At 38.1% G+C, this 144,179-nt stretch overlaps 3 protein-coding genes and 2 long non-coding RNA genes across 7 annotated transcripts; 2 read left to right on the top strand and 3 right to left on the bottom strand.

Annotated features, from left to right (window-relative positions):
* The first annotated feature begins 56,799 nt into the window (after window positions 1–56,799).
* Window positions 56,800–107,163, top strand: masp1 (mannan-binding lectin serine peptidase 1 (C4/C2 activating component of Ra-reactive factor)). 3 transcript variants are annotated; one of them, XM_031901420.1, is made up of 16 exons: window positions 56,800–56,975; window positions 62,660–62,885; window positions 70,505–70,682; window positions 71,436–71,567; window positions 72,541–72,737; window positions 74,488–74,635; window positions 75,660–75,778; window positions 77,104–77,182; window positions 81,494–81,631; window positions 83,316–83,390; window positions 98,059–98,199; window positions 98,715–98,828; window positions 101,334–101,519; window positions 102,613–102,680; window positions 105,399–105,498; window positions 106,051–107,163. In XM_031901420.1, the coding sequence occupies exons 1-16, from the start codon at window positions 56,971–56,973 to the stop codon at window positions 106,239–106,241; spliced, it is 2,097 nt and encodes a 698-aa protein (XP_031757280.1). In that variant the 5' UTR covers window positions 56,800–56,970; the 3' UTR covers window positions 106,242–107,163.
* Window positions 107,164–108,737: 1,574 nt separating this feature from the next.
* rtp3d (receptor (chemosensory) transporter protein 3 gene D [provisional]) lies at window positions 108,738–112,967 on the bottom strand. The gene is made up of 3 exons (XM_018094081.2): window positions 112,814–112,967; window positions 110,942–111,160; window positions 108,738–109,299 (listed from the first exon to the last, which is right to left on the bottom strand). Exons 2-3 carry the CDS (start codon window positions 111,118–111,120, stop codon window positions 108,957–108,959), a joined length of 522 nt encoding a protein of 173 aa, XP_017949570.2. The 5' UTR covers window positions 111,121–111,160; window positions 112,814–112,967; the 3' UTR covers window positions 108,738–108,956.
* A 2,348-nt stretch (window positions 112,968–115,315) lies between these two features.
* Window positions 115,316–121,929, top strand: LOC116411120. Its single transcript, XR_004222873.1, has 3 exons — window positions 115,316–115,828; window positions 116,013–116,090; window positions 120,851–121,929. It is a non-coding gene; the product is annotated as an uncharacterized LOC116411120 (long non-coding RNA).
* A 6,706-nt stretch (window positions 121,930–128,635) lies between these two features.
* On the bottom strand, window positions 128,636–129,480 carry LOC116411100. Its single transcript, XR_004222845.1, has 3 exons — window positions 129,442–129,480; window positions 129,252–129,290; window positions 128,636–128,873 (listed from the first exon to the last, which is right to left on the bottom strand). It is a non-coding gene; the product is annotated as an uncharacterized LOC116411100 (long non-coding RNA).
* Window positions 129,481–137,750: 8,270 nt separating this feature from the next.
* Window positions 137,751–141,471, bottom strand: rtp3 (receptor transporter protein 3). The gene is made up of 3 exons (NM_001113124.1): window positions 141,344–141,471; window positions 140,364–140,551; window positions 137,751–138,769 (listed from the first exon to the last, which is right to left on the bottom strand). The coding sequence occupies exons 2-3, from the start codon at window positions 140,513–140,515 to the stop codon at window positions 138,322–138,324; spliced, it is 600 nt and encodes a 199-aa protein (NP_001106595.1). The 5' UTR covers window positions 140,516–140,551; window positions 141,344–141,471; the 3' UTR covers window positions 137,751–138,321.
* Window positions 141,472–144,179: the final 2,708 nt, after the last annotated feature.

Genomic DNA, 144,179 nt, shown 5'->3' with positions numbered 1-144,179 from the left:
TTAAATCTCAATGATTCTTTTGCTCTTTAATAATAAAACAATGCTATGTACTTGATCCTAATTAAGCTGCAGGAATCCATATTGGTGACAAAACAAGGTTGTTTAATGTTTAAATGTTTTTAGTAGACATAAGATGATCCAAATTGCAGAAAGATCCCTTATCTGGAAAACCCCCAAGTGTTCAAAATGTAAAGGGATATATATATATATATATATATATGTATATACAGGTATATACACATTTTTTACATATAGATATAGATAGATAGATATTTTTGTTACAGTAATATTTGTTATCTATGAATTTAATGAAAAAAAATTCAACAGAATATAAAAAAGAGATGGAAAGAAAAACAGAAACGACATTATTATTATTCAGGGCACATAAATACATTGATTATGTATCGGTCAAATAAATATAATAATCAGGACAGATGCGTTTAGCTAAAGAGGGGCTTCTAGTTATTAATATTTAAATTATTCCCATTGTAAGCCACGAGTCAGTTTACTGCAATCATTTGCTATACTAACTAATCATTTACTATTTATTTATCATTTGGGTTAACATGAATGGTACTTAGGACCAGTGGTGCACTCTCTTTTGCTTAGATGATAAAGTGCTCACACAAGGTATGTGATGTAGTGAAGTGGCATCTTCATTTCACTCCTCAGTCGAGGACTGATTTATTCAATAATCCAACTATAAGGCAAATTGCAAAAAAAGTATATTTTCGAAATCATAATATGTATTCATGTTTTTCACCCCAATTCCATATTATTTGGCACATTTTTAGCCATGTTTTTACCCACAATTCCATATTATTTGGCACATTTTTAGCCATATTTTTCACCCCAATTCCATATTATTTGGCACATTTTTAGCCATATTTTTCACCCCAATTCCATATTATTTGGCACATTTTTAGCCATGTTTTTCACCCCAATTCCATATTATTTGGCACATTTTTAGCCATGTTTTTCACCACAATTCCATATTATTTGGCACATTTTTAGCCATGTTTTTACCCACAATTCCATATTATTTGGCACATTTTTAGCCATGTTTTTCACCACAATTCCATATTATTTGGCACATTTTTAGCTATGTTTTTACCCACAAATCTATATTATTTGCAGCCATGAGATGTCATTTCAAAATGACATCTGCATCCAATGGTTTTTGTTAAAGAGTGCTCCATCTTTTAATGATGACCACAGTTATTACCCTACCTAGAGTTACCTTTGAGGTGGTGGTAGATCCAGGGTTCCCCTGTGTCAATAGCACTTGCTATCATTTTGACATAAGGTAAGATGGAGGCAGCATCACCAATTGCAACTAAGCAGTAGTGCAGGGAACAGCAAATGAGCCTTTTAAACAGTAATAAGCGGTCATTTATGACCCCAAATGCAGTTTGCAAAGTACATTTTAAGACTCAAGTCACAACATTTTACCTACAATGCAATGTTTTTTCCTCATAATTTCAAGGTCTTTACAGCCGGGGGCAGAGTTACTTCCACCACAACTGTGTCCAGTGCATCAAACGGACATTACTTAGTGCAAAGTGCATTTTCAGAGTAATGGCTGTGTTGCTTCTGGAAATCATGGTGCAAATTTGGTGAACCTATTGACGCAACCTCCTGTGGGAATCCTAGAGCCACCAGGTCCAAATTAGTGGCAGCTCCAGGGTTCCCCAGCATAAATAGGTTGAATTTCTGTCCAAGACCACAAGTATAGATTGCATACACAGGGTACTGACAGGAAAAATTTGCTAGCTGGGTTGTAGTTCTGTACCAGTGGGATTAAAATAGTAACCAAGTTTGTCTGCTCTGGGAAAGTCCAATCAACATCTTGTGAACACTGGCTTTTAAATAGTATTCCCAGTGGGGGAGGCTCATTTCCCCTTTATTCCTTGGTGCTGTTAATTTTGCATTGGCTAGTCTAGGTTGCTTGTTGTCCCACTCATATGCTGAAGTCATGTTTCTAAGCCTGTGTATTAAAGGAACAGTAACACCAAAAAATGAAAGTGTTTTAAAGTAATTAAAATATAATGTACAGTTGCCCTGTGCTGGTAAAACTGGTAAGTTTGCAACAGAAATGCTACTATAGTTTATATAAATGAAATGCTATGTCAACACGGGGGCAGCCATTGAAGCTGGGAAAAAGGAGAAAAGGCACAGGCACATAGCAGATAACAGATCAGCTTTGTAGAATATAATAGGGTTTTATCTGTTATCTGCTAAGTGCCTGTGCCTTTTCTCCTGTAAATGGCTGCCCCCGTGGCTACACAGCAGCTTTATTTATATAAACTATATTAGTCTTTCTAAGGAAAACACACCAGTTGTACCAGTACAGGGCAGCATTACATTATATAGTAATTACTTTTATACACTTTCATTTTTTGGTGTTACTGTCCCTTTAAAGTTTTTTGGGGGGTGGTATGTCATTGTCTGGAAAAAATAAAAATCTAGGAAGAATTTTCATCTTAAGAATACTGATTCTTCTCAGCCATGAAAATGATTGTCGGGACCAGTTTTTGAGGCCCATTGTATCTGCTGGAATAGTCTATCATAACTAAGTTTGAGGGTTATAGTTATGTTGGATGAGATTTTTAGGCCTAAATATGTAATGTGAGTGTGTGCTACTTTAAAGGAAAAGTTACTCATGGTATTAGTGAATTTTGTATGGGAAATGGTAAGATTCAAGTCTTCAGATTTCCAGAAGTTGATTTTGTTCAAGTCCTTGAGCAATTCCTTTAAAAATTGTAACAAATTTGGAATAGATATGTTGGGTTGGTGAATAAAGATTATCTCCAAATGGAGTCTCTGAATGTTGAGGTTGTTGTGCATGTTGTTGAGGAGATATCCCACTGATAAGACGGGAATGCTTTGTTAGCGTCTGTTGATAAGAGCATTAAGCTGGCCATACATGGCCCGATTTTAGCTGGTGATAAAGGCCTCCCGACCAACATCTGGCCTAAAATCAGATTTTTATGGCAGATCAGGGACTGTGTCAGCTTGTTAATGCGGCCCCTAAACCAATGCTGCCTATGCCTGCCATTCTTATTTGATCGTTTGGTCCTAGGGCTAACTAGACTAGAATTTAGCTTGATATCTGTGTTCACTAAAGAGATAGGGCTGTATGCTCTTGGGTCTAGGGGATCTTTCCCTTTTTAATGTATAACCATGATGTGTCTTGCTAGTGCTTCCTTAGGATTGTACCACCTGTGCTGACTGCTGTTACTGTACAAAAGATCTCCTAATTCTTTGTAAGAATGACATGGTGTAACCATCTAGGTCAGGCACCTTTCCTGATATTGTGTTTTTGATGGCCACAGAAATTCATCAGTAGTTATAGGGGTTTTCAATACTAGTCGCATTTCAGGGGTAACAGTCTGTAGTGCTGATTTTGGTAGGTAATAGGAAATCACGTTGGGCCTGTCTGTTGCATTTTGCTGGGGCTCTTGCCTGGGGTAGTTGGTGGAATTTTGCATAGTAGGTGCAGAAAGTACAATGTCGGGAGACAGTTTGTCCAAAAGTGTTTTTAAATAGAAATAATATGATTATAAGTTTGTCTTTTCTTTAGGGCTGAAGCTAACAATCAGCTGCATTTACTGACATGTTCAAAAAAACTTTTTTTCCTTATTTCTATTGCTCTTTCCATGTGTAGGGTGTAAGTGTCTCTTGGTTCTTTGTGTGCTTGGCGTAGGGTGACTAATACTGACTCTAGCCTGGAACATTTTTGTTGAATCTCGAGTGATCTTATATTATTGATTAGTTAGTTCAATTTCTGGTATTTCTCTGCTTTTTTCCTAACAACTATGCTTGCCAAGCAATCCAAAGGTCTACTTCTCCAGAGTTATTTTCTTTAAAATTATTATGTGTGGCTGTGGTGATGTATTTTTAATGGTCAGCTTTCTTAGTAGGGAGTCATTCAGCCTCCAGAAGTAGACTATTACAGTGGTGTTTTGGGAAGGAACCAGTAGGAGGTCTGAGTATCTAAGGAGGATGAAAGCTATCCTGCTATAGGAATTATATATGTGTGAGGTGTGTATAGTCCTTTCTGGTACGGTTTTACAGGAGTCCAGCAGAGAGTGGTCCTTGAAAAGTTGTTTAACTTTAGTGATTTTTTTTGAGTGGCCTGTGGAAAAGTTTTGAAAAATAAAAATGTTTTGAACATCCCACAATATGATAAATGAGCCTTCTCCAAACTCCCTCAAGGCACTTAATGTGTCTTCTAAAGCTGTCAGCTCTTCTGTTGGTGGAAGGTAAATAGAAGCCTAAGTATATTTTGTGCCATTTATTTCCCCTTAAACAAAATAAATCTCTTAAATGGCTCAGCTTACACCTTCAGAGGGGAGAAGTCCAGCTTATTGGCTATCATTATTGCAGTGCCTCTAGTGTACCTTATGACACATATGATACATATTTAAGGGTGTATTCAGCATATATGTACTATCATTTTTGACTAAACCAGGGGTCCCCAACCTTTTTTACTTGTGAGCCACAGTCAAATGTAAAAAGACTTGGAGAGCAACACAAGCACCATAAATGTTCATGGAGGAGCCAAATAAGGGCTAAGATTGGCTATTAGGTATTCTCTATGCACGCTATCAGCTTACAGGAGGCTTTATTTGGTGGTAAATCTTCTTTACTAGTGATGACGGAACTGTTTCACTCGGAAATTTATCACATACATAACCAACATGGCAAGTTAAATAATTTGTCATGTTGGTTATGTATGTGATAAAGGCAATTGGCAACCAGACATATATGAGTTGGTGCTTTAGTCCTTAGTGAGAAAGAGGGTATGAGACTGCCCTCAAATTGGGCTTTTTGCATGGAGACTGGTTGCAGGTGATTAGTAGGCAGTAGATCCAACAGGTCTCTGCTATAATCTAGTTTCTTCCAATCCATCAGGTTTTGAGTTGGGAACTCAAATGCCTCTCCAAAAGTCTGATTTTGCAGGTTTTTTTTTAAAGGCATACTTTCATGGGCAAACATATTTTTTTCCAAAACACATCCGTTAATAAAGCTTCTCCAGCAGAATCCTGCATTGAAATCCATTTTGCAGTCCCTGAGGACTGTCCTGATGGGTCTTAGAACCCCACATTGTTGGAATGTAAGGCCATACTAGGTCCAGGTAGATGGAGATTTTCAAATCTGGTATTTGTACAGAGCATTTTGTCAAAATGTCCTCCTTTAGTTTAAATTTCTGTACACAGCAAATAATGTCCCTGAGAATTTGAACCAGTTTCTTTGCAGGCCTAGGTTTCTATGGACCCTGTCGAGTTCAATAGCATTTGCATGATCTCTTCCCAAGATGTCATTTACAAATAGCACAGTGGCTCTTTGTTAGGTACCACTTCATTAATGCCCCGGATCCTCAGGATGTTTCTCTGGCTTCTGTTATTCTATGTCCTCCATGTGTTTGCACAGCAGATATATATCTGTGATGTCCGTTAATATGTAGTAGCTTATTAGACATGAATTCAATTGGCTCTTATGAAGTTTGGATTAGACCTTGTAGGTCAGCTTTCAGTTTGGCCAGAACTGCTTTGTGGGCCTGTTGAATGGTCCTGGTTACTGCGTTAGGGTCGTCTTTGGTTGGCAGGTTGGTCAATATTCCCCTATAAGTCAGTGAAGTAGACCTGGAGCTGTGGCTCTAGGCTGCTAATCCTGTTGGTCATCTTTTGGTTGCTTGTATTTCTTCTCCAAATATTTGGTGAGTGAGTTTTGGTTGCCCTGGAAAGAAGCCACTAGGCTGTGATCCTGTATTTTAGTAGATTTACCCATGTTGGCCAGTAAGTGAAATGAACTGCACAAATCAGTTTTGTCTTTTTGCATCCTCTCAATGCAGCATAATGCCACACGCCCTGGGATGTCAAAGTTATTTTTTAATATCCCTTGATATCTCTTTTATATTGCATACTTATTATGGGTCATTGACCTGGGAAGGGCAAGAGTTTTCATGCAAAAGGTACATATTCCCCGGGTCTGGCTGTAATTTGCACCTTGTGCTTGTTAAAAAACCTGACATTTTAGATCATTTAAAAATCCTTATCTTGCAATAATTGTCTGTGAAGCTATTAATGAATTGCACCTATTGCACCTAATTCATGGCCCAGTCCGGCTACCTACCCTTTACAGAGGGGGACCCTCACAGAGGATTATGTGGGAATCATCAATCAAGGAGCAGTAGCACACAGTAACTAGTTGTTCAGTAATTGCAACGTTTCTCAACAAGTATTTATGGTTGCATCTGGCATAGCTACAGGACATCATAGAATTGAGCTATACTGTATGAGTGAAACATCTAACCTTTTCTCAGAGAGAGACACATGCGGAGTAAAGATTCAGTACACAATTGACATGTTTGGTATCTCTGCTGGATCCTTCATCAGTTTTTGTGCATAGAAGAGTAAGAAACAAATCGAACTAAACATCAAAAAAGCCTACTGTACTTCAGTGTTACTAACCTACTCAATTAAACTGGCTAAGAATACTAGAAGAAATAGTTATGGTGCTTGTCCTAGTCTCCTTTCAGTTGCTTCTGTTAGGGTCTGCCTGTTGTGATAGGATTACTTTTTTAACTAATGAGGTGGGAAGACAGTTTTTCTTATGTATGGCAAAAACAGAATTGTTAATCAGAGCTTAGAAAAAGATAAATTAATGTACTTGTCAACTGGTGATAAATAACAAAGCATTTTGCTGACATAAGAGATTCCCCTCCCACTTGCACTTATACACTTGCTTTTACAACCTGCTATTCCCCTTAGAGCACATACAGTATTGACCCATAACAGACTAATGTAAAGCTTCCATGACTTTTCTTAGTGTTTGGCCATTTAAAGCCTTCAAAAATCCATAAGCACACCTTTAAGTTTAATCATTTGCATTGCATTACATGCCATGGCATTTCAGAAGGAATTCTAAATTTAAACAAATGCATGACTTGAATAACTACACTATGTAAATCTCTGTGGATATATACTGGCTACATGTTCTACCTCAAAATAGATTGCTGTAATGGAGTGGCCCATACACACAAGATTTAATACATTTATGCACCAATGTCTATGTCTATTCTGACAGAAAATTGGCTGCGTTAAATCACAAAAAAAACTGTTTTACTCTACTGGTTGATACTTTTTTAATGAATAAGTAAACCTTTTTGTATTTATTTATTTTTTATTTCTTTATTAAAGCGAGTTCAACTACAGTTCTTTTACTGACTTCCTTGTCTAGCATGAAGCTCCACCTCATTTTGCTTTCTGAGCATCCCTTCTCTCTCTGACTTTGATGAGGTGCCTACTGTGCATATCTGGACAATTTTAACTGGAGCAGAGGCAGTGAGCATGCCCAGCAGGCACCTCTTTAAAGTCATCATAGTCAGAGAGAAGGAGTGCTCAGAAAGCAAAAGTGGGCAGAGCTTCATGGTAGACAGTCAGTAAAAGAGCTGCAGTTCAGCTGCTTGAAATAAAGAAACAAAATACATTTGCATAAAAGGAGAAAGGTATGCTATTCTGGGGGCTGTTTAAAATAATGGCTTATGTATCCTTTAATTGGGCCATATCAGTTTCCATAGGCACATTTTTAAGAAGATTGTTTTTCCCCTTTTTCGAGTATTGATTACCACATATCATGAAATAAAAACACCATGTGAAATTTATGAGTTTAAGATCCATTTCATTCTGGTATGTTTCCTATATAAATAGTCATTATTTTTGTTTCAAATGAGTTCCCAAGTGCTCTCAAATATACTCCCAGAACTTGGAAGGAGTGATTCCTTTGGTCAAAGTGGATATCAGTTGGAGTACATAGCCATTTTTTTATTGGGGTTGATTCTCCTATGCAATTTTAGCTTGATTTCTCCAATGTAGCAGCTACTGTATTTTCACATGCAGCACTAGGTGTAGGGAACATTCATGTTATTATTATTATGATTCTTCTTCTTCTTCTTCTTCTTCTTCTTCTTCTTATTATTATTATTACTATTATTTATATAGAACCATTATTTAATGCAGTGATTTACAGATCAGGGGATATAAACACAAGACATAGCAGTTTACATATACAAACACTCTTGGTAAACAATGGAGGAGACCTCAACCCTTTTGGTGTAATGCACTTGTGGAAGTGTTGGGAGCTTTTCCAGAAAATCACTCTTCTGCAGAGAGTGATCTGCAGGAGCCTTGATAAAGGGCCTGGGTAGGGCCCGAAACATTGCCCTCTATACATGTGTATGGGCTAAATAAATACCCTCTTTTCACTTTGCAACTTTTTGGTGTGTTACTGGATTTTTTCTAGATATACAAACACAACATCACAGAGAAGCAGCTACATTGCAGCATTTATTTACTGTTAAAAGACAATGGGGGGGTTGAATGTACTGTAGAGTTTACAGACTAATGGCAGGTTTGACGAGGAGCGTCTCAAGACCTATAAGCGATACCCTAATCCCACAATTACAATTTCTTATTTCCACACAAATGGTAAGCCACTTACTACAGAAAAGCATGGGACAGTAACAAATAGATGATACTGACTATGCTAGTGGCTTCTCCAGGTAGGACAGCTGATCTCAAATATAAGTAATTTAGTCATACTATAATTTCATGGACCAAACTAGTGTAGGGGACTCTTTCCCCTATTTTTCTGTCTGTGACATCAACCAGCCTGGTTACAGACTGGGGAGAAACCTGATTGGCTGGATGCCCCAGTGCACTGTTGAGAGAGAAGAGGCGTGCCTAGGTTTGGAGCCAAAAATCAGGGGCGGGCCCAGTAGTTTATAAAGGGAGCCCCTGTTGTTTTGCCAGCTGTGTGTATCCCCTGGTAAAGACAGGTATTGCTCACTTGCCTGCTCCATGGGAGCAGCCACCTTTCAAAGGGGAAGGTACTCTGGTGCGGGTAGTGCTACCTGGGGGTCTTAGGAGCTCTTAGGGAAGGGACTGAACTGAATAAAAAAAGGTTGTTGTCTATCTAGAGCCAAAATTGGGACTGGGCACCTAAAGAGACTGTGCCAGGAGTGAATAGACTGCACGGGTTCCTCAGGGCAGGATAATCAGTTATCCATAAAGTTGATTTACATTCTATTTCAACGGTTATATAAAGTTATTCTTGCTGCAAAGTGTGTGCTAATTATTTTTCCTAGTGGAATTTCCCCTGAGGTGTGCTCCTCAGTGTTCACTAGGTGAAGGCACTGCGCTAAAATCCCAGTTCCCAGTATCTTTCACATTGCAAAGAGAACTATAAATCTCCTGTTTTAAGGAAGTATACAGCCCAAAAAAGTGAGCGTTCCAAGGGTTACACTAGTATTATGATTTATTTGTATTTTGTGGGAATTAACTTTAAAGGAGAAGGAAAGTTTAAATCAATGGGGGGTGCACCCCGCCAGTGATTACAATTGCTTATCTGATACACTGGGGCGGTGCTCCTGTTTACTAAAAACTGTTTAGCCCAGGGTATTTCTGTAAAAGATCCTTGTCACCATCTTTTTCTTGGTCTTGGTTTTCTTTTCATTCCAGTTTGGGCAGGCACATGGGCAGTAGAATGAAAGCCATCTTTTTCACTTTAGTGGAAATGTGCTCACCAGCACCCTAGTGAAAAGAAGAGAGAACAGGAAAAAAGATTGTTCCGAAGAACATCAGACCTGCAGAAATACACCCCAGGCCGGTGCAATTTTCTAATACCACAGGTATTAGCTATTACAATCTCTGGGGGAATGGGGGGGGGTGCCTAACATTTGGCACCCCCACTGTGATGTGGACTTTTTTTCTCCAGATTTAGAAAGATATTTTAAATTAAAATGCAGAACAAAAATGAAAAGAAGACAAAAACCTAAAATTTTTCATTTTCTTATGGTGCTGTGATAAAAACCATGATTCAATGAAATGAACAAAAATATACGAATGTTAGTAAAAGGGCCCCTTGGATGCTTATTTATTAGTTTCAAATTTACAAAAGTTTTTTTTTTCATTTCAAATAAACACAAATTTTACCAAACTCAAATGTTTGCATAGTTATTAAAAGGGCGAAAACAAAAGCCTCGATCAAATGAAACAAAAATGTGAAAGCATCGAATTTGCATTCTACTCATCATCATTTTAAATGGGTTTACAAACTCTCAAAAAATTCAAAAAAAATTGCTTACATTTTGCTTAGAGTAACTCCTACTGGCTTCTAAATGAACCCACAAGATTACATTCAAATTTTGGAATTTTTTTCACTTAATAAATATTAAACATTCACGTTTTGGAAACCATAATTCGAATGAGGGAGGTTTTGAGCAAAAAATTTGAATCATGCAAAAAAATGTAAAATTTGAAAGTTGATAAATCAGCTCCTTAATATTTACTGTGAAAACATTTATTCTTGCAATTTCAGTAACATTTCATCTTTCAATCAATCTTCTAGTTCTAGTTGCTCAGTAACCAAGAGAAGTCACTTAGCTATGTGGTTGCTTTGGAGGAAAATTGATGTAATTTCCAGCCTCATTAAAATGGAATAGCCTCTTTGGGGAAGACTTAACAAGGGGTTAAACTACAGGAATGCAAACATTCCTGCTAGACAAAGACATTTTTTCAGGCAATTTATCATTGATACTTTAGATTTTCACATATAATGATTACATTGAATTATTTATGAATTCTGAATCAAGAATGACATATGCTTTCTAAAGGGGGTTTGGCACACTGGCTACACTCTACCTGCAGAACCTGTTATGAAGGAGATTTAAAACTGAATATATATATATATATATATATATATAATATAATATATATATATATATTATATATATGTATATATATAATATATATTCAGTTTTATATATATATATACAGGTATAGGACCCATTATCCAGAATGCTCGGGACCAAGGGTATTCTGGATAAGGGATCTTTCTGTAATTTGGATCTCTATACCTTAAGTCTACTAAAAAATCAATAAAACATTCATTAATCCCAATAGGATTGTTTTGCATCCAATAAGGATTATTTAAATCTTAGTTGGGATCAAGTACAAGGTACTGTTCTATTACTACAGAGAAAAAGGAAATCAGTTTTAAGATTCTGAATTATTTGATTAAAATGGAGTCTATGGGAGACAGGCTTTCCGTAATTTGGAGCTTTCTGGATAACGGGTTTCTGGATAAGGGATCCCATACCTGTATATATATATATATAGGGACATTTGCAGCAACAAAACCTGGGTGCTAGTGCAAAGAAAAATGCACTGGAACAAGGACAGCACTCCTAGGATTTACAAAACAAAAATCCTAGGAGTGCTGTCCTTGTTCCAGTATATATATATACACTCCCTATGGTCTTATTCCTACACTTCCTAGTTTGCTGTTATTAAGCAGAACAATATGTTACTACTTTTGATATTTGCATCTGTGCATTTATTGGCCCTTAGATAGGATGACTACTTCCTGCACACTGTAATATAGTGATATGCAGGGCATGGACACTTCCTTTTTTGGCCTTCCTCTTACCAGAAGAAGGTGGTGTTCCAGGGAACCTGGACCAACTAGGCCCAGAAGCCTTGAGCCCTAGAAGCCATTCTAGACTAGTGATCTAAATCAGGGAGCAGGGACCCCGTGAATGAGGTAAAGTCAGTTGCAGGTTAGAACTTGCACACTCTAGGAGTGTGACTAAGCTCAGGGTTATTTAGTAAGAGCAGCTGTGTGCTCCAACAAAGGAGAATTTAGTGGGTTTAGTACACCCAAGGCTCTGCTGCCTTATTGTAGGGACCACAGTTCAGACATAGGATTCCGGCTAATTCTAAACCCTGAACTAAAGTCGGCTGTAGAGATCCAGGCCAGTAAAGGTGGACACTCTTGGGACTTCTGTCTATTATCAGTCTCCACAGTGGTAGTACAACATTCTGCTTATATTGCAACTGCATCTGGCAGTGTACAACTATACCTCAGTGTTGTGAGTGTTAACCCTGCATCTGCTTTGTATTGCACCAATAAACCAAGTTCTAGTTAATAGCAAAAGAACCTCTGGCGTCCTAATTTCAACACTTACACCTTTAGCAGTGGAGAGTTGCAGCTCCACATAAGCGCATTTCTTCCCCTTTGTGAAGGCCCTTGCTGCGTTTAGAGTCACGTGTGCCCATGCTCATACCCTCTTGCTGGACATTGGCAAATTATTAGCCAAAATGGGGTTACCTATATATACATACAGTATATACAGTGAATGTGGTCTGCACGCCAAATATCCCTGTTTCTTAAAGTTCTTTATTCCATAAGTTTCCACAAATAGTTTTGGCTCTTGCTGAAGAACCCTGAAAAAAGGCCCCAAGTAGGAGCCAAATTAAATGAAATTTTGTGAATAAATCACTCTGAGAAACACGGATATTTGGCACATAGACCACCCTTATTGTATGTATTATACTTTCTGGATTATAAACCTTATACCTGTATATACATACCAAATGTTAAATGGAATTTTTTCTATGTAAATTAAAGGTATTTCCTGGTACAGTATGGGATATGTACTATATAGAATGAATAGAAGGTGAAAATATTTAAGATGCTTGGGTTGTTGTCTTTTTGTGGGCTCCTAGGAATTCCAAAGCAACAGTGTCTGCAGCATCTAAAGGGCAAAAATACAAAGGTATATAGTTCAGAACTATTCAACAAAGTAAAATATAAAAGACTTACATATATACATAATTACATAGAATCTGCTGCACCATTTAAGTTTTGTTTTAAATCTACATTTCTCCTATTCCAGTTTTTCTAGTTTATCTTTTTATTTAAGGGATACCATGAAAAGGTCCAGTCTACACAAACACTTTTCATACTTTTTTGGAACAAGTGAAAGTAACAGATTCTGCCTATTCTTACAATTTAAAAAAAAACAAACATTTTTTTAAAATGTCATAAAGCAGTTACAGAGCATTGGTTTGCTTCACACTCATAATCTTTCCTGTAATCAACTGATAAACTTAATTAACTTAAGCTGACAAAGTGGCTACATACTTTCAGATGGGCGGTTTTATTCTGCAATAAGTGTGTGTAATGTCACCGGTCCTTGTATGGCCACCTCCAGTTTAAGTATAGAAATAACCCCCTTCACTCACCTCTTTGGAGTATTTTGTCTTACAGATATGCAAAGGGATAATCTGTGCACTGGTAATCTAATTATCTACCTCACAAGAACCAAAAAGAACTCTTTTTATCCCATTTAGCTCTAGAAATATCAAAGTACATTTTTATTATAATAAAAACAACAGGCAATAAGTATATTTAGCAGTCCTATTTGTTAAACTCATGTTGAACAAGAGAGTCATACTGACCCCTTTAAATCATAACTCCTTTAGCATTAACTACGCAATGCAAAATATATTGGACTGTTTCTTTAAATGGAGCCCTTAATTTTGCTGTGAGAAATATCAATAATTCAGTCATTTGTAGCCATATAAGGAACAATAATTAGTTATTAATAGAACTGTATTTGCCTGGGGATCAAAACACCAGCAAGAACATGTTTATAGGTTCACTAAATCTGTCAACAATAGGCATTTTAACATCACATTTCTGTATATAGGGAATATTATTCAGATGGTAGGGATGAATATTGGAAAATTAACTTTCTAAAACAAGACAGTTAATCAGTAATGACAAATACATTATGTACTACAGATATGGGAACTGTTATCCAGAATCTCGGTACCTGAGGTTTACCACATAGAGGGGTCTTCAAGTAATTTGGATAGCCATACGTTAAGTCTACGAAAAAATAATTTCAACATTAAATAAACCCAATAGGATTGTTTTGCCTCCAATAAGGATTAATTTTTTTAGCTGGAATCAAGTATGAGATACTATTTTATTATTACAGAGAAAAAGGAAATTATTTTTACAATATGCGAATTATATGCTTGAAATGAAGTCTATCGGATTTGGCCTTCTGATAATTCAGAGCTTTTTGGATAACGGGTTTCCGGATGACCGATTCTATACCTGTACAATAACTTGGTGGAGATCATTGCATGACTTGTTTAATAACATGCGTAGGTACCTACAGCCTGGCACTGGGAGATGCACAGATGGGTAAAAGCAAACTGTTTGCGCTCATTCATTCAGTTTTGTCTGTGGTCTGGCTGTGCATTGCACCTTATGCTGAATAAAATAAAAATGACATCTACCTACAAAACACAAGCAGCACATAAAACCTTTGCTTTTATTCAGGCCATTCTTAAACAGTGTATATAATCTATTATGTGTCAGGTGGTGCACTCCCCAGCAAACAGAAGCCTTTGCCGAGGTGTTATTCAAAATCATCATATATTATGAAGTCCATGTAAGCAGCACTCAGGGGATTTTAATGGAAAAAAAGGCATCACCCAGAAACCTTCATCAAGTCATATGTCTTTAGAAACAATATTGTGGGCCACTAACAAGTATTATATACTTTATTTGGATGTAAGGGGATTGTTTAGCAAGCAGGTTTCATCTCTTGGTGGAAAGTGGTGAGTATATCTCTCCTAGGGTTGCCAAGTGTCTGGTTTTAACCCAGACAGTCCGGTTTTTCAAGGGGCTGTCTGGGTTAAAACATTTTGCCCAGTTTCAACATTCTGAAAACTGGGCAGAAACTCTCCATTTGCATCTCCCTGGCATTACGCGGCAAGTAACGTCATCACATGATAATGTCGCGTGATGGCATCCTGGTTTAAAGGTGGCAACCCAAGCCTCTATCTTAAACAACTATGCAATATATTTACAAATATATTATATATATTTATAAATAAATACATGTTTATAAATATGTTTGGGTACTGCTATTATAAACATATTCTTGAGTAGTGTATAGGGCTTCAGCCTATTAGGACCCCTTTATCAGGTAAAGGGTTGCTAGGAGTTACAAGGGATAGCTCCAGAAAGAGAGACCTAATATGATTTACTGCATTACCTAGATCTCAGTTATCATGCATCTTTAAAATGATTTTGCTGTTAAGTCTATAAGCCAAGAAATTAATGGGTTATTTTAGCAATTAATATAAAGTTCTGCGTTATGAGATAGTTGTAGCATTTTTCCAATAAGCTTGTTATTAGGATTTATTTACACTTTATTTGCTTAATTTATCTTTCATATTGTGAAAATATAAGTACTTTTAAATATTTCTAATTTTACTTGATTGTTTACTCAATGAAGTGACAACTCAAAGCAAATGCATGTAACCTTCTCACGCTAATGAATATTAATCAATGATAAACAATGCATCAATATTCATTTAGAAAGAAATGGAAAATGAAAGGCAGAACTGGAGGAAGATTTTTTACTGTGCACTGAAACGTGTTATACAAAGTATCACAAAACTGCAGAATACAATGAAGATTAATATATATAGAAACTTCTCATACAGAACTAAATGAACAACAAAACAACAGCCACAGTGCCCTCTAGTGACAGTAATTGAAAACTGTGCTGCAGGAGAAAAATATTTGAAGTAAGGGTATGGCACTACTCTCATGTCCGTGGCTGGAGAGATGCTTTTCTGACAAATATGACATAATCATTTGTAATTCATTCTAAATTATAATTATAATCTGAAGAGTAATAAAAGTAAAAACCATTTATGAAAGTGAAACTGATATTGCACTCATAATTCAGCAGCGTATGTGATACCATCCCTGTAAAGGTGGCCAGACACAGGCAGATTTCAGCTGCTGATTTGGGTCCTTCAGATTTGGCAGCTTATCTGTCTGTGTATGGGCACCCCCAATGGGCCTACCCGACCGACATCTGGCAAGTTTATTTTCCGTCGGATTGGGAATTTGGGATTGCTTGTTGATGCAGTCCTTGGTCCGATGGTCCAATGTCCACTATTGTAATTCAATTGTTTAGCCCGATATTGCCCAACTTAGGTGGGCATATGGGGAGAAAATCCGCTCATTTTGTGACCTCACGGATCTTAAGGCCACCTTAAGACTTTTAAAGTCAATACAATTTTTTTTAATCGAATATGGCATTACATTGGAATCCCCATCCAGACTTCTTAATAACAACAGGAGAGTAACATGGGCATGGGGGTAATATAAAAGGAAACAAGAATGGTGTCAATGATTTCCGATGAAGTTTAATTCTAGAGCTCAGTGATGAAAGAAAAGATAACTATTAAACAAACAGATTCATGTTATAGCTATATACTTCACTTAGTAAATCAAAAACATCTAGTAGATTTTTAGTTTTGCTCAGATAGCTGCAGGAAGACTAATTAAAGCAGACATTTGATTGGCCTTAAGTAACTGCACTAGTGAAAATGTGCCCAGTCTTAGTAAATGAGCCCCTTGTCTTAAAATGATTAAGGAGGATATCCCAGTGCTGCTGGTTTAGTCTGTTCCACCCAGTCCACAAATGGAGGGTAAAACACCAAAGCATCATAAAATATAATGTATATATCCAACTTTCAAAATAACATACTGTTCAGGAACTCATAAATTAGTAGTTTATTTACATGCCCCATAGTTGCATAAAAAGAGTTGCATAAAAATAGTCATTACTAATTAGCAAATTTTGCAATGGCAAATTTTGTGAGGAAAAAGTTGCGGTTGTGTAAAAAAAAAAGACATGTTGCTTTAAAAAAAGTTATGTGGTAACCACGTCACAAAAGTCATGTGGTAGCCGCGTTTGTTTGCCTTCCCCCAAATGTTTTGGCGAAGTGAAACAAGATTCGCTTATCACTAATGCTCATCTTTTGCTTTGTGTTGTTCCAATAACATCAGCTCCAGTCACTCCAAAACAGCACAAGGCTTATCCACAATGGTCCAATTGATTGCATTGATCCAATGTATTTAACTAAAGTGACAAATGGCTGCTACAAAGGATATCAGATTTTATGGCATGTATGTAAAAAAAAAATGACTTTGATATCATGTAAAACTGTATATACTTAATGATAATGGTTTATTCTTATCACCAATCTATTTTCTTTACCTTCCTTTTTCAAATCTGTCAGCCTGAAGCCTTTTCCATAAAATCCTTGTTTGCAGTTTCCTTCCAAGGAAATTGGGCTAAATGGTTTGCTGATGGACTCTCTTGAACTGTAGTTTGAGGGTCATTTAAATCTTGTAGAATGTGACCATTTTGCTCTCTGGCTATATGTTATATGAAACCTTCATTTCAATCCTTTAGAAACCTCACAAAATATTTTAAATAACTGTAGAACTCACACACCTTTGTATGTCATTTATATGCATTTTAAATATATATATATATATATATATGTGTGTGTGTGTGTGTGTGTGTATATGTATATTTAAATTCTAAATATTTGTGCTAAGGAGTGAATAAATCTGACTATATCTCAAATGATTTTACCTGTGATAGCTATGTTAGCACTGAAGAAGCCCTAACCTGTCCTACCTTTTCTATGCTTGTTTTATCATTTGAATAAAATAACACAAAATTATGGGCATTTGGCAATGAGCATTCGATAGGAAAAAGTACTATTCTGTGAGTACTGATTCTTGTAAAATCATGTTTTATGCATAATTCACTAAACTTGTTTTATGGAAAATGTGCGTCATTATAAAGTCATTTATTTTACAGAACAAGGCATAAAGTCATTACAGTGTGCATTATTTTACACACATTACAGTGTTTACCACATAAATTTGTTCCATTCGGAAGTAACATCACATCCTTTCCTAATTGCCTTTATCAGCAATTTTGTGACTGTTGTTAAAAGACATGAGTTGAATATTTCAGACTGTAATACACTATTCACATAGATATTTCCAGTGTCGCTTCTTTATTTTAACAGCAGGGGATCCCTTATCCAGAAAGCTCCAAATTACAGGAAGGCCATCTTCCAAAGAGTTCATTATAAGTGTAGCCCACTTTTGGTTATTCTGTGTTGCTACCTGCTGATTACTTGTTCTTGGCGCTACAGGAGTCCTGAGCCCCCGCTTACTATGGGGGTTAACAGGGATTTCTCCCTTAAAGGCGTGCCTCCACCCAGGGATGTTGTTGTGGAACTATAACCCACACCCTGGGAACTTAATGTTTCACTAGTACCTCTGCTTGGGATCCACACACAGCCCACGGTACCTTGCCCCTCCCTGGGGTAGTTGCTTACCGGCAGGTAGGTGATCCTTGGTGCAGGAAAGATCCAGTTGCACAGTTTATATGATGAATCAGATAAGTGCTTTATTCAGGCTGGACCTCTCCAGGAGTGGCATATACAAATCAATCACAGTGGGTGCAGGGCTATTACTCCTTACTACTCATTGAGAGCCTTTTCCTGTTGGGCAACTCACGGTACTCACGCCAAGTGTCTCCTTCTAGGTGATCTCCCCGGTACTCACGCCAGAAGGCACCCCCTCTTGGGGTCCTCCCCGGTACTCACGCTAGGCAGCCTCACCACAGGCAGCCCACCCCGGTACTCTCGCCTAAGCCCCCTCAGATCCAGCCTCCTGGACTAGCGGTGACCTTGTCCACCTACCTAGCCACTTGTGGCCCTGCACTCCGGCTGATGTAATGCCGGGAGGTCTTAACCTCACTACCACTCCTGGAGGGGCAATATCCGCCCATTCTAGCTTAGTGACCTACATATCACTCCTAGAATGATCTATTACAAGAACTGCTATCTTAACTGTACCTGGGGTACTCCTTACTGGAGCAGTGCCCAAAATGTCTGCCTCACAGCACATGGCTGCAACCCCTTATATGGGCCTATGCACCACCCTGTGGCCATAACCCGAACTACAGGTATACACCCTGTTAACTATTTAGAACCCAGTCATCCCAGTGTCCCTGTTACCTAGGGGTGTCTGTCCTAAGGGCCCATTTTTGGTAAACCCCTACATAAGCAAATAATTAAAATTTTTATAAGTAATGGCAGCAGTTACTTGATGTACAAGCCCAAAGTACATCATATATCAGTCAACATGAAGCTTTAATGAAAAATTGTTCTGTATGTCCTATAAGCCTTAAGCTTTCTTGCTACTTATTTTTTTATGTACTGTGGCACAGTAGCTGGGAAGCGCTAAAGCAAAGGTATCGCTCTCTCAGAATGCTCTATGAGACAGAGCAAATGGGGAAAAAAATAGAGACTGTGTTCACTAAGGCAGGAAAAGCCAATACAGTTGTTGAGATTGATGAGAGATCCTCTGGCCTCATCCATTTTCAATACATTAAAGACATTAGGACATCTTGTTCATAAAGCTCCTAACAAATGCTGAAGTGGAAGCTGTGCGCCTGTCCATGAAACAGGAACTAGGAAGTGAAGGGGTACATCTGATAATGCTGAGGATAAAATCTAAAAGTTGAATATCTGAGGTACTATACAAGAGCATGTTTCCTACCTGTACAGGCTATGTGCTGTGAAAAACTGAAATGGCCCTTGTTTTGTGAAGTACCCTGCTGTGAATAAAAAACTGACAAATATCTGCTTGAAGTTACCCTGGATGTTGCTGTCTCTTAAAAATATATTACCATTTCCATTTAAGTTAGTAAGTCAATCTCCCAGTATACGAGCAATGGCACCTACAAAGAAGTTTTCAGCACTGTGGCAAAGTGCACAAAATTATCTTCTGCCACTGAAACATGAAACACGTCACAACACCAACACAGGGAGGCAGATTTTGAAACTGCAAATAAACTTTTTTCCACAAATGTAATTTATCAAAAAATGTGAAAACAATTACTTTTCCGACGTGGCAAAAACCCTCGTCAAAATCTGAAAATTATTGACTTTTATATAATCTTGGCTGGTTTTTAGTGATGAGCGATCTGTCCTGTTTTCCTTTGCCAGAAACGCATCGATAATCTACTCCTAATTTTTTTGAAAAACTCACCCTTGTGTAAAGCACTTGGTCTGATGCTTTCAAGACCATATTTCACATACAACTTAATAGGAGATGGCAAGAGGCCATTCTAGGTTCTTTGGTGCTATATGTCAAGGAATCAATATTACTCTACAGACAGAAGTAAAAATGTATATTTTTAGGAAAAATGAGATGAAGCAGGGTTTACATATAGCTATTTTATATAATATATATTTTGGGGGGGGTATAGCTTTCCTTTAATGATAAACACACAATAATAAACAACATACTCCTAATACTCCTCTTTAGTACTGGTATGAGATACATTATCTGGAAACAGATTTTCTAGAAACCTCCAAATTACAATAAAAGAAGGCGATCTACCACAAATTCCATTTTAATCAAATAATTCACTTTTTAATAAATGATTTCCTTTTTCTCTGTAATAATAAAACAGTACCTGTAATTGATCCCAACTAAGATATAAATAATCCTTATTGGATGCAAAACAATCCTATTGAGTTTATTTAGGGGGGTATTTACTAGTGCTTGATTTTTTCAGTTTAGGTGTTTTGATGCCAAAACCCAATTTTGTCGCAGAAAAAAACCTGTGATTTTGTCGCAATTTATTAAGCAACAAAACTGCAACAAATCCGAATGCAAATAAATGAACCTCCCATTTTTTAGCAGATTTAAGGAATGGAAATCCAAATTATGGAAAGATCCCTTATCTTGAAAACTCCAGGTCCCTTGCGTTCTGGATAACAGGTCCAATTGCTGTACAGGTATGGGATCCCTTATCCGGAAACCCATTATCCAGAAAGTTCCAAATTATGGAAAGGCATAGACTCCATTGTAAGCAAATAATTATTATTTTTTTTAAAAATTATATCCTTTCTCTCTGTAATAATAAAACAGTACTTTGTACTTGATCCCTACTACCATATAATTACTTCGTATTGGGGGCAGAACAATCCTATTGGGTTTATTCAATATTTAAATGATTTTTTAACAAACTTAAGTTATGGAGATCCAAATTACGGAAAGATCCCTTATCCGGAAAACCCCAGGTCCCGAGCATTCTGGATAACAGGTCCCATACCTGTACTAAAAATTAACTAAAATCATTGTCATATTGAATCTTTCATTTGGTGCAGATAAGATAGGAAGCCCTGAAGCTATAAACCCAGGGGCTGCATGACAAGGGATCCGAATGACCAGCAGGCAGATTACACTGGTTTATGTTTAAAGATTGCCAGAATCAGATGCAGCTGTGATTGGGTGAGAAGCAATAAGTTAAGGAGGGAGAAAGATGGCCGGGGGTGGAGAAGGATAGGGATGTGATATAACAAGAGAAGCAGTTCACTTCCTATCTTCTAAACAGGTAAAAACTTTTGCGTATTTTGAAAAATGCTAGGATATTCTCTTCTTTATGCTCTCTATTATCTATTAACAGAATGTGAATGTTTTCCTATATGCACTGTTATATTGTGGTTTCGGTAATGTTATACAGTAAAATGTGAGAGTCTGCATATATAATTTATGTTAAATGAAAGTCAAATTCTTGATCCAGGGAATTTTCCAATCGCCAGGTGGTCAGGAAGGAATTTTTTCCCTCTTGAGGCATAATAGGCATAGGCTTCAGGCTGGGTTTTTTGCCTTCCTGTGGATCAAAACAGTGACTATATGGTAATGTATTTTAAGTTGTATCTGTCACCGCAGTGGCAGGACCTTGCCAGAGTACTGCACAGGAAATTTTAGAAGAGGGAGAAAGGAGCTTCTCTCCTTTGACTGCAAGGTGGGTTGTTTGATACAGACGCTACTACTGCTTGTGCTAGGTGACAACCTGCTTGGATTTCCTATCATCGAGGCACTGCAGATTCAGGACCGGCAGCAGGGCTGCTGAACTTCTCTCATGGTGGGAGATGCAGCTCCTGCTGGTAGCAGAGTTTGGGGCCATCCTCTCTGTAGGTAGAGGCAGCCTAATACTCAGTGGTGGATATAATGACATAGTGCTGATCTCAAGTCTTCAGTAAGGAACAGCAGAGCATAGTAGCGATCTCTTATGGAATTCTGGCTTTGAATATTGCCTTGGGGTGAGGCTGGCAAGGTCCTATTTATTTGATAAAATGTAAATAAATGCTGTGGCCTCTTTTTACCCATTTCCGGCTCCTGGTGTTTTATTAAGGTATGTAACAATGGGGTTCAGAGAGATGGTTGAAAGCGAAGGGCAATTGAGGAGTCCCCTTGTCACGTTTATAACTAATAGGCTTATTTTACTTCACTTCAACTGAGCATTTAGTACAGGTGTGATTGCATTATTTCTATTATTTGTGGAAAATAAGCCAAGTATACAGTAAGTGGAACTGAAAGATATTAACATCAAAACCACATAGAAAATGATGCCTTGAAATAATGCAAATCTGTAAATAAAAGCTTTCATGCTGGATGTTACAGACAATTGAGAGAAAAATGTTATGCCAAAAATCAGGATAATCTAAGTGTGAGATGAGTATAAAAGCATCCACATTTCCAACTAGACCATGATTTAAATAATCATAAAAGTAGGTCTGTATTAATTATGAAAAAGAGCCTTTTACACAAGTAGCAATGCAAAATAATTGCAGTAATATTACCGAGTACTGCAACATATATAATTATATATATGTTGCATAGCAAATTATGTTACACAAAATGTGTCATTAGTGTGAATACATTCAAATAATACGTTACCGGTGAGAACCTGCTCTGTATATATAGTTATAACCTCTTGCATTCATGCCTTCAATGGCCATTCAACTTGATGATAGAGAAATTAAATTACTTCATATAATATACAAGAGCTACGAAGAACCTGTAAAATATATTCTTATAAATGATTCTTAGTTGTGTCATCAGTGTTGTCTCTTGTGTCACATGATGTGTTTTTTTTTGTATGAGAAGATATAAAATATATGTAGAGATCCATATACTATTATTATAATCATCATGCTTTGTTTCTACAGCACTTTGATGAGATTTGATTTCTTTCATGCCAGTCCATGCCCTGTTAAGATTACAATTTACTCCAAATCGGCAAGTTTATTAGGAGCCAATTAACTCATTGCAGATAGGACCCTGGCTGAAATCAAACCTAAGACCCAGGGCTTCAAAGCAGCAGTGCTACCCATTGCTAACCAGTCTGCTATTCTATAGCCTTACTATTTTACAATAGGGGGTACATTATTACTTCTATTCAACTGTGTGCAATACCAGTCATTTGAAATTATGAGATTTATGTTTAGTTGAGGTTCATGTTTAGTGTTTGAAAGTGTTTTCTGTAAGGCATGCATGTAATGCAGTTCAGGGTGGAGTCTTTGCCCTGTATAAAATGCCAGAATGTCCTTCTGCAAAAAGAAGGCAACCAAATCAAATCTCTAAAATGTTGCTTCCAAAATAATGTATTTTGTAATTTTAAGGCAATACTTTCATGTTTCATATGGGTAAGGTCTGAGTAAAAATAATGTGACCACTGTCTTGACAACTATCTTATAATACTCAAACTTCTTAATCCAGATGCATTTCTAAATGTATTTACTGTATTTCTCCCTATGATCTTTAAAAGAATGCGCTTCCATTTACACCCCAACCCGTAGGACAACATATTTCTGAATATTAATACTTGCTCTATTCCAGAAATAAGGAGTGCTGTCTAATTAAGATTAAAAAAACAAAATGAAGGCTAATGAACTAATATTTAGTAGATTATTTAAATCATTCTAAAGAAAAAGGTTTATTTGTGATTTTGTTTAATTTGGCCTTGAATGCATGACGCTATCTCCTGGGAGGCACCACTATTATAAAGCAAACAATCCTAGTTTGTTGAGCCTTTTATTGTAAAATGGCTTAATTTGGACCTATGTTTTGTAGACGGACGCCAGAAGTGTTTAGACTTTTGAGGCCCTGGTTAATACTAAGGTAAGGTTTGAGTTGATTGCTAATTTGTGCTTCTGGATACCCTTGAAACTCTATAGCAGGATGATTGTAATGAGCACTGTCTATCTGTAACTACAAAAAGTGCAAATGACTATGGTCATACTGTAAACGTGATACTGTAATCAATAGCAATTAACTTTGGCAGTGAGTTCAGAAAGATTGTTGTGAGCTTTAGATCTCAGCTACTCAAGGGCAGAGCCGAACTTTCTAAATACAGGCTATGTGGCTTGGAGCAAACATCACATGTACTGAAAATGTATGAGGACTTGTAAGCTTTTTGCCACTCATTGTCCATCCCCTATATTACACAGAAGAACGGATGATGGGAATGCCAGGGGGGAATGTGGGGCAGCTGCTGCCACACTATTTACCTAGGGTTCTTTTAGATCAGATCAAGGGGGAACCACATAAAGTGCCACATTTCTAATTACAAAACTGCCCCTGGTAAAGCACTACCTGAGGCAGGGTTCCAACCTTGTTTCATGACAAAATTCTGTGCCTAAAAAAGTTCCACCTAAAGCAAGGTTCTTACTTACCTCAGGGCAGAAGCACTCTCATCAAAAATTGCCTCACTCATACATTTTAGATGAATGCTTCCAGTTGCAATTTATTATGCATTTATTTACATAAACTCATCCCACCTATACAAATTGCTTTGTATCACAGCAGATTACCACATCTCAGAATACACTGAGGCATAAATTGCCTGCACCTTAAAACTCAAAATCCTGAACTTCATAACTAAATCAGAAAATACAAATGTATATAAATGACTTTTAATTTCCCTTGTTTAAGGAAATAAAAAACAAATATTAAGAAGATTCATAAGTGAATGCACACTCTGTTGCACTCCCATACAATATATAATGTAAGTCAAATGGACTTTATAGTGTTTTCCGTTGCTTTCTCAAAAAAGGAAACATTCGCTTCAGCTGCAGCATTGAATTAACTTAAATTGCCTTCAGCCATTACTGAGCAGTGGGTTTGCATTTCTACATCATCAAAACTTTATTCATATATCATATATATTCATTCATATATTCATATATAAAGGTTTTCCTAAAGTAATTATCACCTACAGAAAAGAAGAAAGATAAAGCAGTGTAGAACTCCTCAGCTGGTAAGTGTTTCCCAGGGTGGGTGAAACTGACTCATTGCTATTCTTTGGTAACAACCCCTAAAATAAGTGCCCCGGTGAGATGGTGCCATATCTGACCTTACTGCACAGATGCAATGACTCACAAACTGCTAAACAGAGAGCAGCTATAGGACATGGTCTGACGCACACGAATCATATGAGCACACCAGAAACTGATGATACAGAGCTTGTTCTTTTATCTTTGATGCTGCGCAGTGTATTTATATTGCAATGTTTACTGGTTCTAACTGATTAAGCAGTTTTGGACTGAATGGTCCTCTAATTTCTCCTCTATTCAATTCAAATGAGCAGTGCATACTTATTAGGAGAGGAAGGCTTTTGTTATTTTCCTGGCAGTGGACAAAAAAATTCCCATAAGAAACCATGCAGACTCGAGAGAAACAGGAAGACTTATTAGGTATAATGAAGAACCACAAAAAAGAACATAATGAAAAACAAAACCCAACTAGGCTTTGATGCACTCAGTACACCCAACCAATTCCAGAATATCAATAGGAAGTGACCAATTGCAAATGGAAAGTTGCACAGTATAATCACTTCTCTAGAGTCAAGTGTTTCACGTGTGAACTCTAAGAGGGACAATTTTGCATTTGAATTTGGGGTAATAATAAATAAGTCCTACTGTTTGTAAGATTGTAAAAAACACACCACATGTCCCTGCAGAGATAGGAAGGGTTATTTACAAATGCCCATTGTGCAAATTGCAATTTCAGATGCAAAACACCATGTTTTTTACCCACAATGCAGTATTTCCCCATAATTCCAGCACAATTGCACCTGCCTTCAGTGAAGGTTGCATCACTTCCAGACCACTAATTCAAAATGGCGTTTGTATCAATTCACTGGGTGCAAGGCTAGTGCATCTATCGGTGCAAACTGCATTGGGAGCCCCAGAGCAACCACCAGGTCCAGGATGGCTGTAGTTCCAGAGTTCCTCCATGTCATTAGGAATAGCTACCATCACCATTCATCAGAAGGGACAGGCCAGACACATTAGCAACCATGTGGAAGTGCAGAAGTCAATTAATTAGCATTTTTCTAAACTTAGCATTGTTGTATTTCAAAGCTTTCTGGATAACAGATTACTGTATAATAGACCCAATACTATTAATTAAAGGATTGGATTTACTCATCAGGCAAAGTATAGATAGAGATAGGGTTGCCACTCATGTGGTTTTGAACTGGACAGTTTTTGAGAGGACCAGTTCAAAACTTTCTCTCTAGTTTAAAACACGGAGAAAACTGGACAGAAATCCAGCTAATTGCATCTAATTGATGCAATAACCCTGCTTCAGTGTCATAATCCCACTGACATCATTGTGCCTGCTTCTGATGTCATCATGCTCATGTCCAACATCACTGCCCCACCCCCAATGCCATATGCCCCGCCCCCTTTATTCGGGTTTAGCCTCTGGCAAAGGTGGCAACCCAACTCTACAGACACCTCCTTCGTTGACATAGCAGCCAGATAGACCCCAAACTTCAGGAGTCTGCTACACAACTAGTATTTCAAAAATGTTAACAAGGCACCAGTATATTTGGCATGACTCTTAAGCAGGGGTACAGTGCTTGGGCCATTAGGAACATTACCCTGTGGTCCATGTAACATATAAGCACACCTGCCACCCCATGCTATGTACATAGACAAGCAGGGCCATCTTAAAATACTGTATGAAGCCAAAGGCAAAAGAAAAGCATAATGCAGTGCCATAAATATTGGCCATTTTTAGACAAAATTACATATGAGACATATGAGGACTAAATTAACCCAGACGAAGGGGTGTGCCCCCGAAACGTTACATGGTTTGCTACTATTAAAATCAGCAGGGTTTATCCCTCTAAAACAAATCCTGTTGTGCCGATATTTTGTGCTATTTTTAACCCAGACATGCCAGTATCATCACTACAAAAAGCACCTTATGAACATATTAACCTTTAACATATCAGTGAGATTACTGTAGAAGCAGAAATGCACAATGAACACATGAACCCTATACATGCCACTTAGATCACTCCAGACAATGGATTAGGAGCACATTAACCCATGACATGCCAGTTAGATCCCTCCAGACAATGGATTATGGGCACATTAACCCATGACATGCCAGTAAGATCACTCCAGACAAAGTATTATGAGCACTAGACTAGAACTAGCCTAGATTTGCCAATTGTCTGAAAATGGCTATATTAAAAGCATTACCTAACCTACACTTGTTTAAGCATACCATAAACTTTCTTCTTTGCCGGTACTTCCATGCTGCTGTTTCAGTCTGCCTCCCTTTTCCTAGCCAAAATTTCCACAACAAATCCACACAGCTATCTTTTATTTTTCACCTCTTCTTCCATAGGAAAAAAATAATTTCCAGTGGAAAACTACAGACAGCAGTTGGGGTCCACCAGGATTAATCCCAGTATCCTGGTGGGATAACCCTGATTTGATTAATTAATTGCTGAAAATATTGTATTAAGAGGGCCTTATGTTAACATATACAGTGGTGGCAGGAGGAAGCCAGAACTGTAAACAAAGACAGGTAAATATCCATTACCAAGGTTACAAAAGGGTTATGTAGAGATGAAGTCTGAAGAAGAGGCTTATGACAGGGCAGGCAGTGATCAGAACAGTAAGTTAAAAAACTGAAAAATCAAGAATAATTTCACAGCCAGAAATTGCACAGTAAAATCTTTAGTCAGGGAGTGAACAAGGTCTAAAAGTTGTTTACACATTATTTTGAATTTGATGCCAAAAGTGCAATGTCAATACAAAGTAATGTCATAGATTGGAGTAGCACGTGGTGTGAAAATTATGGAATGGGTCTGATGACAACATAGCCCTGCAGCAGTTGCACGGGTTATAGAGCAACCTTACAGGAGGGTCACAAATAAGAGAGGCAATGTACAAAGTTAAAAGATACAGGGGCCGATTCACTAAAGGTTGATAAAACGAGCGCTATTTATAGCATGCGTTAAAAATGTTATCTTGAACTCTCAATTCACTAAAAGGACAGGCGTCATAACTAAGTTGTGATTTTCTTTGCATTATTTAACTCACGATGAGCGTTTTTCTGGGTGCGATATATTGCTATATGCTATATTAGCTCACGATTTTACGTACGTAACCATTACTTTTGGAAAACTACTTTTGTGAAAATGACTATTTCCCTGAAAACTGGAGGATACATCTCTCTAGGGCCAACACAAAAAATCCCACTGCAAAGTCTATGTTGTGTTGCCAAAAGCTCACGAACCACAATTTTCTTTAACACTAGAATTACTGACTTTTTTATTTTCTGGTGCAAGGCCCGAGGTGTTATTCACCCCTGCTGAGATTTTCACAGGTCTTCAGCTTGATTCTCCTCAATCTTTTGTTGTGCAAATCACCCATTACCTGTGAGGCCTGGCATATTTGCATTTGTTTACTCAGAGTAGCTCAGATCCAAGGCACATCCAACATGGAAACCTTCAGAAATGTTGGGGGTTGGGGAGCAGTGAGCAAAGTGTTAAAGGAACAGTAACACCAAAAAATGAAAGAGCTTTAAAGTAATAAAAATACAATGCACTATTGCCCTGCCCTGGTAAAACTGGTGTGTTTGCTACAGTAACACTATTATAATTTATATAATAAGCTGCTGTGTAGCCACGGGGGCAGCCATTCAAGCTGGAAAAAAGGAGAAAAGGCACAGGTTACATAGCAGATAACAGATAAGTTCTGTAGAATACAATAGTGTTTTATCTGTTATCTGCTATGTAACCTTCTCCTTTTTTCCAACTTTAATGGCTGCCTCCATGGCTAAATAGCAGCTTATTTATATAAATTATAGTAGACTTTCTGAAGTAAACACACAACTTTTACCAGTGCAGGGCAGCAGCACATTATATTTTAGTTACTTTTATACACTTTCATTTTTTGGTGTTACTGTTCCTTTAAGTACCACCTGCCCCAAGTAGGTGTTAATCTTCGCACAGACGAATGCGATATTTAGCGAGTTTAACGCTTCATATGTGTTTGTGAATCATGCGTTAGTATTATTTCTATGCGAGAATTAACGCAATGCGAGGTAAATAATGCATTGCAATAGTGCGTTTTTTTGTGCATGCAATATGTATCTTAACGTATGTGAAATGGCTTTGATTAATCAGGACTTAATTATTGCATGCTTTTTAACGAAAAAAAGCATGCAATAAGCGTTTTTGACCTTTAGTGAATCGACCCCATAGTGTGTAAAGTATTTTTTTTTTTGGATACAAGTCTCCATGTTTTTATTTACAACTCTTTTTTAATTATGTCTTTCCCCCCCAGAGTTCCAGCGTAATTACAGATGCACTTGAAGTTGCATCTGCAGCAATTGCATCAAATATTTAGCATGCTGTCTTTTGGTGCAACTATATGTGACATTGCTATGGGGTGGCAGTAGCTTCAGAGTTACCCAACTTCAATAGGTGGACTTTTGTACTTGTACTATTCATAAGAGGAGGATGGATGCAATGGTGCAATGGCATCTTTTATGTAGAAGTGCAAGGAACTTGTTTGTACACAGGTACTGTACCTTTAATGAATGGTATAATGTGTGCAATGTTTGCATCCATTTAAGTGCAACCATACTTACACTTTATAAATGAGTATAATAGTTTTACAAGGCATACAGAGCATTCTGTAATATTGTACAGTTCTCACACTCACCAAAACAGTCTCACATGGTGTGTAACTCACTAGATGCCGGCATGGCTACAGGGCATTTTGATAACCATGGGGCTCCTTTTTTATGGCATTAACTATGGGCTGCTCAGGCTCAGAACATTTTTTTAAATTAATTGTAGACTGAGAGTTTATCTTTGTTATTTTAAAATTTTATTCTGGTACTAGATTAGCAGGAGATCGAAACATAAGAAACTGATGAAGTATGGCACACCTTGCTGGAGCAAATATATAACAGAGGAGATCTCTGGTAAGTCAATTAATAGGCTGTTCTATTCAAAAGGCTATGAAATTATAAAGTGGATGAATGACTATATCATCTTGTGTTTTGTCAATGACCTAAATTGCAGTGTTGATGCAAGGTTCTGTTTAGACAAGAAAGAAACTGTAAAAGAGAGTAGTGTTTTTTACACTGTTTCAATTAGTGCTCTGTCACATTCTGTTACAAAAGTTTGCTAATTCCATAAAATTAACTTATTAGCCAAGCTTCAGCTAACCTTTTCTTGCACATAAAGACATGTCCACCATAACAACTGACCCTGAACTCAGCTGCCTGGAACTTCCTGTGACCCTCATTTGTCTCTTGTAAGATACAGCAAGTGCACTGGGGTCAATGGGATTGTTAGATGAACAGATTAGTCATTCCCTTACTGTAATTTGGTGAATTGTATTGACTCATCTTAAATACCAATTGTGGTTTCCACCTGCCCACCTCCTACTGCTGTGACTCCTATGGAGACTCATAGTAAAAGACTATTTTGTCCATTCCAAGGTAAAATGAACTTATAAAGTAGCACTTAATATAACCTCATGAGACTGTAACCTTGAACTAAACAGGTGCACCCCTAAATACTCTATAAGGGATCACTGATCTTGTCATCAGTCAACATGCGTTATTATGCTGACATCATCACGCCGACACCACAAAGTGGACCTGGAGTTCAAATTATAGATCTTATCGCCCAAATGTAATAAAAGGCACAAAGTTTGTCCAGGAACAGTAACCCATAACGACCAATAAGATTCTTGCTTTTAAACAGGTGACCCTAAATGCTATATTCTTATTGGTTTCTATAAGTGATAAGAAGTGTAGCAAACTACAACTACAAACTACAAGACTTTGCCATCCATTGTCATGACTGTTGTCTCCCACCTCATACAGACTCTTCCTGAACTGCAGTGATTGACATTGGTTGCTGAGGAAACCATGGAGCTACCTTCTGGTCTGGAGAAAGTGGCTTGAAGTGCAAGTGACCAGGGAAAGTGCAGGGACCACAACTGCACTTGCAGACTACATGAGATCAATAATTTAAATAAAATGGTGCTAAAGAAGTACATTTGTTTTTTAGTCCAATACTGTAAAATGTTTTGTTTTGGCAAAGCTGAACTATCCCTTTAGTTCGAACTCATTATAGCTTTATAGTAAGTACCCAGGCCCAAATGACTGCATTCAGATACAGAACTGTACTGTTTTCTGTTTAAATAAGACCAAAACCATAATAGAAAACTGTTAGGTGTACTTTTTTGCCATTTCATTGTCACTTTGCTCACGTCTTTTTAATTTATATGTATTTCTGCTTCAGTAACCAAGTTATTTAATGGTTTCTGCTCACTCCTGATTATCAGCCTCATTAGACATTAAATGAATCACATTGCAGTACAGAACAAATAATTGTCCATTATGTTTAATCAACGCAAATCAATCTCTTTCACAATCTAGCGATGACATCTGCTGTTTAATCAATGCGACCCCTCTCTTTTTTCCTTTAAGCAAAGGAAATGTTCATATTGACAGTACAATATTAATGATGTTTTCTGTAATTGTAGTAGGTCTTTAACTTAGTGTATGTTTTAATGAAGGCGTGTTGGTTGTTTCTTCAGATAATATTAATGAACTCTTGCCATTTCAGCCTGTAGGTGTATGATTTATAAAATACAGAGAGTTTGCCTTCTTTTAAACCATAACATTTAACAAGTTGAGTTTGAATAGGATGCTCTTTAGAGTATACAAGTGTGTTGCCAAATGTACAGTATTGTATGAGCTTGGAGGCAAATGCAAAAATGTCCAACATTATTTTATATATAATGTATGAAATATAATTAATTGTTCATTTATTTCCAGAGCAGAAAGGAATTTTCCTCCACAAGCATTGAAGAGTTTTCTGCAGAGTTAGAGAATAATTTGGCAACATGCTAACTCATCCCAACTGCTATAAATAGGTTGAAAACTGTTGTTATATGACATGGTCCAACTCCTACAGAATATTTCTATGTCCAGTTCTCTTTACTGTCTGAATAGCAGACCTCAGAAAATGTTGTGGTCTACAGCCACTTGCTCTAAGGACAGCCAGCTTGGACAGCGTAGGACAGCATAGATTCAATAGTTAGTACAATATATATATAGAGAGAGATACTTACATTATCCAGGAGAATTAAGAACAATAAACATAGAAGGTCCCTGGCTCTGCACACCACTGAGACCCCTCTGTATAAATGAACCCCTCTCTCCTGTCAGGGGAAGGAGCAGCTCATTATACCGAGTTGGAGGAAGAGAAAAAGCACCTCATATACAGTGGCAGTAAGGTGGCTGCAGGTTTCGTTGAATTTACTCTTTTGGATCAAGAAGTAGAATGTCACTTCAGTCAGTTTCATTTTTATTGGAAGGGAAAGGTGGATCAACCAGAGGCTATTTTTTGACCAAAGTCCACACCTGTGCAAAATGAGTGCTGTCATTTCTGCAATATATTACTTATTCAGCATCACAGTGGTTCTTGAAAGTTTTTGAACCCATTTGAATTTTCAATATTGTAGCATAAATATGTTTGTTGTGTCCTAAAAGTAGATAATGAAGAGCACAATTAAACTTGTTGTTAGTGGCCTTCCTTACATAAACTGCCCATTTCATCTCCTTTCACAACAATCCTGTTGGACTGAGGCCCATTCCAAAAGAATATAACTCTTAATTTCTGGTCTCATATATCCACAGAACATTTTTCTAAAACCCTTTAAATCTTTAAATTATCCATGTGGTTTTAGCAAACTACAGACAGTTGACAATGTTCTTTTTGGATAGTAGTGGCTTTCTCCTTGCATCCCTGCTATCAAGCCTTCCTCTTCATATGTCTTGTTGGTTGACCACTACAAGAGAGGGTAACAATGTTGTTGAATGGTTTCATTTGTATCTGCCTGACAGTGGACCGGTGAGTCCAAACTCTTTAAAAATAGCTTAATAACATATTCCATCTTGGTGAGCTGTGTTTGTGTAAATATATATGGCACATACATTTAAAGGGGGTGTTAAGTCAATATATAGCCCTAAGATAGGAACTATAAGAGCTGTTGTTTAAAAAAAAAATCAGATGGCAAAACAGGGTTGAAAAACAGATCCTCAGTGTCTGCAGCCCAATGAGGAATGGGCGTGTTTCACTCTTTGCTCATGTTTCACTTTATATCTGTGCATGACCTGACCTTAGCAGCAGCTGACCAGTAACAATCCAGTAAACAAACTACTGTGCTTTTTTAAAGTCTGGTATAGGACAGTCCCTGCTTTTGTTTTTTTCAAGTCTGGTACAAAGCAATACCCTGCTTTTTTAACATCAGGACAGCTATTGGCCCTATAGGTTTCCAGGAGCTGTTATCAGAGCTGATATCAGGGGAACAGAATAAGATGCAAAATACAAAGGTTTCTAATGAAAAAACAGTAGAGATTTTTTAATGGGTTTATATTACAATTTTCTTTTTCATTGTATCTAAATAAAACACACATGGATTATGATTTTTGACTGACTTCACATCCCATTTAAAGTACAATTGTTGCATAGTATACATAGAGCTATGCAATTTTCTTTTATACAATGCATGCTGGTTACAAAGCTTCCTTCTCTATTGGTTAAGTCTATGTAGGTCAAAGCATTGTGTTGGCATAATAAATATCTTGAGTTTAGTCCTGCAAGAGTTACCTATCTAGAGGCAATCATAGTAGCAGGTATTCTTATTTAATGGAAGAGCTTGGCTGGTATTGTAGATTTTCAACACAACATTAAAAGAATATTTTAAATCTGAGTTTTTGGCAGTGTCCCTGACACTCCTACACTGATTAGTGAGAAATGCTCATGACTGACACAGAGACAATAGGATTCCATCTGTAATTCTTATAAAAAATGTAATTATATGTTTTTAAAGATTGTATGTGACAGAGTGATGTGTGGAGGAAAGTTTCCACCTTATTGCCAATGTAATACTTGTATTATTATTGTCATGAATTCATTATTAATCGGGCAGTTACCATTCATACTATTAACCCAGTAATTGTCTGTTGCTCTTCTCATTGCTAAGGGAAAGAAAATAAAGATGGCCACATTTCCCCCAGAATAGTTACCCACTGGGGTCCCAGCACAGTCATTTGACCTGCAGATTGAGCAGATGATATATCAGGTGCAAAAAATGCACTTCACTTATTCTTATGGTAAACGTGGGTCACTTTGTTGGTTAGATCCTTAAGTAAGGTATTTTCTTTTCAAATTCATGAAGCAAAATTCACAGCGATAACCTTTATAACCTATGTGTAAAAAATGTTGAAAAAAACTTGTGCATGATAAATTCTTGCAATGGTAAGTTTGCATTTGCTAAAATTTTATCAAGTAAATATAAAATTGGCACCAATAATGTGGCTCAGAGGGGAGCACTGCTTGCTTGCAGTTTTGAGGTCCCCAGTTCAGTTTCAACCAGGGCCCTTCTGCATGGGATTTGTATGTTCTCCCTGTGTCTGTGTGGGTTTCCTCCCACACTCCAAATACATACAGGTAGTTTAATTGGCCCTACTGTGTTTGAATGTTAGAGGGATCTTAGATTGTAAACTGCACTGGGGCAGCCCTGAATCAGCTGTACAAGCAGTATTATTTTTTGACTTTTATGTAGATCAGTTAGGAGTCAGGTTGCATTTATATGTTCAAACATATAAGGGGTAATTTACACATACCAGGGGCACTGTCAGGCCGAGGAGTGGAGGTCATAGCCAGCAAGCCCACAAACGTCTCACACTAACCGGAGGCTTGCCTGAGGATGAGAACAGGAAGCACGGGAGTGGAGAGAGGCCGGAGAGCCAAAACGCAGTATCAATAGGATCAAGCAGGAGAATGGTCAGACAGGTCCGGGTCGTGGCAGGCAGATCAGGTTCAAAAGCGGATTCCAGGCAGAGGTTAGCAACAGAAGGTTCAGAATAGGGAAAAACGCCAGGCAACAGGAAAACTTGATAACCAAGCAAAGATGGCATGTACATGGCGACTATTTACAGGGTGGCGACAAGACGCAAGAGCGTGCTGCGTCAGGACGCACGTCGGAGCGTGCGGACACGTGCACGCGACTTTTCGCCGTGCGCGACTTTCCGCGCACGCCTGTTCATTGCACTGCGCGCGACTTTCCGTGCGCGCCTGCTTGTTAAATTGTGCGCGTCTTTACGCATGCTACAATACGATCGCCCGTGCGGCAAGTCCTTAGACGCATGCACAAGACGCTGAGTATCCTTACAAGCACAAGGGCAAGAGCAGTAAAAGAAGCAAGAATGAGGCTATTAGTACTCATTCAGGCAGCATTTCTGCCCCTGATGGCCCTTACCGGATTGAAGTCCGGACCAAAAGTGAAGCTTGCACTGTCCAAAAGGTTAAGAAGGCAAAAGTTTGATGCAGGCAGCAATCAATTGTAGTCAGAATCAAAGTCAAAATAGCAATTTAGATGCACCCAAGTAAGACCTATATTTGGGCATTGAACCTGGGTAACTTTGTAGCACCTCAACATAATGTTGCAGCTAAGGACCATATTGATAAAGTGGAGCGCTCCTAACCAGAGCACTCCTGACCTGTTGTGGCTTGTGTATGTTTCCACTTCCTCATGTGTGAATTAGGTTTCTGTGCTCCAAACCTACAGAAATTCTTAGAAGCAAACACGCAGTGTGGATTGCACCCACTTTTGTGCACTTTGTACATTGCCTTTCTGTTTATTATATTGTGTTTTGATATGGCTGCAGCCCATGTAAAAAAATCAACAGATAATAACATACAGTATATGCATCCATGTCCTTTAGAAAATAACTACCCATGGTTTTAAATGTAAGAGTTAAGTCTAAGGGTTCATTAAAATCAAATTGATGGTCCTCCAGGATTCAGAAACAAATTGTTTCCATACGTCATGAACATTTATTAATGGCTTCACCAGGGCGAATTAGGAAATAATATCCTTTCCTCTGCACTCTTTATAAAACTATTAGCATCCAAACAGCTTTCTCTACACTGCTTGCATCAAAATGCTTACTGATTCAGTTAATTACATTGCCTTCTCTCTGATGGCAAAGGAACACAAAAGGTGGTGTTTATACATTGGAGCTGATTTGTCCACAATTAAATTGTATCTGCAAGGGAGATATTCTCAGAATTCATTTGCTTATTTTCTGAACTGACGTGGACTGATTTCAGAAGAAAAGAAAATATATGAGCTTTTAACTACATGCAACAAATTCTGTTTTTAATCCTCTTAGAACACGTGCTTGTGTTCTGTCTCATGAATCTTAAACAGTTATTCTCTAATGTTTCCAAATCTTGTCTATTAGACATCATTGGCCTGTAGACTGAGCTAACATACATCCTGCTATGAATTCTAATGGGTAACCCCTTATATCAGCCCAGATAGAAAAATGGTAAAAGCTGTGATTGGAATTTGTTTAAAGGGCAATATCATTTTCATTTTTTCATTTAAGCGATGTAACCCTTATCCCTTGTTTAAAATAAAAAGTATACATAAATAAATATAAATATTTAAGAAAAAAAATCTTTCTCCATTAAAATAGATGTTTCACGTGCAAGGGGTGTCAGGGCTTGTCTAGGCAAAGCTGTAATCAGTAAAGTTTCCAATACATGCATTCTTCTACCATAGACTAATCAGACTTAAACATTCAAGAAAGCCCGAAGACCCCTCTATTTCTGGGTGTCAGCTTAAAGTCTGAAAAGTTGCACAATAGTCCATTAATCCTATTGATCCTCTTGTTTACTAAACTGCAGGAATTGATTTTTTTTTAAATTGCTCTTATAACCCTCTCATAAGCCGTGGTGTGCCATGACTGCGTTCTTTCACCCATGATGTGCCCTAAGGGCTGTGGATTATAAAAACAAGGATGGTCCTTGCATCTCCTTGTGATTGAAGGGGATCATGGCCTTACTCAGAAGGGTGTATAAACACCTAATTACAGGGGTTTCTAGAACCAATCCTTAATAGCCTTAAATACTTGGAGAATTGCCTGCAGCCAGACCTGATAGATTACAGGTGCAAACTGAGGACAGCAAAGAGTATCAAGTCAAGTCAGAGTATCGAGTTAACAGCAATGATTACTGGGAAGTTTTTTACACTAGGTTTATAGAGAGTTGGGCTTATTTATAAACACTGGGTAAATCTGCACCTAGGCAGCAACCCATAGCAACCATTTATAATTTGGCTTTGATTGTTCAACCTGCAGATTGCTAAAAGCTAATCACTAACTGGTTGCCCATGTGCACATTTGTCCAGTGTTTATAATAAGCCCCACTATGTCTCTAGATTCTTGACAATTTTCCAGCCCAGATAAACTGGATAACATGTGTTGCAAACCTTTTAAGAACCAAAAATTTAAATTGGGGATGGAGTGGTTCGAAATATATAAAGTTTTAGGGAGAAAATAGTATCAAAGAGGATAGGAGAAAGAGGACAACCCTGCCTAATGCCATGATAGATAAAGTATTCAAGAGGAGCCTGTTGAATTGGCCTAAGCTGATGGATAATGGTAAAGGGATTTTACCCATCTCAGAAGATTTTAACAAATTTCTATTTGTCCTGCATGTATATAACTCATGAAACACATTAAGCGCGCGTCAAATTGGGCACGGTCCTGTAAAAAAAAAGGTGTGGGCACGTTACAATTGGACACGGTTGCGTAAAAAAAGGCACGGGCGCATCAAAAAAATAGACGCGGATGTCAAAAAAATTGTGCGTCAAATGCGTTTGGTGAATTTTTTACAGTTTCGCGAATTTTCTTGCCGTTTCGCGAATTCTATGGCGAAGCAAAATGGGACAGATTCGCCAGTCTGTTCTGATAGCAGTAGCTCTACCATCTACACAGCAGCCAGGATCAAACAGCACTCAAGGCAAGCAGCCGATCACTGCATGCAAAAACCACAGCCCCTGCTCATCACTGCAAAGAATGCTCAGATCACCCAAGACATAGATCTAGAAGTAAGCAGACAAAGGAGGTATGTGCCTAGTGCCCCATCAAATATGGCACCCTAGGCATGTGCCTATTCTGCCTACCCCTAGTTCCGGCCCTGGATGCAGCACACATCTAAAGAATCATGCACAGGTATCATATTCACACTGAGCCCCATAAATTACGACATTTGGACACCCAAGATTTTTATTGCAATTGCCCCATCCCCCCTTTGCTGAGGCAATTACAGAAAAAAAACCCTGGATTGTAGGTAAAAAAAAAACATGTAAATTTGCCCCCGAAATTGCACTCACACTCCCAAATAAGTACTTTATTGCTTCTGCAGTGCAAGCGCAAAAGGAATAACATAATGCTTGACTGCTTTCACTTGAAATTTCATAAACTACCTTTAAAATCATTGAAAATGTGTAATTGATATATATTGGAAAGCTTCTTCATATTATATTTCCATTCATTATGCAAAAATACAAAACATTGGAAATGGTTTTGTAAATTACATTTTCTTTGGTCAAATATTTTGGCACATTAATATATAAAATGCAGTCATGAGGGAAAAAGAAAAGGAACATTTACGGACTTGTGTCAAGTTGATGCATAGCAGCTCTGGTCAATCTCTGATTGCAGGGTCCCCTGGCACCACAATATAGGGCCCCAGGGGGGAACTCTTCTGAAGTGTAACAGCATAAAAAGGAACAGGGAAGTGTTTTTTGTGGTTATTTGACTTTATTTAGAGCAGAAAAAGAAGTGGGAGATTAACTGAAATGCTCAAATACTAGCACAGTCAGAAAAGGCCTGAGGACTTGTCTCTTTGAAAATTATGGAAAGCATCTCTCCAGTTAGAAATGAATATTACATTCAAGCTAGGATAATCCGATAAAATGTATAAAACCCCAGAGGCTTTCACATATTGAAAAAAATTAACCACAGCTTAACTATTTGGATATGCAAAACCCATTTGCTATAAAATTCATATGTGCTATGTTGATTTGGTGGGTTGGTTACATTTTGTATATCTGCATTTCTGCCACTTGAGGGCTCTTGATGACAGATTGCTGTGTATTTTTTGGGTAAATCACATTTACAATGCAGCAGAAAACCGTGAAAGAGAGATTTATTAGTAACACAATAAACTCTCTAATTGGAAATATTAAAAACTGAATGTAAAGTGTGTGAAAAACATAAACCACTGATATATCTATAAGAATTTTAATGATGTAAAGCTCCAAACAGTTATAGGATCTATTATCCAGAATAATTGGGACCTCAGGTTTTCTGGATGAGAAATGTTTACATATTTTGGATCTCCATATCTCAAGTCTGTTAAAAATGTTTAAACATTAAATAAACCCAATAGGATTGTTTGCCACCAATATAGATTTATGCAGCTTAGTTACTATCAAGTACAAGGCCTGGCACCTAAGGGCCAAAGTCCAAAGCTTGTGCACTTTTACCTTCAAATTTGTGCCTGATTGTCCACAATAGACCAAAAATACATCTATTGTGGGAAAAAAACATGCCAATTGAGCTTGAAATTGCACTATACACACTGCGTCTAGGTAAGTGAATTAGCTTTATTGTTCCTTAATCCCTTGTAGTACTTATACATTTTAAGAATAAAATATATGTGCATAAAAGCCAGTTAGTTAACATGTCCTGTTTTGGATAACTTAGTATGTCGTCTAATGCAAAATATAGGTGGGGCAGTATACTAACAACTAAAATGAACTTTTGAAAAGAACAAGACCATTGGTCTCTTTAATTGTGCCAAATTTCCCTGTGGTCAGATGATACAAGTAAATGTGCGGTGGATACCAAGAAGAAGTCAATACACTCAATTTAATTTTTCTATTGAATTTTGGGAAAATTCAGCAGTCTTGGTACCTCAAGCTGGCTTGTAACTCTCATTGGAACTCTCACTCTTAGTAAGACAGTGCATCTGCATTTTGTCTATCCTCTGCAGGAATCAGCCAGAAAAGCTACAATTTTTATGGTTGTTGGAGCAAACATTAACACTGTTTGTCCCCCATACAGTACCTCCTGTTTATTGTGGTGTTTCCCTTATTTTGAAATTTACAAGTAATTTATCACAACATATTATTAGCTGTGCAAATTTAGATGAACTTTAATGCAATTGGCACTGTTTGTGCCAAAATATTGTTTTCAGAAAAGCCATATAGCTTTGATTAAGTAAAGTGTACACTTCAGTAGTTTAGTACATGAATGTGATGATTCTGCAATATAAAATCTACAAGAAATTCATACAAGGTGTTAAGCATTTTGTCAGCTGCTATCGATTTTTCTGCACTCAGTATTCAAAGGTCTAGTAACAGCAAAATGTTTTATTTACATGTATAAAAAATGTGCCATTGCTCTATTCCTGTAAACCAGTGATCCCCAACCAGTGGCTCATGAGCAACATGTTGCTTACCAACCCCTTGGATGTTGCTCCCAGTGTTAGGTCAAAGCAAGTGCTTATTTTTGAATTCCTGATTTTGGGCAAATTTTCTGGTGTTTTTCAGGTGTCCTGCCAAACAGAGCCTCCTGTAGGCTGCAAGTCAATATAGGGGCTGCAAAATCACCCGTCAGAGCCCCTATTTGTAACCCCAGGAACAGTTTTCATGCTTGTGTTGTTCTCCAACTCTTTTTACATTTAAATGTTGCTCACAGGTAAAAAAGGTTGGGGATCCCTGCTGTAAACTGTTAGCTTTAGAAACCCAAATAGGTTATAGGTACTGCTTTTGCACCTACTGGAGGCAGCCATTCATGACCCTATAAGGTAGATAATTGTTTATTAATTTTTGTCTTGTAGATAAAATATATTTGCTGGTGGATGGGCCACATAAACACGCACAGGGTACAAAAATGTTTCTTAATAACTTGACTGTTGCTGCCAAAAGGTGTTTCATTTGTTGTTAGTAGACAGAAAGGCATAATCTAGAAATGAATTTTAAAAATGTCAACTTTTTGAGTCATTAAAATAAGTGAATCATTTATTCTGCCTATGCATATTATTTCTAAAGACACAAAGCCAAATGTAAATTTAGTTATATAAGAAATACATTATTAATATATGTACTTTATGGCAAGTTGCTAAAAAAAACCCAGAGAATGCAAGGAGCTTATTAAAAATTTCCCATGTTTGTTTACGCAAAATAAACCAATCCTAGTGACTTATTCACCCACAAAAATAGTTTAGTGCCATACTGTTGTTTCTATTAAATTCCATGCAAAGCAGTTGATTTATTCCTGCATAAGCTCCTGCAGTACTAAACCATGAAATTTCAATTTATCACATACCAAACAATGCTTCTTTATGTTCTTATATTTTGCATTCAATACTTGCAGGCTTGATATTCTACAATTGGGAAAGGGAACTGTGTTTCATCTATTAAACCTTATTAAAAGATAAACATTTATGGCATGGGAACCCTCCACAAATATTTGTATACATTTTCTTTGTAATGCTAGGAATACACAAGGGACCTTTCAGTTTATGAAATTGTTATCAGTCAGCTGCCACTGAGCCACCTATACCTTCAGGCATCCCCAGTAGTCACAGAGGATACTTTTTCTATACAAGTGCTTTAAAATGGTGGGCCTGGCCACCCTAGGGCATTCTAGAGCAGTAGCAGGGGGTTCAAGATGAAGACATTTGGAACCATCTGCTATTGTTCTAGAATGCCCTAAGGTGGCCAGGCCCACCCTTTAAGATTTAAAAAGTTGGGGGACTAACCAATGGGTGGACATTCAAGAGTATTTTAACTGAAAGTCTGTCCACTCCCAATCCAACCCGACATGGCTTCTTCCCTCTATTTATAGACCCACACCTGCCCCACAATGATGTCACAAAAGGGATGGGGCATGCCGAGCACGCGCCTATAAATTAGAGAGCCAGAAGGAGAAGTCGGCAGTGTTAGGTCGCAGGCGGGGAGGGTGAGCGGAAGAGCTTAACCTGAACCTGCCCGCGACCCGCAATTGATGTGCCGAGATCCGACCTGTACATCACTAGTGCCTAACATTTGACACCCCACATTGATTTCTACCTTTCCTTCTTTTTTGAAATATTGTTTTTTTACATCTTTTAACTTGTGCCACCATTTTGTGATGGTCTGTGTGCTCCCTTAGACCAGAAATAGTGCAGCTCTGACTATAACAGGAAACGGTATGGAAGTAAAAGACAGCATTTGGTCTTACATGTATGTGTGCCCTTGCTATGTTTGTGTGCACCGTGAATTGTACAATCAGAGGGGGCAGCCCTTAATACTTAAAATAATGGCAGTTTTCTATTTCTAAATCTGTCTTTTATCCTACACATTTGAGAGATAATACTATTAACATGTTTCAGAAGAACATAGAAATAGAACTATCATATTTATATGAAACAGTAAAAGATTCATGTACTAATAGCAACCTTACCAAAAAAGAAAAAAGAGCACTTAATATCTTAAAAAAAGACAACGATATAGTTATCCGAAGAGCAGACAAGGGAGGCCAGATCGTTATACTAAACAAATCAGACTATGTTTCTGAGGCCTACAGACAACTTGCAGATAAAGATACATACTTACCTTTGGATAGAAATCCTACATATGCATACAAGTTAGAGCTTGATACATTGTTACAAGAAGCCCTGAATTTTAACATTATAGATGAAAAAATCACCACTTTCATCAAAAATGATACACCAAAATCGGCCATCTTCCATCATTTACCCAAAATACATAAAAAAGAGAGACCTCCATTGGGCCGGCCGATTATAGCAGGTATAGGCTCTCTAGGCGAAAACCTTTGTGAATTCATAGATCATTTTCTACAGCCACTAGTTCTAAGACTCCCTAGCTACCTTAAAGACAGTGGTCACTTACTATATACCTTGAATAAATACCAATGGAATTCTACAGATTTAAAATGGGCTTCAATTGATGTTACTTCTTTATATTCATGTATTCCTCATGTCCTTGGCTTACAAGCCATTGAATATCACCTTTACCAATACAGCACATATGAATCAAATTTCATCACTTTTTTATTACAATCTATACACTTTCTTCTTACACACAATTATTTTTATTTTGACCATAAATACTATTTACAATGTAGAGGCACGGCCATGGGTGCCAAATTCGCACCTTCATATGCGAATCTATTCCTAGGTTGGTGGGAAGATTTACACATCTATAATGATATTAATCCTTTTTCTGCTCACATTCAATATTATGGACGCTACATTGATGATATTATTATGATCTGGTCAGGCACAGAAAAACAATTCAGTCAATTTGTTCAACACATCAACATTAATAATTATAATTTACAGTTCACTTCTGAAATACATCACACCAGCATCAACTTTTTAGATATTACCTTGAGCACATCTAATCAATCAGTCACAAGCACAATTTTTCGTAAAGACTGTTCAGCTAACACGCTATTAGAAGCTACATCCTGCCATCCGAAGCATTCCATCTGTAACATTCCATACAGCCAATTTCTACGTATAAGACGAATCTGCTCTGAAGATTCAGAATTTGTATCTAAATCCACAGATCTATATCATAGATTGATAGATAGGGGGTACTCTAAGAACAATATTGTTAAAGCTTTTGAACGAGCTGCATCTGTAGACAGATCAAATCTCTTTGATAGATATCATGAGCATAATCAAAAAACATATAAACATAAGAAATATGCTAAAAATAAGGACAATGAACCTTTGACGTGTGTTTTGACCTATAGTCCCCAACAAAAAATGATAGAAAAAATAATCAACAATAACCTAACCATCCTAAAAACGGATCCTATTCTAAGACAAATACTTAACAATGGACACAAATATATCACTCGAAAAACTGAAACTCTAAGTAATCTATTGTCACCAAGTTTAATCCACACTAGAAAGCCCACTACCACATGGTTATCCACAAAAGGGTGCTATAAATGCGGATCCAGACAATGTATCACTTGTAATTATATACAAAAAACAGATTCATTCATTTCATCCACAACTATGAAAGAATATCAGATAAAACATTTTATCAATTGTAACACCAAAGATGTCATTTATCTTCTTACATGCACTAAGTGCATGAAACAGTATGTCGGTCAGACAGGTAGAAAACTCAAAGATAGAATAAGAGAACATGTACTGAACATCGCTAACGTTAACAGTCTCACCACCGTTGCGAAACATTTCTCTGAATGTTCAAATAGATCCTTGTCTTTTTTACAAGTCATAGGGATAGATAGAGCTATCCTTAGCCCTAGAGGGGGCGATATTTCCTCAGTGTTAATTAGAAAAGAAACAAAGTGGATTTTTTTCCTAAAAACTCGACAACCACATGGACTCAACTACGACTATGATGTTACTTGCTATGTATAATTATCTAAATCTAGCTTTTTTATGACTATATTTAAACTTAATGTATACAATGCCTAATATATCCTTATGTGAATTTAAGACTTTTTATCCACTCTCCCTAACCAATTGACCTATTGGTCTGATTGGCTGATTGCAAAATGTATCTCATTGGTCAATTTGTCTTTAAATATTGTGTATTGTGTTTAATGTATTCAGCCTATGATTAAGTACCCTATTGGTATGAAACGCGTAAGGCTATTTGCTTTTACATATGGATAAAATAAAATTTATACTTTTTTAATTTAACTATTTTCTACTGGCTGCATTTATCTACCTTTTGCAACAAATAATTCGGAGTGCCTGCCTATCTTCATATTTGATTTCCTGTGATGGCTCCCAATGCTGAATGGTCTGGGGCATGAGCACCCGGACCCACCATAACTGTGGGTAAGAGTTTATATCCACAAAAAAAAGTGTGATCATATCCTATTGTGTCTTATTCTATTTAGGATTGCCCACAAATACTACTAAAAATGTATATTTTCAAGAAAATTGTTTATTTAGATGAAGCAGTGTTTTACATATGGGCTGTTTACTGCAATATATTTGTATAGAGATCTACATTGTTTGAGGGTGTAGTTTTCCTTTTACAAATATCTATGGTTTCTGTTATTTCTAGCACTAAACAAGAATATGAAGTCAATTTCACTATAGTACTTCCTGTCACTTCTGGTCCCAAAGAACTTCAAAGGAGCTGATAAAATTGATTACCAGTCCACTGAGAAGCCCTTGATAATGAGGTGCTCAATGGCTGCTTAGATAAGGGAGAGGTTTATTTAAAGGTAGAGAGGGAGCTCGTAGCAAATTGATCTATTTATATAAGGGAAGGGGGAGGTGAGTTTAATGAACATAGCATTTTTAGCAAAGGTGTGTTTGCTGACCCTAATAACACTATAAAAAAATAAGTATATAGCCCAACAAAACATGAAAGTAAAACTTGTAAATTCAAACCCATCCACATTCCATTGGATAAAGGATATTATAAGAAATGTATTGGTATAGGAAAGGATGTAAGGCATTCCTGGAGTATTAAGTGAACCCCCATACTTCAGAGGTCAGCAGTAACCAAGACCACTAAACATTTTACTAAAGGCAGAAGTGAAACTGCCTACAGGAATATTTAATTTCTAGAGGCGTATTTATTAAATAGTGAACTCTAAAGCTGGTTGCTCGTTTGGCAAGGTCACAAAATGAGCAGATCTTTCCACCAATATGCCCACCTAAGGTGGGTGATATCAGAGCAATCCAATCGGCCAAATGATTGAATAACAAAAAAAGGACTAGGACCAATTGGAGCAAGGACTGCATCAGTGAGCAGATGCAGTCCTCAATCCAGCGTTGGGGGTCCCCATACACTGGTAGATAAGCTGCCAAATCAGTCTTGCTTACTAACAGGCTGGTGGCTGGTTGAATCAACTTGCTTTTCAATTCAACAAAAAAGGGATAAGTATTCTTTACTAACTTTATTCAAAATCATTGTGTTTTTTAACTGTTGGGTTTAATTTTTTCAAAAGTAATTGTTGTTTTTGGTGCTAATTTACAAAGTTTGGTAAACTATAAGGCTTACAGCAGGTTTGCCAGAAGTTACATTCCTTTGTAATTACCCTCAGCTTGAGGTGGGTGGGGTTTGATTAGTTCACCTGGACAGACTGTATAAATACCTACTGGCACTCCAGTGGAGCTTGCTCTGGTGGTAGGTGCTCTGTAAGGGATTGCTCTTTAAGTGTGGGCTCTGTAAGTGGAGTTATAAACACAGGATTTAGTGGGTGCTCTGTAAGTGGAGTTATAAACACAGGAGTGTTTACAAACTAGGGGGCACATTTACTAATCCACGAACGTCCGAAAAGCGTCAGAATGCGTTTTTTTCGTAATGATCGGTCATAATGGCTATGAAAAAGTCGCGACAATTCACGAAATTTGTATTGGCAATGAAAAAGTCGCGACAATTCACGAAAGTCATAATGGCTATGAAAAAGTCGCAAAAAATACGAAAAAGTCGCAAAATGTTCGTTTTCCAATCCAAATTTTTCCCATTCGGATTCGTGGATTAGTAAATCAGCCCCCTAGGAGTTAAAGACAAGGTACTAAGTTTGTATTTACTATAAGTCCTTTCACCTATTTTTGTTTAACTGTTCCTGTATCTGGGAGAATGAGTGGCAGCAACATTGAAGGTCTGACACAGTGCACAACAGTTCCAAAGTGCATACCTCTGTTGTGGATGTGAGCGAATTGCCACTTTAGAGGCTCGCGTTAGAGCACTAGAGCAGTGCTGTCCAACTGGCGGCCCGCGACCCCCCACTGTGTGGCCCCCACCTGTCTGGTTGCTTTGATGGCTTACTCTTGTGTAAGCTTTAAATGGTATCAGTACTATAATTAACTGCCCCCCCCTGCATGGTTCACACCTCAGATTAAGGTTGTAATCCCTCTGTATTGTTTAAATATGTAATCCCCTGTGTTGTTCACACCTTTTAATCTCTGCATTGTTCACCCCCTGCAGTGTTCACACCTCAGGCTCAGCCTGTAATCACCCACATTGTTCCCCTGTTCACACCTCAGACAGCAGTAGAAACCCACAAATAATCCCTGCACACTACAAAAAGAACATATACTGAGGTGGTACTGCAATTAAAAAAATATTTTAATATATAGTCATTGTGCAGACTGTCGGAGCAGTGCCAGCATTGTGTCACTGTATGCTGCCTGTGTGTGCCATACAGCATAGGGCAATCAGAGTATGGCACACACAGGCAGGGTAGGGCAGGCAGAGTATGGCACACACAGGCAGCATAGGGCAGGCAGAGTATGGCACACAAAGGCAGCATAGGGCAGGCAGAGTATGGCACACACAGGCAGCATAGGGCAGGCAGAGTATGGCACACACAGGCAGCAGAGGGCAGGCAGAGTATGGCACACAGAGGCAGTGTAGGGCAGGCAGAGTATGGCACACACAGGCAGGGTAGGGCAAGCAGAGTTTGGCACACACAGGCAGGGTAGGGAAGGCAGAGTATGGCACACACAGGCAGGGTAGGCTTACTGAACAAGAGCTAGCGGGGTCAGATAGTATGGGGGGACGGGACCAACAAAAGGATGATAGGGCAGTAAGCTGGGTGACAGTTAGACAATCTAGTGTGGGGAAAAGGAAACGGGAGGCTGCTCCAGGGTTTGTGCATCCCAACAGATTTGCCAGATTGTGTGAAGAAGATGGGAGAGTGAACTCTGGACTGGTGGTTCTAGATGAGGCTGATCTCTCTAACAGCCAGGAGACCAGTTTCTCTAGAAGTGGTGGGGAGGAGAGCAGAGCTAGGCCTAAACAGATGGTGGTTATAGGGGATTCAATCATTAGGAAAGTGGACAGGGTAATCTGTCGAGCAGATCGCTTCAACCAAATAGTTTGCTGTCTTCCTGGTGCCAGGGTTCGGCATGTGGTTGATAAATTATTGGGAGGGGCTGGGCATGACCCGGCTGTCTTGGTACATATCGGTACTAACGACAAAATGAACGGTAGGTGGGGGACCTTAAAGAGTGAGTTCAGGGATCTAGGCTCTAAGATTAAGGAAAGGTCCTCCAATGTAATTTTTTCAGAAATTTTGCTGGTGCCACGTGCAAGTCTAGGGAGACAGCGAGAGCTTAGGGAGTTAAATGCATGGCTAAAGTCTTGGTGTAGGAAGGAAGGGTTTGGGTTCCTAGAGCACTGGGCTGACTTTTCTTTGGGGTACAATCTATACAGACGTGATGGATTGCACCTCAATGCTGTGCTAGGGGAGAGAATGGTTAAGAGGTTGGAGGAGTGTTTAAACTAGACAGGGGGGGTGGGTGAGCTAGAGTTTTATAGGAAAGCTAGTGTAGATGGGGCAGTGGGACTAGCAAAGGGTTGTGGGGGAGGAGTGAGGGGGGGCATATAGTTTATCAGATAAGGAGCTTTCGTTACAAGGAAAACAGTCTAATATTTGCCTTAGCTCTAACTCTCCATTAGCTAATGTAAACATCAGAGGGAGAAGTAATAATCTCCGCTGCATGCTGGCTAATGCGCGTAGCTTGTCGGGTAAATTAGGGGAGTTGCAGGCTATTGCATGTATTGAAAATTAGGATTTAATTGGTATCACTGAGACCTGGTGGGATGATAAATGCGACTGGGCTGTGAATTTAAATGGTTATACACTTTTTAGGAGGGACAGAGTGATTAAAAAGGGTGGAGGGGTTTGTCTTTATGTAAAGTCAGATTTAAAGGACAAGGAAAGTCAAAATCTATGAAGCACACTATTAAATAGTACTACTATTGCTGTGTAAAAATGCTATATTTCTAGCTTGCCTAATGAAAGGTTTACAGAGATACAACTGCTATATTCTACATACTTGTTTAAGTGAACGGCACCGCCATCTTTAATAAGGCATGCCCACTCCCTTTCCCTCACTGTCTCTACTGCGCATGTGCCCCCCAGCATCCTCCCTGCGCCCCCTCGCGTCCTTCTGTGTCTCTCACCCCCAGCAGCTGCGTCCTTATATGTATCGAGATATCTGTATCCATAACATAAATCCTCGTCTGCACAACCCCCCCCCTTGTCACACACCACCCGCTCCGGTCCGCTCGCTTCCTTTTGTCAGTAACCCACCCCCCGCTCACTCGTTCACTCTCTCCGGTCCGCTCCCCCCTTGCCTCTCCCCCCCAGGCCTGTTAGTCTGACATCAGTAGTAGGAAGGCTTTTGGAAGGGGTAATAAGGGATAGGGTACTTGAATACATTGCAGTTCACAATACTATTAGTTTGTGCCAGCATGGTTTTATGCGTAACAGATCTTGCCAGACTAATTTAGTCGCCTTTTATGAGGAGGTGAGTAGGAACCTTGATGCTGGAATGGCAGTTGATCTCATCTACTTGGACTTTGCTAAAGCGTTTGATACAGTACCTCACAGAAGGTTAATGATCAAATTGAGGAATATTGGCCTAGAACATAACATTTGTAATTGGATAGAGAACTGGCTGAAGGATAGATTACAAGGAGTGGTGGTAAATGGAACATTTTCTAATTGGACCAGTGTGGTTAGTGGAGTACCGCAGGGTCAGTCCTTGGTCCTTTGCTTTTTAACTTGTTTATTAATGACCTGGAGGTGGGCATAGACAGTACTGTTTCTATTTTTGCTGATGACTAGGGATGTAGCGAACCTCAAAAAAAAAGTTCGCGAACCTGTTCGCGAACTTCCGCCGAAAATTGCGAATATTCGCGAACTTTGCGAACCCCATAGACTTCAATGGGAAGGCGAACTTTAAAAAAAAAAAAAAAAAAAAATTCTGCCCAGAAAACTGATTTTAAAGTTGTTTAAAGGGTGCCACGACCTGGACAGTGGCATGCAGGAGGGGGATCAAGGGCAAAAACCTCTGAAAAATTGACACACGCCGTTTTTCGAAATGATCGGTAATTTTGCGACTTTTTCGTATTTTCCGGCGCTTTCGTAAAGTTATCGTAAGTTTTGCGACTTTTTCGGAGCTTTCGTAACGTTATCGTATGTTTTGCGACTTTTTCGGAGCTTTCGTAACGTTATCGTATGTTTTGCAACTTTTTCGGAGCTTTCGTAACGTTATCGTAAGTTTTGCGACTTTTTCGGATCATTCGTACCGTTATCGTAAGTTTTGCGACTTTTTCGGATCATTCGTACCGTTATCGTAAGTTTTGCGACTTTTTCGGATCATTCGTAACGTTATCGTAAGTTTTGCGACTTTTTCGTACCGTTATCGTAAGTTTTGCGATTTTTTCGGAGCATTCGTACCGTTATCGTAAGTTTTGCGATTTTTTCGGAGCATTCGTACCGTTATCGTAAGTTTTGCGATTTTTTCGGTGCCGGCGAACCCAAATTGCGAACATCACGAAAAGTTCGCGAATTTGCGGACTTGCGAACACCCGATGTTCGCGCGAATTAGTTCGCCGGCGAACAGTTCGCTACATCTCTACTGATGACACAAAATTGTGCAAAACTATAAGTTCCATGCAGGATGCTGCCGCTTTGCAGAGCGATTTGAAAAAATTGGAAAACTGGGCAGCAAACTGGAAAATGAGGTTCAGTGTTGATAAGTGCAAAGTTATGCACTTTGGTAGAAATAATATAAACGCGAACTATCTACTGAATGGTAGTGTGTTGGGGGTATCCTTAATGGAGAAGGATCTGGGGGTTTTCCCTGGTAAAGCCTCACCTTGAGTATGCGGTGCAGTTTTGGGCTCCAGTCCTTAAGAAGGATATTAATGAGCTGGAGAGAGTGCAGAGACTGTAACTAAACTGGTAAAGGGAATGGAAGATTTAAACTATGAGGTTAGACTGTCGAGGTTGGGGTTGTTTTCTCTGGAAAAGAGGCGCTTGCGAGGGGACATGATTACTCTGTACAAGTACATTAGAGGGGATTATAGGCAGTTGGGGGATGTTCTTTTTTCCCATAAAAACAATCAACGCACCAGAGGTCACCCCTTTAGATTAGAGGAACGGAGCTTCCATTTGAAGCAGCGTAGGTGGTTTTTCACGGTGAGGGCAGTGAGGTTGGGGAATGCCCTTCCTAGTGATGTGGTAATGGCAGACTCTGTTAATGCCTTTAAGAGGGGCCTGGATGAGTTCTTGAACAATCAGAATATCCAAGGCTATTGTGATACTAATATCTACAGTTAGTACTAGTGGTTGTATATATAGTTTATGTATGTGAGTGTATAGATTGGTAGGTGTGGGTTGTGTGTGCTGGGTTTGCTTGGATGGGTTGAACTTGATGGACTCTGGTCTTTTTTCAACCCTATGTAACTATGTAACTATGAAGGACTTAAATCGGCAGCTTAACTTTGCCTGTGTATGGTCACCTTAACTTTCACCTATTGATAAATACACCTCTGGTGAGCTCTTATTTCACACTTAAATAGATAAAGCTTTCCATAAATGGATGGATACATGCCCTCTAACCTGGATGAATGAGTTTTAAGTATAGATAATTGCCTTGTCTAGTCTCTCAATATTTTTATTTTGTTCTTAAGTCCAGCTGTTAAAGACGTTTCCTTCTGACGTGTCTAGTCTCTCAATATTCTTATTTTGTTCTTATGTCCAGCTGTTAAAGATGTTTCCTTCTGACTTGTGTTTGACAAGTATTATCTGGGTTTTGAAGAGCTATTAGGTCAATTAAGGAATTAGACAACAGATTATGTTTTTTAATGCAGAGGTATCCAGTGTCTCAGAGATGTTTAGCTTAGTTATTGTCTGGTAGATAAACATTGCAATCCAAGGAAAGATGGATCTGACAGTCAGGCTGGACTGGGGCTATAACCCTCTTAAGGGCTGGAGTAAAAATGTAATCAATTCCCCATCCCATAGAATTTCTGCCAAGAATGACACGATCTGTCTCAGACCCAAACACAACTACTGGGAAAGGGGGAGATTTTTTAAAAGCAAAGAAATAAATTACAATTACCTGAAAAAACCTTTATCCAGTAGTTCTCATACATGGACAGATATTGGAAAAAAACTGCTGCATTGAAGCACTGGGATTATAGGTTGAATTCCATCCAAAGATCAATTTGAGAGGCATTGTACGTCCTCTCCATGTCTATGCATTTGTTCTGTGGTTGTTCTGGTTTCCCAATACTTCAGAAGCATAATTTCCACTAACTGGACTCTGTTTTTATTTATCTTGATGTGTGTTTGTGTAAATGGGCTTGTAGGGAATTACATATTTTTTAAAGTGTATTTTTCTATGGGAAACTTCTGCCCCATCAAGTCCTTTTTAAACTGGCATAACACTATTATCATGCTGTCTTTGAATCCACATTTATTTTTACCACCCCAGTTCTCCAGCACTGGGGTTTCATTTATGTTTAAATTATTTTTAGTACACTTAGGGGCCTATTTATTATTCTGTGTAAAACAAAATTTGCATAAAAAAACCTATGTAATTTTGTTACGTTATTTTACGTAAGTTCTGACGGAAGAAAAAATGCTTTAAAAAACCAGTGACAACATTTTCCACACATTGTCAGGCCACATAAAAAACGGTATTTTTACACATAATTACAGCATAATAAATAGACCCCTAAAGGTATGGAGAGTCTCAAGCATTCTGTATAGTAGGTCCCATACCTCTATATAAACATCTTGAAAATGTTTTTTCTTTTTACTAATTCCTGCACACTTTTTTATCCATGTATTGTATTTTTTCTACAGTCACCAAAACATCTCAACGCTTGATTAAACTCACAACTATCTATTTTAAACCACTGAAAAACATGCAGTCTATCTGACAGTAGGCAATAAACTGTAGAAAAACCTGCCCCTTCTGTGGAAAAACTATTAAATCCAAAAGTTTATTTTGCACCAGACCTTACAGTAATAAAAATTGTGCCAGCTACATATTTAATTTCGGTTTTTCTGAATAAGCTTACATCTTGTTTCTCTTTGTTGAGAGGGTTTCCTAAAGGTAGATAAATCAAAAGGACTAAGGAGACCCCCTTATATGTACTGTATATACTCGAGTATAAGCCTAGTTTTTCAGCACCCAAATGTGCTGAAAAAGTCACCCTCGGCTTATACTCAAGTGGGGTGCCATGGGTTCCTCCAGACTAGCACCCTCTGTCTTTTGTGTGCAAATTAGGCCACCCGCAACCAGACCCTCCAGTGCCCTGGCCCACTCCCAAATTCATCTACCATTCTCACCTGTCCCATTCTGCACTAGACATTGCACTTATATTATTCTATATAATCTATATATAGTTTTGAATTATTTTACCTCTTTGTGTTTTAGCTTGGTTGCTGGTTGAGCTAAGGGGGTAGTACTCTTAAGGTATCATTGTTAATACCATATTGTTTTTGTTGACCCTCTTCTCCACTTACAGAGCTAATTTACTGTTTTTCTTTGAAATAAATATTTAAAAACATATACCCCACTGATGCCTCATTTAATGTAATTGTATTAGTATTTATTTTGATTATTGAAACTTAGCAATAGCTGCTGCATTTCCCACCCTATAGGCTTATACTCGAGTCAATAAGTTTTTCCAGTTTTCTTAGGTAAAATTAGGTAAAAATCGGCTTATACTCGAGTATATACGGTATGCAAATAAAAATAAGGAATTGTTGGAATTCATTGGTTTATCCTATAGGCTAAAGCTCAGTCATTGGGTTTTTAAAACAGAAGCCAGGAAAACACCTGATCAAATTCCCAACTACCAACTGGTTTCACCCTTCTTGGGGCTCATCAGTGTAGTGCAGGGTTTTCTGCTCAGCTTAGATAGAGTCAGGGGTGTGGATCCACAGATAAATCAAAAGGGTTGAGGAGACCGCCTCATACATATGCAAATAAACACAAGGAATTATTGTGGGCGATTATTGGGTAGGCAATATCTTGCTAATGTAATTGTTCGGCGCTAGGGCCAAACCATGCATTGCAATGAAGAGAATAGGAAAAGTCGTAGCAAGGAATGCATCAATAATCCAATGTGGTCCCAAATGTGACAAAAATCAAGCCTCTCTGATCAACATCTGGCCAATTTTTGCCCAGATATCATGTGAGGGAGGCCTGTCGGAGGTCACCATATCCTGGCAGATAAGCTGCTGAGTCAGTCTTAAGGACTGTACTCATGTATGGCCAGCTTAAAGTGAAGCTGGTAAATTACTCATATTGTGTAGTTGTGTGAAATTGCTTTGCGCCAGTTTCCATTGAGGGCATTTCAGATGTTTGTTGCTCAACATGTCCCCTGTTTCATTGCCCTTAAAATCAGCACAATCAAGTTTTGATAATACTCAGCAATTACTTACACGCTGCAAGCTTACTGGCTAAAAAGAAGCAAATTAGCAGATTGCATATTAGGCTAATGTCATACCAGAAGATTAGCAGTTGCTGCTATTAGCCAGATGGCACTAGGTTTTATTTTTTTTAGTAGGGCAAGTAGCCCATTCTGCCCCGACTAGCAGCTCTTTATCTCTCCATGCGACCTAGGCATTACTGTATTGGTGCCTTTGAAGTAGACATAAAAGGAATTAAGAAAATGTTGTAAACATAATGCTATTCCGAAGACAAGCAGAGGATATCAAACGCACCATTAACATTGGTCTGCATCCTAGTTTTATGGGGCATATACATCACAGACTGAAAATAGAGTTCACCACAAGTTAACTGCCTAGTTTTCTATTCAGTTGCATATATTTAGGGGGATATTTATCATATATAGTATAGGGTGGTAGCAGAGTTTACTCTTTGATAAATATACTCATATGTATTAATGTGTTTACTATCTTTTGTCATTGCCCTACCAGGTTTTCAAGTCCTTATATCTTTCATACTGCCACTACAAAAAGCATGTAGGATGGGAAAGCACGTGGGGGGTAGAATTAACCACAATACATGCAGATCCTGACAGGGAAACTAATCCATTTCACAACTCCTACTGCTATGCTAATGATTAATTTAGTATTACTGAATTTACACTTCTGTCTCATTATGTGTAGCATTCAGTATTTATACTAATGAGTAGGCACCAGATAAGGCTTGCTAGGCATCTAATTGGTAAGTACCATTCGTACTTTATTCCAACATGGACAAGATGAATGAAAGCTCATTTTGGGGTTTTGAAAGAGAGCATTAGTAATTGTTTCCCACCAGTACTAAGCTTGAAAACTTAACATAAGTTGCTCCAAAGGTTGTAGAGAGTGAGAATAAGTCAAGCAGGATAATTCAGATCATTTATTCAATCAGTTTGCTTCTTTAATACTATTCTCATTCACCAGTTTGATGATGGTTTCGTACGAAACCTTGTTCACGATATTCAGTGCGTGTATGGCAGCTTGATAAGATGACTGATATTGCAAAGGCTGCGGATTTCAGTCATCTCGTCGATCAGGTGGGTTAAAAGATTTTGATCAGGCGCCCAAGCAAAATCTACGTTTAGGGAATTGGCAGGTGGAAGTAGAATTTCTATTGTTTCTACCTCCATATCTGACTATTCAGCCCTGAACGTCACTGGAGGGAGGAAACAGTCCATTGGTCACAGGAAAGATCATTATTACAAAGTGTATGGCCACCTTTAGACTCCACTTTTGAGGAAAGTTTTATACCATACACCAACAATAACACCAAAAAATGAAATGTTTTAATGTAATTAAAATATACTGTACTGTTGTCTTGCACTGGTAAAACTGACCTGTTTACTTCAGAAACACTTCTATTGTGTTTATTAAAAAATGTGATGTAGCAATGGAGATACCTGAAGTAGGGCTAAATAACACAGGTTAAATAGAAGATAACAGATAAGCTCTTTAGAACCTCACTATATATTACATTCCTAATCTGCGATCTGCTGTGCAAACTAAGGGCTCTGGCACACAGGGAGATCTCCCTTTTCTCAGGCGACTAATCTCCCTGAATTGCTGTCCTACCGGCGAAAATGTAAATCGCCGGTGGGATGGCATACGCGGCGGCCTGGGGGCCAAACGATTGAATTATAACGACGGGTATAGGGAAAGTCAGTCTGGGGACCGCATCAACGACTAGATTTTTTAACCTGCCTGATCGAGATCTACCCGATTTCCGGCCAGATATCGGTAGGGCAAGCCCGTCGGAAGTGCCCATACACGGCCCGATTAGCTGCCGAATCGGTCTAAGGGACCGATAACGGAAGCTAGAATTGGGCCGTGTATGGGGACCTTTAGTCTGCCCCCATGGCTATGCAGCAGCTTTATTATATACTATTATATATTAGTGTTTAGGAAGCAAATTCACTAGTTTTATCAGTGCAAGGCAACAGTGCATTATATTTTAATGACTATAAAACTTTCATTTTTGCTGTTACTGTCCCTTTAAAACACACAAAAAATCTTTAACTGCTGTAACAAGAGACACCAATGTATTTTAAATGAGATATTAAATAATTTTTCTGCTACAGACCTTTAATGCATTCTTAAAGAAATGTACTTGCGGCCAACAGGCATATCAAGGAGGAAGATAAGCTCTTACAGTATAGCTCCCAAATTGAAAGGTTGATAAATGAGTCTCTGTAATTAGCTTAAAGCCTTTTTTAAACTCACAATAGTATAAAAAAAGGGCATGTTTAAAAAAGTGGATAGTTTATTATTTTAGAATGTGATATATCACCTTGCTGTACTATTCTATAGAGTTGCGCAGAAAAAAAAAATCTTTAAAGATATTTAAACCACTCTGTGGAATTAAAATATTATCCTATGATAACCTGGGATGCCTGCAAGAGTTTAACAATGTTTGATGAAGAGAGTAGGACTTGTACATTAACCATAGTGTGTATATACTGTTCCCAGAAAGCCAGTGGGTGGCTGGGTGCTGAAAGATAAGCTGCTGCTTGCAGTCATTAGAGACACAAAAAGTGGATACATGCTTTGTGATTTCGGTTGTGCAACATTTGTTGTGGGATTAGTGTTCTGTTTACAGGAATGATTGCTTGTTTCTTTACCAACACCCTCCTTCCAGGCATTCCCCCTGCCTGAACTAAGTACTCATTCTAAAGTCCCATCAGGTTTGTTTCTCCCAGTTGGTGAGGAACAGTTACAGACTGGGAGGCGTGACCAGAGTACAGAGCACCAGCACTAACTCCCAGGCGCACACAAACACACACCAGAGAGCACAGAACAAAGCTAGAGCCAGGCAGAGCAGCTGTGGGGAGCAAACACACACACACAAAGGAGATAGAAGACAGGGAAAGGAAAATCTCTGCCAATATGAGGTTAGTAATGAGAGTGCAGGGTGCCAAGGTGGTTGTAAAATCATGACTGATCTGAAACTGCAGCTACTGAAACTGTCAGTTTTTATGATGCTATGCAGTTGGTGGGGTTGTGGGCAAGTTACAACCCCTGAGTGAATTAAGCCTGAAACTGATTGGGCGCAAGCAGCAGGGCATGACTTTACTACACAACATGGCACTTGCAGTTTCTGCTGCTCTACCCGCCTTCCTATCTATCCTCATTACCATTAACTCTATAGCATCTCAGGCCATTTAGTGCTTCTCTGTTCTGTGTGCCAGGCAGCACTAATCAGTGTGCTAGTGCCTTGCAATGTTACTGTGCCATGCAGTGCTATTCATTAGCAATGAAGTCTTGTGACTTGGTGTGCCAGTGCAGTGAACACTTGAATCAGGTGGCATCCTCTATGTTCCATGCAGTATTGGGCGCTAGTATTCCATATACCATGTTGTTTCACTTAGTTCTACTTAGAGTACCATGCAGTTTTACTTTGGGCCAACAATGATTAATGTGTGTGACATTGTGAATTACAGTGTCAAAAGAGAGCTATTCAGTATTACTCAGAATGCCATGCAGTGTGTTCGATTGTATTAAAATCAAGAGTAATGAATTTAGCAGATGAGTAATACATTTCTAATAAAAGTGCAGTGCTGATCTGTACTGCTTGTTACCCTATTGCCTAATCTAGTAAAGATAGGTCAGTACTTTATTTATCCAGCCAAGTTAGCAAGCCCATTAGTCTAGCCCAGTGTGGCTATTCTAGAAGTATCTTTCATTTTTCACATTGTCCGGTAACTGTATATCACCTATTTTTATGACTAATAAACACTATTAGTGACCCGGAAGGTCAAAACTCACAACATTTCCTACTGAAAGTGAAAATTTGCATTTTCCCCTTTTGGCTTCTTAAATAGTACCATTAAAGTCTAATAACAGGGAGGAGTTAATAATGGCAACTTACTCAGTTGCATTTATATTAGCTTTAGGAAAGGTAATGTGTTGCCAGTTGGAGTTACCATATAGTAAAGTTACTGAACAACCCAGGAAGAATTGGGAAATGACCAGGGCGCCGCCAGTGAACACGAACATCAAATATCTGCTTTATAAAAACCTCCCAGCCTTCTTATTAACTCAAGTTTAAATAAAATAAGAAGGGCCAACTTTCTTTCTTAATTAAGATATAATCATCTTTGATGATAAGTATTTTAGACAGCTCACGCCATAAGTTTTTGCTTACTTTGCTGGTTACATTTATTGTGGATATATACTGTTTTCGCAGTTGTACTTAATGTGTTTGCAAAATTAAAGAATTTAATGAAAAATGCTGGTCATTAACTTGAGAAGCTCACTGTTTTAACACCTGACAGGGCTTATCGGAAGAAGCATTAAAAGTGTGTATACTTACTATACTACAAGGCATGTCAGCTTGTCTTGTTATATAAATATATATATTCTACATCAGATACTCAGATACGGTTTTTTTTGGCCTTTCTTGCATTCTCTCCAGTGGAAAGATCCACATTAGTCTCTGTAATTTGGTGGCTTAATACGTTATTGATTTTTTTAGCTGCTTTTTAAAAGTTTCTTTTGCTATGACTGTGCTGCCGCTCTGTTGCTGCTATGTAATATTCATGGAAAAAGTTAGCAAAAAAGTGGGCCCTGGCTAAGGAGGATGTCCAACCTGCAGGCCTCCAGCTGTTGTATGTACTGAAAATATCTAAAATATCTGAATATCTCTAAGAACCAGTGGCGTAATATTTAGGGCATGGCCCCCACAAAAGTTTTTTACAGGGCCCCACACCCAACCAAAATTAAGCAAAAAATCACTGGGCACCCGCAATGCTCATAAATTGTGGGTGGCCACTGCCAAGAACTGTTGTACAATAATAATGCCCTTTGTATACTGATCTACGTTTCTACCACCAAAGGGGCCCCTATGATACTGAGGGCCCAGGGCAAATGGCCTCTCAGTCCTATCCTAAATGTCCCTCCCTTGTAATAATAGAACTTAGGACAGCAGTTACACAATTTATTGATAGAATGTACTACATAAATATGTTGCCATCTGGGTATTTGCGATGGACCAGGAAAATATGGAGTAAAAAAAGAAATGCCAATAGAAATACATTTAGCAATTGAATGGAGCAGAAGTTTTGCCAGTTTTGCTTACGATGTTCATAGTGCCTTTAGTGTTGTTCATATACCAGCGTCTTGAAACTTCAGTTCCTCCTTAAATCTGCATATGGTTTAGCTGCAGCCTACAGTTATCGCTGCCAAGAATGTTTTAGAAGAATTTCCTAAGGCTGGCACAGCATAGAGCTTTATGTGCGGTTTGCCAAGAAGAGCTGGCTCATCTCCGTTTCTATGGGATGTTCCCAGACGTGGTGATGCAAAGTAGCAACATAAGGAAGAGAATATTCTGCGTAAATAACTTCATAATACATAGAAGCCCTAAATAACCTGTAAAATATAAGCTAATAAGTGATGTTATCAGTTATAATGAGGGCGTAGTGATTTCACTTTTAGTTGTTTTGTATTATTAAAAATAATCTGCTACCTTTTAAAAAATAACTTGGAGCTCCATGATATGTACAAAGGCACTCGTTCTGCTTGTTCCTCTATTTGGTCATGGAACCCATTGGTTACTTCTAATATCTGTATATTTTACAGCAAGATTTAACTTTTTCCCTTTATTCATTTCAGAGACAATATATTTCTAATACGTAAAGTACATTAGAGGGAATAATACTGATACGATATGGTTACCATAAAAAGCCGTAACTGGCTGTAAGCACACTGTCAGAATGAATTGAAAACGGTTGACAATTCGATAGTTGTACATCAAATCTAATCCAGTCATTTAAGAAGTGCTATAATTTAATGAAACACACATCCTATGTCTAACAAATAATAGCTTCAATGACATCTTCTAATTAGATCCTTTCTAGAAATGAAATGTAAGAAATGTAAGGTTGTATAGCAGTCACTTATTGGGGTGCCTTTTATAGAGCTACACTATTCAATTCAATAAACCTTCAATAAACCTTTCTGCATATATATATATATATATATATAAATTTCCTGGGGGAACCAAAACATCATGTTAGCTATTCATGCTTTTTTCACTTTAGTCCGGTTTGCACTGAATTATAGTAGGATTAATTGTATCTTTGTTGGGATAAAGTACAAAGAAAAAATATTTTATTAAATACAAGTAAATTATCTGGATAACGGGTATCCAGATAAGAGATCCCATACCTGTATTAGGCTCTGAATCAACAAAGATCACAGAGTTAGGGGCCTATTTATTATGCTGTGCAAAAAAAACATTTCATGAAAAAAATGGTGTAAAAAGTTGTGTAAAATACATGGCAAATTTATCAAGGTGTGTTTTATTTTACACTATCTGAACGCCAGATTCGATGCCATTATTTTTTAGCGGAACATGTAACAAATTCCAAAACACTATTTGTACATAGCAAAGCCTTGTGATTTGTGGCAATTTTTGTTGCTATTTTTTATGCATAAAAAATCTGCCCCTTACTGTAGATTAAAGTTGAAAAATGTAAAAGGTTTGAACTGATATCAAGTTTTGTTCAGGGATACAGTTGCATTGACATTTATCACCAATAGATAATTGAGATATAGATTCAGCAGTAAAATATACACAGATATTTTAGATTTCCCCTACCTTTAAATGTCTGTGAAGTATGGGACATTTATTTTGCATGAATGACAGTTCTTGTTACATTGCTAGATAGGCCTCCATCAACAGACCTCCTGCAATTCACACATAAAAAATACCAGGACCAGAAAGAAGGTGAACTCTCCAGGCACTGACAATCATAGAAAGCCTGAGTAAATTGGCAGCTTTATAGAAAGAAATATCTGAGACAGCACAACATAAAAGATCATTTTAAAATGACAAATGGCTTAAGTGGACGTGCACTACAACTGGGTGTTTATTTCTGTGCATTCAGGTTATTCAGTTTGCTGACCAAATACCAGGTCCTGTTAGATGTAGATAATAGAGTGTTTTTTTTCAGTTGAGATACTAATGAAAAATGTATTCCTACAGGTGCATGGAGTGAACTTGTTCATCAAATTGCAATTATTGATATGCTTTTGATTGAGAAGAAAAAATGATAGGTTAGCAGAGCTTTAGTGTAATCACATAGCTGTAGTGTACAAAAGGCAGAGTATAGCAGCTTTAGTATAGGAATGCAAATGACAGCTGAAATGTATTCATTTGAGCCTCTTTTTGTTGTGCCACTTTTTGCATTTAGTATAAAGTGCTCTATATAATAGCTCCGGATCACGATTGTCTCATGCTGTCATCTATTCAATAATCGGACTTGTTTTTTCCTGTCAAAGTGTCTGTGCAAAAGATCAGACCTCTTGGACTGTCCAACTGCCAGACTCTCTTTGTTCCATTATGTTACACTTGCTTTGGAAGTAATTGGGAGCTGCTTTACATAACTTCCAGACAGCTGAGAACATTTCAATATTATCAGCCTGAAACCCTCTGCACGACTGGATTCCGATGGATAAATGATCCTGTTATATGTTATATTCCTCATGACAGAGGAGAGGGCGCAAGATATTTGTGTTTCGGTAAATATTTTTACCAGCAGGTTTTAGAAATCAAAGCCATTTTTATGTGTGTGACACAATGTTATGGTATGTGTGTGTTTAATCTTCTCCACACGGCTGAAGCTAAACATAATATAAATGTAGATGTAATCGAATAGCTTTCTGGAGTTCTCATCAGGGCAAAGGTATATGCTCTGTTTTACTTTCAGAAATCTCAGTAATTCATTTTCAATTATTGGTATGGGATCTGTTATCCAAAAAACCTCTGAAATAAACAGTACCTTGTGTAATGAGCACCTCTAGGCAGGCTCACTTCTTGCTTCCAAGATGGTGGCGCCCATAAGCCATGTGGTTTCCCAGCAACAGAACGCCAACAAGTGCTGACATGATATTATCACGTCATGGCTCAGTGCCAAACTCAAAATAAAAAGATGCTGATGAGCTGGGTTCAATGCCCAATTGTAGGGCTTGTTTAGTAAGTTCCTGGGTGTTCTCTAAATCACCTTTTCTGACTACTCCAATTACTGCCTGCCCTGACCTTTTGCTTAAATTTGACAAAGAGACTCTCGAAACCCTTCGGATACCTCATTTGTCAGTACTCCTCCTAGGTTCTGACTTCAACCCAAGTATGGGCCGTACAGGCCTTAACAGCTTGCACTTGATGGCAACTAAACTGCATGAACCATAATGTTGGTAAAACGATCCTACTGGTTTATTAGTTTACAAATATTTTTTAGCTTTAAGGCATGGTGCTCTATATATTAGGTAAAACCCTCTTGTATTTATAAATCAGTCCCACTATAACTAACATTTACTAGATAACAATTACAAAAATCTGGTTACAATTGTTCTGCTATCAAAGTAGCTTCCCAACATTGCAGTACAATAAGCAGGAATAAACAATTGCTTATTCAGACAATGATTTTTCGTGCTTGTAAAGGATTCTGGATAATAGGTTTCTAAATAACAGATCCCACATTATTCTATGTATCCAAATTACTCAATAAAATGCTTAGTTACAATAAAAACTAAACTGCTTCTGTACAATGAACATGTTTTACTCTTTGTTTTCCAGGATCCCTCTACTCTTCTCCTTCTTCTTGTGGATGCTGTCGGAAGCAGAAGTAATTCAGCTTACTGATACTTTTGGTGAAATCCGGACACCTAATTTTCCTGACTCTTACCCTAGTGATTCAGAGGTGACATGGAACATCACAGTCCCTGAGGGTTTCCGGCTTAAGCTCTATTTTATGCACTTTGATCTGGAACCATCTTATCTGTGCGAGTATGATTATGCCAAGGTAAAATAAAATGTAAAAAGATAAATGGGAAAAGCTGTTAAGTGGTGCTTCTGCTGAAAAACAACTGAAATGCAAAATGCATAGGAGACCACCAACCCTAAATGCAGGTGCAGAAAGAGTGCTTTAATAATACGTAGACAGTGAAGTCCTGCACACCTACCTAATGAATTTCATCCAAGCAGAAATCCATTTATGTTCAGTGAGAACGCTTATTGACTATGTCAAGGGTAACATAAAGCCATGTATTATGAGTTGTTTGTAGAACACGTCCAATAGGACACATGTTTACACAAGTCATATTTACCTGTAGACTTTGCTTGCCCCATGGAAGGAAGTTACACAAGTAAAAACAGCACTACCCAAGTGACAACTGCCTGCAGACTGTAGCAGCACATGGCAGCAGTTACACAACTCACATCTAAGGGGCTGATTTACTAACCCACAAATCCGACCCGAATTGGAAAAGTTCCGACTTGAAAACGAATATTTTGCGACTTTTTCGTATGTTTTGCGATTTTTTCGGATTCTGTACGAATTTTTCGGATCCAATACGATTTTTGCGTAAAAACGCGAGTTTTTCGTATCCATTACGAAAGTTGCGTAAAAAGTTGCGCATTTTGCGTAGCGTTAAAACTTACGCGAAAAATGCGCAACTTTTCGCGTAAGTTTTAACGCTACGCAAAATGCGCAACTTTTTACGCGACTTTCGTAATGGATAGGAAAACTCGCGTTTTTACGCAAAAATCGTATTGGATCCGAAAAATTCGTAAAGAATCCGAAAAAATCGCAAAACATACGAAAAAATCGCAAAGTACCGATCATTACGAAAAAAACGCAATCGGACTCCATTCGACCCGTTCGTGGGTAAGTAAATCAGCCCCTAAGTGTAAACAACAGGGCCCAATGGCAGGTATTTATGCAGGTGGCATGGGTGTGCAGGCTATAGAGCTACTGGTAGGTACCTGCAGAATACAGCTACACAGGGCAGATGTCTACACAAGCAAAATCTGACTATAAGTTAATGTCAAAACAGAACATAAGTTTACACAGCTCAAAGGTTCTGTTGTGGCCTGTTGTGAGGCATTGCAGAAATCCATTGCCATGCCACAAGGCTTTGGCACACATCCAATTTTAAATGTAAATCTCCAAAACACATACATTTCTAGCATATTTATATGTAAATTGTGTAAAAATCTACAGTCCAGATCTGGTACATTTACATACTGCACGTTTTGATATACTGCACATAGATTCCAGGGAGTTTTACCTAATCCTGCTCATTCTTTATTTCCAGTAGTAGTGTAATTGAACCATTAACTATGGCATAACTCTACTATTGGGCTCATTTACAATAAGGGGTAAGGTGCAAAGGGCAAAATATGGCATTTTCTTCCATAGGCATAATTCTGGAACTCTGGAGTTTGCATTTTCCTGTATATCACGCTGTGTGAGTTTGGCATACAGACAGGGTGGCCATGGGCAGAACATAGAACTCTCCTGCTGCATCCAAAGCTTGTCATAAAGTCAAGAACACTGGAGGATGAAAGATGCTTGGAAGACTTTTTAACTGCTGCTTATAGCAAGTAAAAAGCCCAGGCGCACCTTGCATCAGATTTTGAGAGTGCAACTTTAGGGCTGTGAATGTAAATCGGCGGTGGGATGGCATACGTGGCGTGGCCTTGAGAGGACGCTTCGGCGATTTCTGCGCCACGTATGCCATCCCACCGGTGATTTACATTCTAGCTGGTGGGATGGCATTTCAGGGAGATTAGTTACCCACGACAAGGGAGATTTTTTGCACAATCTCCCCATCTGTCACAGCCCTTAGCCAGCACCCTAGAATACCACCCTCTAATGCTAGCATTGGAGTAAGGTGCAAATGTGGACAATTAACAGGGCACTTTGCTTTTTTGCTTAGTACTTTGCACCATACCTCCATTTAGTAAATGAAACAGTGTTATTGCTGGCACTACTGAATAACACTGGCAGCCAATAGCAGGCATCTTAAAGAGTATCAGTACCTCAAATAAGCAAATGTGTCTGTTTGCCAGTGCAACCTAAAGGTGGCCATACACGTTAAGATCTCGCCAAGCGAGCAGATCTTCTCCCGATATCCCCACCTTCGGGTGGGCGATATCGGGCAAATGTAGGCTAATTCGATCTTAAAAAGTCTTAAAGATATTGGGCTAAATCGATTGTTTGGCTCTAGCACTCCAATTACAATGATGGGCATAGGGGCTGTCAGGCCGAGGACCGCATTGGCTGCCCATCCGTTGGGAAAATCAAACCTGCCCTATCGACACCTGGACAATTTTTGGCACAATATTGATAGGGGAGGCCCGTCAAGGGTCCCCATGCACAGGCAGATAAGCTGCCGAATCAGTCTAAAAAAGTAATCAGCAGCTTTAATCTGCTCGTGTCTGGCCACCTTTAGTCCCTCTCACCCTAACAATTATGGTTCTCTTTCTTCAGTACCAACCAAAACAGAAAAGATAATTCTATCTGCAATAGATTGACATTGTTATTATTAAAAATTGTAATTATCAGACTGAAATTATTATTACAGATAGATAAGCTCATAAACAAAGCTGCATTTTCCAAATTGTTTCTGCTGTTTTTAACACTGGAGAATGTAAAGCAGTTACAATCCTTATCTACTATAGGGTTCATTTTAGAAAATGCAGAGGGAAGAGGCTTTCTCTGCCCTAAAATAAACAGAAAGTCTCTGGGCTAAGTTAATATTTGCTATTTTACAGCCCTGTCCAGATCCCTGGCTGATGTCTGTCCAAAGTGAGGGGAGGTTGCTAATGAAATGTTTTCCAGTGAACGTTAATGATATAAACATTCAAAGCTTGACTGACATCTCTCCATTCCTATTCTTAGTTTCCTTTCTTAACGAGCTTTGTGATTTCAGAGTGAACATGTGGAAAGAAGAACAGGAAGGGGATAGGAAATTATATAATAGTCATTGTCCCATGGCAACAACAACATTTTCTTTAGTAACAATGCAAAGAATTAATTTTAAAGAGAGAATAAAGCAATAAATAACTGAATATAATTTCTATCTTCTTAGTCTGCAGTGTTGATTTTTCAACCTCCATAATCTCTTTCGGTAGCTCTCAGCTGTAGATATGATTTGAATATCTTGTTAAAGTCTTTGCATTTTTAGCACTAAACCCCTGTATGGAGAAACCCATGAAGCGAGTAAGCTGCTCCCTGCTGATATCTGACAATGCTCTCTGCTGTGACTGGTTTGAATGAAGTCTCCTTCCAAAGCAAATCTATTATCATCTGTTATTGTTCTTTCTTTCTCTCACAGCTTTTGTAACCCTTGGCCTTAAAACATGAGTTAGAGCTCTGCAGATCAAGTGGATCTGTTCAATTTCTATGAGAAATTCCATGGGAATCCTAGCTGGTTATCTAACTTTCTGCCCCTGCTATGTTTATCATTAGCAGACCTCAGATGTCTCCTTACTGAGAGAGAAGCTTGAAAATCTACAATACTTCAAATAAGAGATGCCATCACGGGCTTTCACTCGCCATGCATCCACTTATAAAGGCACACTTAATTACATACTATAGAGAAAGGTTCACAAAGAATATTTATATAAAAAGCCAAAGTATTATTAATTGCACTTGCATCAATATGATTCCTGCCTCGAAGGTCTTACAGATATCAGATATGGTACCCAGGAAAAGTGCATACAGCACCTCCAGAGATATAAAGGACAGGTTCCCACATGTTTTTATTTTGTGATTAACCAATTTTCGCTTTGATTTTACTTCAAACATTTAGTCTTCATTTCACTGACAATATTGTATACGCACAAGCGATTGCAAGACTTTGCCAAAGCTAAACCAACATGTCTGTAAAAACTAGAATAATTCCCAGTGAAGTACAAAAGTTTTATGGTTTTGTACCTCTAATTCCTCAGTGGTAATGTAAATACATTTTAACTGCTCTGCTGTGATATAGTTTATGTGAAATCCAGCATTTTACAATATTTATTTAGCTAGGGTTGAATGGACTTAAATAGCAAATGTAATTAATTTTTGGTAGAAAAAATATTTGTCAATGACATCAACTAAACCTTGTTCTACTTGTGAAGAAACGCATTCATTTTCATCTATAAAAAAGAAAATATATAGTTGTAAAGTTATATGTAGAAGCAGATATTCTTTGTTCTTGTGTCCCATGGGATTTACTCTAGTTACAGAAGATACAATGGTTTAGCTCCTGCAGCTAAAACTACATCTTTCAAGAATTCTTTTTTTTGTGTAAATCTATTTTCAGGTGAAACAAACAGAGAATTTCTTAAATGATCAATTGTTCTGCAGCCACAAGATAATAGATATAAAAATAAAAAAAAAAAAACTAAACAACCCTTTGGATGTTGCTCCCAGGGGCCTCAAAGCAGATGCTTATTTTTGAATTCCTGGCATAAAGTCAAGCCTTAGTGACATAAAAACCAAGTGCACTGTCAAACAAAGCCTTCTGTAGGCTGCCAGTAGGGGCTACCAATAGCTAATCACAGCCTATAATTGGTGCCCCAGGAAATGTTTTGCATGTTTTTGTTGCTCTCCAATTTTTTTTTCAATTTGAATGTAGCTCATGGATTTAAAAGGTTGGGGACCCCTGTGTTAGACCATACACAAAGCTGAGGTATAAAAGTCCCAACTATACAAATACAACTATTGCCCACACATGCAGATGATTTAAGGTGGTGTATTTCTTTAAGAAAATATAAGTACTGGCTCTATAAGAACATTATGTCTAACACTTCCCTTAGTGTGTGGGTTTCTAAACATATAACAATAACAGAACATTTCACGCAGTAATAACATTCCATTTACAAATGACATTGTCGTTTCCAAAGTGACATCTCAAATGTAAAAGTGCAATTTCCATTTCATTCCCGCTTAAAGAAATAAATAGCATTTGCATTAACTGTACAAGCAATATGTAAAAAATATCTCCTGTTAGCCCAGGAATTTCTAGTTTCTTCCCAGGCATGATTCTGACTGATGACTCCTGTGCAGGGTTAATAACGTCCTTTAAGCAACCAACTTGGATTGTAAGCTGTATGGGCTAGGGACCTTTTTCCTACTGTCTTTGCCTTAAGGTGGCCATACACGCACCGATATTATCGTACGAAACCTCGTTTCGTACGATAATCGGTGCGTGTATGGCATGTCAGCGAGCCGACCGATATCGCAGGAAGCTGCTGATATCGGTCGACTCGCCGATCGGCCAGGTTAGAAAATTTTGATCGGGCGCCATAAAAGGCGCCTGACCAAAATTCTCCCTTCAGAGCTGAATCGGCAGAAGGAGGTAGAAATCCTATTGTTTCTACCTCCTTACCTGCCGATTCAGCCCTGAATGGTGTGTGGCGGATCTGACGATGTTTCGTGCGACCGACGGTCGTACGAAACATCGTGAGATCGCCACGTGTATGGCCAGCTTTAAGGACAGGGCTCTGCTGCTCCTCCTGATGCTGATCTCTCATTCCCTGTTGCACGCTGTTGTGCCCCTTAGCACTTGCATTCTGGGGAATATAAAAAATTTTCAGCAGTTTCAGGACAAATTTGCTCATCACTAAAAATAAGCCTTATGGTAGGCCATCAGCATACTGGCAAAGAAAATGCCTTAGGTGGTAAAAAAGGATCTATATGTATCTATATTTACACAAATACAAAAAAAGATAGTAGTTGCAATAAGAGAAGAGTCAAAGACACAAGAGGATGGAGGTCCATGCCCCGTAGAGCATATAGCAAATATATAGTGCTATCATATAATTTCCCACATGATGCATAATGCATTTTCCTGATTTTATACCATTTTTTCTGGCCCCCTGAAAACATAAAATGGGAGATCTATTGTACATGTATTAAAAACAACTCTTTTCAGATTAAGAAAGAAAACTGTATTTTACTACTTGATTGGGGTGGACTTGCCCAGACAGAAGCCTGTATGTAATCATAGCAGTTACTGTAGTTCTCTCTCATCTGCATTCATTCAGTTGTAGTTTCCTTCAGATCACATTCACACCTTACAGGGACATTATCCCTTTTTTAACTTTACCCTTCATTTAAAGTAAACAAAAGGTATAATCACACCTTAGACAATCCTTTTATTCTAATGAAAGCTGCATTTCTCTTGCTTGGGGGTTGGGCATGCCTAGACAGTGGCTTGTCCGTAAACATAGTAGCTAATTCTCTCTTATCCGCATTCTCCTTCCACAGGTCCTATAGGTCATGCTGTGACCTTCAGGGCAATGGCACATTGGGAAATCTCAACTTTTTTTCCATGTCTAAAACTGCAGCATCAAACCTTCTTTCTGTCCTTTATGAAAACTATTGAAAGTATTAACACAGGGGCTTGTTAGGCAATTATCTCCAAAAAGTCATAAAGGAAGAAAAGTGAAGGTTTTGGGAAGCTTAGCATTCCCGGAAAGAGACTGTCTGCTATATATAAATATATATATTAAAAAGACTTTCATGGAAAGTCTTCCATTTCCATGACGTGTGTAATGCACTAGCTTGTAGACAACTGTATTTGACAATGCATAACTCTATTAATATGTAATACAAGTTATGGAAAATGTGTTTAAACTTTTTAGCAGATGTCAGTGCGCTTCAAGCTGAGAGAGAGCCTAGTTTCTGGCATAGATGTTCCCTGCACAGTTGACCGCCTTATCTACATTCAGAGTATTTACAGCAAGTGACAATGACCTGGAGGATGATTTCCTACAGGGAAGAGCACATTATGAACCAACCTAATGTTTAACTGTTTGAAAAAGATTTAAGGGAAATGTTAAAACTAATATATATAATGGTTTTCCCTTCCTATATACTATATTATTCTTTTTGAAATGTCTACTTTACCCTGAAACTTGGTAACTGTATATTTGGTTTTTATTGCAATTTGCATCTAAATGCTTAGTTATAATAACAGTAGGAATAACCGTCACCTAATGTTGTTGCTGCCATCATCTTTCTACCGCATACAGAGAATATTTTTAATATATATAATGTTCAATCTATAGCTTTAGCAGATGGTTGTAGAATTGGTGCTGGGGGTTCAGGAAGGCAGTTTAGCCAGGAATCAGCAAAATCTCAATGGCTGAATATTGTCCATTGCACCTTTTCTATTCCAGACTACCAGACTGAAAGAGTTTAGCTGTGATTGTTGTGTTTAAATCAGCTTGTTTGCTGTGCATGTAAAACATTTTGTGACAAAATGAGACAAATAATATGATTCATTTTGCTTTTTCTGGTCTTTGGACTAGCAGAGCATGGCACATATATTGTGTGTATTTCTTCATTTATATTTAAACATATACTCTTTTTGGCTCAAAGAATAAACTAAAAGGGGAGCGAATTGTGCTCAAGGTCTATTCATTCATAACAGGCAATAAAACATTAGCATTTGGTGGTTTAAGGGCAAACATATGGTTAATTGCTAAGGGTTACTACTACTATTCTGCCTAAAGTTTAAATAGAATAATATGTATTTTTCGTTATTGCATAAACTAAACAGAAAGACATCTGCCCCCTTATATCTGTCATTTTGTATTGCATTATGAAAAAATATGTCCAGCTTGTGCTTTGGCTTTCAGGTGGAGACTGAAGACCAGGTTATTGCCTCCTTCTGTGGGAAAGAAAGCACCGACACAGAACAAGCTCCGGGCAAACAGATTATTACATCACCTGGTAATTTCCTGAGCCTCACTTTTCGCTCTGACTTCTCCAATGAGGAGCGCTTCACAGGCTTCGATGCTCATTATAGCGCAATAGGTATGTGCCTCTGGCTTTGCATGCACCTCATTGTAATTACCATCATACCTTAAAAGTTTCATGTGCTGGATCATATGAATAAAGAAAGCAGCCTTCATTTTCTGTACTGTTATTTATTACCAGATACCTACTGTCTTTATAATAAAGCATTATCCATATATTCTCTATACAACAGACACAGAGTTTCTATTGATAACACCACTATGGCTTTAGGCTAATGCCACATGGGGCAGATTCTCAGCCTGCGGATAAATACAGGGAGAATCCACCCTATGCTTCAAAAAGTTGATTGTTATGCCTGTACCCAGAGCCATTGTGTCAGCTCAGGTGCAGGCATCCTAAGCAGGGGCGGATTTTCAGTGTGCATTTATCTTGAGAACCTGCCCCATGTGGCATCAGCCTTACAGAATCAAATAAAATGTGGTAGACATAAGTTGGATACAGAGAAAATAGGGCAAATTTATTGTGGGCGACTAAACTCCCCGATATGACATCCCACCGGCGAAAATGTAAATCGCCGGTGGGATGGCATATGCGGCGGCGCGATTTGCTGAAATTGCCGAAGTTGCCTTGAGAGGCAACTTCGGGAATCGAAGATTAGTTCGCAATCGAGATTAGTTGCCCGCAACAAGGGAGATTTGTCGCGGGCGACTAATCTCTCCGTGTACGAGAGCCCTTAGTGGTCACTGAGAGAATTTTGGTAACTATACCACAAGAGAAAACTTATTTTGTTTACATTTTTTATCTTTTCAGATATAGACGAGTGTACAGAAAAAAATGATGAAGACCTGGTTTGTGACCATCACTGCCACAATTACATTGGAGGGTTCTATTGCTCATGTAGATTTGGTTACCTCTTGCACACGGATAACAGAACATGCAAAGGTGCTTCCTAATAACCAGGGTTGGTCACCACCCCTTTCTTGTAAAGTTCTAACAGATCACATATCAATACCCACTTACAAGTTCTAGCACATTTACTTACATGTCCTTCCACCTATTGATATGGCAGCTATACAGTTCCTTGCTGGCACAAGTTGACACACGTAGAAATAATGTGCAGGATGGGAATATTCAGTCTTTTTGTGGTATATTTTTTTTTTTATATATAAAAAATATCTCCTATAGTTTTAACATGTTCCCAGTTAGAAACTCCTGGGTCTCTTTGTCAGTATGGCTTAGCTATATCAGTATTTGCAGCAGAGACTTGCAATGCGTTTAATGAAAACAGAGAACCACACTCAAGTGGCAAAAGTGATGCCTTTTGCTGGCATAATTGCAAACTCCCAAGACTACTAGAGCCCTTTTATAGTCACCTTTAAAGGTTGCAACCTTAATCTGTCAGGCATTAAAAAGTTACCTAGGTTAGTCAAGCAGAATCACATGTTATTTAACTATTTTGTGATTTTAAATCAACCTGACGTGTGTGGGCCATAGACAATTCATATGCCAATGCAAAATCTTTTGGGGATTTGAAGCAGCCTGGTTAAAAAGTCTGTAAACTCATCGGATAAACACTGAACCTGGAAACCAAGCAGTATTTTCATTTTTAGGCTGGAGATTTAAAATAGCTAAGTAAACAAATCAAAAAATTAAAACATGTAATTCAGTAAAAATTGTATTATAATCTTAGTGTCTACATCATACTTAAGTACTTTAAAATTTTACTGTCCCTTTAAATACCCCAAATAATTATCCTGTACGTATAGATTTATACTATTTCATAACTTTTGTTTGCTACCACACATGAAGGTGTTATACAACGCAGAAGGAGCATATGAGTAGAAAATGAGCTTACCTGTTCATCATACTGTTTCTTATCAGTATATTAATGCTTTTCCATGAACCTCTTTCCCAGTGGAATGCAGTGATAATCTTTTTACCCAAAGAAGTGGGTTGATTTCAAGTCCAGACTATCCCAGTTCGTATCCCAAGAGCTCAGACTGCCGCTATAGGATTGAGCTAGAAGAAGGCTTTGTAATAAATCTGCATTTTGATGACAACTTTGATGTTGAGGACCATCCGGAAGTCACATGCCCTTATGATTACTTAAAGGTACTTAGATCACAATGCAAAACAGTAATGAAATAAAGTTTTATTATTGCACATTTCCTTTAGTACATCTGCTTAACAGTATGCATGGATTGTTGCCATAGTGCATGGACAATACTGTAATGTACAAGATTTCCTATACACTTATGGGATCCCATATCCGGAAACCCGTTCTGAATTATGGAAAGGCCATCTCCCTTAGACTCCATTATAGCCAAATAATTCTAATTTTTAAAAATGATTTTCTTTTTCCCTGTAATATTATTATTAACATTTATTTATAAAGCTCCAACATATTCCGCAGCGCTGTACAATAAGTAATAATAAAACAGTACCTTGTACTTGATCCCAGCTAAGATATAATTAATCCTTATTGGAGGCAAAACAAGCCTATTGGGTTTATTCAATATTTAAATTATTTTTAGCAGACTTAAGTTATGGAGATACAAATTACGGAAAGATCCCTTATTCAGAACACCCCAGGTCCCGGGCATTCTGGATAATAGGTCCCATACCTGTAATAATATGACTTCCGCTTATATTAGTGCATCACACACAAGGTACAGAGCTTTGAGCAGGTATTAAGTAGAAATCTTTCTTTGCACATCAGGAATTTAAATTTAAATGCAAAGTTGAATGCAAAAATGGAGAAGCAGAATGGCTCTATCTAGAAGATAAGTTGAGATTTAGAAAGGGGGCCCCGGAATGGAACGAGGCAGGAGTTGAGGGTACGGGGCCATGACAGGGATAGGAAAAGGCCCGGGAAAGTTTGTTGGGGATAGGGTTTATGGGTAATGTAGTCCTACATGGGATTGGCTGAGAGCAGGAGAGAAAGAGTTAAGCAAGGAGGAGCATAGGGGAAGGTGGCCATTTTGTGAGAACAAGCTCCCACCCTCCCTCCCTTATTCGAGGAGAAAAGAAAGAGGGTTGAAGGGGAGATGGGAGGTACAAGACCATAGTCGCAGCCGAGGATGCATTAGACAAAGGAGAGGCAGGCGGAAGGTTAGGCCTGAGGCTAGGGATTACAGCCATAGGTCGGTGGGAAATGGGGCTGTGGGGGTTAGAAAAGGGGGTTTTTTCACCTCAAGGAACTGATCGCGGTGGGGGCAGGTACAGCTTCCACAAAGCAGCCTTCAGTGGCTTATTGTTATTGTGTTATAAAGAGATTAAGATATGTTATTTAATTACATTAATAGGTTATTGTTAAATCGGGTTATGTGTAATAATGGAAAATGTTATATTGTTGCAAATAAACGGGCTGCGGCCTTTTTCTATCCACAAAGAAGGGATGTTGTGTGAGTGTATTCGAAGGGGGGATCACAAGGGGTACAAAAGCGGAGAGGGAAGGGTTGTTATAGAGGGCCACCAAGTTGACGCTGCCCTTGTCAGGTGGAGTTTGTGTGAATCGAGAAAGCACGCAGAGGTTAAAGACAGGTAGTAAACAGGGGTCTCTGTGCCACCCCATACATAACAGGGGCAACTTGAATTTAACTGTGTGAAATTCAATACCAAAATTTTTGTACCTCTGCCCAAGAATTGCAGTGAGTGCAATTATGTTGGGATTCTGGGAAAGAATGGGGCATTGTGAGTAAAATAGTGGTTAGTACCAATTGTTTGCACTTTGCACTTCCCAATGTCACAGTTAAGCAATATGTGTGCGTGTGCTGTGTTACATGATGAGCCCTAAAAAGATTGCAACCTTGTATTGTTTCATTAATGCTAAGGTTGTACAATAACTTCTGTCTGTTCATAGATCAAAACTGGGAAAAAAGAAATTGGTCCACTGTGTGGAGAGAAATCACCAGGGAGGATTGAAACCGGAAGCAACAGTGTTCAGATTCTGTTCCACAGTGACAACTCAGGGGAAAATGGAGGATGGAGATTCTCCTACTCTGTATCAGGTGATATAATTGCTCCTGGTGTCCTGAAACCATAAATACAGCTCAGGCAGCATACACTTAATAACAAATGAAATCATTTATCAACTTGATTTTATCACTTAAATACAAAACGAATCATATCGTATTCTACTCTCTGTGTGTTTCTCCTATTATTACTCAGCATAATTTACAGAATCCATAACACATATTTTATAATGCTCTTGTGCAGGAAATAAGCAACAGAAAGGCTTCAGGCAGCCTTCATAATGACTTTTGGTATGGTCATTAATCTCTCTGCAGACATTTTGAAGTTTAAATACTATTTAAAATGCTAACATTTATTTTTTGAAATATGAATTAATATGCCCCATAAATAAAAATACCAATATATACAGGCATAGGATCCTTTATCTAGAATCCCGTTATCCAGAGTTCCGAATTATGGAAATCTTTTGTTTAAAATGGAGTCTAAGGGAGATCCCACAGACTTCATTTTAAACAAAAGATTCTAATTTTTTTAAATGATTTCCTTTTTCTCTGTAATATTAAAACAGTACCTTGTACTTGATCCCAACTAAGATATAATTAATCCTTATTGGATGCAAAACAATACTATTTGGTTTATTTAGTGTTTAAATGATTTTTTTAGTAAACTTAAAGCATGGTGATCCAAACTAGAGAAAGATCCCTTATCCGGAAGACCCCAGGTCCCGAGCATTCTGAATAACACGTCCCATACCTGTACAATAAAGAGTCTCTGCGGAACAGACCATGTCCAGTTGTTTTTTAACATTCAGAGCAATAATATATTTGTTTTCACATTATCACAGCTGAGGGAATCCAAAAGCCATATTGTCATTTTAAAGCTACTGTATATTGATAAAAACAAGCCCTCCCAAGGCCAATGTTTTTACTGCCCTTTTTCATTTCAAGACTGCTCTAGTGTTGAAACTTTTATTGAATTGAAGTATGACACATATTGTCAAACATATGAAAATACATACATAACACTTAAGCCATCTGGTTTATTATCTTTCTGCTTTAGGTACTCCATGCCCAAATCTGCGTCCACCAATCAATGGAAAACTTGAACCTTCTCAGGCTGAATATACATTTAAAGATCAGGTTGTAATTAGCTGCAACCAAGGGTACAGAGTGCTGAAGGTGAGTGCTCTTTATCTGAAACACACTTCCAAAATATTAGATATATAACAAGTTTGTTTACTAACGCTAGACACAGCACTGAGTACAGAAACGGATGCAAAATTATACCCATTAAAATGTCATACCCAAAGCCATGTGTCAATTTGCCAGTTGAGATGCATCATACAAGTGAACTCTTTACCTAACACCTGCCATGAATAGGCAGTAAGTACAGTGTGACTTTTGTGTACAGTATTGTGCCAGCCGGATGGTGCAAAACAGGTCAAAGACAAAGAAACGTAGTGGCAGCAATTGAAGTTCTCAGATTCTGAGGTTGTAATGTGCAGTTCAGCTCATCACATCATCTGGACACCTAGGTGTAGGATTTGTGTATGATTTTAGATATCTATATTGCCCATTCTGCCTCAAAGGTTATGCACATGTATGGCTGTGCTAGTTCCCATCAGCAAATGTGCCTAATGAACACAGTTGCAAAAAAAGTGGTTTAGGCTTTGTATGTATTTGCAGCTTAGATTTGGGTTGTGATACATTTAAACATTAAATAAAGCCCATTATTTTGCCACCAATGTTAGTTAAGATAGATAGATAGAAACTATACAGGTACATAGTTAAGCTGAGTTGAAAAAAGACTAAAGTCCATCGAGGTCAACCCCTCTATGTGAACCCCAGCACACACATAAACCTATAACAAACTATCTATACACTCATATATATAAACTATATAAACTATATACATATATATATATATACCAATATGTATACTAATTGTAGATTTTAGTATCACAATAGCCTTGGATACTATGATTGTTCAAGAAATCACCCAGGTCCCTCTTAAAGGCAATAACAGAACCTGCACAACATCAATAGGAAGAGCATTCCCCAGCCTCACTGTGAAAAACCACCTATGCTGCTTCAATGAAAGTTCCGTTCCTTTAATCTCAAGGGGGGGCCTCTGGTGCGCTGGTCGTTTTTATAGGAAAAAAGAACATCCCCCATCTGCCTATAATCCCCTCTAATGTACTTGTACAGAGTAATCATGTCCCCTCGCAAGCGCCTCTTTTCCAGAGAAAACAACCCCAACTTCGACAGTCTAACCTCATAGTTTAAATCTTCCATCCCCTTAACCAGTTTAGTTGCAGTCTCTGCACTCTCTCCAGCTCATTAATATCCTTCTTAAGGACTGGAGCCCAAAACTGCACTGCATACTCAAGGTGAGGCCTTACCAGGGACCTATAAAGAGGCAAAATTTGCCTCTTTAGGTTAAGAAGGAACTGCTGCGCACTCAGTATTACTAGCTTAAACTGAATGTTCTTATGCTTACCTAGGATAATGTTGAGATGGAGAGTTTCCAGATTGAATGTCGAAAAGATGGAACATGGAGTAACCAAATCCCAACGTGTCAAAGTAAGAGCTAAGGATTTAAAGTTTTGCTTTCTTTTGAAAGTGTGAATTTTTCCATCTTTTGAAGATTTAGTCCCTTTTCATTTCACAGTACAAAAAGTCTGTGAAATGCTAATATTCATGGTTGTTATGGGAAGGCTGTTATGCATAGTGAATTCTTAATGGAAACGCATCATTTGATGTGAAGCTTAACCAATGGGGTTTTTTGTTTGCTTTGTTGCATTTGCTATTTTTCCACATTTCTTTTTCACCTTTTTCTTTCATATCTCTTTATCTTAATCACAAAATAAACAATAAATGGCCGTATTATTCAAAATCTTCAATTGGAAGATGCATCACCAAAATTTGTAATGAGCTTAAAGGAATACTGTCAAAATACTTTTCAAAACGTATCAGTTATAAGAATTCAGCACTGAAGTCTATTTTTTAGTGCAAAACACGGGGCTAGTCATGTTCTTCACTTCCCAGGGTGCCACAGCCATTTGACTTGTGCTCTGATAAACTTCAGTCACACTTTACTGCTGCACAGCAAGTTTGAGCGATATCACCCACCTCCCTTTCCCCCCAGCAGCCAGTATTGCAAAAAGTGGTAGATATCAGAATAGCACTTAAAAATAAGAAATCCAAGCCCAGCTTGGGACTCGAATAGTGGGAGTAGGAGAAACAATAGGTTACCTTAAAGCAGTTCTAATGTGTAGCGCTGGCTCCTTCTGAAAGCTCAGACTCAGGCACAATGCACTGAGATGGCTGCCTACACACCAATATTACAGCTAAAAAATACATTTGTTGGGAGTGTTTTGTAGAGTGAATTAGTTGCCCTTTGAACAGTGTAACTTATAAATGAAAAGAATAGCATAAAAATCATGGCAGAATCCCATTAAATGTCTGTTACTCTGGCAGTGGAACAATAGGTAACATAGACACTTTACAGAATGGATTCCAAACCTGAGTCCTCCAGCTGGAAGAACGCTGGAAGCTGTAGTTCAAAATAGCTTGAGGATCACTAGATTTAGATCCCCTCCCAATAGACATGTAAAGACTCAATGCCCAGTCTATAGTATCCAAATTTTGTTGGGACCTGGGGTTTTCCAGATAAGGGGTCTTTCCGTAATTTGGATCTCCTACCTTAATCTACTAAAAAAATTATTTAAATGGTAATTAAACTAAATAGGATTGTTTTGCCTCCAATAAGGGGTAATTATATCTTAGTTGGGATCAAGTACAAGGTACTGTTTTATTATTATAGAGAAAAAGGAAACCATTTGTAAAAATATGAATTATTTGATTACAATGGAGTCTATGGGAGATGGCCTTTCCATAATTTGGAACTTTCTGGATAATGGGTTTCCAGATAAGGGGTCCTGTACATGCTACTTGTTTTTCTTGAGCTGAAGAGGGCAAAAGGGATCCAATCCAGAGATAAACCCCCTACATAAGGAGATATCTTATAATTATATATTTTAGTAAATTAACTGAGCTATTTACAGGGGAGTTACAAGTGTAAAAGCAAAATAAGTCTGAAATACTGCTTTATAAAAATGGAAAATATGGATTATGAAGTTCTATTTGTTTTGCTCATATATAAAAAACATATATATAGGTGTATACTATCTAATTATAGTCATTGTGCTGGTGATTTGCTTTCTATATTTCTGCAATTGTTTTTACCACAGAGTTAATTGCCTGTGCTCTGGTGTTTTCTATCTGAAATCTGTCTGCATGAATACTAATTCCCACCTTTCCTTCTCTCTCCTTTCTTCTCTTCTTTTCTCCTCTTTAAATGGATGCTCTGCTCTGTTGCCTGTCTTGCCTTTATAAAGAAACAGAAAAGGATGTCAGGATGAGCTGAAGACTGGAATAAGATCTCTTTACAAAATGGCCTGTTGCACTTGATAATGCGGAAGATGCTCTTTGTGCCATTCAGGCAGAAGGGTGTGTGTGAGACACAATGTAGGCTCCATGCTAGAACTGAACAAAACACACCAGTCTCAGACTCTGTCTCGCACAGTGCACCAGTTGTGCCAGAAGAAAGTACTAAGTTATTATATAGAGTGGATTACCGGTTGCAACTTTTTTTAGATTTTTTTTTTTTTTTTCAGATGTTCTGTTTTTTAATAAAAAGTAAACTTTTTCTAAACAACCCAGTCTACTGGAAATTATGGCTTAAATATTGCAAAACTTATTATTCCTCTCCATTATATGTAAATATATTTTTCTTGCTTACAAAGTCCTGATTTGTATTGCAGTGAAAGGTTTTTTTCTGAAGAAATCTCTGAAATTTCTTAATTTTCTACCAAACTGGGTAATCAAACATATTTTTACTTACCATGTTGGAAAATCTAAGTGCCAACTAGTCTGCTAAATGCCCTTGTTATTTATACATTCAAAGTACAGAAATGTGCCTTTTAAAGTTCATATGGCATTCTTTTTTATTGGTGCCCCATAGGCCCACAGATATAAGGGGCAGGTTGCAAAATGCAAAAAAACTTTTTAAACTGCTATTTTTGCACTTTTACCCTGCCCTTTTCTGTATTGCCGCAGGTCACTGCCCTCCAAAATGAGTGCTGTATTCATGAGGTATAAGAGTGGGGAAGGAACAAATGCAACCTCCCTACTACCCACTACTGATGTCCTAACTTGCATGTCATTCAGACACACAAGTTATTGACCACCACCAGCCGCAGAGCATAGGGGGACCCTGTACTTATTACCTGCCCTATTGAAGGCAGTAAGGACAGGGGTGCCTTGCACCTGCCAGCACTGTGCTTTGCACCTAGCACCTACTGTAGCACCAGATACAAGCACTTTTTTATAGAGAGCTAAGGGGCACTCTATTGTGCATCCTGGGTTATAGACAGGGTCGGACCCCTGCACCTCCCCAATGACCAACTCAGTTAGAAATGTTAGTACAGGTATGGGATCCGTTATTAAGAAACCCATTATCCAGAAAGCTCTGAAGTACATGAAGGGCATCTACTGTTCCAATCCATTCTGATCAATTTTCTCTGTAATAATAAAACAGCATCTTGCATGTGATTACAACCAAGATATAATAAATCATTACTGGAGGCATAACATTCTGCTGGGGTTATTTGATGTATAAATATTTTTTTGGTGTTAAAGTATGGGAATCCAAATTATGTAAAGAACCCATATCCAAAAAAACACAAGTCCCGAGCATTCTGGATAATAGGCTCCATACCTGTATGAGGTGGGAAAGTGTATTGTGCTTACATTTTACTATCTATGTACTTTAATATAAAAAACTATGATTAGAGCCGCAATATATACAAATAGCCTGTGACTATCTTTTTTAGACTATTTTTATAAGATCAATAAAAGTAATGCAGGGGTTATGGCCATAATCAAAGCTTGCCCTTATGTATATGATTTTACATATAAACACTGTGAAACCAATGAATGCTACCAGCAACAATCTTCTTGTTACATTTGCTGTCTCTCACGGCCAATGCAGTAGCTCATAAGCTGTAGGGAGGAAAGCAATGTATGATTACTAAGCTGTCTTAATAAGAAACAACTGACTGTAAGGCTGATATCCCATGGAGCAGTTTAGTCGCATGCGTTAGATCTCTGCCATCGTGGACGAATAACTTCTCTGAAATTCCAGCATTGCTGGTGGAAAGCCCTTCACATAGCTTTGGTTTTCTGAAGTCATGCGAAGTTGCCTGCAGGAGTAAAGTTTGCTTGACTTCGGAATACCGAAGTGATGAAAAGGGCTCCTATTGTTGCTGGTCAGTGGGGCATCAGCCTAAGGCCCTTCATTGGAAACATATTCCAATTCAATGCAAAAGAGAAAATCAAAAAATCAAATCAAAAAGTAGATTAATATTGAAGTAAATATACTGTATGTACCTTCATGGTATAATGTACTATAATACTATACCTGCCCCTTTACACAGTATTTAATTTCATTGTGGTAGTGGTGCTGAGGGACCAGAGCAGATATACAACTAATACATAACTAACTCTTTAATGAGTTGTTTTTTTCCTATTAGTTACATTTCCTTTAGCTTTTTCATCATCAGACATACTTGTTCCAGCTCAGAATTTTGTTTTTCTTGGGAAGAAGGTGAGTAAAGACTCAAAATGGTGCACAGTTTATATAATTTTTTCAAAAGTTGATGTAGTATTTCTAGAGCTGATTCACTATGCACCCCACATTTACATTAAGAACATGCAAGAGCTAGATTTCTACAGATTAAACATTTCATGTGGTTGTATTGACCAGGGTAATGCTATGGTTGCATTGTTTGATCAGAAATAGACAGTGACCAAAACATATTTGCTTTTTAGTTGTTGACTGTAAGACACCAAAGGAGATAGAGAATGGATTCATCACCTACTCTACAGCAGAAAATCGTACCACATTCCAGTCCAGCTTTAACTATTCCTGCAGGGAACCTTACTACACTATGGTTCCAAACATAACAAGTAAGTGGATTTCTTAAAGTCTCACTAAATAAAGGTTGTTATAAATAAATATTTCAATAGGATGATAATCTGCTTTAATTAAATATCAACCCTCTTTCCATTATGAATTGTCCCTGTTACTCTGCTGTCTAAGATAAATATCTATATAACATATATAATATAATGAAAAATATAGTCCCAGGTCAGAATATATAGTTAAACCCAATCAGTAGGATGCACCATATAAGTATATCAGTTTGGTGCTAATTTTAATCACTAATTATTTTTATTATTAACATGTTTTTTTTTACATTGAACATACAGAATTACATACAAAGCAACTTAATAATTTGTATCTTGAAAAATACAGATGTAGTTGGATACAAGACCAAAGGGCAGATTTATGAACATTCAGATTTTAGTAGTTTTAGAGTTCTTTTAAACCACAAATAAACTCATTTCCACTAAAATCACTTATGTCTAGCCATTTATTAAATGTTTAGAAATGTTTTTTGCCTAATAAATCATGAATTTTTTGAGTTTCCGTGCAATTAGTTTGATCCATGATCTTTACTGCTAAAGACCACTATTCATGAAAACTGAAATATGAATGTTAGTAAATGGGCCCCTGAGCCTCTCAGCTGATTATACTGTTCTTTTATTCATAATACTGTTCTTTTGATCATAAACCACCAAAAGCTCAGTATATTTTGGCAAAATGGGTGAAAATACATGGAGCATGACATTTCCTTTTTCCAAATGTATCTGTAACTACCAAAGACCTGATTCATATCCATCATAAACCCTGTGAAGAATAAACATTAAAAATATGTGAATGTTCTAATATTTACTATTAACATTTTTCATATTTATCCCTATGAAGATTCTCATTCATCCAGGTCATGATATACAGTATCTAGTAGAACTGAAGAAGCCACTCGGATGAGTGGTGAAACGTTTTCAAGAAAAACTCAGAAAAGTCCAGTTGTTTTAGACTTAATTCTACTAGATACTGCATATTTATCCCTCATTTTTGTTTAGGAGGACTAAGCTAGCAGGCACCTTACCTTTATATAAGTTAAGGATTCTTAATCCTACATATAGGTACAACCAAGCTTTCTAAACCCATGAAGGACTGCCATTTGCCCCCCACGCCAAATTGCATGAGACAAACAAAATTGTGGGTCACTTGCAATTTGACAAGTGTTGCAGTCACACACAAAACAGTGGGTCCCCCCCCCCCAAACCCCCCCTGTATAGAGGAAGCAGATCCAGGTCCCCCGCCCAAGTGCCTGTGGTGTCTGCTTCCTCTATAATTACACAATTAAAGACTGCTATCAAGGTTTTTAGAATGTAGGTTTGCCAGGTTGTTAGTCATATAACCTTTCTTTAGGCGAGTTTTAAGAGAACCTTTCTCTTTCCCGTATGCTACGAGATACCAGTGTGACAGGAGGCTTTGCAATCATTTTTTCACATCTGTCACATAGCAATGAAACCGCTGTCTAATAAAAAAAAAGCAGTTTATATAAAAATATATATATTAAATATAATATTTTAATATGATGAATGTATTTTTTACCAATACCCATCCTAAAAGAGCTTATTTTTCCTTTCATAAAATGTATTAGCAGATAAGTTATTTTGTGGTATTTAAACTATTACCTATTGCCTTATAACATATACAGTACCACTATTTGTCCTTCAGGTGTGTATACCTGTGATGCAAGTGGAGAGTGGAAAAACCAGGAGACTGGAGCAAAGTTTCCTACTTGTCAGCCAGGTACCGACCCAGTTTGTCCAAATATTGCTATTAACAGCAGTCAAAATATGTCACATTGTTCATTTCATCATAAGTAGATCCAAAATATTTTGAGAAATTATTTTCAAAAATATTATTAGTATTATAAACATGTATATTGTTTTTTGTTGTTTTATTTGTCAAAGTTTTTCAAAGTTTTCTCCTTTAAAAGATCTAAATACCACTATTTATTTTAAATGGAGCAAGTGCTGCTGCAAACATTAAATTCATTTGGGTTATACAAAGGCTCAAATCAATGTGAGAAGTCTTAAACTTGAAGAAGCACTAAATGACTAATTGTGTGGCATTATTAGGGATTGTGCGTGTTTGTTCTACTTTAATTTATACGCGCGTTTTAGCTTAGTCATTCAACAGTGAAAGAGAAAACTAATTGAAATTTGTTTTTTAAGAGTGACATAATTAAGCCAACTGCATGTTATGACTCATTTGTAATGGCTACTTTTAGTTAATTTTTAATTTGCTAAATCGTATCACATAATCTGTATGAATTCAAATGGTGATTCAAACAGTTACGTTCAATATATTAATCAAATGAAAGTGGTAAATAGTTCTATTATGCAGTTTTATAATGAATTAGTCCAGCTACCCTTTACAGTCGCATCTCAACTGGATTTTGTTACTGTTTGTATAGTGTATAGTGTATGCTATAAGGTTTAAGGTGTATACATAACCAGTACTGCACACTAATACAATAACAAAAATACAAAAAAAATAATCATTTTATTCAAGATTTATCATACTGTTAATGCAATGTTGTATTCAAGCAACTACAGTATAATGTGTTTCATCTATGTGTGTTCAGTTTGTGTTTTCCATTGCAGTTTTAAGTTGCTGAAGGGTAGAAATAATCACTTAATAGTAATATACAAAGGAGCCTGACAAATTTCCTCATGGGCTTATTTACAGATAGGTAATCCCAGAGGACCCAAGGGTATCCCTTAAAATGAGAGGAAAGAATGTCTCTTCTGTAGGACTTTTTCCAGTCATAATAGTAAAGCTGTGGCTTGTCCTTGATGAAAATGTACTACAGGTATGGGATCCCTTATCCGGAAACCCGTTATACAGAAAGCTCTGAATGACGGAAAGCCTGTCTCCCATAGACTCCATTTTAATCAAATAATTCAGAATTTTAAAACTGATCTCCTTTTTATCTGTAATAATAAAACAGTACCTTGTACCTGATCTCAACTAAGATATAATTAATCCTTATTGGATGCAAAACAATCCTATTGGGTTTAATTAATGTTTTATTGATTTTTTAGTAGACTTAAGGTATGGAGATCCAAATTACTGAAAGACCCCTTATCCGGAATACCCTTGGTCCCGAGCATTCTGGATAACGGGTTCTATACCTGTATTAACAGGATGGATTCCCCCTTCTTTGAAGAAACATTTATATTACTTCAGAGGGGCTGTGGTAGGGGGCGTTCACCTTTACCCAGATCAACTAGGTTATATATTGTAATGATTTGTATACCACTAACATGTTCTTAACCTCAGAAACTACAAAACTGTGATAAATATGCAACAATTTAAGGGTAAAGACACACGGAGCTACTAGTAGCAGCTCTTTGACTAAAATAGACAATGCTGATCATTTACTGTAATTGTCTCTACATGTGTTTTCGCAGAGGCAATTCTCAGTATTGTCTATGGCAGGGTATTTTCTGGTGTTTAGTAGCCATGACAAGTAGCTGCTGCTAGTAGCTCTGTGTGTCTTCACCCTTAAACCAAAAAGGAAATGATATATGACAGATTTCTCTGTGATGATTGAATGAGTTAAAAATCCATACATATATGACAAACAGTACCAAATTACAAAAAGACAATGGTGAATGTTGACCAAGACACTAATTCATGTATATGTATTTATAAATACACTACTTATGTACGCAGCACTGTACAGCAGAACAATAAATTAATAAAAAGGGCTCATTGCAATAAATACAAAGTGCAATAATAAATACAAAAAAAGAAATGAATACAAAGTACAGGTGCATTATAGATTCCGAAGAGCTAAATGTCAAAGAGACAAGAGGATGGAGGTCCCTGGCCCATAGAGCTTACAATTAATGTATCCCACTTTAACTTCTCTCCCAAATATAATGGGGCCGATTCCCTTAAGTACGATAACGCTTATCGCATGCTTTTTTGCATTAAAAAGCATGCGATAAATAAGTACCAATTCATCAAAGTCATTTTGCATGCGTTAAAACGCATATCGTATGCGCAAAAAACACATGCATTATTTACCTCGCATTACATTAATTCTTGCATAGAAATAATATTAATGCATGATTCACAAACACATATGAAGTGTTAAACGCGCTAAATATCGCATTAGTCTGTGCGAAAATTAACACCTACTTGGGGCAGGCGACACTTAAAGAAAATTGTGGTTTGTGAGCTTTTGGCAACACAATAAGGACTTTTCAGTGGGATTTATTCAAGTCTGTGTTGGCCCTAGAGTGATGCATCCTCCAGTTTTCAGGGAAATGGTCATTTTCAGAAAAGTAGTAATGGTTACGTGCGTTAAATCGTGCGCTAATATAGCACGTGGCATAATATATGGTGCACAGCAGGAAATAACGCACGCGGCGGAAAATAACACAAGAAAACCGCTCATCGCGCGTTAAATAACGCAAAGAACATCGCGTCTAAATTATGATGCCTGTCCTTTTAGTGAATCGCGCGTTAAGTCGCAAAAAATAAGAAGCGATAAAATTTTTAACGCATGCTAATAGCATGCTCGTTTTAACATACTTTAGTGAATCGGCCCCAATGTCTTCTGGTGCCTTGCATTATATGTAATGTAATTGAACAGCTGTTTCCCATAGAGGCCAAATAGGTTGTAAGTATAAATGTTTGTAAGTGGTCATGGACCCACCAGATGTTCACTAAGTGGCCCAATCGCAGAAATGATAATTCTACCTAAAGGTGGCTTTGTTTCTTTGTGCATCTTTGGTATATGGTAGAAGGTAGATAGAATCACAGTTATAGAAAGAAAAAAATCCTTAAAAACTGTACAGAGTAAACCTTTCTCTTAAACACCTACTAAGTTAGTCAGTATACAGTGGGATTAATAGCATATAGATTGTGACCTGAAATCTTTAATGCCTATGAGTAAGTGCTGGCTATCTTTCATGTAATTATACTACTTGGAGGTGCAATATTGTTGTCAGTGAGGCTCTTTGCCTACATCCAAGTGCATATTTACAATGCAGCAGAACTTATGGACATTAGACTATTAAGTTCAGCCTAAAACCATAAAAGAATAAAAAACAAGCAGCTTTATACATTAATATGTCTACATTTTGCTTGTATTCTGAGTTCTAGAATTTTTAATCAGTAAGTATCTGACCTCCCATTAGCATCATTTTACTAGTTAATGCTTATAAAACCATGAAGTCATGAGCAGCAGCATTAATAATGTCTATGAATTTTGACAGTATAATGTTCCAGAAGCATCTTAAACTATATCTGCGCTAGACAACGTGACATTATTTTCCAGTCAGTCATGGTTTCCTAAGGAACCCTGGTGTTTATGAGTGATCCTTAGTCTAGGAATGCCAGGACATAGCTGTGGTTTTAATTTATATTTGAGCATTTAATAAGCGGTTATTACTTGATTTAGAAAATGTCAATGCGCATGAGATTGCACAGATGCAGCTTTTTCATATTCTGCCTGCTGCTTCATTCTGTTGTTGCAGTTGGCTCTCTGTCACCATTTTTGCAGTGGTTTTTGGTGATATTATGCACTGCAAGAACATTCCTCGAAGACTATCTTTTTATTACTAAAGGCTTGGAAGTTTGCATTCAATTTGTACACAGTCCTTTTGCTTCGAAGCTCTCTGAACTATATCAGAATAACCTATCATGGTGGAAGAGACCAAGCATTCTCTAGAAGGTATTCAGATTTCCAAATATGCAATGATGAATAGTGTCACTGTACATTGATACATCATTGCTAGTAGATTATGCCATTGCCAAGAACTGGATTATACAGGATTATACTAATTTGACACAGGGTTCAGACTAGCACCTATACTGGTATACAATTTGAATTTCAGTGGCAGTTTTGGCATAATCTGCATGAGTATATCTCTCATGGTTTTTGTGACAGAAGCCCTTTATTTATACAGTTTTGTCTCTTTTTATCTATATTCGTGCAGTGTGTGGGAAACCAACTCGACCACTCCCTGGAATAGTGAAGCGTATCATTGGAGGACGGAATGCAGAGCCGGGATTCTTCCCATGGCAAGTACTAATTGTTGTAGAAGATCTTTCACGAGTTCCTATGAACAAATGGTTTGGTGGTGGAGCTCTTATCTCAGACTCCTGGATACTGACGGCCGCTCATAACTTAAGATCTCAACGCCGTGACAACACAGTGATGCCAGTTTCCAAAGAACATGTCACTGTATATTTGGGTTTGCACGACGTGCGAAGTAAGATGGATGCAGTAAACAGAACCATAGAAAAAATCATATTGCATGAAATGTTTGACCCAGAGAGTTATAACCATGACATTGCTCTAGTCAAGCTGAATGAAAAGGTAATAATGAACCAGTATGTGATGCCAGTCTGCCTACCAGAGCTTGAGCATGAGTTGGAAGGTCCTCAGCCTAACACTCTAGGCCTTGTGGCAGGCTGGGGCATATCTAATCCTAACATTACTGTAGATGAAATTATCAGCTCAGACATGAGGACACACTCTGCTATTCTACAGTATGTCAAGCTTCCAGTGGTGCTTCATGAAGTGTGTAAGGAAAGCTATGAATCCCGCTCAGGAAATTATAGTGTTACAGAAAATATGTTTTGTGCTGGTTATTATGAAGGCGGGAAAGACACCTGTCTTGGGGACAGTGGAGGTGCATTTATTATGCAGGACACTGACACAAAGCGTTGGGTGGCACAGGGGTTAGTTTCATGGGGTGGGCCTGAAGAATGTGGGAGCAAGCAGGTCTATGGCGTCTATACTAAAGTATCTAATTTTGTGGACTGGGTAGATGATAAACTTAAGTCCTAAACTGGCCAAATCTAAACTATGACTTATAGCTGTTAGCCACAATATCAAAGCCCAGAAAAGAGTCAGACAATCATAGCTCATATTTTATAAAAAGTATTTATGACTATATTAAATAATGTCTGTTTGTTATATGTTTTTGCTTTTTTACACTGCTGTAGTAGAGTGTGAAAAATGGCATCATTCTGTTGTTCAAACTCAAAGCTCTGATAAGGCCAATGTTGTCTTAAGCATAATGCGCAAAATCCATTTTTTAACATTGTCTTATACAATGTATACAACTGTGAAATTCAATATTGATTGCTACAGTAGAGCCACATATTTGTGGAATAGTTGTGTTTCACTATAAAATGCCTCTGCCTAGCAAGCAGCATGGAATCTTCTATGCATATTTATACATTTACACTTGCATAGATCGAATGTTCAAAGTTTGAAAGTGAAATGTAATATCTCACGAACAGTTGTGCTTCTTAACAAAGCAGCTATTACACTGGTACTGTATTTCCAATTGAAAATATTTAGGAACCAAATAGTATAATAAAGAATTTCTGTTAATAAAACGGGAGGACTAAATTAAATTCCTTTTTAATCAGCAACAGTTAGAACTGCCATGGTTAAACTCTACTCACATTAAGTCGTGCAAAGGGTATTTTTGTATTTAAGACAACATACAGGGGATGATCTTTTTACTCACAAATCAGTTCAAAATTTCAAACCGACCTCTATGTTCTTAGTCCTCTTGGGTGCCCTTTGACCTGATTGATATCAGCCTTTTAACAGATTGGCCAGTCCTTAAGGTTCCCATACACAGGCCGATCTGAAGGTGTATGGGCACCTTTAGCCTACTGGCCAATCCATCTGTTATCAAGAAAATTAATCTGTATGCAGATTATTTTGCTATTATGTCATTTTGTATTTAAAATATTATTCCAGCATATTTACATATTTTAATGCTTTGTTTATGTTTTATTTATTACTGTTTTTTACAGTTTGGTTACATTAAATGGCTTGATATAAAACTTGTATAAAAAAGTAATTGGAAGTACACTGAAACCTTCATTTTACATACTCTGATTTTAAGTTGTAGATTAAAAATACCACAACTTTGAGTAGGGTAAATGCAAGGAAGCTCTGTAGACCCTACTGCTTTCAGCTGAGCTGAGATATTAGCTGTGGTATCCCATGGGATCACCATTGTATTTGGGATACTGCAAGTGCAAGAGGATTGCCAATATCAACTATGATCTTGTGGAGCCTACATGTATAGGGAAAAATCAGTGATGTGCTCTCCAAAGTCCATCTTATCTAGAAAGCCAGGCCTCATTCATTATCACTGCTGCACATACTGTTAAGGTTACAGAATACTGCAAACATTAAGGATATACACAGTTATTATTACAGTCACAGAATAACCTATAACCAGAACAGTAAGAATGCAATGTTTTGTCTTGGATACAAACAAAAGTATTTTATAAGCATTTGTCGAAATAGAAGCCAGTTTAGCACTGGAGAAACATGAGTATGTAAACACTCTCCAAACAACATCTGGACTTGCAGTTTTATATAAAAGCACTGAGGTATTCTGCAGAATTGTGCTTACTACGGGAAATATCTGCTTTAACAATTATTATAGTATGACTCTGTGCAGGCTGTGAGAAATGTTCATTGCTTTGGCAATCATTTTTTTAATTATTGACCATTTATGACCAGCCCATGCCTTCATGGCTGCCAAGCCAGACCTCCTGCTAGTTCCTTGTAAGAGACTTATATTATAACATAACAGGGCTGTGCGAAGAGAAAGAGAGACAAATGAGCTTTATGAAAGGTTTAGACTCCATTTAATTGGTTATTAACATACATCCCAATGGCCTCTATTTAGGTGTGGCGATCCCTTATGGAGCTTACCATAATAATGTGAGTGAGGTTTTAAGCAAATTGGAAAATATAGTGGCACTTAAAGCACAAGGAAAGGCTTAACCACTGGTGGGGGTTGACAATTTGCTATGCACCCCCCAGTGATTATAATCCCTAACCTCAAACCCCAGGCTGGTGCTCTTCTGTGCTGAAAGATGACTTCGGGTTCAATACCAGTAAGTGATCCACCATCTTGTCATCTTTCCCACAGTCCTGTCGTGGGCTGTGCACATGTGCAGCAGGTTAAAACTGGAACTTAGACGCTAAAAGCCAAACTTTTAGTTCTACTAGACCTGCACAGAGCCCATGGCAGCAGCAAAAACAGGAAACAACAATATGGAGTTGTTGTGCTCACTAAAACAGTACCCAGCTGTTTTTTTCACAAAGTGGCACAATGGCCTAAGGGTCTGAGTGATTATAACTGGGGGTGCCTAACATATTGGAACCCTGGAGATTATGCCTTTCCTTATCCTTTAACAGCAATACTTCTTCCAACCAAAGTCAGCAAACAGGTTCTACATTTCAGGGTTCTAAGTTATCCAATACTCAATCCTGTGTTTTCTGCCAACATGTGTTCCAGCTCACAGAACATTGGATGGCACGTATAGGGTTAAAACCCTTAAGTTAATGGCACACAAAGCAGTAAGGGCATTATAAGTGAAAAATACAAAAAAGGATGTCACTCACGATTCAGTAGGTGCAAAAAAGTAAGGGCATTATGGCTGCCTCTTTTTTTAAAGCAAAGACAGTATTCACAGGAACTTTCCTTTAAAAAAGGTTACATTAAGGGGGAGATTTATCAACATTCAAGTTGGATCTTTTTTCACAATTCAGGTTTTTTTTCCCTTAAAAAAAACTCGAATTCAAATGATGTTTTAAAACTCAAATGTCTGGTATTTATTAAGTGCAAAAAAAAACCTGAAAACCATCTAAAAGCTTGTGAGTTTCTATAGAAGTCATTGGGAGCTGGCCTAGGCAAATCAAGCCATATTGGCGAATTAACATTTATCAAGATATTCAAGTTTCTTATTATAACAAGTTTTTCTTATTAATAAATAAGCAAGTTTATTTGATTTAGAAAAACAAACACAAATTCACAAACTGAAAATTGATAAATGAGCTCATAAATGTGCACTTGGGCTGAGGTGCTGGAATGGATGTATGGTTTTGAATATGATTTCCCCTTTAAAACACTTCTACCAAAAGTAGTCTTTTAAAGACATTTCTTTTGCTGTTCTATCATTGTAAACTATTTTCCTTTTTATGTTTTTGTACATTTTTAGTGCCTACATTTTTATAATAAATATATATGAACGCATTGAATGCATTCTGTTGTCATTTGTTGTTGTTGGTTTTATCTGAACACCCAAGTGGTGTATGTTACTCTGTGCATTGCCCTCCCTGTCCAGTTTGGACTTTAATGTGTCAGTGATCTTACATGGCCCAAAAGTACTTACCTTGGGAAAAGCCTCCTGAGATAAGTGAATTAGTGCATTTGGTACATGGTAGATCAGGAAATGTGTAAAACATCTGTAATATTTTACTGAACATTCCATAGTCATACAGCGTAATGATTTATAAAAACACAGAAGAGCAGAGTGTTCTAGATTTAGGAGTAGTTCAAACTGTAAATGACTTTGTCATTTGTGTCTTTGGAAGGTTTGAACTGTATGGACTTACAATGTACCATGTATTTATTCAGCTTAAATTACTTTTTGTGCCACTGCTTATTGGAAACTCAGTATTAATGCTTCTTCAGTGAAAAATGTCATCAGGCGATTATAATTGTTATGGGGAAACTGATCAGAGCTTATACTAATAATGATAATTATCTCCGGTGTGGGCTTCTCAAAGAAACAATCAAGAAAATGTACAGTCATTGGCCCATGTATTTTTAGTCATTAATCACATTTTAGTCATTTTGTCTTTTAGATGTCGTTAGCTCTTATTAAATCTGTCGGTGTCATCAAACCAAGCTCGACATCTACAGGATTTTGCATTTTATTTGCTAGTCATTTCACTCTAGGGGCATTTCCAATTTTTGGGTCTGAAATCAAAAAATAAAGAAGTTATTATTATAGGGATATATATCACAAAAAACATTTTGCTTTATATGTGAAAATATGACTGATTTAGAAATCTGCGGCGATACCAAATACGTATAGTTTTATGGAGATTTCTTACTTGTATGTGTCAAAAACTCAGTACGCTACCAAAACTTCAAAGCACCGCCACAGAAAGCAGCAAATGTGCTTCAGATTTCAAGGCCAAAACATCTTCTAACAGTAGGTTCCCCCAGGAAACCATATATTTTTGCCACCGCACCACTGATTACCAGCCAACAGCAATCTGTCCCTCAGCTTAATATTCCATTGAACTCTTCAGTCTTGATGGACATTAAGGGGCTGATTAATGCTTGAGCTGTCGGGCTCAAGCATTCACTTCCTAAAACCACGTAAGTTGCTAAACTCATGTATGGTTTCTGCAATTGAATACGGTGGCTTGCTACCGATCATTTTTTCCCAGACAAAAAAAAAACTCAGCCAACGTTTAGGTGCCAAGCTCTTAATTTTTTTTTATTAAACTTACACCTGGTTTTAAGAACCGAATGCTCAAGCCCAGAGGCTCAAGCATTAATCAGTGCCTTAACATTTATTGCAGGAACCCCGAGCTGTAAGTGATTGTAATCACTAGGGGGTGCCTAACATTTTCACTTTCCTTTAATTAGGGCAATCCTGGAGCTACTGCCACCTCTGAACCAGACAGCAGCTCCAGGGCTCACAAAGGTGCTGCTGAGCCAAACAAATAGGGCACAAACCTCACTCTTAGGGCCGCGTTCCACCTGCGTTCGGCGCTTACATATTCCTGTGTGAGGACGGGCACATTTGAAAGACCGAATTGCGTTTTTTGAGTTTGGATGTATACTTGCCTGTAGCGTAACAATTTATTGCTATTATTCCATCTTTTATGTATAACTATTATGCATTACATGGTACATTCTAGCACATCTGAATAACGTTCAACTGAGTTAAATTACAGGACCCATTGGAGTAATCTTGAGTGCCAGACACATTAGATAACAGGTATGTTGAAATTTATTGTGAAGAACTAGATCAAAGGCGTTTGCACCTGGAATATTGGAAGTTTCTTTTTCAGACACTGACAAGTGTGAATAGATCATAAATTATACTGTAATTAGACAGTAGGTGTCCCAAATTGCAGGTATTTACTGCCTGAAGTCTTTCTAATTAACAGCTCTATATTAAATGAATTTCACTGAGCTGAGAAAAATTGGCATATTTTAGCTGACACAGAGTATCCTGCAACTTTTATTCCCATGTACAATTTTAATACAATGTGTTTGGCTATTTATACCAGTTAAATGGCAGTGGAAACTAGCAGCAGTCTGAAGGATACCTGATATACAGCAATTTCCAGGAAAATAAAATGTAACCTCTGTCATGTGTAGTCATAGTCAGTATATCCTCCTTTTTATTGGTCATCCTGTATTACAGACCACTATTATGTACCCTTGATTTTCAACAAAGGTGGTGTTATGCAAATGAAAAATGGTGCTTTTCTAGTGTAGAGTTCTTGTTCAAAAGCTGGAGCATAGGGGCTGACCCAGGGTAATAGACTGAGGAGGGGAGTTACAGTATTTTATCAGTCTTTTACCATTAGACAGTAATGTTCCAGGGATAGGTAACCAGTGGCCCCTAGTAAAAGGATGCTGGGTGTAAGTTTTTAATAGTATCTGGTGGGCCACAGGTTCCCCATGCCTGGCTGTTACAGCCATTCAAAGCCGTTAAACATTTGTAACCCTTTCTTGGCACATTCACTTAATACTGCGTTGTATGGCAGGAGATGTGTGTTCTCAAAGTGATATTGATACTGGGAACTGGGAACAGCGCAGTGCCTCCACCTAGTGGACACTGAGGAACACACCTCTAGGGGATTTCCACTAGGAAATAATAACACACAGTTTGCAGCAATATCAAAATTTATATAACTTTTGGACATAAACAGTAGAACAGCTTTGGGGTGACTGATAATCCTTTCCTGAGGAAACTTGGGAGGGCTATCCACAACTGGCACAGTCTCTGTACTTGCCCAGCCCACTTTGGATCCGGATAGACCCCCAACCCTTAAATCAGTTCAGTCCCTTCCCCAAGAGCTCTTTAGTCCCCCCAGGTAGCGCTACCTGCCCCAGAGTACCTTCCCTGTTGAAGGGGGTGGCTGCTCCCACGTAGCAGGCAAATGCAATACCTTTTCCTCCAGGGGACACACACACACAGAGTTCCACAGAGGATTTATTACACCTTGGCAGCCCAGCAGACTTTGATTCCTTTTAGTTTGAACTCACACAGTTTATGCTGGCTGCTCACTCTGGGACTCTTCCTCTGCACTGGCAAACAACAGCAGGGGCTCCCTTTATAAGGTGCTGGGCCCGCACTGGGGCAGCCAGCCAACCGGATCCCTCCCCAGGCTGTAGCTAGGCTGGATGAGATCACAGAATGAGAAACAGGGGACAGGGTTCTCTGATCCCCTACACCTTTTTAACAACTTAAAAGAAAAAAATGAGAGGGGATTTTCATCTTGCCGAAAATATACGCCACGTCTAGCATTAAGGTGGCCACACACGTGGCGTTCTGCGATGGTCGCACGAAAGATCGTTAAATCCGCCACTAACGTTCAGGGCTGAAACGGCAGATAAGGAGGTAGAAACAATAGGATTTCCACCTCCTTCTGCCGATTCAGCCCTGACGGCAGATTTTGCTCAGGAGCCTTCTATGGCGCCCGATCAGAATCTTTTAACCTGGCGATTGGCGAGTCGACCGATATCAGCAGCCTCCTGCATATCGGTCATCTCACCGACTTGCTATACACACACCGAAACGAGGTTTTGTACGATATTATCGGTGCGTGTATGGCCAGCTTTAGTCTAAGTTCAAGTTGGCTTTGTCGAGCATTGCTTATTGCTAAGTGTCTGAGGCTGATTACAGGCAGGGCACTCTCACTGTATGGAGTTTCTACAATCACCTCTACTCCTCCATGTATTCAAGTTTTCTCTCACAAAACAAAAGCAAACAGGAGGTTTAAATGGATACTGATTCATTTCGCTGTATATTGTATATGATTGGGATATTAGATTGTAAGCTCCACTGGGGCAAGGACTCATGTGAACAATTCAACTTCTATAAATATATTTAAGATCATATTTAAAGTGTCTAAAATGTACTAGCATCATCAGTAGTCCTCTTGTGTTAACTTTTACTCCTGCCATGCATGTCCTTTATCACCATATCTTGCTGATTGATAGTGATGAGCGAAATTTGTCCCGGCAAAACTTTTGGCGAAATGCAGAATACCTTGCACTGAAAGAAAGAGGTCTCATAAAAGGTTCAAAGGGTTAAAAAAAAATGTCTCCATGTTGCTTATGATATGTGCAGTGCTCTATTATCTCTAATAGCTACCAAACTTTGAAATTACTTTTACTTTTTTTCTGAAATATAACACTACTTTTCTGACATCTGCTGGCCAAATTAATGAAGTGCACCGTTATGAAACCACACATCACAGCACACCCCAGCACCGAGGAACATGTATGAATTATCATCATAACAGCAAAGTGAGCAAGGTTAAATGCATACAAATGTACACTGTATCAAAGATCATTACAGAAAGTAACATAATAAATAACCATGTAGCCAATGATTAACAGAAACAACACGTATATATTGATATTAAACAATGTAATGATCATATTAGTGCTGATCTAAAAACAAAGGAAAGAGCAATGTTCATTTAAACCTGTGGGGGCTAGAGTATTGAGTTTCTTTATCCAATAAACTTCCTTCTGGAGAAGCAGCTTAGAACTATCCACACCACTCCATAAAGGGGGGATGTGATCAATAACTATATACCAAAATGTCGGCAACCTGTCTCCTCTTTCTAAAAAATTTTATGCCATTGGTACCCCCATCTCATAATGCTGTACTGATCGCTGAGCAGTGTGCACCCATTGCCAATCTCAAAGTCCGACGCATGTAAGATAGCCCACACAGCAAGTTATTAATTAAATAGCATGCATCGTAATACATGTAATATGATCCATAATATGGAAGCGTTTACCTGTTCTCTATGTGGGCGTAGAAAACTTTCCCCAGGAGTTATAAATCTAAATGAAATACAATTAGGGCATTGATAGCGGCCTGGCCCTGGGTCCCTGAGGGTATTCAGCTTTTGATGGGAACTGGGAGAAAAGAAGGCAGGAGCCAGGCTTTATGTTATGGCTCAGGGTCAGTCCTCTGAGAGGCAAGTTGGTATTGATTGCTACTATCAAATGTTTGTTATACAAACTATTTTGATAGATGGATAAGTTGTTAGGGTTGCACATGTTAACTGATATTAATTGTTATTGTTAATAAATATTTTTTTTTTTTTTAAAAATCATTTTTAAAATTTTGCAGTATTTATTTAAAATGATGTCCATGAGAGTTGGCCTTTGCGTAATTTTGAACTTTCTGGAAAAAAGGGTTTTCAAATAACGGATCCCATACTTAGAATAATGTTTCTTTTTCCCTATCAATTCACCTTTATGGTTTGCAATACTTTTTTTACCATTTTTTATTTTACATGGGTTTTATTTGTGAATACTCATGTACTGTTATTACCTTATTGAGATAGCGTAGCCTAACCACCCCACTCTCTGCCCTGCACCCCCATTATACTTGGGGGCTATCTAATGCAGGAACAGTATTAGTATTTTTTCTTCTAAATGTACTTGGAAAAAGCAGACCTGCTACCAAGGACTACATGAAACAAAGATACAAAGGTGAAAAGAATAGAGAAAAGGCTTACAGCTCCCTTAGCAAGCTCATAATAAATGATGAGGAAAAATGCAGCTAAAAACCCTTGACACAGACTAACAGAACTAACAATGAATTTTAATGATTAGAAACAGAGTAATTACCGCTTTGACAGAACAAAAATACATCAATAAAGTGGCTGAGGCCATGGATAGAACAATAGACCAGCAGACCCAGCTACTGCTGACCTAGTGGGGGACATGACTGCTGTACAATGGTGGGGAATACAATTATTTTGCTGTAGGGTCCAGTAACTTCTAGATATGCCACTACCGAGGGCTAGATAATTACCTAATTATTAGATAAAATACAGCAATGAATATCATTGTTGTCATAAGTGCAATGTACTGAAATGAAACCTTCAATTTAATTCCAGTTAACTTATTTTTCTTGTGATCTTTCTCCACTTTCATGTGTGGCACACTGGTAATATCCCACTATGTCAATGTACCAGTCTAAAAAGATTATGCATTCCAAGCACGTAACACAGGGATCCCCAACCTTTTTTTTACCTGTGAGCCACACTCTAATGTAAAATTAGTTGGGGAGCAACACAAGCATGAAAATGTTCATGGGGGTGCCAAATAAGGGCTGTGATTGGTTATTTGATAGCTCCTATGTAGACTGGCAGCCTACAGGAGACTCTGGCAGTACAGCTGGTTTTTATGCAACGAAAACTTGCCTCCAATCCAGGAATTCAAAAATAATCACCTGCTCTGAGGCCACTGGGAGCAACATCCAAGGGGTTGGGGAGCAACATGTTGCTCACGAACCACTGGTTGGGGATCACTGACGTAACATATTCCATATTGTTTTTCAGTGTGCGGGTTGCCACGTTTTTCCAGGTCTGCTCTAGCAAGAATTTCAGGTGGAAAAACAGCCAAGAAAGGAATCTCCCCCTGGATTGCAATGTTTAGTTACTCCCAAAACAATCAGCCCTTTTGTGGAGGTGCACTGATCAGTAAGTAAAGTAAAACCTGTAATGACTATCATGGTCACGCCTGAAAATCTGAAGTATGTTAAAGGGGTGGTTCACCTTCAGGTAAACCTTTAGTATGTATTAAACTTTTAGCAATTTTTTAATTGGTCTTCATTTTCTATTTTTTTTATAGTTTTTTTAATTATTTCCATACTTTTATTACTCTTTCCAGCTTTCAAATGGGGGTCACTGACACAGCCAAATAACTGTTGCTCTGTGAGGCTATAGTTTTATTGTTATTGTTACTATTTTTTACTTATTTTTAGTTATTTTTTTACTTATTTAGGTCGTCCTCAATTCATATTCCTGTCTTTCTTTCAGACCACTGAATAGTTGCTAAGTTAAATTGAACCCTAGCAACCAGATAGCTGCTGAAATTCCAAAATAGCTAAAATAATTCAAAAATCACAAACAATAAACACAAATTGCAAATTGAGGCTAACTACCGCTTTAATTAGAAACTGTTCTCTTCAATATACAGTATGTTTTATTCCTAGGCAACAAGTGGATTGTCACAGCTGCTCACTGTTTGCACCACGATCCGGGGGCCGAAGACCCTGTTCTAACCCCCATCAAGTTGTTTGAACTCTCATCTTTCAACGTTATATTAGGTAAGAGTTTTTCAACAGCTTTCTTCATTCATCTGTGATCTTGGTGGACGAAGGAAATGAGTTTGAAAAGCACATTTCAGAAGAAATGAAGAAGAACTTTTGCTTTAAGAACCTAAGAGGAATAGATGTTTTTCAGTAACTAAAGCTTTACTCTGGATTAGCGATAATCGTAATGGGAAGATTTGGTTTTTGTTCTTAGACAGCTTTGCACTACCCACAACCTCTTACAAGCAGTGGGAAGTTAATTCTTGATATATATGTAACACTTGTTTGGCTATGATATGGCAAAACCCAGGCTAGTGATAGGTATAGAGCATGTGTTACATGCGACCTTAATGCACAGGAGTGGGCCTCCGCTATATGGGAGGTAATAATGGAGCTGAGGGTGTAGCTGAACTACAACTAGATAGAGCTTGTGTGGTGCAGATAGAATAATGGACGCCAGAAAGGTTCTTGCTCATGAACTATAGTACAAGTTTATTGGACAAGGCACAACTTAATAGTGCAGCAGGGATTATACTCACAGACACAGCAGATTGGATGGTCACAGTGAATAATAGCAGATGTGACACTTAAGGAACAGTATAGCCCACTTGAAGGATTATGCAGAGTATTAGCTGTATGCCCAGGAATGGATGCCCTTTACTGGAACGGATCCCCTCCAGCCAACTATGGTTCAGGGTAAGGTACTGCCTGAAACCAAGTCTTAACTGTGGTCCCTACAGCAAGGCATACACAGCCTGGGTTAGACTAAACCCTTACAGTCTCCTTTGATGGGGCTAGTGCTGCCCTTACTAAATAAGCTGACTATGCTCACCACTCCTAGAGGGTGCTATTACATAAACTGACTGTGCTGGCTTGTTCTCATTCACGGGGCACTGTCCCCGACTTTAGAAATGGCAGGTTCTCTTTACTGGGGCCTAATGCCTCAGGCTCAGTGACGTGAAGCCTTGAGACAACAGCAGCCAAAGAGGAAGACACTTCCTTGTGCCAGACACTATATAGTCTGCCAAGGGGAGTGGTCAACCTGGGCTAAACCTATAGGGGGTAGCCTAATAACTGTAATCTGAGTGTAGTGGGCTCTGCCCTATAACAGCACAGATAAGATAAGGATAGGGGATAACACCATAGGGAGCTTAACCCTATGGGTCCCTACATATAATTAAGAACTTTATCTTTTTTTGTTGGCCATTTCTACAGTGATTATACTGGTGTGTCTATGGTTAATATGCTTATTATCAATTTTCCGTAGTAGTTATACTGGCAATCAGGGGTTAATTTGCTGATTAGCCATTTTCTGTGGTAATTAGACAGGCAGGCGGGGGTTAATATGATTTTTCCATTTTCTGTAATAATTATACCAGCAAACATAGGGTTAATGTGCCATTATCTATTTTATTTAGTGATTATACTGGCTCATCTGGAGTTAATATGCCCTTTATCCATTTCTGTAGTAATTATACTGGCACATCTGGGGTATGTTTTGGTAAAATGGGTGTGGTATTTAGCGGCCAGTCTCTCTTTCTATTTTTCAATTATGGGAGGTATAATTTTGCCTTCAAAAAGGGGCCGTGGCCCCATTCGGTAGCTGACCTCCCAGGTATTTGTGCTTATTTAAGGTACATGTGTGTTAATTATAATGGATGCACTGAATCCTCTATTTTGGATGAAAAAGAACTGCACAAGGGTTTTCTTGTTTGTGTGACCAAAAAGTCACATGGTTTTAAGGGTTTGGATACAGTTCAGCCCGGCACTTGGATTTGGGCCATTTAAATCCTACTGGAAAAGGCTCTGATTTTGCCAAATCTAGGATTCACTGCATCCTTAGTAATAATAAGATGTTTAGCAGTCAATAATGAGCAGCAGTTCTCTATAGGGTATAAATTACCCTATATAATCCCAAGGACCACCTGATTCTGTTCCTGCTGTGTTTTTGGTACTTATTTCAGTCCTGTTCCTGATATATGGCAGATATAAAGATTTTTATTGTACTTTATTATCTGGCATTTGAATAACTGACATTTGAATATATGGCCTACACCCTTGCTGCCCTTGAGCATGCATGGGAACCTTAAGCAATGAGTCCTAGTGGCTATTGAGTAACTGATGCCCAGAGAAAATGTGGAAGCTTCTCCCAGTTTTTGGTAACTTAATGTGTGTGTAAAAATATGCTCTGCCTGGTGGGAACTAGCCTTACTTACTTTGAGTCCATCGGGATCAAAAGGGTTGACTTGAAATGGCAGCGATGTAGCCAGTTATCTGTTACATGAGATTGTCACCACACAAATCCAAGGTTAAACTCAAAATATTGTTGCCTAGGATAAGCAAAGTAATACTTTTTGTTAAGGGGCTGGCAGCGACATATGGCCACTTTAAACCTACTAACTTCATTACTGCTTAGATTGTATTTACTTGATATCCTCTCTATTCATAGTATAGTAGGTATGAAAGCACATAAAATAACTGTGTTGTATGCTGAAGGTGACTTTTTTCTACTCCTGGCAGGGAAACACAGAACCTTAAAAAAGGATGACACAGAGCAAACATTCCAACCAAAGAACCTCATTCTCCATCCTAACTACAAGCCCAGAACATTCCAGTTTGACATAGCCCTCGTGGAACTTTCAGACAAAGCTTTTCTCAATGATTATGTGATGCCTATTTGCCTGCCAGAGAAACAAGTCCAACAAGGTCTTTTGCACAACTGCCTTAGACTTCTCTTTGAAATTGTCTGTTGTATGTTGGGTGATGGGCAAATCTATCCTGTTTCACAGAAAAATTAATGAATTGGCAAAATTTAGCAAAATGCATTGAAGTCAATGGGTGTTTTTTTTTTTTTTTTGCAGCTTCCACACAAGTTTTTCTTTGCACCCATTGGAGTGTATGGGCATTTTTTCACAGCAAAACCGGGTGAAAAATGTCACTCATTGCTAGGACTGCCTGTATATGGGAGAGCTCATTTCTCCAGCGTTAACTCTCATATTTTGTTGCTATTGTAATGCTAATACTGTATATAATTTTTCTATATTGCTCATGGCAACAATTCCCATAGAAAGATGTTGGGTATGACAGGTGTCATTTGAAATAACATTGGCAAACATTGGTATTTTTATCTTCTGCTTCATTTTAGTCATTTCTGCTTTCTTCTTCTGTGTAGAGTCATCAGACAGTGACCTTGGGGGTTGAGTTATTAAAATTACACCAGCTACACACCACATTTTACCCATAACAACCAGATTGTTGATTTCATTTCTAAGTTGTAGTAGTCATATCTAACTAGTTACCATCTGGTTGCCATTGGTAATTATACCCTACAATTTGGCACCTTTTATAGTAAATTAGCCCACTTATATCAAGCCTTGTTGTATCTCATCGTAATTATTATTTTTTTAATATGTTACTCTTGTGTAACAACAATAATTATATGCAGTATATTGTAGAGTTAACTTTTTTCATTTATGAATGCTAGTGGAAAATAATAGAAAAGCTCCCCCCTAGTGAACTGCTGCACCTGCAACCCATATGTTCTAAATTCAAGGGTGTTCATTTGCAGCATGAAAATGCAGTTTCCATTCATGGGTATGCCAGGTAACAAAGATGGGATATCAAGGGAAAATGGCTTTCAGAGAAACTCAATACATTCCATAGGCCTTAGTGGTTTACATTGGTAACAACAGCAGCCAGGTGACAGAGGGGCTATTAAGGGAAAATGTATAATCAATATATTCCACAGGTGTAAGTGGTAACAGCAGACCTGAAGTTTGAAACATTTGCTTTATTTTAGATGAGTATGTGATTGTCAGCGGATGGGGCAAGCAGTTTCTGAAGCGGTTACCAGAATCCCTTATGGAGGTGAATATTTTATTTATCATAACCATATCCATAGAAAATTTTAGATTAAAATTAAACAAGACACTCAGTGGATAATATATATACAGGTATGGGACCTGTTATCCAGAATGCTCGGGACCTGGGGTTTTCCAAATAAGGGATCTTTCTGTAAATTGGATTTCCATAGCTTAAATCTGCTAAAAATCATATAAATATTGAATAAACCCAATAGGCTTGTTTGGCCTCCAATAAGAATTAATTATATCTCAGTTAGGACCAAGTACAAGGTACTGTTTTATTATTACAGAGAAAAAGGAAATCATTTTTAAAAATAAGAATTATTTGCTTATAATGGAGTCTATAGGAGATGGCCTTTCCGTAACGGAAAAGGCATAACGTGATGATGGGTTTCCGGATAAGGGATCCCATACCTGTAGTATGTATGAAACTCTTGACGGCCGGTGTGAGAAATAAATCACAAACACACGTGACAAAACACCTCCATTCTTTGCCAAACTACCCATTCGGTTAGGCAGTCTAACTGTTCCCCAGACCAATTGAGGTTTAGGGCCAAACATTCCCACTGGAGTTCAATCACAGACCTCCACATCTTGAGAGTGAATCGTTAATATTAAAAACATGTTTAATTAAACATATTTAAAAAGGACCTGTCACCCTAAGAAATACAGTAATTCCAAATTATTTTATATTGTATTTGTCAAGCAAAATAAACTTCACTTACACTATACAAATTATAGAAATCTTGTTTCCTTCAGTCTTTAAATTGCACTGTTATTAGGGCAAGCTTTGTATCACCCCAAAATCTGGTTAATGTGCCAGAATGGGGGACCTGATGCCCATGCACTGGGTACACAATTAGATGGTGAGGAGGGAGGGGGAAAGTGACTGCTTAATGGAAAGTTAAAGAAATTGTCTGCCCAACCTCTATGCCTAAGGCAAAGAGGCGGGGCAGGCAATATATGATTGACAGCTGGGATTTTTAAATTCCTTTATAATGGGTTAAGATGTGTAAATATAAAAATTAATTTGGGTTTCATGTTTAATTTGAAAAGGACTTATACAGCTTTTTAAGTCTGAGTGACAGGTCTATTTTAACGCTTTCCCCTGCAAATACAAGCTACTGCAAGCAAAGTATTCTGCACATTTAGCCAAGAATAACAGCAGCTCTGGTATTTGCCATGATTAGTCAAAAGTCAGTTTTAATTGGTCAAGATTTTGCACATATTTTTGTCCAAGCAGATATTTCTTTGTTTATATATACATACATATCATGTTTCTTAGAACTCCTTCATACTACAGACTTGCAGTTTAGCCATTCAGTAACCTTTAGAAAATGCAGACACAATGGCCAGGGTAGCCGAGGGCTATGCAGAGTAATTGGAGATGGCTTACACAATAGAACTAACTTACTAATGTAAATACAATGAGCAAATTGCTATGTTGTTTTACCCACAATGCAGTATTCTTGCGCATATTTCTGATCTAATTGAGAGCCTGCAATTTTCTTTAAATTAATATAATCCCTGTATTACTTAATTTGTTTTTACCTGTACTACATGCTTTTCACCATTGTAATAAGGATTGTTTATTTAAATAGAGATATTAACCTCTGTATAAACAAACCCACCTCCCAGCTGCAGAGTGCGTGTCAGACTTTCAGATAGAAAGAAGCTCAATATACACAGGGTTTAGGGTGAAGACACATGGGGCAATTAGTCACTGCAACCTTTAAAAAAACTTGGTAGCAGTGACTAATTGCGCCGATGATGTGCGCAAGTCCACATTATTTACACAAAAGTTCAGGTATTACCCAGTTAGTAAATGATGATTTTCAATCACATTGTTGCAATTTAGATTTACTTTACACTCCAGACTTGATCATACAACATTATCATTAATGATAAAATAACACAGCATGCAGGGTGTTTAAAGACTTCATGGCTTCAAATTTCCAGTGATTCCTACAATGAAATTCTTTCTCTGGCCTCCCTGTTTAGGGCAATGACAAACAGGGAGATTTGTAGCTAGCGTTACAGGAATTGTACATAGGTGTGACAGTAACCATGACAATCCTCAGCAGGCCCAGACTGGCAAACTATAGAGAATCTGCTCTAAGATGCCATATACAAGTGATCACCAACCAGTGGCTCGAGGGCAACATGTTGCTCACCAACCCCTTGGATGTTGCTCTCAGTGCCCCCAAACCCAGGAGTTACTTTTTAATTTCTGACTTGGTGGCAAGTTTTGGTTGAATAAAAACAAGATTTACTATCAAATAAAGCCTCCTGTAAGCTGAGGCTACCTAATCTTAGCCAGTATTTGGCACCTCCATAAACCTTTATGATGCTTGTGTTACTCTACAATTCTTTTGACTGTGGCTCACGAGTACGAAAGGTTGGGATCCCTGCCATAGACAGTCACTATTATTGGGCCTATGTGTTTTTGTATATTTAAAAAGCCAGGGTTGGGCCTATTCTGAATCTCAGTCCAGAGCTGTTCCTCAAGCATATTGTGAAAATTTACCAAAGCAGCTGGGACAATAGTATGTGAATTCTTACTTTACTTATATACATGCAATGAGGCTTGTGTGTCCATTTTATTGTGTGGAACCCCCACAGTCACTAGGTCTGCTATCCCTATTGTTATATCCTCATACAGAAATACTTTAACACAGTTAAAAAAAAAAAAACATTCTATTCTGTTCTATTCTTATTTCAGATTGAAATTCCTGTGGTAAACCATGCTTTATGCAAGACTGTTTATCAGACTTTAGAACTGTTAGTGACTGATGAAATGATATGTGCCGGATTCAAGGAAGGTAACTATGTCAAAATCCTTGCTATACTTCAACCAACAGTTAAGCACACTTAAGCTAGAGAAACCCATTTGCTTTTATCGCAAATTAGCATTTCATTGCACCCATCCCTCAATGCAGCACAGCCACTTCCACATTTCTTTATGAACAATTGTAACATTACATTGTGGTTCTATAATTGTGTAGAAAGCAACCTTTAGGCTAATAGCATATGTAGTTCTGCTCTGTGGTCATATTTCTGCCAGTTGAGAAATGCCCTGAATGTAGACTTTTGTCACAAGCAGCATTGAGATTGAAAACACAAGTATGGCATCAGGCATTTCTCTGCCAGCAAAGAAACACTATATGTCATTTAGCCCAAGGAAGTGGTACCTAGATGGTGGTTTGCAGTAGGAACCAAAATAATTGATGTGGACTGGGAAATCTGCACATCTGTTTAAGATTTGTTAAGATGTGTGCTCCTTTGAGCTAAGGGGACAGAAGAAATTTTTTCAAAAAAATTGAATGTAGTCTTTTTTATGGCTAAAATGTGTCTAACTCTACCTTTTTATCCAGGAGGAAAAGATGCCTGTTCTGGTGACTCTGGAGGACCAATGGTGACTCAGAACCATCTGAACAATCACTGGTATCTGGCAGGAACTGTGTCATGGGGGGTGGGTTGTGGGCAATATGATAAGTATGGAGTATATTCAGATGTTTACAAGAGCCTGGACTGGATCAAAGAGAAAAGTAAGGTGCAATATTGATAACTACAGTACTCATGTAAATTGTAGGTAGTATTTGGGATGCAAATTATGGTTCAGAGATAACTGTTTTCTGTGTTGCATGTAACTTCTTCTTCATTAAGTTTGTACTGGCTATCTGCACATTGATATCATCACAAGACATCATGATCAGACATCATAATCAGGCTTTCCAAATCTCAATAGAATATTGAATGTAAGCAGATACTGCTCAGCGGTGGTCATTTGCACACCTGTCTTCCCACACACACCTACTATGATACCTCCAGTAAAACCAGCAAAGGAGAGCAAATTGAATATTACAGAAATGTATATATATTCAGAGACCACCCTACCCTTCTAAGAGAAAGAGCTTCCATATCGCTATCTAAATATCCTTTCTGCATTGCTTGTTAATATGTCTGAACATAATCTCAGATGAGCAAGTGTTACAAAATAAATTTAGGGCTGATTTCTCAACTGCATTGAATTTGCTAAGAGATGCCAATGGCAAGAATATAATTGACCAAACCATATCAAGTCAGGGGCAGCTCAAATAGATTCATGTTGAAGACATTTAATTGTTTTGTAACTGACTTTAAACATAATATATAATAACTACTGAGACTTTTGCTATAATTGCAGTAGACTGAAGAAAGCTGTCTGATAAATGTGTGTAATAGCTTACAGAACTGGTGCAACCTGTGAATGTTATTACCTCCCCTATCGCCTATCTGTTGCTCTGTACCTGCCAACCAGAAAGTAGTCCTTTACACTGAAGATGTTTCTTTAATTTTTCACTGCACAAATCTACTACTCTGATATGTTTGATGTGCTAATTGGCCCACTTTTAACCTCCGCCAAAGACAGCTTCACAACTTGGCATACCTGCTTTAGATAATCAGTTGTTCAAATAAAGAAAATATGCAACAAAATATGTATGTAAGAGAAAAAAAATGCCATGTGTTATTTATTAAAATAATGCCATAATTTATTAATGTTAATAAAATGAATATAATTGACATACATTATTTGTGTTACTCAGTAAAGTCTGAGTGTTGTTGATCTCTTTACCTTACTACCCCTGCTGTACTTTTGATCAGGCTTTCAAGCAGAGGATTCAAAACCAGGCTTAGGGAAGAGTGTATTTTAAACTAAGGGACACACATTGGTATGCACAATTTATGTGAGGTGTAAAATGAAATATCAAGTAAAGCATTACAGCAAAGAAATGCTAACCAAACACACAATGAGACAGGTTCCTACCTTTAATAAAATATGTCATAACAACTTAAAGAAGCTTAGATTGGCTGTATACTGCCTATGGATTCCATCAGAAAATTCTTGCTTTGCTCCATGAGAGACCACAAGGGACATTTATCAAGCACAAGGCAGGTTGGAAAGTACAAAAAAAACCAGGCACAGCCACCCTACTTTCATACTATAAACATAGCCCCGTGGGTGAGCACCTATGGGTACAGGAATTTATGTTTCAAAATAGTCTGGGCTCCTCTAATGAATACAGCACTGCATCCCCATCCCTAGCATCCAGCACGAGATGCAGAACGCAGGTATGCCCTGAATACAAGTCCACAAATTTAATGTATACTGTTTAAGAACCACTAGTGCCTGTAAATAAGAGTATATTAAGAGTTGAAGTTCATCTTAGAAATTCTTATCTCTAAGAGAGAGGCCCCAGCTCATAAATACACTACTCTACACTACTCATAGGTGCTCACCCTGGAGTATGCACACACACAGACCTAATGTAATTATTTATTGCTTGTTCCATTTTAAATCAAATTTACCGTCTATGTTTGTATTAATACCATGCATGCTTCTATTTTAGCTATAATACACACCACATATTATAAAATATTTTCTTTTTGACTGAACTTGAAGTGACGGGGTGTCATCATGGCAACATTTTTGGCTTCAAGAACCCTAAATACAGGGCATTGAAAGATAATATTGATGTGGTAGCTTCACTCCTGATTTAAATGTTGTCACCCTTATTCTGGTAGTTCTGTTTCTCTCCCTCTGTTACCTTGGCCCCTGTTACTTAACATAATGTAGGCAGGAGATCCCCCATTCACTAATAGCTGCTTCCCTTACCTTACTGGCAAGGAAGTTAAGGAATTAATGCACACCAAATAAGTAAGTACCTAGTAGCAATATTTGGGTAACCATTTTTTTTATACTCAGATTCACAAAGTGCAATGCAAAACAAAGGAAGATAGAATCAATGGCTTTTTATAGTTGGTTTAGCTGTAGATACACCATGCTCTTAAAAAGACAAAACTATAGATTGCACTTCTTGTGGTCTGGAACCCCATGTGTATTCTGCCCTGAGGGTGACTATGGTTACTCAGATCCATGACAGACACAAGAAAAAAAAATCCTTGTGCAACTCCTCTTTTCTGAAGTGACTAGAGTTGATGTTAACGTAGACATTGCAATTTCAAAAACATCCACACGATGGTGTATGTGTTATTCCACAAAAGGATCACGAGACAAACATTTCACTATTGAACGAAAGTATTTTTATGTAACCTAATTTTTATTTACAACTTTCGTACATGCAAATAAATAAAATATAAACATTCTTAACTCATATCATACATTTACATTGTATCAATATGATCTTAAGGGTAGGAGAAGTATAGCAGCAGTACAGGATTAGTCAGACCCATGAATGGGGTGCTTGGATTAATAACATTACAACTTTATGGATGAATACTAATAGATATCTGCATCCCTATTACATTTGCCTAACATGCAAGCTTCACACAAAGAGGCCTCGTGGGGTTTTGTCTTCTTTGAGAATTTGATATAGTTTTTTTGCTCTATTGCCTCATTGTAACAATTCTTCCTGATTTTGTCAGCCACTCTCATCAGAACTTCGGCCATTTTTTCCTGTTCAAATTTTGCCGTAAGCATTTGGTCACTGCTGCAGCTTCTGCATTTTTGTCTGTAGGTTCTCAGGTAGACTTCTCCACCTGCTGAGGAAATATGGCGGTAATGAAATGTAAGAGAGACACGAGCTGAGTTCCAACCATGGCGGCAGTTAGAGCAGGTGAATCTAAACAAAAACAAGAGAAAAGGAGAATATTAATCATACTGTAGCAATCCTTTATATCAGTCAGATTCTATTAAACATCTTATTGGTTGATATGGGTTACTACTACTGGGCAAACTTAGTGCCTTTTATTACATACTATATGGGGGTTTGGGTCTAGCTGTATTGTGTTACTTTTTCCAATGCCTGCCACTTCCTTCATTCCTTCATTCAAACTAACATGCAATATCTTAATATAGTGATTTGCTTCAGAAGGAATGCCAAAGGAAAACAAAACACCATAGATGTGTGTTTTAAACTTCAATCATTTCTCTAATTATGGTTTTATTTTTTGATGCACCTTCATGCTTTTACGACACGGCAAGGTCTGCTACAGCCTAGCCCCCAATTATCACCAAGCTACACCTCCTAGAGATGGTGAGATGCCAAGTCAGCTTTTAACATGACCACTGTCTATCAGTAAGTCTACTTGGAAATCAATAATACATATTTTGCTAGTGAATTTTTTAATAAAAATAGAATTCCTAACAGTCTGATCTATTCTATGATTTAACATCAACACTTTCCTGACTTTTAGGAAAGTGTTGACAAATTGTCAAATATTCATTATATTTGACTATTTAACTACATGATTCTCTTGAGCATTTGCATGTCATCATTGTAAGAACAATAGGTGTACTGGACATATGAATTAGGTGCAAGAATTTTGTGCATATTGTATTTACATGTGGAAACTTTTTAAAATCTCCCCAAAAGTTCCATAGGCAGCCCTTGGCCTGTGATCAGTGTGTGTGCAATTCGGACCCTCTCGGATCAGATGAGAGTAGGGGATAAAAACATGGCAATGCTTTCTTACAAGTAGGTTAAATAATAGGGAGCATATGTATCAATGGGTAAAAGGCAAGTCTCTATACAATTTGTCAAAAATACTCCAACACAAGAGAGTCTGATGTGCTACTAGCTTTGGAAGAATTGTATTTTTACCCTTTATTTTACCCTGACAGAAAGGACCTCTCCCATGAGCAATAAAGCATCCAAAAAATATCTGACCGTCCGCACCCAGTGAAACACTTTAAGCGCTTTACCTGTTATCACTATATGTATGTTTTTCATGTGGTGATTGAAATGAATCCAGAGAGGCAGTTCTTCGGGTTCTTTATTGCCCAAGAGAGAGGAGATTTCCACAGACAATTAAACACCCCCTCAGCCAGGACCCTTATATAAAATATACCACTTAGTACAGGTATGGGATCCCTTATTCGGAAACCCGTTATTCAGAAAGCTCCAAATTACGAAAGCCTGAATCCCATAGATTCCTTTTTAATCAAATAATTCTTAAAACTGATTTCCTTTTTCTCTATAATAATAAAACAGTACCTTGTACTTGATCCCAACTAAGATATCATTAATCCTTACTGAAGGCAAAACAATCCTATTGGGTTTAATTAATGTTTTATTGATTTTTTAGTAGACTTAAGGTATGGCGATCCAAATTATGGAAAGACCCCTTATCCGGAATACCCTTGGTCCCAGGCATTCTGGATAACTGGTCTTATACCTGTACATAAAACACATAGAAAAATGAGAAATGCACATAGAATGGCAGATGCCTTAGGACAGTTTGTTAATCTACTTTTCAATTCACCTGCCAAAGGAGGACGACTGGTAGATTTTCCAGCCATTTTGCCTCTGGTTTGATGTTAAATCATCTGTTAGATCATTTTTGATTTGTAAAGTCCAGGCTTGGCCATGCCGCGGCTCTATCTCTGTCTCCTGAACACTTTGGAAAACATCTGCCCAGTTACTGTATTGTCCTCCTAGCATTGTGACTGTGAGAAAGGATAAGGTGTGTAAAAGCTGATCCCTGTAAGACAAAAGAAATGTTTATTAAGGTAAGGTAAGCGGAACTATTGTGAAAATGAAAATATATGTTTCCTCCCATAGAAATAACATTTTCTAAATATAATCAATTAGAAATTATGTTTGATTTCTGAAACAATAAAGTTATTCTTTACCAATACAGTATATTTGATCTAACTGTCGAACTCCAACTCCTGTATGTAGAAAGACATATTGCTGAGAGGGGTAAGTAAAGAGTAACTTGTTTATTTCAGAAACTATGTAGAAAATAAAATTGATTGTCCTTATTTTCATGGGATAAAACACATTAAATGTTAATTTTTGCAATCGTTTTCCTTTGGCAAAATAAATAAATTAAAAGGGAATTTTCTAGGATGATTAAAACAAATCCATAACATACAGTATATAATATATCATTTAGATATATAAAGCCTTTTCTCTGTAATAATAAAACAGTAACTTGTACTTAATGGTAACTAAGCTGCATGAATCCATATCAGTACCAAAATAATGTTACTGGATTTATTTAATGTTGAAATGATTTTTTAAGCAGACTTAAGGTATGGTGATCCAAATTACATAAAGATCCCTTATTCTTTGCCACGAAAATCCCAGGTCTCAAGCATTCCAGATTATAGACCTGTACCAGAGAGAGGTAACTTGGATGAGAGAAACAGGAATAATGAAGAGGTTTAAACCACTTTGTTTCTTCTGTTTTTTATACCAATGGTATGAGTACAGACTGGGATCTTACAATGCAGTGGGGTAATATGTATCTAAGTGCATGGTTGCTAATAGTGATGAGCGAATCTGTCCCATTTCACTTCACTGTAAAATTTGCGAAACTACAAGAAAATTAGCGAAACGGCGAAAAATCCGTGAAATGCATTTGCAACTTTTTTGTCGCCTGCATCTTTTTGTGTCACTTGCGTATTTTTTTTGGTGCCTGCGTCTGTTTTTGCCATAACTGCACTCATTTTGCTGTGACGACACACATTTTACTCGACCAAGTCCATTTTGATGCACCCTGTGCCCAATTTGACGCGACCGTGACTTTTTTTGAAATGCACTGAATTTTCTGCGGCAAATTATCACTGAAATTTCGCACAGCAATTCACCAATGGCGAAATGCAGAGGTTCGATGCGAATCGCTGCCTGGTGAAAAAATTCACGTTGTTATGATCAAAACAACCCAGTAACTCAATCTGTCTTTCTGTAGTCTAACTAGGTAACTAACACAAAAGCAGCACTGACAACCATGATTACAGGAATCCCCAGCTACGAGGGACAAAGCTAAACAGAATGGCCCCCTCAGCTTGATAAACCAAAGCCATGGATACACAGATTGCTCTGAGAGTGCAAAAATACTTCCAACAATAAAAGCTGTGATATCACGTAACAAATAGGATAACAACATATACATGTATAGCATAGTATCAGAACATAAATCCATATGATTACTGACACCAATTAGAAAATATACTATACATTGTAAGAATTATGAGAAAAACCTTCTAAGCTCTCTTATATGAAGGTACAGTCAGAAGATAACAACAGCTAAGTACTAGCATTGATAGTCTTGTGATAAAGGTAAGATCTACACAGTCTTAATTCCACCTGTATGGAATGTATTCATTTTACTGTATAAAGTACTTACCTGTATACCTGTGTCCCTGCAGCACAACTTCTCTTTCAGTAACACTCTGTTGCCAACGTCTGTCTGTCTGTTGCCATAGAACAAACTGTCTCTGTCCATTCCTTTTATATGCTCCTACTCCAGTGATTCCTGTCCCCCTCCCTTTCTGTTTCTAAAAATAGAAAATACCAGAATGCAGAGATGAAACTTATTGTAACATATTGAAGTGGCCCAATAATTTTCTGTAACTATGATGCAATGTGCTGGGTTGTTTACCTTGAATATGAGAGAAACGAAACGAAACAGAAACACCCTGTCAGTAAGGCCAGTTTTTATACAGTATAATCCTACAATGCTGAAAGAGGAGGCAGCAGAAGCCATGCCGCCCCCCTCACCCCCCTCATGCATAACTTTGTAGGGACAGAGCAAGGGGGGACTGAACACCAGGGCCGCTGCTGGCCAAATGGGTGCCCTAAGCAGAAATTTACTTTTGTGCCCCCTCCCCCAAATTTTACGGAAGTAAAAAAGAGCCCCCATAGACAATGCCCCCATAGTAAGTGCCCCCATAGACAGTGCCCCCATAGATTGAACTATCTGGGACAGCGGGATGTGCTATAAAAACCGGCGGGACAGTGTTGGGGAGTATGTTATAATATATAAAAATGATTTTTTTGAGCAGCTGGCATGGTGCCCCCCTGGGAGTTCGTGCCCTATGCAGACTGCATACCCCGCTTATAGGGAACAGCGGCCCTGCTGAACACTAGCGCAGAGAATACAAATGTTTTCCCAGAACCAGTAAAGCAGAAATTACAAATTTTTCAGCAGTTTCGTGAATTTTTCTGCAAATGGGACAGATTCACTCATCAATAACAATATCAATAATGTGAGGAAATAAAGTCCTAGCAACTAGAAAGTACCTTACATACCAAGCTTGCGAGCCATAAATAATCCAAAAACTTTAAAAAACAAAGACTAAAAACATCATTTTCTACATGCAGGGTGGTGGGCAAAGCAGGGTGGGACTGGGCTGGCGGGAGACCAGGAAAATACCCAGTGGGCCAAGCCTGCTCGCCACTTGTGGCCCCTGCCAGCCCTCTCCTCCCACTCTCCCTACCCGTGTGCCTGCGCTCCTCCAATCTGGCCAACTGGAACTGCGTGCATGGGGGTTGGTGTAGCAGGAGCTTGCAACTGGGTTGGGGGGCCCCTGGCTCCCCAGGCTGACACTGAGGCACAGTGCAAAAAACAGACACACTCTACCATGTTTGCTTCTAGTCCTACCCCTAACTCTTGCATTTTTGGTTGGCGTCTTTTAAATGACCCCTTAACAATCATAGAATTGACATAAAAACCATGAGGTCTGCCTCCTTGGGCTACCAAATAACCAATCACAGACCTTTTTGTGTGCCCCCTAGGAACCTTTTTCATGCTTGTGTTGCTCCCCAATATTTTTTATATTCAAATTTTGCTCACAAGTAAAAAAGGTTGGGGACCCCTGACATAAATATCAATGACCCCGAGAGTACACATTTTCTCAGTGAATTTGTGTAATTTTATTGAGAATTTTAGTGGAATTACACAAATCCACTGAGAAAATGTGTACTTTCTGGGTCATTGATATTTGAATTTGGAAATGTTGTACAGCCAGCACGGGGTCTGTAACCTGTTGAGGAATACTTACTGATAACATTGGAAGCTACGGCAGGACTTTTAACTTATATTGAGGACCCCTAATGTAATCCATACTAGTAGTTCATTTTAAGGTAATCTACCCCTTCAATAATAATAATAATAAGATAATGTCTAAATCGATTGCATTGCATTGAGTAGCCAAGGGAAGAAATGAAACTGCAGTGACAGTATCAGTTTTGTATCTTTGCATGCAGGGAGTGCCTATGATAAAAGGAAACCAATGTTGTTATTGCAGATTCATTTCTTCCACAGGCTTTCCAGCAGCCCAAGAGCCTGAATGACACAGCAACAGCACTGCCTTGTCTATATGAGCTGCAAATTAAATGAATTAATCAGAAATAACTTGAGACCTAAAACATTTGTATATTTTCCCTGAAATTAAAGTAATCTATGTGATATGTTCAGCAGGGTAAAGCTGCTGTATGTTTAATATAAGAAGGAAGGTTATAACTATAAGAAGGAATGTTATGTGTTTGCATTGTGGCCTTTATTCACTTTATTTTACAAGCTGAAGGCAGTAAATGGCAGGAAACATACAGCAGCTTTACCCTGCTGAACATATCAAATAGATTACTTTAATTTCAGGGAAAATACACAAATGTTTTAGGTCTCAGGTTATTTCTGATTAATTCATTAGAGCACTTGTATTTTGCAGCTCATATAGACAAGGCAGTGCTGTTGCTGTGTCATTCAGGCTCTTGGGCTGCTGGAAAGCCTGTGGAAGAAATGAATCTGCAATAACAACATTGGTTTCCTTTTATCATAGGCACGCCCTGCATGCAATGAAACAAAACTGATACTGTCACTGCAGTTTCATTTCTTCCCTTGGCTACTCAATGCAATGCAATCTATTTAGACATTATCTTACAGACATTATTAAGGTATTAAGGCAATCCAAGAATGTTTGTGTAATAGCACCGCAACCTGATGTGCCATATTAGATAAGGTCGATAAGGCTGCCCATCAAGTTCAACCCCTATATACAGCATACTGAGGGGGAGGTCTTTAGTCCCATACTTCCTCTCACTAAACACTCAATTCTCCTAAAACATTGTGTTGTGAAACTGACTTCCTAATATTTCACTGCTTTCATCCACTATTTAATACTCAGTGACATCAAAGTTTAGCCTATTTATAAGTAAGGCAGTATACAGTATTCTTGGCACACCTAAGAAAACAGTAATGTTAAAGAAAACACTTTCAGAGAAAGGTATGTGTAGTATAGACTTAAAAGGTTAGGTTTTTAGTGCAATGTGTTGTTTAACTTGGAATTTAAATGCTTCCTGGCTTCTAGAGCTTATTTACACTGGTAACCAAGTAGCAGTGCTGCTTTTGCTACAAGACAAGGTAAGAACCCTTAAATCTGAATTTTCATTTTTTTTTTTTAACTTCTTTTTATTTTTAAATACAGCATAGTTATCACATTCTTGACAATCTTTCTTTTCGTTTTGTCTTAATTAACATTGTTATCACATTTCTTTTGTTTTGGTATATCACTTTAACATTATTTGTTCTTTTGCGGAAAAAAAAGAATGAGAAAGATCAAATCATCGTAGTGGTTTCTTTGCGTTGCCCAAGTGAGGGTGAGAAAAGAAAAGGAGTAACAAAGGTAAGAACCTATGTAAATATTCTATAAACATTATTATAAAACAGTATAGTTTTTTGTATAGACACCGGGTTTGCCTCTTAATTGTTTTGTATTTAGTTTTCTTGTATTGGTTATTAGCCAGTAGGGCTATATATTTCAGCCTATTGGTGTGAATCTGCCGTCAGGTGCATTCTGGCCTACTCTTTTATTTTGGTATTCGAGCCATGGTCCCCAAGTCACTTCAAATTGTTCTTGTTTGTTTTCGTTCCTGGCAGCTATTTTTTCCATTGCTGCTCTCGTGTCTAGTCCTTGTTTAATTTGGTTTATTTCGTAGGGTCCTCCTATTTTCCAATGTCTCGCTATATGCGTTGTTGTGGTATTGAATATTTGGAATAGAAGCTTCTTCCATGGAGGCAAAGTTTTTTCTGGAAGATGTACTAGCAGGGCAGTTTCCGGTTTGTGCGGTATTGGTCTTTGAAGGTCTATCGTTATTAGTATGAATACTTGTTTCCAGAGTTCCATTACTGGTGGGCATTGCCACCACATATGTAGAAGCGTCCCTTGTTGACCACATCCTCTCCAGCAGAGAGGAGAATGAGTATTTGTTATTTTGTTTATTTTAGTTGGCGTCAGGTGCCATCTGTAGAGTAATTTTTTGTATGATTCAAGATGGTTTGTGCATCTTGTAGCTCCTGTGGTTACTGTCAGAATCTTTGACCATTGTTCCGGTGTTAGTTCTATTTGTAGCTCATTTTCCCATCTTTCCATAAATGTGTGTTTGTGATCTGGAGGCATTTCTAGTAGGAATCGGTAGCAAGCAGATAATATCCTGGGTCCGTTTTTTGCTATTCTGCACAATTGCTCGACTCTGGTGAGCTGGCGTTTCTTTTTGTATTCCTGTGTGTTTTTGTTGATAAAATTTGTAATCCTCAGGTATGTAAAGTATTCGTTATCTGGAAGTTGGTATTTATTTTGCAGTTGTTGGAACGTTTGGTAGGTTTGAATGGAGTATAAGTCTGCAATTGTAGTTATGCCTTTGTTAGTCCAGTTTTGCAGGTTGAGGTCTTCGATTAAAAATTGTAGGTTGTCAATTGGAGTTATTGGGGAAAGTGGTTTTCCTATTTTCCCCTTTTTATTGAGTGTGTCCCAATTATTCAGAATTAATTTGGTCGTTGGCAATATTGGTGGGTTGTTTGGTCTGTATTTTGGAGGTAGCCATAGTAGGTTTGGCAGTGTTAAGTTGTAAAGAAAACTGGTTTCTATTGTTATCCATTTTCTTTGTTCAGTAGGGCCATGCATCCTGACAGCAGTTTCGAGCAACGAGGCTTTATTGTTAATTTTAACGGCAATTATTCTACCCAACCAGGAGATGTTGTGTGATTTCCAATTTTGGTAGCCTGTTTGAAGTTTCTTTTGTAATGGTGAATAATTTAAACTAAACAGTAATTCCGGGTCTTTCAGTATTTTAATTCCCAGGTAGGTAATGGATTTTTCTTTCCATTCAAATTGGTATGTTTGCTGTAGTGCATGAAGGGATAGGGGTATGATGTTAATTGGTAGTGCCTGCGTTTTACCTGGATTGATTTTGTACCACGAAATTTGATAAAAGTCTTTTAAATCTTGCATTAGGTTAGGTACTGAAGTATGTGGTTCTGTGAGAGTCATTATGATATCATCTGCAAATAAGCCAATTGTTTGCTGTCCATCTCAGGTTGGGATGCCTGTGATTTGGACGTTTTGTCTAAGTTTGCATGCTAGGGGTTCCACCATTAATGCAAATATAAGGGGCGATAGTGGGCAGCCTTGTCTTGTCCCATTCAAAATTTCGAAAGCATCTGACAGGATTCCTGATGTATTTACTCTTGCTGTTGGGGTTGAATAAAGAGCTAATATTGCTTTAATGAATGTGTTGCCAAGTTGGAATTTGTACAATGTATTTGCCATGTAGTCCCAATGGATCCTGTCAACCGCTTTTTCTGCTTCCAGGGAAAGTAGTAGCGCTGGGTGTTTGTAGCGTTTAATTACATGCAGTAGGTTGTGTAGTTTCCTGGTGTTGTCTGGCGCTTGACGGACCATAATAAAACCTACAGTACTTGGTCGTTATTTATTAGTGAGGGAAGAATCCTATTTAATCTCTGGGCTAGTATTTTTGAGTATAGTTTAAGATCTGTGTTCAATAGAGCTATTGGTCTATAGTTTGAGCAAATATCTTGTGGCTTACCTGGTTTGGGGATTGTAGATATGTGTGCTTGGAAAAACTCTGAGTTTATTTTACCTGTGTCCATGATGTTTTGAAAAATTCTAAGCAGGTGTGGTGCTAGCGTGTTTTTGTAGGTTTTGTAGTATATAATTGTAAACCCGTCTGGGCCTGGGGCTTTGCCCACTTTCAGAAGTTTAATTGCTTGTAGCACTTCTTCTAGTGTGACTGGGGCGTTAAGGAATTCTTTTTGTGATGAGGTGGGGTGTGGGAGTTGCAGGGAGTTAAGGTAATTTCTAATTTGTATTTTCGTTGGTTTAGGTTCATTTTGTTGATTTTCTAAGTTGTACAGAGATCTGTAGTACGAAGCAAATTCGTTAGCTATCTGAGATGGGTCAGTAATTTTGTTGTTGTTTTTGGTTAAGTGTGATATTCTGTGTCTGGCTTGTTGGTTTCGGAGTTTAGATGCTAGAAGGCGATTCGCCTTATTGCTGTGTGTGTAATAAAACTGTTTTAGTTGTTTAAGTCTATATTCTGTTTTGGCTAATAGGAGCGTTGTTAATTCTGTTTTGTCGGTTTGTATTTGTTCTCTTAGTTGTTGTGTGGGTTTGTTGTGGTATTCTATTTCTGTTTGTTTTATTTTTCTTTCTAAGCTTTTTTGTCTTTTTTCCCGTTGCTTACTTATTCCTTTGGCTATTGTTATTAGTTCCCCTCTCAAGGTTGCTTTATGCGCTAACCATGTTATTTGAGGATCTGTACCTTGGTATGTGTTATGTTTAAAATAGTCTGTTATTGTTGTTTTGACTTGGTTTTGTGTTTCCGGGTTTGCTATTAGAGAGTAATTTAAGCGCCATGGTGCTAAATATTTTTTTGTTTTGGTTGGATCGGTTTCTATTCCCACTGGTGCATGATCCGACCATGTTTGTAGGCCTATCCATGCTTTGGTTGTTGTTGTTGTTGTTTGCCTATCCGCCAGTATGTAGTCAATTCTAGATTGCATAGAGTATCGTGGTGAGTGGTAGGTAAACTCTTTTTGTTGTGGGTGTTTAGCCCTCCATACATCTATCAATGCTAGTTTATGGAAAAGATCCCTTGTTTTTTTGTGATTTTCCTTTGTTGTTTGGTGGAGGCAATGCTGTTAGTTCTTTGCAAATCTAGCTGGGGGTCTTGTATGCAGTTAAAGTCACCTGCAACAATACAGCTACCTTTTTTGTGTTCCATTAGACCTGTTAGTATTCTAGCTATAAATTGCAGTTGATTATCATTAGGCACATAAATATTTATCAGTGTATACATCTGGTTTTCTATCATACCAATTACCATTAAATACCTGCCTTGGGGATCTGCTATTACCTGGTGTTGTTTAAATGCTAGTTTAGAACTAATTAGGATAGAGACTCCTTTTGATTTTTTTTTTGAGTAAGCATGGAAGTTATGCAAGTAATGCTTATTCAAAAAGTTTGGGTGGGTTGACCTTTTAAAATGCGTCTCCTGGTAAAAAAAAGTACTTCTGCTTTTGCTTTAAAAGCCTCATGAAACGCCAAGTTTCGTTTTTGGGGTGTGTTTAGCCCTCTGGCGTTCAGTAAGTAAAAATGTACCATATTGTTGTGTTTTTCCCTTGCACGTCTATACATATAAATTGTAAGCATACATTATAGTTATAATTATGTTTGGCAGAGACCCGGTGTCCGTTAACTAAAGGCAAACATATAACATTGAAATAAGTATATAACTTCAAAAACATTATAACAATAATATATCAACAGTTGTCGTTAACGAGACGGTGAGTAAGGTACTCGTTGGTATATACTTTGTTTTGTATTTACTGCCTTGTGGTGCAGTAGCGTAATGGCGGATCTTATAAGTGTCATGTAGCTTCTCAGCTTATGGACTGGGGGGGGGGAGAGACTGATGTAAAGTCTCCCGGAGTGTTCTGAGTGTTTTTGAGCCCTTGCCATTTTCGTTGACTGGTTTAGGTATGGGAATAAAGTTTGTAGTAACATTGATTGAGTATACTCACGCCACCTGCCATTCTCTGGTTAGTTTCCTTGGTGATGGTGTATTTGGTGGGGTGCATTTAGTCGGTGATTTGTTGTGATCTAGGTTCCATTTTTGCATCGCTTTGTAGGCTTCCTCAGGTGTGCCCATCACTACTGGTGTTCCGTTCTTGATAATTATTAGTTTCACTGGGAAACCCCATCGGTATGGGATTTTCTTTTCTCTGAGCTTTGTTGTTATCTCTGTAAATGCGCATCTCCTTGAGAGTGTAGCTTGTGACAAATCGGTGTATATTTACGGTCTGTGTATTTTGCTGGCCAGTTTTCCTTTTTCCTTGCCGCTTGCAAAAGTTTCTCTTTTGTTCTAAAGAAATGGATTTTGGTTAGGACGTCCCTTGGTGCCGATTCCGGGGCTGCTCTAGGCTTTGGGACGCGGTGTATCCTGTCAATTGTTAGCTCTATTGGTGGTGCGTCCGGGAGTACTGCTTCCAGCAGGCTTTTTAGGTATGCCTCTAGTTCTTGTGGCTGTACCGATTCTGGGACAATTTTCATTTTTTTTAACTGTAATTATATCTCTTTTATTGCAGAGATGCAACACTCACTCAACCCTCTCTGGCTGAAAGAGGGCTGCCAGTGCCAAAAGACAACAACGCCAAACACAGAACCCACTTAATAATCATTTGCATTTAAAAGGGGAAACATTTCTGCATGTTCAAAATGATGAAAGCAGCACACAGCTATTTGCCATCAAAATGTTCCATTTCCCATGGTGGTACAGGAATAAAATCTATAATCTATATATTATTAGATGATGCCATCTAAAAAAACCCTTTTAGGTTTTTAACCTTTTTTGGATTTTCTTGCATAGCATAGTGTTTTTAATTACAGAGGGAAGTCTCTGTACTTGGAGATTATTACCATAGTGCACTATGAATCAATCATCACTGGCCTTCTTCTTCTGGTTTTCTTTTTTCTGCTGTGAATGTGGGACCCTGAGCATTAATTACTACTTTATTCATAATTTATTTCTGCCACCGTTCTATATTAGTCTTCATCCAGAATCTAGCAAGTAACTTATATTTTGTGTATCACCTCAGTGATGAGTCTATTGGTGCCCATTAATACTCTGCCTCCATTGTCCTGCCCCTGCCCCTGTGCTAATAAACAGATGTATTTACATTTTTATTTTAATTCTCACACATGCACAACTGAAATAAGATCTACGCTAGTCAGAAATATGGCACGCAAACACAATTCTTTTTTATGCTTATAACTGGTAAGATCACCCAGTTATTGGCACCTAATTTTTTTGGTAAATACTGTGGGGCCTATTCACTAAAGGCCGAAAAAAACAAGTGTTATTTATAGCATGCGTTAAAAATATTGACACTTGTCTGAGTTAAGAAGCGATTTTGTTATCGTTAAACGAGTGTTATTTATAGCATGCCTTAAAAATATTGACACTTGTCTGAGTTAAGAAGCGATTTTGTTGTTGTTATTTATTATTTGGTATTTGATATTTTTAAGCAATATTTTAAGGCATGTGATATATTTATGCGTTATTTCATAGCACACGATATTATCATGTCAGACACTTCATTACTCATTTAGTTAGCATGCCATTTACTTATAGAAGACAAATAATTTAAAGAATGGCATTTGAGATTATGGGGTTGATTCACTAAAGGTCGATAACACTTATCTCATGCTTTTTTTGCATTAAAAAGCATGCGATAATTAATTTACCTCGCATTGCGTTAATTCTCGCATAGAAATAATACTAACGCATGATTCACAAATACATATGAAGCATTAAATGTGCTAAATATCGCATTAACTGTGCGAATATTAACACCTACTTGGGGCAGGCAGTACTTGGTGAGTTTTTGGCAACACAATATGGACTTTGCAGTGGGATTTATTCAAGTCTGTGTTGGCCCTAGAGTCATGCATCCTCCAGTTTGCAGGGAAATGGTCATTTTCAGAAAAGTAGTTTTCCGAAAGTAATGGTTACGTGCGTAAAATTGTGCGCTAAAATAGCACGCGCAGCAGGAAATAATGCAAGCGGCGGAAAATAACGCAAGAAAAACATCGCGTCTTAATTATGATCCCTGTCCTTTTAGTGAAACGAGCGTTAAGTCGCAAAAAATAAGAAGCGATAAAATGTTTAACGCAAGCTTTAAATAGCGTTCGTTTTAGTGCCCTTTCGTGAATCAACCCCTATATCTTTTTTTTTTTTAGATTTCTCTCTTTTAATGTCCTCTCTGGTTATATCTTCATTTCTACCCTTTCCCTTACTTTCTCAGTTTGTAACTTTGCTGTTAAATCATTACTCTAAAGGACAAGTCAACCAAAAATGTAAATTTTTTGCCTAATAAAAGAAAACAACATTCTAAGCAACTTTGCAATATACATTCATTATTAATTTATAATGGTTTTTGAGTTATTTTTATTTAATTGCTACTAGAAGCAGTATTTGCAGGTCCTTTTCTATTCTCTGCCCTGGGGGCTCTGACTCTTGAAACAATGTAACACAAGGCAGCAGACTGACAGCCCTGACTTTCTGGAGGAAATCGGCCTTTGCAACATTGTTCAAGAAGTAACAACCAGGAGTTCAGCAAATGCTGCTTTCAATAGCAATTACGTTTACAAGTAACTTTAAAAGTACTAAAAATGTTTAACAAAATCATATTGGAAAATTTGGAATTATGTTTTCTTTTATTAGACAAACAATTATTTCGGGGGTTGACATGCACTTCAAGTTTAAAAAAACTTGCAGGCACCTGTATTCACTTATCTGATTCCCAGGCCCAGTGCTCCTATCAGTAAAAATTGTTCTAGCCTGGGGTCCTCCCGCAAGCACCTAGGGGCAATCTTATTCTTTCTTCTGCTTCTTCTTTCTTTATGTGGGTGCGTATGTGCAGTAGAGTAAAAATGAACTTTAAGAAGAAGTGAAAGAACAGTATCTCTCTATGGTGCTTGCTATGAAGAACTCCAGGTCAGGGCAGTTTTGCTAACAGCAGCATCAGCCCCAGGTATCAGGTAAGTAAATACAATCACTGGGGGTCCCTAACTTTTGGCACCCCCAAGTGATTGTGACTTTCCTTTTGCTTTAAAACAGATTTATTGAAACTAAGATTTCTGCATTTAGGATCTTTTCTTTCTAGTGATGTTATATAATAATTACTATATTCATATAAAAAATTAGAAAGTTAGCTTAATTTTATGGTTTTTATTGTAGTTTACATATTATGCCTAATTCTTCAGTTTATCAAATGCTTCCTAGAGGTCCTTGGCAAGTCTTCTTAATGCACTTGTTAACAAACCTCCAGAATGCATTGCTCCTAAAAGAATAAATTGTCACATAATTAGCATTTTTAATGTTAGTGAGATTCATTTAATGGGAAAAAACTGGTATTGAAAAAAAATGGTAACGAAAAATTGTATGAACCGCTCCACTCTCACTCTTTATTCTTATTTCTGTGGAAATGACTTACCATGTATCCCATGACAGAGGTGGAGCAGGGCCAGAGGTGGAGCAGGTGTAAAGATATTATCCAGAGAATTCACAGTTTGCTATAAGTATATGAAAAACAGAATAGCAGAATTAGCCAGTTAGCAACTTAAACAAATACGGCCAATTTGGATTTGTATTATAACATAATAGCATAATATATCATCCCCTAACCTAAATAATAAACACATGGCAACAATTGGATGGGGCTACTTACGGGGAAAGCCTTCTGCCATTTCTATTGCTGTTATACCCAATGACCATATATCGATCTAAAATAGAAAACATAATAACCCATTTAGAAAACAATAAACAGAAGCTTCATGAATAGTTACATAGTTACATAGGGTTGAAAAAAGACCAGTGTCCATCAAGTTCAACCCATCCAAGTAAACCCAGCACACCTAACCCACACCTACCAATCTATACACTCACATACATAAACTATAAATACAACCACTAGTACTAACTGTAGATATTAGTATCACAATAGCCTTGGATATTCTGATTGATCAATAACTCATTCAGGCCCCTCTTAAAGGCATTAACAGAATCTGCCATTACCACATCACTAGGAAGGGCATTCCATAACCTCACTGCCCTCAGCGTGAAAAACCCCCTACGCTGCTTCAAATGGAAGCTCCGTTCCTCTAATCTATAGGGGTGACCTCTGGTGCGTTGATTGTTTTTATGGGAAAAAAGAACACCCCCTATCTGCCTATAATCCCCTCTGATGTACTTTTACAGAGTAATCATGTCCCCTCGCAAGCGCCTCTTTTCCAGAGAAAACAACCCCAACCTCGACAGTCTCACCTCATAGTTTAAATCTTCCATCCCCTTAACCAGTTTAGTTGCACGTCTCTGCACTTTCTCCAGCTCATTAATAATGAGAATGAATGAATGAATCACAGTACAGATTATTTGGATGCTATTATTTTCTATCCCTCAGAAATCTATTTTAGGTTATATTTGGACTACTAAATTACACATGGGAACTATGTCACTTGCTACTGAGACACACAGGGCGATCACTTGCTGCAACTTTTTAAAAAGTCACGGCAACTAATTGGCGAGCCGCAAATCACCTGGCAATTGGTTGTGGCGACTTTAGTCTATGGAGGCTAAATCACCGCAATTAGTTGTCATAATCATAGTAGCAGCTACTTATTGTGCCATGCGTCTTCGCCCATACAGTAATCAACTGAAATATTATGAAACAAGTATGTATTACAACCTTATTTTATTAAAACAACACAGTAATAACAAATCTAGCAATAAAAAATGTGTTATGTGTACAGAAACCATGTATAAAACATTAATTGTTAAGGCATACTTCCTAGAGAAAATGTTTGTATAAGAGAAGATACAATAAAACTAATGATATCCAGGTTATTAAATTGTAAAGCATGTATTATTAATTCTTTGACTAGATTCTAAACTTTACTTACTTATCTTCACATCAGCGCATGTTGTTAGCATGATGTTCTCGCTCTTGATGTCATGATGAATTATTTTCATTTTTTGTAAATGGGACAAGCCCTGGGAAGAACAATAAATCATAAGTTAAAAAATACATAATTTTGAGAATTAATAACAACTGAGGATTATTCGAGAAATATTAAAAAAGTGGAGAGAACCTGACATACCTTTAATACCTCTCTGCATATATACGAGGTGTAGGCTTCTCCCAAGGAGTTGTTCTCCTCTGTGCCTATTAAATCTGACACAGAGCTCCACCGCATAATTCCATAGCAATCTAGAATAGAAATAAAGAACCTGTTTAACCTATTTGCGTTGCCTGACATATTATGGGGAAAGATTATATATAATTCAATGCAACTAATGTTATCCACTCCCTGCAATGTACAAATTGCAAACAAAGGCACAAGCCACAATCTTTTTACACTGCACACTGCCTTTCTCTTTACCCAAATTACAAATGTACAAAAAGTACAAGGGGAAATGTATCTTAGAATTTTTAGTGCAAAAGTGTTTAACATAGTTTATAAAACATTGGACTTACCCATAGTCCTAATGGTGACCTTTTGATAAAAAGCACCATAAAACTGCAGGAAATTCTGGTGGCCTGAAACTTTTTGTAAAACTTGCAGTTCTTTATGGATCCCTTCCTCATCCTAGTTCTGAATAACAGAAACAACATTTAGAAACTACAAGGTCTGATATTTATTTTATTTTACAAACAACTTTAACATTATTATACTACAGAATTATACCTGAATCTCTGTTATTTTTATTTCTTAACAGCAATAAATGATGGGCTATTATGCTGCTACTTTTTAGCATTTGTTGAATAGGTTTATGCACTTGTGAGTTTTGTTGTAAAATTTTTAAATAGAATTATGCACTTAACTTAATATGGGATATTACATCTATTATTCTTTAAAATCTTAAAATTTTAAGTACAGAGCCCACGGAGCGAGTTAGTTACCCACAATAGATCAATGCTACCGCATGACTAACTGCTCTGAAATGTCTTTCTACCAGCAACAATAGGAGTCGGCAGTAGAAAGGCTTACGAGTTGATTCGGCTTTCTGAAGTCGCGCAAATTTTTGAAAAGTGATGTATTGGCCTTTCCACGTGTGACTCCTATTGTTGCTGGTGGATGGGTTTTCAAAGCAGTTAGTCACCTGCGGTAGTAGAGATCTATCACAGTGTGGCCTTACACCGCTTTTAAAAATTTAAAAATATTACATTCTAAATTTTTTGGGCTTTGAAATTAAAATATCTACACAATTTCATAGTAGGAATAGTTATTCGGTAAAATGAAAGAATTGGTCAACTGTTTCAATACTTCTCCAAGACTACCTGTCAAGAACATGCCACTCAAAGACAAGCCTGACACCGGGACGGGGAACCAAGGGGTTACAGTCAGTCACCTTTCACACAGGTTAGACTAACATCAAGCACCCCCAAACACACCACCGCCCCAAATAACTATTCACTGCCACCATCACCAGCAACCATCAACTGGTTAATTAGTATTTACACAAAACTAGCCCTCTACTTAATATACATACAGCCAAGCAGTTAATACATTTAGGCCTGAGCAGTCATACAAGGTACGTGGAGATCGTTATAGAGCCAAAGGACAGAACTTATTAAATTTTATATTTAATATTACAAAGGTAAAAAGTGCAAAATAGGTTTTACAAAAAGAGACATATACATACAAAACAGTAAATCAAATAAAAGGGAATAAAAAACACAGAGAAACCCTAAGTACATTACCGAGTTATCTTTTGTGTCCTCCTGAGGTAAGAGTTTAGAAATCCTGAGCCCATCCCCCAACGTAAGTTGAGACCTCCAGAATGAGCTAAGAATACCTGGGCCTGTGTGCTTTTTATCCCCCGCTGGGCCCCTCCCTCATTACCGTATGCATGAGGAGGGAGTGCCCATGAGCTTGTCACATGACCCCCCCCCTGTAGAGAGCTGCACTTCTCCTGCCAGTTTCTTGTCATATAATATTGGTATTTGCCAGTATCCAATATTAAAATGAAAGTAGGGGCTTGTTTTGACCCATATGTGGGTGATCAAAATTATACTAAACATTAGGGGCCTGATTTACTAAGACACGATTTCGAATCCGAATTGGAAAAATTCCGATTGTAAACGAACATTTTGCGACTTTTTCGTATTTTTTGCGATTTTTTTTGGCGTCTTTACGATTTTTGCGAAAAAACGCGAGTTTTTCGTAGCCATTACGAAAGTTGCGCAAAGTCGCGATTTTTTCGGTGCGTTAAAACTTGCGCGCAAAGTCGCGCCTTTTTCGTAGCGTTAAAACTTAAAAGTTTTAACGCTACGAAAAAATCGTGACTTTGCGCAACTTTCGTAATGGCTACGAAAAACACGCATTTTTGCGCAAAAATCGTAAAGACGCCGAAAAAATCGCAAAAAAATACGAAAAAACCGCAAAATACCGGTCATTACGAAAAAAACGCAATCGGACCCATTCGGCCCATTCATGGGTTAGTAAATGTGCCCCCAAGTGTGTCTCATGTCCCAGTCCCCCGAAACTATCCCTCCTAACTGGTGGATATAGGAAGTCCCTGTTTGGTATCATTGGGAAGCATGGGGCCTACTCATAATCAATATGTGATTTATGAGGATGTGAACCTTAAAGCAAAGGAGATATGATCCCTATATATAATCCATATTTTCTGTATGCTGTTCCCCCCTACTGGCCTTCTAGGTCCACACTTGTCTTCTTTGATCAAAAGATCAAATCTCCCTTGTCACGGGCAATTAATCTCCCAGAAATGCCATCCCACCAGCGAGAATGTAAATCGCCGGTGGGATCGCATAAGCGGCGCCGAAATCACAGAAGTTTCCTCTCAAGGCAACTAATCTCCCCATCTGCCACGGTCCTAACATCACAAAAATTAAAATGTTGATAAATGGGCCTCTAAGAGTAAGAACTTTACCTCAATGTCACAAATTACTTTAATGGCCACTTCTTTTTTCTTTTTTCCAACCCTGTAGGAAAGGCAAACAATATTTGTGATGATTTAAGCTTAATATAAAACAAATTATAATATGTAAAGGATATTTTTCCTAAAGATGGTTTCTGTCCAAGATTTGTACCATTTCATGGTTAAGTAAAATATCTCACCTTATAGACCATGCCGAAGCTTCCTTCTCCAATAACCTTTTGAAGATCTAGATATTCATCAGGTTTCTATAAAAGATATAGTTTTATAAGAAAAAGTCCACAATAAAGCAATATTACTCTAAAGTAATGAACTGAGAAATCCAACCTCTTTTCTATAAGAGAAGCATTTGTGGCAGAGGGTAAACTGGTGAAGGATAGATATAGAGACAAATTCTTACAGTGTTGCACATCTTACAGTTTTGCTTACCGGGAATTCAGCTACAAACTGGTATGCAGTATTGGCCTGGGGAAGAAAAAAAATCTCGGTTTAGCATAATGCAACGTTTTTCAGTTTTGAGATTTTTCAGTTTTTTATTTGTTCACTATCAGATTTACCTAAGCGGAAGACAATAGAGAACATTTCTTTACTTTCTCTTCTTTTCTGCTTACTTCATAGATGTATTGAGCAGTGTTCTCTTCTTCATCCTAGTAAAGAAAGAAAAGGTGTAATCTGATTATGTTGATTTTGTAAAGCAACTTCCAAGATAAACACTTTAAACAAATTAGCCTGGCAGATGGCTCTTTGTATTTATAATAATAACATGCCTTGGATATATTGTTACTGGTATGCATTGTTAGTACTTCTTTATCATTTATGCTCAGTGATTGCCAACAGAAAGTATATATAATATTAATCATGTTATGCTTCAGGCAAAGGGCTCTAAATAAGATAGGCAGTTGTCTAGTTTTCCAATTTAATGTATATAATGTATTTCAGAAATTAATAAAACGATATCTTAACCGCAATGGGATCTATAAGGTTACAGCTACAGTTGACATTTTGTCATTTATTTTTTTGCTTACCTGGTAGATGTTGTTCCCAGGCTGTTCATTAGGTTCCTCCTGAGTGAAGGAAGAGGTAAAAGGGGTTATGAGATACAATCAACAGTAAAGAGAATATTTAGAAATCTATGTTGAACGTTGTAAAGTGGCAGATTGTCTGAAAAATTATGTATTTAGTATTATTAGTACTATAGACATTAGTCCTGCTTACCTGGAAGATGTTTTCACCAGGTTCACCTGAGTACTCCTGTTTATCAGAAAGCAAATGTTACTTCAAGAATGTTTGTTCTTTATTATTATGTAAAATATACATACATACATAGAGTGAAAGTGATTTTTAGTTTCACATTTTTGTGATATTCATATTTTCTATTTACCTGGCAACTGTCTAAACCAGGTTCCTCTTGTTGCTCTGGTACTTCCTGTTTAAGAGAAAAAAAGGAAGCAAACCGGTCAATTTAAACAACAATAAAACCTAAGGGGGTGTTGCATGTGATTTTGTAAATATAGTAGACAACCTTCAATGAGCAAAAATGTTGCCCAGGGCCTGTATGCCACCATTTTTCCTCAGCTTTCTTTTTATGTACTTTTTGTGTAAACTTGGGCATGGGTGGTACAAGTCTTACTTTAAATAATTGCTGTTATGCAGATTTCCGTGAACAAACCCTTGTAAGGCATAGTCTACAGCAAGTCTAGGTTGTTACAGTGGTGCATTCCCTAACTGTGAATCCTAGAATGTATTTAACTGATCTACAAATATGATATTTAATCCAAACCTCAGTGGAAGGTACCAGATCCAGGATACTCTTCTCAATGTTGTCCTCTCCTGGCTTTTCACCTCAGATGCCTCATACTGCTCCTGCTATAAAGATGAAAGAGTTTTTGGTCACATTAATTAAATTATATATTAAAGGTGCATACATATACACTGTATTGTGAAAGTCTTGGCCATTTAAATCCATGTTCTAGAGAAGACAATTCATTGGATCTTCCTAAAATCAGCCTGCCATAGCCTCATTATACTATTTATTACATCCAGTATTATGCTTACATGGCAGGGATCTTCAACGTGTATCTCCTGTTAATCAATGTGAATAATGTATATTATAACACATCAGTATATTATTCACATCGATTCACAATCGATGTGAATAGTGTATATTATAACACATAGGTATACTTTTCTGCTTACCTGGCAGATGCTAAAACTAGGCTCCACAGGTTCCTCCTGGCAAAAGAAAACAAGCAGCATAAATTAATGTAATATTTAAACCTTTTCTGTTGGGCACAGATCAAAAGGAAACCTAGAATCATAGAACCAACAGTGATGCCATGGTGGTAATTTCTAGCCAACACTGTAGCTTCTATTTTGCTCCTGACATAAATGGTTGAGGAATCTAACTTTAAAGGGGATCTGTCACCTTGAGAAATAATTCCAAATTTAGTTCTACAATGTTAGTTGAGCAAAATAAACTTCACTTACACTATATAAATAATCTAAAGCGTGGTTCCTTCAGTCTTGGAATTACACAATTCCAGCAAGCAGGCAGGCACCATTTTGTGGACACTGTTATTTAGAGAAGCTTTGTATCATGCCAAAATCTTGTTTATGTGATTGAATTGAGGGCCAGATGCTCAAACCCATGCACTCGTTACACAATTAGATGGTAAGGAGAGAGAGGGAGAGGGAGGAGTGCAGTGACATCTAGGAAGTGCTGAATGGAAAGTTAAAGTTATTGTCTGCCCGCCTCTATACCTAAGGCATAGAGGTGGGGCAAGCAATATATGATTGACAGCCGGGATTTTTGAATGTCTTTATACTGGCTATGGATGAGTTAATAAAAGAAGGAATTTGGATTTCATGTTTAATTTGAACAGGACTTTTATTATACAGTTTTTTATGTCTATGTGACAGGTCCGCTTTAAAGTATATACTAAAATGCACATTGCTTAGTGTAAATGTAATGTAATATAGGGTTATTTTGATATACACGATTATCTCCTTACCTGGTAGATATTATTGCCTAAAGGCTCTTCTGGTTGCTCCTGGTTAAAAGAAAAAAATTTTCTTAGATTAATTTAATGTAATAAAACATCCTAAACATTTTGCAAACTGATCCAGTGTTACATAAAAAAAAGTTGTTTTCACAAGATTATCTTGCCTGGATGATCTCAGTGCAATTTTCACCTAGTTCTTCCTGGTTAAAAAAGAAAGAAAAACATGATTTCAGAACACTCTGTTTTAGCAGAATTGATGCTTCAACAAAAACAATTTTTTATTCTGCTTACCTGGCAGTTTTCTATTAACCCCACTTGTTCCTCTGGTTTTTCCTGTTTATGAAAAATAAAAAGAGTAATATGATCAATATAAAGTTGAAGGAAACAAAAAGCTCAGTGAGGGAAAGGTGCCCAGTGTAAATATTAGGCACCCTCCAGTGAACAATAAATGCATAAAGGGTCAAGACAAGGTTTTCACTGCACAAGCTTAGGGGCACATTTACTAACCCACGAACGGGCCGAATGCGTCCGATTGCGTTTTTTTCGTAATGATTGGTAATTTTACGATTTTTGCGTAAAAACGCGAGTTTTTCGGCGTCTGTACGATTTTTGCGTAAAAACGCGAGTTTTTCGGCATCATTGCGAAAGTTGAGCAAAGTCGCGATTTTTTCGTAGCGTTAAAACTTGCGCAAAACGTTGCGCCTTTTAAGTTTTAACGCTACGAAAAAGGCGCGACTTTGCACGCAAGTGTTAACGCTACGAAAAAATCGCGACTTTGCGCAACTTTCGTAAAGACGCCGAAAAACTCGCGTTTTTACGCAAAAATCGTAAAGACGCCGAAAAACTCGCGTTTTTACGCACAAATCGTAAAGACGCCGAAAAAAATCGCAAAAAATACGAAAAAGTCGCAAAATGTTCGTTTCCAATTGGAATTTTTCCAATTCGGATTCGAAATCATGTCTTAGTAAATCAGCCCCTTAGGGTTGGCACATGATACGAGAACTGCTGTACTGAGCCTGTATCCAACCCAAGCCTGCATGTGTTATAGTTGTTGGTTAAAGAAAAATAGTATTGGCACATTCCCCAGCCATGTACCCAAGGTTAACATTTTTTCTCAATGGTATTCCTAACAGATTGGCTTCCCTCAATGATTTTAGACTTCATTGTCCTTTAATTTTTTAAAATTCTTTAAAACAATAGCTTCAAAAACAAAGCCAAATAAATGTATAAAATAATTGTTAATCTATTTTATCCATATTTTACTACTTACTTTGCAGATGTTATTCGCAAAATCCTCTGTTGGTACCTAGTTAAGAGATAAGAAAATTATGTTATGAGTTTCATTGAATTTTTTGTCAAAGAAGCCAAATTATCTTTCATGTAATATTTTTAATTTTGAAGCAATTTCTTTATGAAGGAACAAAGATCAGATATATTAGCAAACTACTAACAGATCTTGTTAATGTATATTACAATAAACACAATCCACTGGCTACATTTATAATATAATATATTTATGCACACACAAGGTGGATTTTGCTGCAAATATGCACACTTTGGCAATTGTATGCCACAATACGCCCCATGTGTGTAGGCATTTCTCTAAAATAAACGATATGTGAAACCAGTTTACAAGAAAACGTGTTATCGTTTTATAGTTTTAAAATCAGTTTGTAAACATCCATAAGAGGCCTGTTATATTGTCAGGAGCAATGCTTATAGGCCAGTAACACGTCTCCTTTGGGAAACTGGTTTCTTTTTGCTTACCAAGCAGATAAATTCTGTGGGTTCTTCAGGTTTAGTCTGATTAAGAAAGAAAAAATAGTAGAAAATACATGTATAGGATTAACAATCACTGTACAAAATGTGCTTTTTTATGACGATATTACCTAAATAAAGCCTTGAATAGACAAAAAAAAAAAAAAGAAAGAAAAAATAGGTTATTTTATAGAATTAAAGGTTCAGGGTATATACAAGGTCTGATATTCTAGGGGCAATGTATGCTTATTCTTGTATAAAAGCTCATTTTATGTGATGATGTTAATAGAGATAAAATAGGCGTGGTTGGTATAGGCATTTCTTAAAGAAACATCTATTTCTTAGAATTACACAAGGGGTTCCCAGGGCCAATTAATATTTGTTTATAATATGTGTAGTGCAGGTGTAGTAAATATGGATGCCAGAAAGGTTCTTCAGTTGAACTATAATACAAGTTTATTGGCCAAGACACGATGGTAAACAGGGTTATGAAATACTCACGCATAAGCAGAGGTAGATGTTACTTGACAGTACACTTTGGGGAAGAAGAGAGGGTGTACACCGTTTTATCCCACCTCTTGGTAAGGGCAGGGTAAGTACACCTTTCGGCTTGATACCCCTGTGGAGGTAGTCTGAATAGATATCTGATCCTTCAGGTTGATAACCTCTAGTATATGAGACCTCCGGGTGAGTAGGAATCAGGGTTTATTCTAACCTGTCACTATCTCTACTCTGTGGCCCTACACTGAGCCAACATTGCCGGATAGGAGAGTTACTCCCAGAACTACTCTCCTTTCTTGGGGCTATTAAACTGCCCTTTCTTGCTAGGTAATAACTACTGTATGTCACTTTTCTAGAAAGTGCTATTACAGACCTGCTGTGCTTACTAGACCTCGTTCACGGGGCCCTGTCCCCGACTTCTCCAGAGTGGATGGGGTAAAATCAGCGCCGGATTTGTAGTGGGGACGCCCCGAGGCCACCCCCATTTGGCGCCCCCTATCCCCCCCCCCGCCGCACCAATATGCATGCGGGAACCCCCCTTCCCCCGCCCGCCGAGCGCGCATGCGCAAGCGCCAAAGTTGAATCTCCCATACGGAGCAGTGGGGAGAGTTCCCCATTGCTCCGTATGGGAGCAAAATGTTAAAATTTGCCTGCGGCGGGGCGGCATGCCGCCCCTATGCTTGTGCCGCCCTAGGCCCGGGCCTTTGTGGCCTCGCCACAAATCCGGGCCTGGGTAAAATGGCTTCTGGGGCCTATGTTCTGCTCCCAGGCTCAATGGAGCTTTCACCTGAGAAGCTGAAGCAGCCAAAGAGAAGGCCACACCTCCTTATAATAGTCTGCAATAGGGAATAGTGACTTAAACTGTAACTAAGTACAAAGGCTTTGCCCAATAACAGTATAGATCAAGTGAAGAGGTAGGGTTCAAAGCCATAGGGAGCTAAACCCTATGGGTCCCTACACATGTAATTAAGGAAAACGTAGCACAAGAGTATTTTTGGGCTGTTTTTTTAGTGCAGAGATTCAACATCACTAGGGCCCTGCAGCAATGCATACTGTATGGGTACTGACACATACTGTATACAACAGAAGCTTCTAACTATAATCAAGAGGTTCATGCACATATAAGGTAAATAATGTAATCATGCATCACCAACACAGGATAAAGGTCAGTGGTCCGTATTGGTGATGTCTAATATACCATCTAAAAATTATCTTGATGTGTTACTTTTCTGTATTGTGTGTTTTTCAGTATTGTGTGAGATCTTCAGTTGCCCTGCATACAGCATTGCCTTTGTGTGGCAGCATTATATTCAAGCAGGGGAAGCATGTAAGTGTAACCCCCTCCAGCCACCTACCTGTCCCCAAATGCCACATTATTTAGGCAGGGAGCGGTAGAGTCCACAATGGGACTTGTCCTTACCTCCTGCTCTATTGCATGGCTGTCCTGCACCTCCTTACCCTCTGCACATCACTCTGGATGTTTTATCTGGTGTGGGTGCACAATGCAGTCATACACCTTGGTAGTATTGCTCTGTACATAAACACTAATTGCCATGCTCTTGTTCTCTTACATGCTCTTGCACTTCTGCCCAAGAAGGTATGGGATCCCTTATCCGGAAACCCAGAAAGCTCCGAATTACGGAAAGCCTGTCTCCCATAGACTCCATTTTAATCAAATAATTCAGAATTTTAAAACTGATTTTCTTTTTCTCTGTAATAATAAAACAATACCTTGTAATTGATCCCAACTAAGATATAAATAATCCTTATTGGATGCAAAACAATCCTACCGGGTTTAATTCATGTTTTATTGATTTTTTAGTACAGAGATCCAAATTACGGAAAGACCCCTTATCCGGAATACCCTTGGTCCTGAGCATTCTGGATAACGGGTCCTATACCTATAATATTTCTTTGAGGAAAAATTCTTAAATGTAGCTATTTGAAAACTGTACGGTATTTTTAAAATACAAATATATAACATATTGTCCCTTGAAATGATCACTGAAAGCTGCCCCCCCCCCCTCATTTTTACTTGACTTATTCAAAAATATGTATTCTGCTGTAATGGGCCACACTGTTGAGTAGATTAACAGGAGTGTAAATTAGCTGTTTGAGATAACCATAGAAAGGGCCGTTCAATCTATGACATACTGACCATTAGGGGCTGATTTACTAACCCACGAATCCGACCCGAATTGGAAAAGTTCCGACTTGAAAACGAATATTTTGCGACTTTTTCGTATGTTTTGCGATTTTTTCGGATTCTGTACGAATTTTTCGGATCCAATACGATTTTTGCGTAAAAACGCGAGTTTTTCGTATCCATTACGAAAGTTGCGTAAAAAGTTGCGCATTTTGCGTAGCGTTAAAACTTACGCGAAAAGTTGCGCATTTTTCGCGTAAGTTTTAACGCTACGCAAAATGCGCAACTTTTTACGCAACTTTCGTAATGGATAGGAAAACTCGCGTTTTTACGCAAAAATCGTATTGGATCCGAAAAATTCGTAAAGAATCCGAAAAAATCACAAAACATACGAAAAAATCGCAAAGTACCGATCATTACGAAAAAAACGCAATCGGACTCCATTCGACCCGTTCGTGGGTAAGTAAATCAGCCCCTTAAGGTCACAAACAAGACATTGCATATGAAAGCGGTTTTTGTGAATATCAAGATGTGTCAAAGAAGGTGAGATAGCAAAAGCCATAAATGATATGAAAAAGAAATTAAGAATTTTAAATAGCCATTTAATTATAATTATTGCCTCGTTTCATGTGCAATATATGAGAAGTATGTTGTGTGTTTCTAAAGTGAGCAATTGAAGGAACTCCAAGCACGGCGGACAAACCAAGGTGCCTGATGTGTTTCGTGCGCGTGTGCACTTAATCATAGCATATGATTAAGTGTGCGCGCACACACGAAATGCGTCCAGCACCTTGGTTTTAAATGGAATAATAAAAACCGTTTTTTTTGGCAAACTCTGTTGTCCGGCGTGCTTGGAGTTCCTTCAATTGCTTATCGTTATTCCCTTCAGCTACAGGTTCGGGGCCCTGGGCACCCGGACCACTTTAGGACTCTCGTAAGCTATTTAAATGTTATTTGATGTTTTTGACTTTCCTTAACTGTTTTGGGATCAGATACTTTGGAGACAGGCTCGGGGTCTGTACACCTGAGCCTCCACGTGTTACCGGGTATGACTTGCATTGCCATCCCATTATAAACTTTGTAAATTATTTATTGTTTTATTGTTTTATTTTACTTTTGTTTTCTTGGGGTGCGCTCTTGTTTCTAAAGTGATGCTGCAACATACAGGAGACAGCCCCTATAAGCCCCTATAACCCCTATATACAGATTTCCTGAGCACAGCTGAATCTGTCGGGAGGTTGTCACCTTCCCCTCTAAGGGAATTGCTAGATGGGAGCTACCATAGAGAATAACATCTTGAATTCTCTCTTCCTCATGGAGTATTTAAAAGGCATGACCTGTAAGACTGTACTTTAGTAATGTACATTTATTGATTTCTAACTACCAGACCTTCAGCTGCTGATAAACTGCACAGCAACAAAATATTATTTAGTAAGCTATTTTGAGATAAAGTCTGATTTTTTCTAGAAGATGATTAAAAAGTAGATAATTACGAGATTTACTAATGGGTTTCCAATACTGTTGAACAATTTATTAACTTGATTTATTAAACTCAAAAATGGCAAAAAAGGGAAATAATCCTTGTCAGCCTGTGCTTTTGCTACACACTTTCATGGGAAAGTTAAACACAAGAGTGATTTGCTAAACGGTTTCAAGGGGAAGTTAAACCAAAGAGTTTTTTTGGTTTGCTAAATGCTTTCAAGGGGAAGTTAAACCCAAGAGTGGCTAGTTATATGCTTTTAGGAAGAAGTTAAACCCAAGAGTGGTTAGCTATATGCTTTTAGGGGGAAGTTAAACCCAAGAGTTTTTTTGGTTTGCGTGATGCTTTCAAGGGGAAGTTAAACCCAAGAGGGATTTGCTAAATGCTTTCAAGGGGAAGTTTAACCCAATAGTTTTTTTGGTTTGCTAAATGCTTTTAAGGGGAAGTTAAACCCAAGAGTGGTTTGCTAAATGCTTTCAGGGGAAAGTTATAGGTATGAGCCAGCCAACCTTCAGCAGGATACTAGCGCTCAGGGCACTTCTGCAGAGTGGATAAGAGTAAAGAGGGCTCTTTGGTGAGGAGATGTTTCCTTTAATTTTGAATTGGAGTCACACAAACACATAAACAGTGATGAGACTTTTTTTTAGTATTCTGTCTTTTTTATTTTATCACAAAACAGTTTTATATATAAATTTAGCATATTTACAACATCATTATAGGTTTTTTTTTCCCAAAATCATGCTTTTAATAAAGAGTATAAAAGAATCCTGTTTTACAATTTTTTTTCTTCTTAAATAATGCCACTCAAGCATCAGAAACTGCCTGATTTAATAACATTACATCACATGAGATTAGGGGGTTTTTCTTGGCCACCCAGTATGCCCTCCACTATCCTGTTTCAAAGTTCACCTTGCCAAAGCTTAATAGTAATACCAGTAGGCTGGTACGCATTCTTAGTTATGTCTTTCCTACAGGCAAGTCCACTCCCAGAATTCCTGAAGGAAACTGCCCAGCAAACCATAAGACATAAAGCCTGCGAGTGGCTAAAGACCTCTGGTATCAGTGGAACAATCACAGGAATAACACTATAACAAAGTAGATCAAAACATATATTTACATGTTCTTGGCCTAATTTCTATACAGCAATTTAAAAGTCTGATTTAAGTAGCTGAGTGCTTACTATTCAGTATTCAATTATTGCTTTTTTCTTAGTATTTAACATCTAACCAGAAGATTATAGGGAAAATGATGACAGCAAGTGTAAATACTAAACAAATATTCCTGCCTATAGTACGGAGGTTTCCTGGCACTGCCATGGAGGTATGACAAACTATTGCCTGGCATGCCTCGCAGTGTTCCTTATCATGAGGGCCCTCTGTGTAATTGTCATACACCACTGGTTTTCGGTCTTTATTATAATTGTTCCTCAAGTAGATTTTGCTCTCGATCCTGTTGACCAGATTACCAATGACAATTGTGATATTCTCCTGGGAAATATCAGGCTTTTCCATGACAGCACGGGTGCAGCTTCTACATTTCTGTTTGAAAATTCGCATTTTCACTGTGCCACATCGACTGGCTCTGGCTATCTTCATGAGAAATAACAGGTGCACGTGAGCAGAGTCCCAGTATCGCGTACACAATGAGCAACAGAACCTAAATAATACAGAAAATGCACAATCAGACTGATATTGAGTAGGGAGTAGGGAGACCCTAGACCAGTTAACAACCCTCTGTTGGTGCATCTAGATGGGACAAGGGTCCTGGAGGCTTTTGTGAGGAATACTGGATGTGTCTGTGAGAAGCAGATTGAGAGAGAGAAAATCTGCAGAAGTGTTGTGCATTATTTCTCTGTCATCCTGTGTTAGCAACCAGTGATCAATCTTAAGTCTGCCTCCCTGCAAGAAGTGGCTGTGAAAAGTGTGTTTGAGCTCAATGCAGTTGTGTGAAGATGCCTACTTCTTTCAGTAGGCCCTGCACCTGCTGGTGAGAATAGTAAGTGGCTACCAGTCATAAGAAGCAACTTTACAGGCATGCACAGCTAATGACATTACAGCTTGCTTGTCCTTTCACATTCATTATGGATTAGGCAGCACCGCATAGACCAGTGGTTCTCAACCTGTGGGTCGGGACCCCTTTGGGGGTCGAACGACCCTTTCACAGGGGTCGCCTAAGACCATTGGAAAACACATATTTACGATGGTCTTAGAAATAATCTTATGGTTGGGGGTCACCACAACATGAGCAACTGTATTAAAGGGTCGCGGCATTAGGAAGGTTGAGAACCACTGGCATAGACGCTACATCATGGGCAGATTTTCATTGAGGCCCCCAAACCTGCCTCTCTGTCTGATTAAAAAACTAAATAAAAAGAATGGGCTTAAAAAACCATGCCTGTCTGTCATGAATTAGTTGGGAGCTAGTACTGTGTCTGGCATGGGCTGTATTTACCATATAGGTACTCAAGGGCCTGGGGAAGCAGCTTTTAGGGGGCAGCCTATGTGGTGCCTACTAATATAGGAGATGAGATGAGGGGGCACCTGGAGAGCCATGGTGTGTGGTAGAAAGTGACATAAAGTGCATAGGTATGACATCACTTCCTACCTTGCACATGTATTATGTGACTTCCTGCACATGTGCATTGGGTCTTGTGGGTAGGTACCCTGAGGTCTGGACTATGGTGCCACCAGACCAAAATACAGTGTATTTGAAATGAAATACAGGGGTGCTTATGCTGAGGGTCGTTTATAAAATTCACACAGTGCAGAATTATGAACATATTTGCCCTGCCTGTGTTTAAAGACAAACATAATTGCACATTTTTTCTCAATTACACCTCTACTTTGGTGGCAGAAAAAATATTCGCTAAACTGATTTCGCAAATTTCTGAATTAATATTCACAAAGAGAAAATGGGCTCTATATTCGCACATAATAAACACGCACAGAGGGTGTGCTCACGCAAATCGCGGAAATTATATGCACAATTCGTATTAAAATTCGCATAAAAAGGAAAGACGTGCACAGCAGTGCAAAATTCAAGGATTTAGGGGAAAACATACCATTTGCGGAAAGAGAATATGCGATGCCCAAATTTTATAAACGACCCCACTGTGTCTATCTTGAAATGACCATAGGGGCTATTAGCCCTATGAGTCCCTGCAATCTCTTTGTAATTATGCATGTATACATAGTACAGGTTTGTACACAAAACACTATAATGGATGATAACAAACATGCATTGCATTTACCTGCCAACGGTGTACACTTTGTACTCCAGCCAGCCCGGACTTGAACCCTGAAACTTTTGCAGGTTGTTATCCAATGTGAAATCCCACTTATATGGCTCTGCAATTCGTTCTACCTCACCTTCAAACAGACTTTTCCAATTCCTTTCTTCCATCCTGGCCCTGCTCCAATCTAGTGTTTCCTAGGTGACCTTGCATGAAAGCAGGAAAATATACTGCAGGTAATTTAAGTTAAAAGAAAAGCATCACCCACAACAAGCTTTTAACTCCTCTGCTCCCAAAATACGATTGCTATTTGTTTCTTTTCTTGCAGACCTTTTAAAGGAGAACTAAAATCTAACTAAAAAGGAAGGGCAGAAATGTTGTACATTTTGTTCTGGGCTTCTGTACCAGCCCAAGGCAACCACAGCCCTTTAGCAGGGAAGGTCTCTGCCTCCAAAGATGCCCCAGTAGCCCCCATCTTCTTTTCTGCTTATTCCTTGCACATGCTCTGTGCTGTTGCTTACTGAGCTTAGGGGCCCACTCACAATATACTGTATATACAGAATATCACAATATAAGGCTGACTAGTAATAAATACAGATAATTACTACATGGCAACTCAGAAACCAGTGCAATCAGCATCAGACTGTAATAATCAGCCCTGTAGCATTTTTTGCTTGATAATTTGTGACAGCCCCTAAGCTTAGTTTCACTACAGCTGCTCAAAACGCGTGAGTATCACTGGCACCCCTAATATAATCCAAGATGGTGAGCTCCTGTGACATGTTTGAAGTTCTGGATCATTACTGCTGTTGAGATGATGAATCTTTAGGCTGGTACAGTAAATACAGTATATAAAATATGGCATTTAAGCCATATAAATCTTTAGGGTATTGTTCTCCCTTAAGAGCAGGCACACCAGTTAAGTTTCCAGTTAGCTGGTTAGCACAGACTCTTCCACAAATACAGACAGAAATGAGTGCGGAAAGTAGCACATTTACCTGTAAATTAACAGAAGATCAGCCTCAGTTCATAGCTCTTTGTTATATTCCTTTAAATCACTTGTAGAAGATTCAGTCCTGCAAATTCAAATGTTGTACCCTAAAAATATCAAAATGTGTAGGGAAAGAAGAGCTGAAAACAGCAGCACACAAGAAGAGAGAATTACAATGGATTTAATCTAGCTAACCAGCTATAATATTACCAAGGTGTGTCACAGGGTGAGAACAATTGAACGCTTACTGTAAACAGGAGGATATGGAACAGTGCCATGATTGCCATGGGTCAATTATTGTTAATTGAATGGTTATATATTGCCGTCATGTTCACGTGTGCTTGTGCTTGACAAAGGGGCGGTCTTTGCCTCGAAACGTTGCATGTTTCGCAATAAAGAATTTTAAGGTCAGTGTCCCGTATGAAGCTCTTGAGTGCCGTTGCTTTATGTTCGTTTGATGATTGCCATGGGTGCCATGGGTGCCACGGTTACCGTAATGTACAATTAGGCACTGTGACTGACTGCATATTATAGATATAGGTAAATCACACAGATCCCTTTACTTAATGTTACCTGCAGTTGTTTTTATCCAGGAGCAACTACTGTATATTTTTACATGTTTTAACAGTGATATAAAACATTTATGCCAAAAGACTAGTCCTGCCAGACATAGTTCATAGTTTCTAGTGAACCCCCAGTCAATGTGGCAGGACAGTGGAAAACTAAAGTAGATATGAGCTAACTCCAACTGATTAGGGAGACAATGGCCCAGTCCTGGATTTTTCAAAACTGAATTCTTCCTTTGGAATATTCTCTCTCTATTTACATGGGGCTGGTTGACTTCTCAATTAATGGCTTAAAGGGCTTGTACTAACAAGCATGTGCTTCAGTATTTCACCGAACACAGGTGAAATGCGATAAGCTGCGTCCCACCAGTGCCTATGTGAGTATGGGCACATTAGGAAGAATAGGTTATGGTTGTTTCTGCTGTTTGCTGCAGTGGAATACAGAGGAACACACCGCATGGAAACCCAGAAACAAACACTTGTGAGTACAAATTGCTGAATTTAAATCAGCCACTGAAGTTGCTTGCCATTGGGCATTTCAGCACATTTGCAGTCTGCACTGCACCTTTATAAATAAAGTTATGCATACATACACCTGAACCTTTGTGCAAATCTTTGTGTTCTGTAGTGCTTTATTTATAAGTCATATATGCAAGTCATTGCTTGTTATTTAGAAATGCAAGTTAGGCAGTGCCAATGGGCACACATGCAGGCATCCCAAAGTGAATTCAACAAAACATTTTTTTCTAGGGCCTGTCCTGCTTTTAGAAACAATATTCACCGTCCCAGGGAAATGTTTACCTTGCCCATCATAACTTTAGCATGCGTATGAGGTGCTGTTTTTTGTATTATAGGCATCTGTAATGTTGGAAAATGTGTGTTAAATCTTCTGTAGTTACCATGATGTTCAAACAAACCCCTCTTTTAATTGTCCCATTAAAAAATTGTTACCAGACAATTTATGAATATTCAATTAATTATATGACCATGTTTCTTAAGGTTGTCTATAGGCAAATCTACTTGCAACAATTTTGAGCAAATTGTGTTTGTCCACAATACCAATGCAGCTTGAGCCTGATTCATAATAATTAATTGGCAAAAAATTGCCATGACAGACTGTAAACTACACTGAGCTTCCTGGACCCTGAAAAAAGCAGCCAGTACGAATTTCATTAGGGTCATACAAGAGTTATTGACTAAGTGAGTGGGTAATAATTTTCATAAACAGGGGAAAAAGCACAAAAAACTTGAACATTCTAATTTTACAAATATATATAATTCAACACTTACCACATTGTACAATTAAATTGAGCATAGCTAAACCTCTATGTATCGACGACTTGGGCCTTTTCTCCCCACTAATCACAGGCCAAAACCCAAACCGCACCAGGTATGGAACAATATATAGATTATACAGATGATAAATGGAGTGAAGTGGAGATGTTTATACAGTGGCTTGCAAAAGTATTCGGAAATGCAGCCAAAAGGCCCATGGTGACTCTGGGGGAGCTGCAGAGATCTACAGCTCAGGTGGGGGAATCTGTCCAGAGGACAACTATTAGTCGTGCACTGCACAAAGTTGGCCTTTATGGAAGAGTGGCAAGAAGAAAGCCATTGTTAACAGAAAACCATAAGTAGTCCCATTTGCAGTTTGCCACAAGCCATGTGGGGGACACAGCAAACATGTGGAAGAAGGTGCTCTGGTCAGATGAGACCAAAATGGAACTTTTTGGCCAAAATGCAAAACACTATGTGTGGCGGAAAACTAACACTGCACATCACTCTGAACACACCATCCCCACTGTCAAATATGGTGGTGGCAGCATCATGCTCTGGGGGGGCTTCTCTTCAGCAGGGACAGGGAAGCTGGTCAGAGTTGATGGGAAGATGGATGGAGCCAAATACAGGGCAATCTCGGAAGAAAACCTTTTGGAGTCTGCAAAAGACTTGAGACTGGGGCGGAGGTTCACCTTCCAGCAGGACAACAACCCTAAACATAAAGCCAGGGCAACAATGGAATGGTTTAAAACAAAACATATCCATGTGTTAGAATGGCCCAGTCAAAGTCCAGATCTAAATCCATTCGAGAATCTGTGGCAAGATCTGAAAACTGCTGTTCACAAACGCTGTCCATCTAATCTGACTGAGCTGGAGCTGTTTTGCAAAGAAGAATGGGCAAGGATTTCAGTCTCTAGATGTGCAAAGCTGGTAGAGACATACCCTAAAAGACTGGCAGCTGTAATTGCAGCAAAAGGTGGTTCTACAAAGTATTGACTC

Source organism: Xenopus tropicalis, chromosome 5, assembly GCF_000004195.4.
Source record: "Xenopus tropicalis strain Nigerian chromosome 5, UCB_Xtro_10.0, whole genome shotgun sequence".
Classification (NCBI taxonomy): domain Eukaryota; kingdom Metazoa; phylum Chordata; class Amphibia; order Anura; family Pipidae; genus Xenopus; species Xenopus tropicalis.
Note: the sequence above shows the minus strand (reverse complement) of the source record. Positions and strands in the feature narration are given on the sequence as shown.

What these genes read in the sequence shown, in the direction of transcription:
- rtp3d (XM_018094081.2), bottom strand. Translation starts at nt 111,120, where the DNA reads ATGCTAGGAGGACAATACAGTAACTGGGCAGATGTTTTCCAAAGTGTT. An exon ending in CAGTCGTCCTCCTTTGGCAG is followed by an intron (nt 109,300 to 110,941) that starts GTGAATTGAAAA and finishes GTTTTTGTTTAG; the next exon opens with ATTCACCTGCTCTAACTGCC.
- rtp3 (NM_001113124.1), bottom strand. Translation starts at nt 140,515, where the DNA reads ATGGAAGAAAGGAATTGGAAAAGTCTGTTTGAAGGTGAGGTAGAACGA. An exon ending in AAAGTGTACACCGTTGGCAG is followed by an intron (nt 138,770 to 140,363) that starts GTAAATGCAATG and finishes TGTATTATTTAG; the next exon opens with GTTCTGTTGCTCATTGTGTA.
- masp1 (XM_031901420.1), top strand. An exon ending in TACCAGAATCCCTTATGGAG is followed by an intron (nt 102,681 to 105,398) that starts GTGAATATTTTA and finishes TTCTTATTTCAG; the next exon opens with ATTGAAATTCCTGTGGTAAA. An exon ending in ATGTGCCGGATTCAAGGAAG is followed by an intron (nt 105,499 to 106,050) that starts GTAACTATGTCA and finishes CTTTTTATCCAG; the next exon opens with GAGGAAAAGATGCCTGTTCT.